Source organism: Lupinus angustifolius, chromosome LG14 (assembly GCF_001865875.1).
Source record: "Lupinus angustifolius cultivar Tanjil chromosome LG14, LupAngTanjil_v1.0, whole genome shotgun sequence".
Lineage (NCBI taxonomy): Eukaryota > Viridiplantae > Streptophyta > Magnoliopsida > Fabales > Fabaceae > Lupinus > Lupinus angustifolius.
Window position 1 is genome coordinate 1720528 of NC_032022.1, and position 131278 is coordinate 1851805.

Here is a 131278-nt window from a genome sequence, read left to right on the forward strand (position 1 = left end):
TATATATATATATATATATATATATATATATTATTTCATATGTCAAATTACATATCTTTATAATAATAAATAATATCGATAAAATTTTATCTAAAAGGGTATACTTTATATTTAATCAGATCTATGATCACGTTCAGGTTCAAAGACTGATTTGGTCAAAATATGTGGTCAGATTAGCTTCGGGTCTAGGTTCATATTTAAAAAACAACTCAACCAATATTTTGGACTAGGTAAGGAAAATCTTATCGTGTACAACCTCATTCATGCTCACTCCTAATTTATACATCTTGTGGCTAATTCCAAAATGGTGAGTTTGAGAAATTTGATATGATGGATAAGATTAAACAATTTAGATTCCAATTTCAGCGAATTAGAATCAAAATACAATTTATAAGTTGTACAATTTTCATACTATGACTAATATTTATCAAAATCAATGAACATAGTTGTCTACCTGCCAATTGATATTGGTCTACCATTAGACTTTATGTACAATGCAAATACACCACACTTAACACTTCAATGGGATTTGCTTCAATTTACTTGTTTTGACATATAGTGAGACTATTCACTACAAGCATCACTAGGGCTCGCAATGAACCGAGTCAACTCGGTATTGGTTCGAAATTTGATTTGTTATTTAGTTCAAAAAATTTGGTTTATGAACCAAATGAATCAAACTTAAGCTAGAAATTGAGCTCGTTAAAAAAACGAATTGAACTTGAGTTGGATACAGTTCGACTTGTTAAGTTCATGAGCTAGCTCGATATATATATATATATAAACTAATTTTTTATGTTTGTTAGGATCCTTATTAATAAATAAGGTTATATTTATTTATATATAAACAATATTTCTTTTAAACAAAGTAATTATTTGAGTTAATGAACCAATTCGAACTGAGCCGAACTATTCACGAACTTTAACCGAGCCAAACTCGAACTAAGAAAATAATTCGTATCGAACTCGAGTCGAGTTTCGAGCTGAATTGAGCTGAACACTAGTTCAATTTGGTTCGGCTCGTTTCCGGCCATAAGGAGCACTAAAGCACCCTGAGCTACAAAGATATTCTGTCAATAATGTGTCAATTGCATGTTTTATGTTCAATAATACTTTATACACAAATGATATAGGATCGTATCACCTTGCATCAATTACAATCAGCAAAATCATATGAATGCAAAAACTAAAAAGAGACTAGTTTTAATTATATAATTTCAACATCAAATTTTGAATACTATATATTCATTTATATCTATTTTAACATAATATTTTCATTTTTTTGCACACATGTTTCAAGAATAATTAAAGTAAATACAACTGTCTCATTATTGTCAACATTTTTTCCTTAAAAACTAAATGGTAATTTTTTTCAAAGATAATAAAATAGGTTATCTTATATGGTTTGAGTTGACTTAATTCAAACAAGATTCCAATCGGGTCTAATAAAAAGACTCGATTTATGTATCCCAATCGAGATCAAATTGATATATATATATTAACTATTAAGGTGCATTTGAACAAGATTTTATTCATCAGTTCTATTTGGACCATCCTATTTGATTAGTATTAACCTTTAAAGTGAGATGATATGAGTATAAATGCGATTATTCTTTTAGGGTATGGAATACATTCTAGAGATAAAAGTGCAGCAACATGATGAATATATATGATATATGAATGGTTGAACTATTAAGATGGTTACATTTCTACATTAAAATTTAGTTCACATTCATAACCTCGCCAATGTGAAACAATAAGGGAAAGAAAAGGGTAGGGAAGAGAAACTGAAATGACCCACTTGCTCTTAATTTTTACCTCTTCTAGGCTTCAATTACCCTTTAATGATTGCATATCATAGACCAAATTGTCATCTAGTCATTTCCTTATACAATAAATGAATAAATGAGACTCTACCTTTGCCCTAATCAATGGCTAATCCAACATGTAGATTACTAAAACATCACCCATTTTGCCTTATATTAATCATAAAAATAAAATCACCTTTAGCACCAATATTACTCCCCTCTCACTAGGACATATATAATTGCCCATGATATATGAAAAAAGACTTATATAAAGATGTATATATGTAGATACAATTAATAAAATCTTCACAATACATTAAAAATTTAATTCCAATTAAAATTTTGTCTTTAATAGTAATACCAAAAAATATAAATACATTTATCTCTAAATGACATATCGTATATGTTCCCATATAATTTTTTTCCCAATATATGTTCTATTTTCCTTGCATCAAGTTGGCATGGATAACAAGTGGCACAGGTGGTGAGATCAAGTAGATTATGTCAACTAAGTTGAACATATCATATCACAATCTTTTGTTGGGTTATTTGTAAGTACCTTAGAAAATGCTTATTATGCTTTGAGGCATACCCTGATCAAGTAGATTATTATACTTGAGGTGTTTTAATTTCTCTATGATTTGGTTGATTTCTTTTTTGGTTTCCTACAGGTATCCTCGCACTGGAGGCAATCATGTCTGAGCCGGGAACATCCACAGGTACGTGGGGCTAACTCTCCTAGCGAACATTTTTTCATCTACAAGACTCGAACCAGAGACCTTGCTTAAGGAGAATCAAACATGTACTACTTGAATCAACGCCCGTTGGTGATTCGGTTGAATTTGATTAGTAGGACCATTGAATTGACAACACGTGCACAAGGAAAATTTTATAATAGGTGTTAACACCTTTTTAATTTATCAAATTTTGATGTTGTAAGCAGCTTATTTGTTTGCTTCAAACAAAAAGTTGGGTGTACTGTGATATCGCCCGCATAATTTCTCTCTCATTGAGCCAAATAAGTAATATAAGGTTGAAAGTTGAAACCATTATTTCTCATTATTTGACTCCTAGTTCCTATCATGCACTTAGTAGCAATTATTCACCAATTGAATTCAATCTAAATGAAATTAATCAACCGATGAGAATGTAAAGCATATCTCGAATTTTACTTTTCTTCTTTAACCAATAGATGGTGTAGAAGTGTTGATATTTTTTTTGGGTATAATCAAGAGTATCCCCTTAAATTATGGGCAAGGAACTACTCCATTTATTTTGGGTGTATAATTATCACTCCTAACAAGTACCATTCTTATGATCGAATTTTTAACATTTTGGCATACTAGAAATTCAATGGGAACCACTATATCAACGTATTTTCATGAAACCCTTATCTTATTTCTTTTCTATTTATTATTCAATTGGGTGTACTTTAATCATGCTATTTCTAAAAATTATGACTCCTATCATAATCATCTTTTGACATTTATTTAACTTAACGTGTCCAACTTCTTTATCATAATGATTATACCTTTTCTTTTTTTGCAAATCTAACATTAAAAGTTTAACGACTATATGATTAAGAGGTCTCTATCCCTTTATTCTTTACTAACTAATTAAGAGCCAATGATGACAAAGAAGAAGATGAGAGGCTTAAGTAATCACATTTAGGATCTGGAATTTTCTTTAGGAAGGTCTAAGTGACCCTTTACTTTTCGTTAATATCAAAGTAGTAGGGCACTTACATCTTGAGATTGGAATAATCTATAGGTGTAGTCACAATCTTAGGGTAATAGGTTCTTTTGAAGTTTTCCTAATTCTTTTGAAGACTATTTGTAGTATACCTTCAATATTACATATGATTGAATTGAGTTTTCACACTATTTCATGTTTTCACAAAAACATGCACGATTTCAATTATTAGTAGATAGCATCCTAACCCTAATTTAAAATCTTAAGTAAAACAATGATTGTGTTGAGTTTTCACAATCATATATCAAATAGTGTAATATTTATATATTATTAGTGTAAAGTTTCTTTACAATTAATGTTAATAAATTATTTATTATTCACATATATTTTTAACACATGATCGTGAATGAATGATTAATAACATAAATAACATTTATAGTGTACATACGGTTATATTTTTTTCATATTAAAATGAATGTGTCATAAGTAGTTTTAAGTGAGATATTGTCTAAATATCATATATTGTGAATGCTAAAATAGTTAGAAAACTCAAAAAAAATTTTAGTTTGGCATCACACTTGAGTGGTTGATCCAACTATATCTTTTGTGCCCATTCTCTTTAATGATGATTGAAGCAAAGCATAATATTTTAGCTGGACATGTCCATGACATGAGGACAAATCTCCTGAATTATGTTCTTTTGACAAGCAATAATGCAGACAATAGTAAACAACTAGTTAATTTTTTATTGAAAAAAGATTATGAAATAGTTATTTTACTTTTATTTAATTCTCCTCTTTTTGTTTTGTTGAGGAGGAAAGTGAACTAATATATGTTAGAATCGGATGGGTAGGACACTGCCAATTCTTAAATTAAACTTTAGGTACATAGAGTTTTTTTTAGTTTTTATAAGAAAAAATAAAAAAGATATTAGATATTCTAAATGTGAACAAAAAAGTCTTATATTCTATAAAGGTAGATTTTTATTTTTATAGGCAAATATTAGTAAGTTAGTATTTTGTAATGAATGAGTTAAAGAATATATAAGTGAATAAACTCATAGACCTAATGCCTTAAGATTTTCGATTAAGATGTGGTGTCAAACTCACTTATATAATTTTTTCACTTATTCTGTTGAAAAATGTTATAGCATATGGATGAAAATCTCTCAAAATAAGCTTTGTGGGTAAGTGATTCATTAATCCCTAGGTTAATTGTACTAATGTGATTTTGTGGGAGAAAATTAGGAAAAGAAAATGAGCATTAAGATCTTTATAATCACCTAATAAGAGGTTTAGATAATGTTGTGTCTAAAAAATGTGTATATATATCTTAAACAATTCATTTAAGAGAAAAAGATGTACGCATTGACAATGTATGAGTTTTATATACTGTCATTATATCATTCACCATTGTTATTTAATTAATATTAACTTTTCAAAAAAATAAATAATCCAATTGAATAATGGATGATGGAGTGCATGTGTATAAATAATTTTTACACTATCAGTGCATAGATTTTACACTCTTCATCTAATTATTACATGTTTCTTATACTTAGTAATAGGTTATTACCATTTACCAGAATAGATTTCCAATTAGTACTTTCTTTTATGATTGAAGCTTGAAGTTTGTTTCTTGACGATTTAGAACAGCCAAACATGTCAAGAAGTGTACTATACAATAGAAATATTTGAAAAGAAAATAGTATGATAACAAGGACTGAACAAAGATTAAATAATAAACTTTGTTTGATTAGGGTGGAGGGGAGTGAATTCTAAAGTTTCATTAATTTCGTAGTACATTATGCTTCTATAATTAAAATGGACAATGATTATGATGGATTGAATATTTTTGGACGAGATGATCACTAGACCCAAAAACTATTCCATATTTTTACCTTTATTTATTTATTGATGGGTAGGAAAAGTAGTGTAGGATTAAGTGCTTATGATTAAGCCAAAAAATTATAATTGTTAATCAAGACACTACTTTATTTTCTTAAACCAACATTAAGTACCATGATTCAATCTGCCAAATCTTGCAAAGGCATCATGTTACATCATCACTAACTTTTCTTTTCTTTTAATTTGCACACAAAAACCAAAAGGAAATGAACATTTAGAGGGGTGATGGAGATAGATCACATATCTTGAATAATATCATATTCTCTGTTTTGAATCAATCAGAATATCACTTTTTATTTTTAAAAGTTTTCTTTTATTCATATAGTAGCATATCATTGACTCGGATAAAGAATGAGACACTGTTGAAAATAAATAATCTCTTTTCCTGAGTGACACCCCTAATGGGTGGATTGATTGGTGCCCATGATTCACTATTAATGGATAACAAGATTTTGAGGGCTGAAGACATAAAAGCTAGTGAGTGGGATGTTAATTTCTGAGACTTTTTGTCATGTCTTAACATTGCCACTAATTCATATTATTTGTGTCATATTTTTTATTATCCTTAAGCTTTTGTACTTTATTAAGTTACCCCAGGATTATTATGTTGATGCCTTGTTCATTTAATAATCAGCTACTTGCACTCAACTAGATTCCTGTAAGAAACATAAATCTCTAAACTTATGTCACCAAGATTATTCGTTTTCAAACTTTTCATTATGTCACTATGTTGATATTTATTTCCTTTAACCAAAAAGAAGAAATCTTTATTTTCCTTTCGGGCCCCTATGTTTCTGGGTCCAGGTTTTATATCTTTCTATGATAGACTAAATTCTACTTTTGTCTCTTATCTTTTGTGATCATGCATTGTTAGTTCTTCTACTGATTTTCAGTCACAAACTTTACTTATGTAGCTAATATACTGTTAATTCATTTTCTTGGTACTACGAACAACAAGGTAATGAATTAATCTTTTTCGGTGTGTGTGGTTGTCCTTCCTAACAAATATTGATTTCAAGAATCGAACATTTGATTTTTTGGTCCTTTTGAAGATCTAGCGGAGCCTTACACCACTATATCAACATCTTGTTGGTGTCGCTAATTCTTTAAAAAAAAGAATGCATTGATAGGGTTCCTTAATTATTAAAATAATAAAATTAATACAATAAGTCAATAACAATAGTAATAGGTTGATAAGTGTCTTGAATAATTATGGATAGAAAGGTTAACATACACAATTTGACACTCTATTAATATCCTCATAATACATGTCTTATTAACAAGCAAACAAACAAGTCAAGTTGATACTTATATAAGAAAGTTCTATCATTTAATTGACATAAGATGGGAGAATGGATTAATAATGGAGAGATCAAAAAGTTGGGAAACTAAATATCATTACAATAAAATGAAGGGGGTGAAATTTTATAATCAGGAGAGATCAAAAATACAATTAAACCTAATAAAATAGTGATAAAAAATGCCATAAAAGCTAAGGGGAATGACCAAAACATTGGAGTTACCTGTTAGTTGATGTGTTTCCTTGCCCTAATGTTATAAGATTAACCAAGGATACCCATGCAAACCCTAAAAACATTTCACAGAAAAGCTCAAAGCCATATATTTTAATTATATTTTCGCATTTGGTGATGAAATGATGCTTGAATTCAACTATTTTTAATAGCATATACATTATTGTTTGTTGTTAAAAAATATCAATTATTATTAATGATATAAGAAAAGTTATAATGTAAGCAATGATTTAGATAAAATATTCCCTATATTTGTTTATAGTATACGTTTTTTTTCCAAATTTTTTGATGAATTTTTGTGTGATATAAGATCATGATTATGTAAGACCGTATTTTGTTTTGTTAATATTTTTTTTTACACATTTCCATAATTATATTTTTCTTTAAAATTTAACCAATTCAATTTAAAATTAATCATAAAACATGAGTTGAACGTTGAACATAAAACATAAAAGACTTAGAAAATATAATTTATTAAATGGTAGATTGTTATTGTATAAAACAAGTGAGAGCATTCATGTCAAGGAATTGGGCCTTAAGCCTTAGATGAGCCATATTATTTATATATATATAATTAGGGCCATATCTAAATGAATATTTTTTGGGGTACATACATCTAAATGAATATGAAAGATAATATGTAAGACAAGACAAAGAGTGTATTCACCAAAATGAAGAGGGAGAAAAAGGAAATTGAAGGTGAAAAAATAGTTTGTTAACCCTTGATGGTTTTTTGATGGATAGGGATGGAAGATAAAGAGAGCAAATATGGATAAGACTAAAGCTTCAATATATATTTGATGTGGAGAGTAGAAGACACCATCATTTGTGACTACTAGACATTTATTTTACTCATTTTCTCCATGATTTCCTTAAATGAGTGTTGTTTTAGTAACTTAGCTTCAACAGAGAAAGAACTGAAGGAAGAAGAATTAGGAGATAGGGGGAGAGTTTTTTATGTGCCAAGTTTAATAGTTATTGGAGGTTCAAAAATTGTCTTTTGGAAAAACATTTTACATTGCCGATTTAAAACTAAACAACTTAGTTTCCGCATATCTCAATATTGGACTCTCTAATACTAAATTCTCTAACAAGTCCAAGATATAATTAGGGATGAATGTGATGAAGATATACCAAACACCATGATACCCCATATCGGGCTTCATATGTTTTAGGCATGCAAAAATAGTTTCTAATAGGTAAATTCTAATTATAAATTAAGCAAGAATTATAGACGTTTGCTTTACCATAATCCAAAAGTTTGACATATATATATATATATATATGTATATATATATATATATATGTATATATATATATATATATGTATATGTAATCTAAAGCAATAATCACATTATTATATACAACATCACCAACCATATACCATATACCATATACTATATGCTAAAGTTGTAAATTATGTTTTATGGGAAATCCAAAAGAAAATGCTCCAAAAGGTTGATCTATGCTTGTTGATACGTTTGGGAAGTTTAAAGGTGGTGGTTCTTGGTGTTGCTTCCAATTTCTCAAGCTTCAAGCTTATGCTTAATATGTTCCACATAACCTCAGCATCTTTGTATCCACACATTTGTACATCATCTCGAAGCTTAAGAATCCCACTTGCTCCGCCGCAATCGCCGCCATAATCACCCATACTACCACCATTCCCTCCTCCACTAGCCCCACCTGCTCAAATTTTGATCAAACTAGTTGATATGAATGAGTGTTTGAAAGAAATAAAGACATAATAAACATGCAACTTTTGGTATAAGATTAATAATTAAGGATATATATGATTTTATTAATATATTGTGATGAATGAAAAATGGAGAATTGTAGGAATGTAGGGTAGAAGAGGAACTAGATTTGCGAAGCTTGAAACGGGTTGAGAATGAATTCCAAGTTCTAAACTTATGCCACCAATTCATCTTTCAAGTCTACGTAGACTCTTAGGTGTACAAGATTATATGTGAATGGGATCATTTATATTTATACCGTGCATAGTACCTGGAATTGGATTATATTTTCAGAACTAAATCAGTTGAGTAAAATATTTTAGAGAATAAATTAGGTGAATGAAAAATATACTATATTCGTATAGACATCGGTATAAAATATAGATTAAATTATACTAACACTATAAGTTTTAGTGAAATTTCATAAACTACTCATATATTTTATGCACTTACACAAATTTCATGATACATACTCATCCATTTTCTTAAATCTAATGGACCATAAAGGTTAAACTTAAGAGTTATTTAAGATTTCTCTTTTTTTCTCTCATCATTTATTTCACTCACCATTACGTTACGTTGGATTTAAGAAAATTGATGGTTGAGATTGAGTATACTATATATATATATATATATATATATTACTTTGACTACCTCTGCATGAAAGATAAGTGTAATCTTTTAAACAAAAATGGATGAGAAATGTAATTAAGTTAAACAAAATATGGTATATTGTGGAGACAAGTCTAAATAGTATATGAGTCTATATCTCTTCAATATTTTTAGTTTGTTATAATATAGTATAAGAGTGATTTAAACAATATATTAGAATTATTGATGCATTTTATAACGAACAAAAAATAATGAACAAACATCGACTTTTATATTATTTCAATTTGTTTAATTTATACAATATGCTATATTTTGCTTAACTTAATTACATTCATCACTATTTTTTGTTTAAAATATCGCACTTATTTGTCAGGCATGGATATATAATGTAATACATGAATACAAATATGGGTGATCTGTATAGGTACAAAAAAGAGATAAGTGATTTATATAATTTTACTAAAACTTAGAGGATGTCAATATATTTTACGGTAAAATATAACATTTATTTATACTACTATATAAATGTAAAACATGTCTAAGGGGTATATAGGTAATTGAACACACGTGATTTCTATATCCAAACTTTACCCTTGCTACTATATAAACGCAAAATATATGTAAAGGACATTAAGATAATTGAACATGTATAATTTCATTTAATTCTATTTATATACTTAAATGATGGTAATTTCATTTGTCACTTATACAATGCAAACAATTTTGCAATAATTGGATGCAAAAAATGATCAAGAGGTTTATATGATTACTTTAGGTTACTTATGTTCTTTGAGACACTCAAAAACTAAACAACTTAACCTCTTTATGTCTTATATGATTATATCATGTTCATCTTTGATCCAATTTTTCAGATAAGGAAGATCACACTTTTGAAAATGTATCGAAATATAATTAAAAGATACTTACTTAAAAGATACTTCTTTTCTAATAATTTATATCATGTAGAGATTCTACGCTCAATCCAAATTATACTCAAAATTATAATGTCATGTATAATTAAATATTTAAACAAAATTATGATACCATGTTCTCTAAAATAAAATATATAAAAATTAAATATTTAATACTTGAAAATAAGAATGTGGGTCGACAGATATAAAATATTTGTTGTTATACTAGTATATATAACAAAAGAGTACGATACTCTCTCCCTCTTTCTGTAATTTTTATTGTAATATAATTTTAACTATACTACACATAATCATAAAAGTTGTTAAAATATATTAATTTAATCTTATTTAATATGGTAATTTTTTTGTATAATGAAAGATATTCCCTCACCCTAATTAATAGTCGTAAAAACAACAAACTTTTAATTAATCTCATTTATAAAAATTATATACTTTTACAAACAACTGGAGTGACTCAAAAGATATAATAACAACACAATAGTAAAAAATAACAAATGATTCATAAAAGGTATAAAGAATAATCAAAACTTTCTAAATAATAGTAAAGACGAATGAGATAGTGCATCCATAAATAAAAATGATATATTGGGTCCATAAGAATGAGGCATATAGAGAATATATGAAGAGAATAATTATGAATGGCACCGAAATCCATAGGAGGTGCAAGGCGTCTAGTGTTGGAACATTTCAGCAGAACACAAGACCCCAAAATTGTGCTTGGCTTTGTTTGATTTTGAGGTTTTGGCTCTTGTTCCACTTCTTAATGTGGCATTAACGTATTGATATGGGTTTTGTTTCGGCTACTCTTGTCACCTTCCATCAATCCTCTTAAATGGTCCACGTTTGTATGCCACACTCATGACTCCTTAGTCATGAGCTGTATATATGACCACATCTTGATTTCACTATTTCTACATATATATTTTTTGGGTGTGTGATTACTCCTCTCAACAAGTGTCACTCACAAGAAACGAATTCTTCATCTTTTGGTCTATATAAGGTATTTCTATATTTATTAAGCACTTAAAACTAATATGTACATATTAAAAAATATATAAGTAGTTATAATTGTAAAGTTTATCAAAAAAAATATATTATCCTTCTAAAACTATATATTCATTTGTTGTTATGGAAAGTGGGGTTTTATTAAAATAGTTATGAATTATTTTTTGATCGGGAAAGATAAAATTATTTATTAAAAATAAAGAGAGTTACAGATGTTTCGAAAGTAAGAAACAAAAGATATAGACCATAAGTAATTTCAAGTCAATGTCAAAACAATTTAACTCGTTAGAAATGTAGTCTATTTAATTAAAAGTGTATCTGTCTCTCTAATTGATTCAAAGTCAAGATTTGATTCTAGTAGATTCAAGAATTTTCTGTAAAGACAACATGATAAAGTTAAAAATTAAGTCATTCATAGAAAGCCAAATAGTTTAGGTAGTGACTAGCCAGATGACACTCCAAACTTTTGAATAACACATGTGAGGTATGATGCCCATGTGAGTAGTAAAATGATGAATATGATGAAAAGGTGGAAAAATGCAGATGTTCAACCAATTATAAAGAAGATGTCAGACTGAATAAGTGAGAGTACATGAAGAGAAAAAGTGGTTGTTATTGAGAGTATGATGGTGATTAGTATAAACAAAAATGTTATAAGCTGATCTGGCTGAGTACTGTTTGGACTTGTTATGGCGCTACTCTCACGAATCAGGTGTATTTTTCTGTAACCCAACATATCGAAGTTCCTGCAAAAAAAAAAAAGTTTTAGTTAGTTCAAGTTCCTATTTAAAAATTTGATGTCTCTAGGCTAAATTCCAAACCTAATTAGTTTTTCCCGACTAACTTCCTAACTCGTTGACATTTCCACCGTGAAGTAGACTAATAGAATGAAGTCTTCTAAACCTACTAGACAAATTGGCAAGACCAATCCAATGGTCATGTTAGATTATTTACATAATATAATTATAAATGAATATAAGTAGTATAGATTATTTTATGTTACACAAACTTTTATTTTTGAACAAATAAATATAGGGGAAACAATCAATATCAAGTTTCTTCAATATAGTTTGGAGTTTTTAAATTTGAAATATTGAAATGAACCGATTGTCACTGTTATCTTCGAGTCAGAAACGTAATCCACATGGCAAAATGACAATTTTGAATAAAGAATTAAGCATAATTTATGAATTCAAGGGGTTTTATGGAAACATTAATGATATAATTAAGAGTGAAAAAAATAAATGGGTTTAAACTGAAAGAATTTACCTTTTTATAAGTATAACACCCCAATTCACATGTGACCTCACAAACCCATGAATATACTGAGTGTGTCACCCACTAGCTTAAATACCTCATGCAATATTTTGTTTCCCACAAATAGGAGCCTTATGCGACTCAAATTCATGACCTTAAGGACAAATAGTCATTATTCACATAAGTCGCTACCATTTAGCGCATATCTTTCTTTTTTTGTAACACCCTAGATCTGACATCCAACCTCCTAGGCTTATAAATATATTAAGCGTGTCACCCACTAGCTTAAATACTCATTGCAGTATTTTATTCCCCACAAATGGGAGCCTCACACAACTCGAACCCGTGACCTCATGGATAAATAATCACTTTACCCATCCTTAGCTTAATAACACGCTCAGTGTATTCATGGGCATGTGAAGTTGCATGTCAGGACTGAGGTGTTACAATAAACAAATATATTAAAATGAGTATCAAGGGTGTCAACCCAATTACAATTTATAGAAAAGATCACTACATGTAACATGGTCAACATTCCATTGGGCAAAGGTGTAAGAAAAAGAACCTAAATTTCTAGAAAACCAAAGCCAAAATCTAATTTAGATAAATCCATAATATGAATGAAGCTAACATTCCTCTCCCTAAAAAATTATCTCATTCCTCATATTCCAAATAGAACAAATAACAGTAAACTACAACATTCTCCACAAAGATTTACTTTTACTTTTACTAATTTTACACAAAGATTCATGAACCTAAAACAAATTCACAATTGTATTCGCCAGGATAATCTAAATTTGGAGTACATTCCCCGACAACGGTGCCAGAAACTTGTTGAAGTTTTTGTGTATGGCAAGTGAAGCATATCGTTCAAGTAACAAAATCGGTAAATACCACGATATCGTCCTCATAGAACAAATTAGATCTATATTATTTTCTAAAAAAGTAGATTGAGTACATATGTACAAGGATTTGAATTGATGATGTTCATTGAATTGATTCAATCTTCAATCTTTAATTAATGTTTTTATTTTTGTTTTTACAGTAATTCTTAACGGCTACAGGGACGGTGACCCGAACTATGTGAAATATCTTAATTTTATTATGCACTTAGATGATTTCTTTGACTGAGGGTCACTTTGAAGAATGAACAATTGTTGATGTTAATTTTTTTGTTATTGTTTGTCTTTTGGATGGTTGTGCAAACTCCACTAGCATTGTTAATTTTTACTTCTATTTTGAGCATTGATGAACATTGTATTTTGGCAACATATATAACTATTTAATTTATGGTAATCTTGAAATTTTTGCATCTGTTCTACAATATAGCTCATCAAATATTCCTCGTGTTGTATTAATGTGTGTCTATGCTGTTTAGAATATGTGTTGTTGTGTATAATTAGTATGATAACGCCAATGTATAACGATGTTCGTTGGAGGAAGCATTGTTGTATGTATGAAATACAACAACATCAGTGTATGCGTTGTTAAAGCATGTCAATATTTTACTGCGCTTAAGTAGACAGCCCTCAAAAACGCTATTATATATCTAAAATGTACGCTTTTGAATTACAACTCTAGCGTAGTGAAAAGAGAAATTCACTAAATGGATATGACAGCCCAACATATATAAAGAGAAGGGATGGGTATCCTCTCCTGGAAGTGCCACTACTCGATGAGAATTGTTACATGTGGCAAAAAAAACTTCGGCGACTACAATTTTAAGTTACTTTTCAATAAAAAATTTAAAATTAAACAATCACTTTCTCCTCATATTCTAGTATTGGACTCTCTAATATCTGAGAGTAGCTGGATAAATGAGAAGATAAAGATAAGTAATGAAGACTTAAATATAAGCTTTTTAATAACCCAACTCTTTTGAGAATTTTCTACATGCACCAAACTTCTTTAGAACTTTAGTAATGGAAATATAATCAACAATAAGGTAAATAAAGCATATTTGTAGTTTAGAGACATTACTCCCCTTACAAGATCCATCAAGCATCTACAAGTAGATTTTCTAACATGAAGATAACCAATCACACTTGTTCCTATGTAGCCATCATCTAACATAGGTTGGTAGCTCCCAAATCATAAACAAACTCTTGAGGTGCCTCTAAAATACTTCACTACTTGTTGGTGTTTATTACAAGTAGATTCATCTCTTCTTTCCCCTTTTCACTTGTAGGTAGAGGTTGGAACAAGATAAGCTTAGATATGAATAACCTTGCATGTATTCCAAACTTAAAGCCTTGACTTATGAGTTTGGTATAAGACAAATTTTAAGGCATGCTCTTACCTATTTTAAAACTTAACCTAAGCTAAGCCTATTTAGTGTGTGTATTCAATAAAATAAAAAAATAAGCTTTCAAGTATAAAATGCCAGTAAGACATAAACTATAGATACACCAATAGGCCTATATGGATAGATAAGTCAACAAAGTCTTTATCTATAAATTTACCAAGAAACCTTGGCGTATAAATATGTCAATAAGGCTATAGTTTAAATATGCAAATAGGCATTAGCCTATACACATGGCAATTTGATTTCACATTCATATTAACTAAAACTTAAAAGATAAATATAAATAAGTTATCAGAATTTTAACATTCCAAATCATATAATAAGAGTTTTCTATACAAAATCTATAAGTCATAAGTCATGTGTATAACTTTTATTTAAGATTCATTAATATTTAACATATGAATGGTACATAATGAATTCACAATGAAAAAAAAAGCTACATTGTTAATACATAGTTGTGAGAACCGGATCGTACTAGACGGTCCGACTAGTCTGATCGTAGTTGAAAATGGCTTTGGTTTACAGTCTTAAACGAATAATGGTTAGACTATTTTGAATCGGAGAAATTCCAGTCTGACCGTGTTAAACCTAGTTAAATCGGATTAACCCGAGAAGTAAACCGGGCAGTTCACTTAAAAATTAAAAAAATAGAATACTACTCTCATATTTTGTTTTACTCCGATCCAAAAAAATATGAAGAAATGTCACTTCAATATAATTATACATGATTATTAATTATATAAAATTTTACATTTATATATAATTATATATTCTTAGATAAAAACTATTAATTATATATGAAATTATCTAGTTAAACTGGACGGTTTAACTGTTTAAACTGATTAAACCTAATACGTGACATTTTCCGGTTTGATGTCCGGCTCGGATTTCATAACATTGTGTTAATATGTAAATATTAAACTCATGACAAAATTAATAATATCACAAATGTATTTAACCTAATATTATCCAACAATAGAATAATAATAATTGAAGGCAGTGTTGCTAAAACAGTACCGATTATCAAACCGATCAGGGTACTGGTATAGTGGTACACTGGTTCAACCCATGGTTCAGTAATTAAACCGCATACCAGTTAAACCGGACATACCTACTTATATTTATATATATAAAAACCTATAACAAAAAAAATTCCAAATAGGTAGATACTCAAATTTATAATCCATATTTATAATCTACTCAAAATTCACATAAACAAACAAATTGAAGTCTTTAACAAATTCAAAGTCTAAATTACAAAACATATATCAATCCAAAAGTATCACTTAACAACCGCAAAATATAAATAAATGACACAAGTTCACAACTCACTCTACAAAACAAATAAATTTAGAGTTTTAACATTTAACACCAAGGAGTCAAAGTTGTCTCATATCGATATTATATTTTTCCACCAAATCCTATTTTCAGACACTACTCCAAGATTACACAAATGTCACTGAGATTACACACGAATGTTAGGAACCAAAAGGTGTAATCTATGTATGCCATGGAAGCATGTGCCTTGAAGTGTTGAAGAAGGGATGGAAAGATGGGTCACCTTGTAATGGGTTTTTAAGTTCTTAAGTTTTTTATTTCAAAAAAAAATATGTGTATAAACCGGCCGGTTTAGTAAAATATCGGCCGGTTCATCGATTTTGACCTGTTTTTGACCGGTTTCGATACTTGATCGGTTCAACACATGTACCGTACCGGTTAGGGGTCTAGTTCACCGGTTTTCTGGTTGAACCAGCTGGTACGAAATGGTTTTTACAATATTAGTTGAAGGGAATGTAAGGCGGCATTCGATCTTCTTGTATCGTATTAGGTCAAATGTTAAATGTTTGATTCCTAGAAATGACATTTGTTGAAAAGAATAGTTACACACCCCCGAAATGTATTAATTTCTTACTCATAATATGAGAAGATATCCTTTAACTATCTCACAAAAATAATTTCAGTGATATGCATGTGTGAGAGCCTCTTTTAACTTTTATTATGCCATTATAATTATATAATATCTGTACAAAGCTCTAAAGAAGGTTTTATTCAAACTTGATAGCATTCATAAGACTTTTATGTGAGGGAATAAAAAGGTATCAAATGAATAGCTTGGGTGTCATGGTCAGAGATCTGTAGAACAAAATCTCTTGGTGGCTTTGGTGTAAAAGACTTATCTTTCTTCAATGATTCATTGGTGGGAAAATGGAAGTGGAAAAGAATTCAAAAGATAGATTCATTATGGGTGAAGGTGATAAATTACAAATATGGTTATGAAACATTGATGGCTACTTTGAATTCAACTTCAAGATGGAGGGATTTAGGAAAAGTGGGATCTTCACAAGGGCCTAGTCGTGGTTTGATGCGAAACTTTGGAAGGAATTTGGAGATAAAATTTATATACTTTTCTAGTTTGACATTTGGTTTGGTCAACAGAGCCTAAAAGTGGCATTTCCTAGGTTATTTTTGCTCGCATTTCATTTTTATACCCATTTCCTAAAATTTATATACTTTTCTAGTCACGGAATGTAGTTATTGGATTAATGATCACTGGACTTGAAAAGTGCATGGAGGAGAAATTTACTTGCTAGGGAGGAGAAGTTGGTCATATATATAAGTCTTGATTGGCAATTGCATATATATAGATCACTCTTCTTAAACATAAAAATAAATTAAAATATAATTTTAGTCCTTTAACTGATAATAATTTAATTTAAAATATATTATTTAAACCACCTAAAGTATAAATTCATGTCATTTTTAGAATATTGTCTTAGTGTGAGTGGATGAGGAACTAATATTTTTTTATATCTGTAGTTGACTTTAGAATCTTCAAAATCTAATTTACAGACCAAAACTATTTAAAATGGGTATAAAAATGGTTTTTGTGTTTTGTCCTAAAAAATGAATTGACAACTTCAATAATTACGGAGATGATAAAATCTTTTATTTTCATTACCTCCTCTAAATTATGTGAGCGTAGAATTTGGATGCGACAATAAATATAGGTGTTAGTGATCAATTTAGATCGGTTTTTAGGCAAAAAGTTATTTGATCTGAATATATAAATATTATATGGTTTGGTTTGGTTAATTTACATTAACAAATCCAATCGGATCCAAAAATTTATATGTAATTTTGATCTCTAGTTTGGTTTGTTTTTTTTAATAAAAAATATCAAATCTAACATAATTTTATAATGTATGTCAAGTTTACATAAAAACATGTCTATTTCAAAATAAGGAGTTTAATTTTTTCTCAAAGTGTCAAATTTAAAAAAAGATCAATAAATATACTCCAAGACTCCTCATATCAAATGTGATACATGTATTTATTTGAACATTAATAATATTTATTTAAAATAAAAATAAGAATGACAACAAAAATAATAACAAGGGGGGAAATAAAATATCATGAAAACAACACCAAGATCACACCAACATAATTTTAATAATAAGAAAAACTTAATTAATAAGTTTAACAATTAAAATATATGGAAAATGTAAATTTTACATTATCATTGTAGGATTAATTAAATTTTAAAATAAAGTAATATTTTAGTGAATATGATTTCAGTATTGATTCAATCTAGTTTATGAAATTGGAACCAAAAGTCGATCTAGACCATCGTTCTTCTAAAAACCAGTTCAATATAATCCTAACAGTTTTGGTTTTTTTGCTGTTTCGATTTCTATGGACTGGTTTTTGGTTTTTTTTTATCGCTCTGGTTCTGAACACCCCTACAAGTAACTCGAGTATTATAGACTAAAATCATAATTTTTATATATAAGAAACTAAAATGAGAGATTATTGTAACAAAAAAAAAAAGATTACTACATTATCCTAAGTCAAACTATCTTGAGTCAAAGTGAGTATTAAATTCTTTTAGCGTTTAATTTACTCTTATTATAACCTCCTAACAATGAAATTGAATATCATCAAATGGCAAACAATTATGAGGATAGAAAAAACTGATTTCCATGCCTTTAAAAACATTATGTTCCATCCAACATATAATATATCCGAACAAAGACTTGAGTTTCAACCATTTAATACTTATTCCTTTTTCCATTGTCCATAACGCGACTTCATTTAAAGTGAAAAATCATAGACAATTAAAGAAAATGAAAGTGTTAATCTAGATTAAGTTGTAATTTTTAATCAACAAAAATATGCACATGGCCAATATCTATGTTACCCCAGTTCTATATAATATATTAGATATGTGGGCACAGGGATATTTTTGTATTTTTATATGATTAATTAACTAATGATGTTTGATACAGAAATTTCAATATCATTAGTCAAATTATGAGCTCCTAAGTCCTAATACCCTATAATTCAATGCTGCTTTGGAATTTGTGATTGTTGTTATTATGGACCACATCACAAATAACAACATTGTTTCCTTCATTGGGCTTCAATAGTTCCTTGCAAGATGAACATGTAGTCATGGTTGCAACTTGAGAGAGTCTAACTTTTAGGGCACATAGTTCCTGTAATTCCTTCTTCAACCTTAGGTTCTCATTGGTTAGTTTTTCACAACATTTCTTCAAGGACTCACAATCTACTTCTGTTTGTTTCAGCTTGGTCCTGAAAATTCAATATATCACCACCAATATTAAGCATAGTGCACAACAACAAAAATGTTCAATCTTTTAGGTTTAGTTTGAGAGTTGGATTTTGGAGAGGAAGAAAGGGAACGGGAAGGCTTATGAGTCATCTCACAAATGTATTTCATAGTCCACAACAACAAAAATGTTCGATCTTTTAGGGTTAGTTTGAGCGTTGGATTTTGGAGGGAAAAAAGGGAATGGGAAGGCTTATGAGTCATCTCACAAATGTATTTCATAACTCTCAAACTTTCTATTTCCCTTCCTTCCTCTCCAAAATTCAACCCTCGAACTAATTCTTATAGTCTAAACCAAGGTTTTTAGTTTTGGTTTCGGCCATAATTATGGTCGGTGACAACATTAAGGTTTTGGTTTATGACTCTAGAAATTTAACATTACATCACAACCATAATTATGATTGCATCAGACAACTTTAGACACAACATGTAGTTCAAAGTTTTTAGAATCTAGGCAACTATGACTTTGATTTAAAACTTTGCTCTAAACTAAAATTTAGTAAGAAAAGGAACCAAATACTAAAAAGTTTAAAATTGATGAACAAGAGGAAAAGTCTAACAAGGAGATAAAACCAAAATTGAACACCCCTAGAATGAAAATAATGAAGTTATTAACACAAGTCAACAACATACCTTGCTCTTCTGTTCTGAAACCAAACTTCTACTTGTCTATGCTTTAAATTCAATTTCTCAGCAAGTGCATGTTTCTGAGCCTGCATGTGTGGAACAAAAACTAACCCATTAATTTCCTTTACCTTGTGGCTAGAACCATGCAATTAGCCTCTAATCAAATAACACAAGTTCAGAACTGATAAATAAATATATTTGTAACATAGTATTAAATTATTAATCAATTATAGATATACTATAACTCCCCAACAAAAAAGAAAGAAATAATATACCATATGGTACATATGCATTATGAAAAATGAAATGGAAATAGAATTTTAGAAAAATGAGAATAAAGATTAAATGTGTTGTATGAATGAATTACCGGGCTAAGAGTGTTATGCATATTGAAACTATTCTCAAGCATAGCTGATTGCTCCTTTGTGAGCCTCAGTTTCTTTCTGCTACCATTCTTGTTATTGGTCATGTTATCATCACTCTTGGAATTTGGATCTTGGTATTCTTCATCATTGATTCTCTTCAAATTGAACTCTTTTACCTTATGATCATCATGATTCACATCAATGGCTTCTCCTTTTGGATAAAGGTCAAATGTTAGGTCCATGCAAGGAACATGTTTGTGAACTTTCTGCTTCTCCTTTTTTGGCACATACCCTCCAATTCCTAACCCTAGACTTAGACCAAAGGTGCATGGTTTATCACCTTCCATGGAAGAGAATAAGAAAAGAGAGATAGATAGAAATGGAGAAAATTTATCTAGAGTTCTTGTTTTTGAAAGAGGTGGATTTAATACAGATTTTACTATTGGAGTTTGGTCTTAGTCTTAAAGATATTCAATTGAAAAAATCAGTTACTTTGAGACCTCTTGTTTTTATCAGAATAAAAAAATTGCATGGAAATTATAGCACTCATGAGGACTTGTACATTAAATGCAATTATAAAGTAGGGGGAAAATAAAGAATTTATGAATACTCTTTTATGTTGTTACTTTTAAGTTTTAACTCAAGATTTTCTTTTATTGAATTAGTTATTTTCAATTATAAAATTAAAAACTGTTTGACCAAAAATAATGATAAAATAAGAATAAGAGACTAACATTGATTAAGCAACCAATGTAGAAAACTTATATTTACATTGGGAATATGTGTATTTTAAATACAAAATTTATGAGTTATAATTTTCAATGCAAATTTTTATTATCTTAATTCATTAATTAATTTTCTTATCCCAATTAATCACAACAATAAGAAATAACAGTAATTATAATAAGAGTCATGTTAATTAGTCTCTTATAAATATTAATAAAAAAATCATGATTATTTTTAGAAAAACTTTTTTTCCAAAATTCTTTGATCAATTTTCATGCAAACTTTTTCTTTCAGTACTCCTTCCTTATCATTCCCCTTAATAATAAACACAACAAGAAACAAAAACTCAACCAAAGAAGTAAAAACATATATTTTATAAGTTAGCTTTTAAAGGGATAAAGAGAAAGATAAGGTTAAGAGTCATAAAATATATATATAAAATAATTACGAAATTATTTTTCTTCTTACTTCCCATCCAAAACTAAATTCATAAATAAACACTTAAAATTTTGATTCCTCCTATGAAACCAAAACTTCCTTAATGATAGTTCCAAATTGTTAGAGCTAGTTACTTGACTGTTTCATTCACAACACTTTCCTATGATAGTGCTCTGTCATGTCAGGTGGGTTCCAAAATCACAATTTCAATCATGTGTTACACTACTAAGTCTTTTCCGTACCTTTATATCTTACTTGTACTATAAGATTTTTGTACAAGAATTAACGATATTATCTCAAAAAAATGTTAAATAATTTGACACTATTTAAGTTTGTAAGTGATTTATTAGTCACTGATTTAATAATTATTCTCAATCACTACAAATATATGTTATAAGTGAATTTATTATAAAAATAAGGAGTTACAAAATGTAAATGATGTTATCACTATTTAAGAGTATCTTTAGCTAATATCATAAAAATATTTGTTAGACAAAAAATGAAATTTTTAATTGAAAAGCTAAGTCTATTAATTATTGGAATATTAAATTGTAATTTTTCAAGTAGGATTTTTTATGGGGAAATAATGTATGCATTGATTGTGGCTTATTCATCTATCATTTATATTTGATCATCATTGACATACCTCCAAATATTAGTAATACAAATAAATAATAGATAATGTATTGACTATATATAAATTTGTATATTAATAATATATAAATTTGTATATTAATAATATATAAATATTGCACTTTGTTATTATTTTAACCGGTCTTCTTGATGCATCGTTTAACATTACAATGTTTAACATGACTAGTGATATATTATTCTACTAAATCTTTCTACTCATAAGAAAGTGACAAATGTTACTTGTAAATCAATCATTAATAAATAAAACTTGTATGGAGACGTATACAACACATCATATTTAGTGACATATGTATTTATGTTTTTTGGTATTATCATTTAGGACTAAATTTTAATTAATGTGTTGTTAATATACATACGTCTACACATGAGTCTTTCTTTCATTAATAAACGAAGTATCAATATCATTTTATAACATATGTCACTTGCTCCTGGGTATGGTGATTTATAATATGATTCAGTAAAAAAAATGATTTATGTTTATTATTGTTGAGATAAATAATCCCAAAAATGACTATAGCTTCAACTCAATTCCCCATATAGGAAGGGATAATTATATTGATTATTGAGTGATTAGATGAGGTCCATATGAGGGGTCATTTTAGTGAGTTAGAATGACATTAATTTTAGAGTTATTGGTATAGCAACTGATTAGGTGACATAAATCCAACCAATTAATATTATTGTAGGTAAATGGGGTACTGTTTAAGCATTTCTAGTGATAAGAGAATCATTTAATTATGTGCTTCAGTGATTATTATTGAGGTTGGACCAAACTTATATTTAGTATTTCTATATGTCAATGGCTGAATGTTCAATGAAAAACTGTTCAATGTGATGACACGTTACCCAAGTGCTAAGGCAAAGAGACCCAATAGCAATACTAGTAATACATTTTTTTACACTCTTTTATGATTTCTTTTATCATTGGTTCAAGAGGAAGGTTATTAGCAATCATAAAGGTATCCTTTAAAATAATTATCTTCAATATATAATAAATATATATATTATATTATGGATAAGTACTTGTTAAAAGAAAATATTGTGTTCTACCTTATTTTTTAGACCAAAACTATTATGTCACAAGTATGTGTTATTTTATTGAAAAATCATTAAGTTATAGTAAGTGTTTCAATTAAATGATTTTCTTAAGATCAGCCCTGAATGTATTGAAAATGTAAACATCTTACTTCTCATTGTAATAAAATTTAACTTCTTAATTATTTAATAAAATTATAATATTTTATTTCCAAAAGTCAGTGGTTTAATTCCTATGAGCGATACTTGTTGGAAGACAGTTATGCACCATAATATTGATTGGTTTCTTATCTTAAATTGGTGAAGGGATAATCTCTATAGTAACAAAAAAACTACTTATCCTTGACCCTGAGGATTGATGTTAAGAAAAGCAATTTTCAAAATTATTTTTTTGACCAATTAAATTGTATGGCACATATAGTGATATACACTTACGAAAGTGAGTATATATGTTGTCCCACTTTTTGTACCATTTTATGTATTATTATCTTTGATTGGTTGAAAACAAATTATTTAAGTTAAATTATAATTATTAAATATTTTTCTGACCAATCATATCTCCTAGCACATTGAGAGGTACAAAGGAGTGGGACAGCAGATGTGAACCCCTTATGAAATGATATATTTGATCTCCTTAATTAGAATTGTCGTGGGTGCTTGAAATATGTTATTATATTAGTTTCACATTGTTTAATATTGGAATAGAATAGCGTAATCAATGTCATATATTATACTCAAGTCCTTTGTTATAAGATGCACCACATTGAAACAACTAATAGAAATACCATATTGACATTTGGGCCTATAAGTGTATTAGGACTTGTAATTCTTATTCTACAATAATATTTTGGTAGTTGTTTGGCGCTCCCAGAGACATAGGCACAATTAGCTGAACTCCGTCACCAAATTCTGTTGCTTATACTTTTTCTATTTATTTTAAGTACTTTATTTAATTAATTATGGACAATGTTGCATAATAATCGCTTTTATTGCACCAATAAGAAATTATAATCATTTACCTAGCACGAGGATCAAACCTATTGTTTAGCTCCATGGACAAAGTTTTGTGATGTGTCAAAATAAAATAAAAAACTCAATTGATAGTTTAAAGGAAAATAACTTATAAGCCAATCATAAATCTTTGGTATATGGGTAGAATGTGAAATGGGAAATGTGATTTTGCCATCTTGGAGTTAGTTTTCTAACCCTGAGTTTTTTGTTTTTTATTCCTTGAAAATTTGTCTTAGGAGAGTTAATACAATCATGAGTTTATTTGTATTTTATATCTAGAAGTACACTTAGTGATGTTATCCACATTATTAATCAACTAACGATAAGGGCTAAAATCAAATTTAAAAAAGATTTAACGATCAATATCAGACAAAAAAAGTTTTTAAGTACTAAAACCAAAACTGAATCAACATTTAAGGACCGAAAATGTATTCAAGTCTTTATTATTAGTTGGAATATCCGTGTGGGACTCATTAAATGGAGAAAGTTGTACTCCATCTAACAAAGATGATAAATATTTATAAAAAATATTGTTCTAAATTACATTTTGATAATAAATAAAGAGAAGGTTGAAATTTGCAAACTATAATCCATAAGTGAGTTATAAATGAAAGATACATTTAATTATTAACATGATAATTGGATGATTTGTTTTACAAATGGTAGAAAATAATTCCATGAATGTAAGTTACAGAAAATGTAGTATTATTAAACTAGACTAAATTGACTGGCCCAATCCATAATTAAAACCTAACCGGTTCGAGTTGCTTATTTCATTAGCCATGAATCAAATTCAGTATGAACAATTCAATTTGGTTATTTTGCTCATTAAATCAATGACTCGGTTTATCGGATTAGTCGAATCAATCATCTTTTATAAAATAACATAGAAACGACATATTGTGAGGAAAATAATTGTGTTTTCAACATATTTGTGGTTATTGCAATTTTATTTGTCATTTGTTATCTTATGTTATAATAAAACCTAATTTGTTTAATTAAAATTTAAATTTATTGTCCGTTTTTATTGTGGTCAACCTATATGTGACATTTTGTTGTATAGTGATATTTTTAAATTTGAAATATCAAGTTATTAAATAATGTTAGGTGATATAATAAAAGTTTTTAAGGTAATTTGGTTTAACTGATATAATCACTCACTCACTAGTATGTCGATTGACCTAATAACTCGTCAAATCGATAAATGATCTAAGTTTAATAACATTGATTAAGTGGTCTAAATATATCATAATATGACAAGTGATTGACATCAGTACCATTTATATAATCGAGATAAGTAAAATATTTACTATAACGATACAATATACAATTTTTTTTCTTTCAGGGTGTGCATTTGCAAACCCTAACATATGAATGCCTCCTTCCCTAGTCGCATTTACCTCTTAAGCAATACTACAATAGATTTCATTCATATGTTATTTCATCTCCAACTTTATAAACTATAAACTGCTATTAGGGTCAGTTCTTCCCATTGTTATTGCTTTTATTATTTTTTTAATTTTATTGTATTATTAATTATTATTACATTTATGATTTTGTTTAATATTTTATTGATTGTAGTTATTATTGTATTATATTATCATATAGATGATGTATGATAAAAATAAACGTTCAATAAATGGTTAGTAAATATAAGACTAGCAAAGGCCAGTTGACCAAAAAATATTGGATTCAAGTCTCTAATAAATAACAATAAATGAGACCAAAAAATATATCTTATACTTTCACCATTTGTATGGAATATTTTTTATTCAAAATTTATTATACAATTTCTACATAATTAAACTATTTTGATAAACAATGCGTATTCATTTTTATTTTGCCAACATAATTTGTTTTGTGCCTCAATTTTTTCCAAACTCATGCATTCAAATTTCATACTCTTAAATATTATTCTCTGAACTAGGATCCAAATTTTTTTCACATCGATTCTATAAAATGTTAGAATCAATGTTGACTACTATTATATCAATAATTAACAACTCTCTCATATCCTCATAACACTTGTTGTCTTGAATTCCGTCCTTTTCATGATATCATGTTGCATGGCAATCCTAATTAAGTAGTTGGATTGGATGAATTTGGATTAGAATTATGATTAGATGGAAAATTATCAATCAAATTATATAAAATACATTAAACAATATTTTAAATTATTCAATTCGTTATATATAAATTAAATGAAGGCAATGAAATAAATGAATGGAAATCCATCAATCCATTTTCATGGATTGGATAAAAGAATATATAATTTATTTGTTTCTTAATTTGTTTTAAAATTGAACTTAATCACTTTTCTCAAGAAGTCGGTCAATTTCAAAAATCACTTTTTTAAGAAAGACTTAATTAAAATTACCTTTTTAAAAAAACATGTGTCTACAAAAATCACTTATTCACAAATATTTTTTTTTTTAAAAACATTTTGTTTGAAATCATTTTTTCTCTCTAAAAACACATTTTTCAAAAAGACACTTTATTAAAAAAAAATTCCATAGTTAATTTATTTTTCTTACACTCTTTGGTTTCTCCAATTTTTTATTCTTTTGGACGGATGAATATATTTATAAATATTCATTAATTATAATAAATGAATTTGAATACAACTATCATTAAAATTATCTATTGAATTACTTAAATGAGTGTATATAATTTATCCAAGATTTAAATGAATTGTGTATAATTTTGTTACCCCATTTCTTTTTACTGTTTTAGTTGTTTTATGCGTCATGGCCTAAATCCGCTAAGGCAACCAATTAAATATTATTATGCTTGTTGGTCATAATCACACGATATCTCATATGAACAAAGATTTGTCATCTCAAGTCATGTTCCATAATTTCTCTCGCCAAATGATAGTAAAGCAAAAGCAGCATTAATAATAAATATTTAAAATCTGTAGTTGACATGACATATTTTTATTGGCGCGACACAAAATTTGAGATAACAGATCTATGTTCCTCTCTGTAAATTAAATTTTCGAGGGAAATGAAAGAAAGTGGAAAAATTGAAAGTCATCCGACAAGTATATTTTGAGCTCTAAAAACCTTTCGTTTTTAGTCATTGCCTTCAATTAATCAACTCACAAGCAGACTCTTAGTAACAAGCTTGATACGAGTTGGATAATATATGGGTAGCATAAGCTCTTATTATATGGTATTTGATGCCAACGTTATTCAGCTATGAAAGTATGAGAGAAAATATTGCACTATCATATCATGTTCATTTCTAACTCGGTTCCTCGTAAGATAGAAAATAATTAAGTAAACAAAATACGATATATCAACAAGATAATTCTATCATGTTGGATCAGCTATACTGAAAAAAGAGTGCAGGTTTTTAGACTCAATATTTAAGCACCATCTTGAGTTAAACAAAGAAAATTTTCACACCAGCAAAAAAACAATGGATTCTTTCTAGGATGAACAGAGAGGATTCAATAATCATTCCATATTATTAGATTTGGAAGATAAGATGAAAATTCGAAAGAACAAATAGTGAGAAGGAAAATATAAGCCTATTACACTTGAATGTAAAAATTCCATACTTCTTGCATAATACAATCTAGGCTTCTGAGTAGAGTTCCCCTTATCAATAATCTGATTCAAAGATCATCATGATTCTTTTCCTCTGTTTCGATTCCTAAAAGTTTAGCCAGACGTCCACTCTCGTAGGCTTGAACGGTATCTGGAAATCGGTCAATCAACGAGTATTTCAGGGAATTTTAAGGAGAGTCATACTTTAATTGAAGGAAAAGGGTTTTTTTTCTTGCTAAGAAAAGATTTACTTACCATCTGAGCCTCCAAGGTGCTTTCCATTAATGAAAACTTGTGGCACGGTACGCCTCCCGATAATATTATTCAAGATATCCTGAATTTTTGAGCCATCATCTGCAAGAAAGTAGTAGCACTATTCTCAGTAACATTAATCATCCATTACCCCTTGAGGGCTTAACACAATTACATGACAGCTTAAACATGCTATCAAGAAACAGTTTCAAGCTAACCTCCCTTTCGATGGGTTTTTCTACCTCTCTACACTACACCGATACTTAAGGGTCCATTGGCGAGTTGGGTTTTGGAGCACACTTGTGAGGAAAGGCTTCAAAGACATGAAATACACACTTGTGAGATTACTCTGAAACCTTTTTTTCTTTCCCCTCCGAAGCATAACTCGCAGACGGACCCTAAGAATTTAAGAATAGAACTTTCTTCTTCCAAAACTTACACTGCTTTTATTTGTTCCCTCGACAAAGCTTTTTGTCTCAGAAATACAAACATTAGGCAGCCGCCTATTACTAATCAATTCCTTCCCCTACACACATGGCAGACGAGAGGAAGGTAGGGGAAGGAATTAATTAGAATATATAAGGGAGGGGCAAGAAGAGAGGAAAGGCGGGCAAAAATCGATAGGAAAAAGAGGAACGAATTAGGCTAGACGAGATTGTGTGCATCTTCAGAACTCCCGACTCATCTTTTATTTTCTGCATTTTTCTGTTCTCCTAACAAGTAACGAGCTACTCTCCGATTATTGTTTTTATCAAGTACCAGTTCCTATGCCAATGGTGAAGCTACATCAAAGAAAGGCGAAAATATTCATGAAAGCAAAGCAAGTAAAAGTTTTCAGTATACCTCTCTCATCAAGCTCAACAACATATGGCACTTGGTTCAACTCTTTGAAAGCAGCTTTTGCTCTTTTACAGTACCTAAATATCAGCAAAAAACAGAATAATGAATATCCTTTATATCATCATTTTATGGGTTTTCTTTTCCTGTGGAAGAATAACAATTTACTAGACAGAGTTAAGAAACACTAAGAACAAAAGGAAAGAGCAACTAAGAACAAAAGGAAAGTGGGATAAAAGATAAAACATGAAAACAAAGTTGTGTTTTAATGAGCAAATACAAAGTAGAATAAGGAAAAAATTAATAAATGGGTCAATTTGATGTAAGCCCGTAATTGATTTTTAGGGTAAAATTTAATAAATGGGCCAATTTGAAATAAGCCAGTAAAATTGGTTTTTAGGGTTTTGGTGGTGTGGCCTCGATAGCAGTCATCAGCGATTCAAATTGCGGACTGCATCACATGATTTGGCCATAATATTGCGGTTGTCGCAACCACATCACACCACAATTGTGGTGTGACACCGAATCACAATAATTCGGCCATATCAGACCGCAATGCTACCACATCGGACCGCATTTGGTCCGCATCGGGACACATCAGACCGCTGGTATCGAGACTCCAATTGTGGCCGCATCAAGCTGAATTTTCCCACAGTCGCGCGCAACTGTGATCACAACCGCAATTTAAAACCACAACTGAATCCTTTTTATTAAGTCCAGGACATTCAAATCAGTCACTAAAATCCATCTAAAAAAATAACCAAGAACACAAAAATTGAATTTAAACCACCTCTTCCACCCTCATTTCATCAGATCCAATCCAACCCCAACAAAAAAAAGAAGAGATTTTTCACTTCTAAATCTAATCAACATGCATAATTATAAAAAGGGCAAGTAAAAAAACTAATGAAAACAATGAATCACAAGGTTCATGAAACAAAACAGATCAACGTAAAGAAACAGAAATTGGTACTTACGGGCAATAGGATTTGGAAAAGATGACAATTTTGTGGGAAGAGATAGTTTTGTCAATGAATTCACCAACAGATGAAGAAGTAGAAGCATGAACAAAGTGAAGAAAACAAGTTGATAAAGCAATTATAGCCATTGTTGTAACCATCATTCTCGTAGATGCAACCATTTTCACACTTAGATCAGATCAGCAACCTCGTTTAGGAATTTACAAATCACAACAACAATGGGCTTTTCTATGTTTGTTCTTTTGTTTTATACAAGGAAGAAGTTTCACCGTTGATTTCAATCTTATCAGCAATTATCAGCCGTACGATGTATACCTAGGCAACTTGACAAAGAAGGAAGAAATGAGATATAGAAATAATTGATGTTTGATATGATATTAGGAAAGAATAGAAAAAATAAAGCAAAAAAAAAAACTTTATATCATTCATGTTTAATTATTATTGACTTTTAAAAATATAAATAAATTATAAATAATATATTGAATGTGCATAAATTTTTGCGGTCTATTCACACTAGTACCTAGCTCATTCTCATCCATATTGTCAATAATATTTATTTCTAGTCTCTTTTATTTTATTTTTCAAGTATAACTTTAATATTAATCCTTATTTTAAATATAATTGATATATTAAATTGAGTCATTAGCAAAGTCCAACATAACTCCTATTAGAAAGAATTTTTTGACACGTGTCATCATCATCTCATGGAAATAATATGTTTGTGAAAAATCTTGTGATGACAAGATTCACTTATGTAATAATCTTTGTAATTCAAGCTACTTGGTTGACTTCGGCACAACACATATGGGCTTTAGGTAATAAAACATTAAGAAGAGAAAGAGAATAAGATGAGAAAAGTTGTCGAGAAATAATATATTTTTCTTTTTTAATTTAGGGGAGAGTTTAAGGAGAGATAATAAAAATGGAGAAAATGGCAGGATCTACTATTACAAATCATATCTCAAATCATGTGTCAAATATAGAAATAAAAACTTAAAAAATAATGAATATTTAATTTTTTAATTGACATGTTTTCGTTAATCCGAGACATAATTTGGAACATCAAATCTTTGTTTGGGGAAGAGTGGGGGAGAAAAAAACATTTCTTTCTATTAATTTTCTATACAAACAAACAACACTAAAATGTATTTTATTTCTCTTCTTTCTTTTTTCCCACTTTCTTACTCATATCTTTCTCTCTTCTTATTTTATCTCTTCTTAGTGACAAAATAAGAAGTAGCCTATAACTATAAGCTATAATGAAGTAGTGAGATACCCTTTATAGGTTGAAGGTAAGGTTGTTACACCAAAATCACATAAAGCTATTGTTATTATAAGTGAAGTGAAATAAGATAAACAAGAAAACAAAATACAAAAATATAGGATACAATTGACTTAAGAAAATTAGAAAATATTGGTTGCTACATCATCTTCATTCAAAGATTCATATTAATGAAAATCTACAAATCCCCTACATGTACTTACAGTAATGAGAATACATATTCTATACAACTTTCAAAATTAAGCTTCTATTTTTTAATTAGGTAAAGTTTGTAGCATAGAAACATTTTTTTGTTTCCTTTACCATCAACAAAGATATGATGTCGCAAACCATGTCCAAAATCTCATCTCATACCAATAAAAACATGACATATTAATTAAAATTTAAATATTCATTTTTTTTTACTTCAACATTATTGATATGAAACATGCTTTAAGATATGATTCGGGACAATGTCTAATTTAATGCCCCAACTAGAAGAGAATATTATTTAAGTATTCAATGAGATTCTCTTAACTACTGGCTTTTGAAGCCATCACATTTTCATTGACATCATTCACTTGTATGGTCAAAAACAATTTCCAACCAAATAGAAATAATTACCACTATACAAGAATAAGTGTTTGAGAGTGATTTTAGTGTAATGGTAAGGTTGTTGCACAATGACAACGAGACTATAAGTTCAAATCCTGGAAACAGTTTTTCCACTTGCTAGGGTAAGGTTGCATACATCTACACTCCTCAAACCCGATTGAGTGTTATCGTGCATTGGACTGTCATTTTTAAAACAAGAATAAGTGTTCAATAGTCATTTGTGTTCAACAAACTTCCATTGCAACTTTGCCTACTAAACTTTGCTAAGTTATTTGTCTTACTTGAAAGAATTGACTAACATGGCTACTATTTGAGCTAAAATGCAATCAAACATATACATCTAAACTAAAAGCCTTAACCATCTGTTTGATCATTAGTTCTCCCTATACCAATCTTCGCCTTACCCTAACCCTTAGATAAATTTAAAATACGAAAACAAACACAGACACAGTGAGATATTAGTTTCTTTGAATCTAAGGGCTTTGAGCCTTTGAGGGGATATATGGTTATTAAAACCTCAAACAAGTAATCCAAAAGATCGGAGCATGTTCCAACTAGTTGTTGAGCATGGCAGCCTTGTTTCAAACCGAGCAAAATCAGACATGAATGATGCATGCACCATATGCATTTCGGGTTGGCACACATAGTACCCATTATCTTGGCGTCTACCCTTATTTCGTAGGGAAGAAGATACAATGATATCCAGTTTCAAACTTCTCATTTACGCGAGAAGCAAACTGAAGTCCTGAAATACTTCTGTTATCGACAGACTTAACAAACAACGCGAGGGGAAGGGCAAGATATGATATGAAGTCCCTAAAACTCACCTCCTAACAATGTAGCTATGACAATGCAACAGATATCTAGTTACACATCAACCAACAACAACATCCAAGCCTTAGTTCCACTAAGTGGGGTCGGCTACATAGATCGAACGACACCATAATACTCTATTATAAATCATGTTCATTGACAAAGCACTCTCTAAACTTTTCCTAATTGTTTCGGCTATTTTCTTTATTGGCCTCCCTCTACCTCTGGAAATTGGACTAACCTTCATTTGATAAACTCTCTCTATTGGGGCCTCTAATGGTCTCCTCCACACATGCCCAAATCACCTAAGATGTGATTCTACTATCTTCTCTTCAATGAGCCCTCGAATCCTGCTTCTATAACTCACGCAGCCGTAGCAGGATGGGAAAGGAAAGAGGGTGATTGATGGCAAAAGATTATAGAGTTGGACATTGATTCTATTGAACAAAATATTAATAGTAGTATAAGTAGCACTTTAGCAGTATATTGTTCAGAGCAATTACAATCTAAATACTCGATAATAGACAAGCGAGAAAAAAGACAGAAAGCACAATACAACCAAGTAAGATCTGCACATAAATATAGGAAGATAGTTAAGCTAGCTACACAGGAGGTATATTAGAGAAAGAGAAGCCTTTGTATCCCTTGTAAGCATAATATGCAATCCGAGTGTAATAGAAACCCGGTATGAACAAGATTGTTCCCAGTATTGCAAAGAAGAGCCCTATACATCAAACATCAAAATACAAATTAAAATCAATAACAAAGAAAACAACAAATAAACCCAATAAAAGCTAGTTTATCATACCCAAGTATGGTTGTTATTCAATTTCACAATAACACAGACTTCAAAGGATGCAGTAAAAGTTTTCAACTTTGTCAATTGAACAATTATTTTCCAGCTACAGAGCTACCCAATTAGTACTCTTCACAGAAATTAAAGATCCCCTTTTCATGAAAAAAATCAAATAGAATTTTTCAACTTTCTCACTTGAACAATTAGCACTATCTAATTTTTCAGCTATACCCAATTACCAATTCACCACTCTCTAATCATAAATTTAAGATCTTTTTATCCTAAATAAAAAAATTAGCCCTCTTAGAAATTTTCAACTTCCTCAATTGGACAAAACCATAAAATTCCCAAATTTTGCAGCAACCCAACTACCCTATAATCATAAATTTAAGATCTTTTTATCTCAAACAAAAAAATTGACCGATTTTGAGAAAACCCAAATGAAATTAAACAAGTTGTTACCGTGAGCAGCGTCACCACCAACATGATTATACGCCATGAGAGAACCGATGATGATGCCGAGTGTTCCAAAGACAAGAAGAGAAACAGCAAGAGCGATCTCCTTAATGGGTGGTTTATTGTTGACAGTGTACGAGGTTTCCATCATCATATCCTCGTCTGAAATCGAAAACGCATGATCTACGTATGCCATTGTTATTGTTATTGTTGTTGTTGCTATGATTATTAATCTGTGTTTTGGATGATAGAGAAGAAGAAGAAGAAGAGGGTGTGGTTGTTGAATTCAGCTTTTGCTTCTTCTTCAAGTTCGGTTGTTGTAATCGATAGACTTAGCAATTAATAAAGAAACCTAGATCAACACTTCGAATATTCTTATACATCTACGATATTATTTATACGAGATTTGGATAGAGATTAATTTCAGATACGTGATCGTATAAAGTACTTCGATAGCTTCATATATACATGGCCAAAAAATTATATATTCTTTTCCGAGTTTAATTCTCATACATTAATAAATATATGTAGATAATTTCGATTTATTTCAATTAAACTCCATTAGTTATTATGTTGTTGATTATAATAATTTTATTTATATAATAAATTATTATATTTAAATAATTGAATTTGACCAATATTATATTAATCTTTTCATAACTTTTTTGTTACATTAATATATTATCTAAGTAATATATGTGAATGATAGATGATATATTAAATGGTATAAAAAAGTTTATAGTAAATATGTAAATATTAAACTTGTAATAAATATATCATTTGACTTTTTTCATTATTCTCCTATGAAACCAAATTAATTTTTTTCTATTCACAGTGATACATGTCACTTTAAACCAGCTAGATTTGAAGAATGATTTATTATTTTACAGTTTTATAATAGTGTTTGAGTTGATGGAAAGGTAATAACCAATTTAGTATCACATATCCTATTATCAAAGAGAGTTGGGGAAAGTATAAATTGAGGTGTTTAAAATGTGAACAAGGAGAACACAATCCTTAAGATAAAGTTTGCCTCATCATTTGTTATAAAGTTATGGCAAAATTGTGTTTAGGAATTCCTCAAGCTAGGATAACTAGTCTCCCTAGGAGTCTTGAAACTTATGTGGAAAATGATGTGAAGATTTTGGAGTCATATTTAGTCAACGTTAATAAAGGTTATAAGATCAATAAAGCGTTGGCCTAGTGGTATAATAAGATCCTACTAGATTCTTAAGATTGAGGGTTCGATTCCTATCAACGATTCTTGTTGGGAGAAGCAAACACGAAAAAAATTAGTAGATTAGTTTCTTACCCAAAAAAATGAGATAATAATTAATTTTTTACCCAAAACTCAAAAAGGCGAAAGGGTACACTTGTTAATATCCAAAAAAAAATGTTCTAAGTGGAGAAGATATGCTTAGTAGTTCTTGATCACTATTAGCAGTTGTTGGTTGCAAAATATTGATAATTATTCCAAACAAAGATATTGCATTGCATATGGATCCTACTTGTTTTGTTCACATACAAAGTTGTTTAAATGAAGATGATAGGGTATAAATTGTTCCAAAAGAAGGCATTTCCAGAGAATGATGATCCATGTATATAGATTTTCATGGTCCCAATATTATTCACAAATCATGATGCACTTGTTTACCATTTTGATTAACTTGTTAGTTGTTAGTCTCATAATAAGTATGACTCCATATGTCATAAGTTATGAATGTTTAGAAAAATACTTAAAAATTAACTTTTAATTTAACTATATTTTTTAAACTAATTACAAGGTTATGGCACATGGAATGACACTCATCCTAAAACAGAAGATATTAATACATGGTTTACATACTTGTTTAACTTCAGGTAAGGTTTCCCTCACCTTAAGTCCCATGTTTGTGATTTAACAAATCTTTGAAGTGTGGATGGTAGATAAAGGAGCAATGCCTAGTCTTATCAAACTAGAGATTTCAAATTGCACCAAACTTAAGATGGTTCCAGATGAATCATAATCCTCTCTGATACTCGAGAGTGCAATATTAAACGATGCAACATGCCATACATAAATTCTTAATAGTCCACATTTTAAACTATTTTTAAATAAATAATTTTAAACAATATCAAACTCCCCATTTACCTTCTATCTCAATAATGTGCAAGCTGTGGTATTTCATTATTGTGATTGTTAAGTTGGAATGGCATTTTATATTACATTCCTATATTTTTTTTGTACTATTAGAGGTATTTTTTGACATTTTGAATAAAGAATTAATCTCTTTCGGAGTGCATGACTATCCTAACAGAACCTTACACTACTAGACAATGTATTGTTGATATTGCATCTCAACCCTTCCAAGTGAGTTTTGTATGGTTCATATATTTAAGTTAAAAATTGAATTATTAAATATTTTTTACCAATCATAATAGATAACACATAGAATAATATATTTTATGGTATAGAAGATGTGTTCATATTATATAATAATTGTGGTAAACCTTCTTTCTGTATAGAATGCACAGTGGATGCTCTTCTTTTTACATTTTCTTTTTTGGGTATCTATATATGTACTTAACTAGTATTCTGGTGGATGGGAAAGAGGATCCTTCTTTCCAGAAAAAATAATGTCCTCATGTGCTATGGTAGTATAATTCTCATTTTTTGTGATGGTGGGACTCAAACTCACAACCTCTTACATTTCATTCTTTACGATCTCCTTTTTCATTATCAAATCATCTTATGATTCTTAATTTTTCTTTTTTTTTAAATAAATAATAACTTCACATTAAGTTGGGACACCGTGAAAAATGAAAAAGTTGATTCTAAATTAATCAGTTCATCCATATACTATTTGTTATATCACTTGTCTGGTCTCATAATTTTCCTCTTAATTATTGAAAGAACCACATTAGATAGAAATGAAAACTATATGAAAAAGGTAAATAATTTGATATAGTTAGAGTATTATACATGATTGGATAGTACCTATCTAATAAATGGGGTGTGGGTAGGGTCATTTTTAGTCCTCCAACTTTTTAAATTGTGTACTATAAATTCCTTTTCTTCATGTTATTAAGTTATAAAATTTGCTTCTATGACTAAAACACTGATACATTTTTTAAAAAGCCAGAAAAATATATATGGGAAGTATTTGAGTTGTATATATTAACCATATATGAGTTATATATACTATCAGTATATCATCCATAATTTATGTCTTATTATTATTAATTTTTAAAAAAAATAATACAAATGAATTTTGGATAATATATTAATTGTATATAAATTTCTATATAGACATTTGTTTAATTAAAAAAGAAATAGGTCAAGATTTTAAATTACAATTGATTATTTCTTAAAATCACACTATACAAATATTTTTTTGAAAGTGGTACAGTAATAATTAATTTAAAACTAGTGATATCATCTATACTATCTATAAAGTAAAATATGGTGTAACTACCACTATAATGTAATTTTATTTTCCTATTTTGCCTTTAAAACTTTTAATTTCTACAAAAATTATATAATTATATGTAATCACCACCAACATATTAATCGACTCTCTCACATTAAGTTAAACGTTACAATATAACAAAAAATTATAATATAAAATACACCCAACATAAAAATACAACATAAAATATACTCAATACAAAAAATATAAAGTGAATTAGGAAATAAGAAGTTAAAAATGAAAAATAATAAACAACGTTATAGTTAAAAAACGAAATACACTAAGTTTCCAAAATATCAAAACCTTTATAATAACATCCAAATATTAGAACATTAAGTTATCAAAACATAAATATAAGAGTAACTTAGTAGAAATTATGAAGAGAGCACGTTATCTAAAGTATACATTGAAAAATATTCATCTCTTACTTCGCCTTAGAGCTTGTACAGAAAAAGTTGCATCATGCATGTGATAAGAAATCCATTCTCTTGGGATGTGCATTTGAAGATTAGTTCATATTATTGTTTAAGGATAATGAATATGTTTTTCACAATAAAAAAAGATTCATATTAAAATCCTAAATATTAATGTCTTGCACAAATTTCTATTGCTATTTATGATTTCTATCCCTAGTTTTTATTTTCCCTTTTCAAAATGCAAACATCAATGCTTTTTCATTAGCTTAATAGATAGTTAAACTAACAAGATGTTAGTTGGTCTAATGTAAAATAATGTTGAATATCAAAAAATTAATTATTCGATTCTTAGGAATAACGTTTGTTAGAAATAGCAGTCATGTATCCAAAAAAATTAGTGCTATGATAAAAAAAACACCCTTATTAGTAAGTACAAAACAAACAATGATTAGCAAAAATCCAATTTAATATTCCTTAATTTCTTCAACCTCACCTCCATCAGTTTCCTACATCCTAATATGAAATGAAAACAACATAGCAAACATGTTTTCACCCTCATTTTCTGATTTCATTGAAAATGAAAATAGAAAATGGTCAGAGCAAACACATTCTAATCTTTGAAGTCGTGTTCTCCATTAACCAATTCAAATCAAATAAATAATTTTCAAAAAGCTGAAAAATAATTTCTTATCATGCCAACAAGAGAAAACAAAATTATATTTCATTTTTTTCTTTAGTGGTCAAATTTACATAAAAGTCCTCATTAAATCTTAGACGACTCTATCAAAAGCTACTTCAAAGAGTTGACTTCTTTTCCCTTCCATACTTTGCCTTTGACGCGTCTCTTACACGCGCAGCCGCTGACTGTGTTTTCCGATTTGCAACACCGCTTAACTTAACTTGACTTGAGGCTGAAATTGACACCGGCAGCGGTGGTTCCCGGCGGACACGGTTGCGCGTGCAAGTGCTCTCCCTCATAAGTCACAATCAGCATGTTGGGATCGTTTTGTGCTCGCTCCACGTGCTTCCTTGCTGGACACCCTCTTACGGTGCTGCATTTGTAGTATCCACTGCAAATAACAAAATCAAATATATTATTTTAATATTATACTATGATCTAAACATTTATTTTTTCATATAAGATCACACATTAGATATTCACATCCTCAAGAAATTGAAAATTAGTAAAAAATAAACCGAAATTATTTCGATCACTTGTTGTTTTAGAAAACCAACTTATTAAGTATTTTTTTGGTATAACTAAGGGTATTCTTCACCTTTTTTGAACTAATCTTTTTCGGAGTTCGTAGCTGTCATCTCTCAATAAGTATAGTTCCTAGGAAACGAACCATATCTTGAGATTCAGTAGAGTTTTATATCACTACATCAACATCTTGTTGGTTATTCATTTGTATTAGTATTATTTATATTTAAAATTAGGAAAAAATTCTTACACGCATATCATACATCTATTCTCTTACAAAAATTATAAAAGCTAAAGTAATATAGTAGAAAAATGATTTAATTGTTTTCTATATTATGATGTGCTAATAATCTAAAAAACTTTAGATTAACGATGCGTAAATTTTAAATTTTTAAAAAAATGTGTGCACTAAAGGTGAAGAATACCTTAGTAGTACCAAAAAAAGAAGAATAGAATAATACCGTGGATAGGGTGAACCCTTGATCGGTTTTTGACCATACTTCCTCCACGAGTATTCATCCGGCGGTATATCGGCGATCTTTGAACTAATCGCCGGCACATTAATCGTTCGTTTCACACGTGATTTCCTTTAACAACAAAAAAACATTACCCATTACATTTTATTCCAACTAATTTCACAATCAAATCCTTCATTATCAAAAATATTATTACCAAATAATATACTTAATCAAATACCTTCTCTTAGAGCAATGGCAATTACCGGAGATGCTGACGTCATGACACCTTTTCCGGTGAGAAGAAGAGAGAGGTGGCTTACCGGCAGAAACAGCCGGTGCCGGAGGAGAGAGAAAGGGTCCAATTTTACCGTCGGAGACGCTACCATCGCCGGTGATAGTGATAGTAGACATGAAAGAGGAAGTGGTAGTAGAAATACTAAGAGTATCATCTTTATTATTTGTCTTTGCTTTAACAAGATCTGGTTTTGAAAAATCTAAATTCAAACCTAGTTGTTGGGTTTGGATTTGAGTTTCGGGTTCGGGTTTAGGTTCGAGTCGACGAGAAGGTGCACGACGAAAACGTGCGTGACCAGTTCGGTTAAGTAAGTTGATGACTTGTTTAAATTTAGAGACAGTGAAATCTGTGATTTCGGAGCACTCGAGGTTAACGTTGTTGTGGTTGTCTTTAAAAGATGTTTGTGTTTGTGTTTGGGTTTGAGATGAAAGAAGACGAATGAGATGTTCCATGCTTTTTAATCCAGCTGAAGCAGCTTCTTGCAAGGTCCTATGATGTTCCATGTTCATGATATTTGAAGCACCAAACAAAAAACAAGTTTTGCTTATGTTTTTGTGGGGTGGGGAGGGGAAAATCATATAAAAGAGAGGAAACAATTATATAGAGGGCATGGATTTTGCCTGAATTAAAATATCATTATATTTTATTTATGTTATATCATAAGAATTAAACCACTTCTCACCACCCTTTATTATGATTTAATATGAGTAAGAGAAAACATTGTATTCTTTCAGTTTTCTATACTAATTGTGAAAGAGCACAGTAAAAGAAGGAACTATTAAAAACGTGAGGGAGTGACGTGCCTAAAATAAGGAAGGAATTGTTAAAAATGATGTACATTAAAAAAAAGGTCAGATTTCAAATAAGTTAACAGAGATTTAAATGACATATTTTATAAATGATAGAAATTTAAGGCTCGAATGAGATGAAATTAAAGTTGAGGGTCCTATTTGTAAAAAGTATAAAGTTTAAGGAGATTATATACATTTTTCCCTTTATTTTTTACTCACTTCATTCTCTAGTAAAAATAAAAGTTATAAATTTAATATGATCATAATGATAAATAATATTACATAATATATTTTTTGGAATAGAAAATATGAACTCTTAAAAAAGAGTGAAGATCAAAGGCTAAATAGATTTCTAAGGTGGAATGTTTGTTTCATGAGAACGACACTTGTTAAGAGGGATAACTACGAACCCTAAAAGAGATTAGTTCATTACTTAAAATTCTGAGAAATACTCTTGGTATGGAAAAAAGTGAAGATTTAATCTAATTCATAAGTGATGATTAGGATGAGAAGTAAGGGAATCCTTCCTCATTTTTGAATTAAATAATTAAAAAATTGTAAATTTCTCAATTTTCTCATATTTTGGAGGGTCATGACTCATGAGATTTCATTTAGTAGTAGGGTAGGAAGGAAAGTCAAAGATGGTTTCATGAATGGAAGGGGAGAGAAAAACAAGAGTTGGGATAAAAGTCCAAAAGTGGTGGGTCATATACCCTTATTCATTTCAAAGTGGGAAACAAATGAGAAAGACCCATCACTCATCATCACTATTACCAAAACCACGCCAATCTATGAGGTGAACACATTAGTATTTTATTTCATTCTTTTCTCTTTTGGCTTAACATTATGAAATAGTAAATTAATACAATATAATGACCAAAAAAATATAAACTTTGACTGAGTTTCATGAATCAATGAGTAAATGATATATAATCTAAATAAGTTAGATTAGCAATGCTCATAACAGTAAAAAGTAATATATAGTTTTGAATTTATCATTGTATCATCATTATTTATATTAGTCATTATTAATTTAAAAAAATCTAAATAAATATTATATGATATAGTAGTTGTATCTTTACATAGATAATATATAAATATTACACTCTATTGAAAATGATTTTTTCATTTATAGTGTAAATAATTTTTACATTGTATTTTTCCTATTTATCATTTATTAGGAATAATAGATTTGTAAGTAAATATTCTAAGTGATAAATATAGTCTGAAATGTTTGAGTTGTGTAATAGAGGTTGAGTACATTAATATTAGTTGAGTTGGTAGTTGAATATATATTATCATCATTCAACAACAATTAAGTTGTTGAGGTTTATATATTTTAAGGAAAATAGATTAAGTAACTTCTCAATGTATGCATGTTAAACTTTTATTATATAAGTATTGATTTAAATAAATATAGTATATATAGTTATATACATCCAAAATCCCAAATAAAATGTGACATGTTTAGATTTACAACTTGTATCCTTTGAGAGGAAAAGAATTACAACTTGCATATATTTGTTTCTTAATTTATTATTATAAACCTTTCCTCACTAATAGTGTCTCTTCATTCTTTCCGAGATCCATCCAAGCACGTGCACGACACTCAACGTTGTTGCATGAAATATATTATTTTTACTTAAATCCTAAAATCTTTGCTAGATTCTTAAATCGATCAAAATGTTAAGAGTTTAATTTTTAATAATGAAATTTGTTATGAAAAATAATCACACATTTTAAAAACAATTAATTCTTTACTCATTGAAAATGTGAGAAAATATCATTATTTATACAAAAATCATTAACAACATGATCCATGACCTAATAATCTTTTATTCATAAGATATCTTTATAGATTTAGATTTTTTAAAATTATTGAAACATTTTTTATTCGACTATAAAAACATAAGAGTAGTATGACATGTAGTATATATGAATATTTCCTTAGAATATGCATTTTCTAGATTCTCTTAATATGTATATACTAATAGTATAAGAGTTTTTTATATCATCAGTAAATCATTCACTATCGATTTGTTAATTATCATTGACTTTCAAACAAAAGTAACACAAATCAATGATGAATGATATTCTAACAGTGTAAAAAAATTTACACTATCAACGTTCAGATTTTAAACTTTTTTATTTACTCTTTGTTGATCTAGTAATATAAAACTCTACTAGATTTCATAAAAATAAAATGATCAAGAGTTCAATTCTTATAAATGATTCAATTTTCCAAATTGAGTCGTGCTTAATCACTTCTCTAGCAACACTGGTCCACACCATCACTAGAATTTTGTCACTTTCAGTTTACATTCATGCATTTGACACATTTTTATATTATAAAATAAACATTGAAAAGGAATTGGATGCTCATGAAATGCTTCAATTCAATTATATTAAAATGAAATTTGTGATAGGTATATATCTTGACTTTGATAATATGCACTTATTGCACCGAAAGAAAATCTGAAATTGTTGGCAAGTTGGTCAAAGCAATAAATTAAGTTACAATATTTCAATTAGTTCCTGAAATTGCCCTTTCATGTTTGTGAAAAACATTGTTTCTTCACAAATGAAGAGGCTACTTTTTGTTGACTTACTATTTTCTTTAAGAAAAGTTCACTGTAGCACCATGTGTATGGTACTATATTTGAATATATTTTTTAAAATAGATAATTTTAGGTGGATTAAAAAAATAAAAAATATACTTAATTTGGTCACAAATATATAACATTTATTAAAAACTATCATTCATTTACCAAACTAAAATATTTTCTTCTCACTCAAATAGTTTGATTAAATAAATATATCTTGGTACCAAATTAATTTATTTTATATTTAACTGTGATAAGATCCTATAAATAGGATGAAAACAAAAACAGGAAAAAATCTTATAAAAAATGTTGGACTTGAGCCTTTAACCACCGGGAAGTTCTATTGTTACAGGGTATGGAAAGAGTGGAGAGGTGAGACACCACGTCTTAAACCAAAACTTTAAGACATTAGTTCTATGAGTCTATTATACTCATAAACTCTTTTATCCCTCTCCGCATATTCAATGTGAGACTTCACACTTGAATAAATCCAACAATTTCCCCTCAAGTATGGGTACCACACACTTTCCGGCCTGCTCCCCTTAAGTCCACCATCAGCTGAACCATTGGCTATGGTACCAATTGTTAAACCAGACTGAGACTGGGGAGCCTCCAACCATCGAAGAGTTCCATTGTTATCGGTGTGTGAGAAGAGTCGAGAGCCACAAGTGAGACACCACGTCTTGAACCAAAACCTTAAGACATTTGTTCCATAAGCTTATTCTACTTATAATCTCTTTCACTCCTCCGCACATATCTAACGTGAGACTTCACATTTGAATAAACCCAATAAAAAGAAAGGCATTAGAATAATTCAATATTTTATCTCGTTTTGTATGTTATTTAATAAATGTATTTTTAATTATATTGTGAAAATTATACCATATATTTTGTTAAAATAATATTTTAAAATTAATAATAAATGTTATAAAAACTTAATTTAGTAATAAAAAAATTATGAAATAATTAAATAAACCCCTAAAATAATTTTACCAAACCAACAATCTTTGGCTAAGAAATTTATGTTGTATGTAGAAAACTTTGAATTAGTACAATAATAAAAATACCAGAGAAAATTATTTGGCATCGATCTCATCAAAAGTTTGACCATACCATCCTTTTCTTTTTGTCATTTTGTATATATTTGATCATTTGTTGATAGGTATTAGGTATGGGTAGAAAAGAAATCAGCATTATTATTTTAAATCTAGATATTCGATCAATACATAAAAGTAACATTATCTACACAGTATTTAAATACAGTAAATCTTAAACGTTGTAAAAAGCTTACTCCATTGATTCCCATCGTTATATATCATGGTGTTCATGTCTATCTAGTTTCAGAAAATGTAAATTAAACTAGAATCATATTCATACCAAGTAATATACTAAGATTTGATTCGAAAAGTTGAGAAGAACTCATTCTATAGTAGATTATATGCTTTATGCATCACATATTTATGTTTAATATATAAATTTAAAAAAGAGTTGAGAATAAATTAATATATATTAGAGGTGTCGAAATGAGTCCGTCAAAGGATGAGTCCTCTAGAATTTGAAAATTTATAGGAATTGGATAAATACCTATGCATAGTTTTACTATTTCATTCTAGCTTGTTTAATTTCAAGTTATTTGACATTCATGTTTTAATTCTGCCACCTTATGTTATTAATGAATTATTACCAAAATGGTAGTTATAAAGAACAAATGTGAAGTTAAAAATTGACATTGATTACTAAAATTCAAACGAGTGAAATAACACTACGTTAAAAAAGGAGTTCAACTCCTCTCCAGTACTGGAATATGTGGTTGAGAATTTTTTAAAGAGTTTTTATTTATTTTTAATAGAAAATAACATGTAATCATAGTCGTTAAAAAAAAATTTGGCCACATGTCATCATCCTATCCAGCACTGGACTCTCCAGTACTGGAGAGGATCCATTTCCTTAAAAAAGATGAGCAAAATGAAAATATAAAAATTAAGATTTATATATATATATAATGTAAAGGGTGAATTTAGCAAAGGCTTATTCCGGTGGGCTCGGGTAAAAAGTTTAAAAACAATTTAAACTAATTTTTATTTTGCTCCAGCCAATCCGCCACAACCAATTTAGAACTGATTTGAGCTACAGTTTAATATATATAGATTATAACCAAACTTTTTAACATGAATCTTATGTCGATTAGTTCTTGAAACAATCATAATAACCTATTTTGACAAATCTATTCTAGAGCAATATATATTATTCTCTTCATACTCTATTAGGTCAGCTTAGAAGCTTACTTTTTTATATAAAAAATTAATGACTTAACAAGGGAAGGTTAGAAAGGCTTGTTGATTTTGTTGGGTTTGGGCTTCCTTCCTATGTGGAGAAAGACTTGATTGGGTAAAACCTACTTGTCTCACTTAATCTAATAGATAGGGGTAGATGTGGTAAGAGAGTCAAGGCAATTTATGCAAAAAGATGCAATTGAAAAGGGTGAGAGAAGATAAGAAAACTCAACCCGCAGGAACTCTGATTGCGTCTTCGTTCACCGTTGGATCGGGCTAAAATTTGGACAACAGGTTCACAACTTATAGTACTTCATTATGAACAGTTGGATTGGTGAGACGACATCCGAGGTAGTAGAAATCGAGCTGTTACATCAAGTGTGTTTGTGAGTTTTTTCTGGTTTTTCTTGTTCTCACTTTCAAGCTTGTTGCTCTATTGTATGCTGTATTATTTAATACGTTTTGTGCTGTATTTTGAAGACACTCTTGTATTCCTAATTTGATTATAGTGAAGCTTGATTGACTGGCTTGTGCCCATGGTTTTTACTTCCACTTTGGGAATGTTTTCCACGTTAAAATTACGGTGTCCCTTGTGTGTTACTGCATTATTTGATATTGCTCCTCGTAGATTCTAACAAGTTTGAGAAATTATTATCCACTGCATATATTCTCTTAAAATTTACGTTGTTAGTTATTGTATTGAATTTCCCATCAGATTTGCATAGAACACGTGAGGCCCAATTCAATTAAACAATGTAAAGGTTAGGTTATGACATTTATGATGCTTTTTGACATTAATATGTGTTCAACTATGTGCAAGTTGACCAAATCCACATAAAACTAGAGCATCTGATTTCTAGATACAAGTGGGGTTATAGGCATGATACAAATGATTTATGGTTACAAGAGTTCTTTGTCCTCTAAGACACATATATTTTTTATGTATTATTATTTATTATTATTATTATCATTATTATAAGATATACACCCACAACCAAAGCGAGTGCAAATACCTGGCATCGGGTGGCTTCATGTTCGTTTATGGTGACATTTATGGGTAAGTATGACCCATTCCTATCCGCTCATCCGTATAGCATGATTATGATCGAGTTCGAATAGAATTAGGTGTAGGACTATGTTCAAATTCAAAATTTAGACTCAGTCAATATTTAGGGTTAGGAAGGGACCAAGCATGACCCGACTATTCACTCATTATATTTGTAAATATCTCTATTCAAATATGTACAAAGTAATAACATTTTTTGGTCAAAAATATTATTGATATTTTAAATTTTTCATCGTTTATACATAATTAAAAATATATATGATTAAATATATATATAATATCATTTTGTATATTAAATTATATATTTATAATAATAAATAGTATTAAGAAGACTTTATCTAAAATAAGTATGTATGATATTTAGTCGGGTCTAGGGAGGATGAGTTTAAAAGCTGATCTGACTGATATTTAGAAGTCAGGTTAACTTCAGGTTTAAGGTCGAATCCGGGTTCAAAAAATAACTCGGCCAACATTTAGAGTTAAGTAAAGACAAACCTTAACATGTCCCAACCAGGTCCATGCTCAACCCTAATGGCATTAATATCATTCTTTTGGATCATATATAATAGAGGAAAATGGTTAACGTTTCTTATGTTTTTACTCCTTCATTTTTTGTTTTTTTTTTGTATTCTCAGTGATATTCCTCACTTTTAGGTAAGAAAGTAATTCTTTCGAGAGTCACTCATAAGAATCAAATCCTTGATATTTTGATCTTTTTTGAGAATTTAGCATAATCATATACCACTAGACGAACTTTTTGTTAAAGAAAAGAAAATACTAATATATATTTATGTATTTTGTTGAAACATGGAAACTCGTATCAATCAAAAAGAAAATCACATTGATCTATTTTGTTGAAACATGGAAACACGTAGCAATAAAAAAGAAAATCACACGAGAATGGAGAATACAAGCTCGATGAAGAAGAAAACTAATGCAATTGTTATTGATTGATTGATAATATACAAATTAATACAAAGTGATCATGAAGGAGGAAATCACAACAAGAACAAAAAATGGCAAAAATCGTTTGGCATGTGAAGAAAAAAGTCCGGAATTTATTTTTCATTTTCTATATTTAAGTGCATGTGTGAAAAATTAGAGGCATTATGAGAGGTTACTATATTTTAACATGATCCTCTGTCCTAAAAAATTTCTGTCTCCATATCCCAAATCAATTATATTACATCAAATGATCAAATAGTATAAAATAATATTTTTCTTTTTTAGTAAGTGACAACTTTCAATTAATTTGGAACATAATAAAACATAAAAAATGGGATAGTTGATCCCCATTCTACTATAATTAACATTCTTACCATGCAATAGGCTTGAATAAGTTTATGATTAATAAGAGTTAACTTACTATATACACTGGCTTTAAATGATTGTTCATATAAAACTCAATTGATTTTATAAAAATATAAATTATATAAACTGTAACAAATGTGAATGGTGACAAGCGGGCTATCCTTTTTTGAGGAAGCATCAAAGTTTTAAAGATGAGATTATTTTTGGAAGGTTCCCTTTATTTGTAAATAATAACAAGTATTGGGGGAGTTAATTTCTCCACATTACATATAAAAATACTGGATCATGAGTCGAAAATATGCAATATGGTCACTATTTTATATTTAGACCTTCTAATTAACCAAAATTAGGTGAGTAAACATTGGGTTCGATTTTTAGTGCAATTAGTGACGAATCGAATAAAAATATATGTTTTGGTTCACCTTAATTTTCTGTAAATTTTATTGTAGGAATCGAACGAACTGATCATAAATGGTTTGGTTCAGTTTGATTATACAGTTTTAATGTTTTTTTTTGTTAAAAATCTCACATCAATTGAAAGATGAAAATGTATTTCATGAAATATTGTTTGTCCTTAAATAGAAAAACACTTTGTTGGAAGACCTTCGTCCAAGGGCTATAACATTCTTCCATGGACAAAGTGAAAGAAACATATAAGTAAGTTTGACACTACATTTTAACCCAAAACCTTAATACATTAGGTCTACGAGTTTATTCACTTATATGTTCTTCAACAAATTCACTTATTTACAATATGTGATTTCTTCATTCACACTTGAAATACTCAACCTATTATAACTATTAATATTATTAGAAAATATAAACCATAAATCGATGAGGAAACAAAATGAAATTCACAACTGCTTGCTAATAATATATATAACAATTATGCAATTTAGGAAGAAGAAAATGAACTATCTTATATATAATAGTACAGTCCACAATTAGTAATATATATAACAACTCATTGTTAATAACATATATGCCAATTTAGGAATATATATATAACAATTAATAACATATAAAATAATACAATTCACAATTAACAATATCTATAATAATTAGGAACATATATAGTAATTTATGGTATGTCCTATTTTCGAACCTAGTACCACAAAAGTTAGAAGATAAGTTTCCAATTATAAAGACATTGGGAATTAGAACGTGTATATATATATAATAATAATAATAATTTAGTAAGTAGTAATATATATAATAATTTAGTAATAAATATAATAATATGATTCACATAAAATGATAATTTAAGTCATAAAATTGAGTGAAGAATGCATACAACATTACTAAATTATTCCTTAATATTTATTTAATTTATGGTCAGTTCGATTTAAACGATTCTTAAAATTTCAAAACTATGACTCAAACCAAACTTAAATAATTCCTTAAAAAAACAAACTGAATCATAAAATTGAAATAAACTATATTTTATATTTTGGTTTAGTTCGGTCCCACCAATTTTACTTTTTGAATATATATAGAATGCCAAAATGTAAAACGGTCTATTGGCATGATACCCCACTTTATACGTATTTTGGTCCACACAAAAAATGATCTGGATAACATAGTACTTTCCCATTATATTTTCTTGCCATGCATCGAATTATCACTATAAAATTTCATATCAATTGGATCTTTCAAGAAGGAGGAAATGACAATAAGAATAAAAAATGCCAAAATTTGTTTGAGATGTGACAAAAAGTGATACATAACCGAAATTGAAACCACAACAAAATCTTTATCGAGATTTTAAATATAAACCTTAAAATTTTCTCATCTCAATCATTTAATATAATTGAGAGAGAAATAAAGACTAAGGATCACATTTCGAAAAAAATTCTGTCTCCGTGTCTCAAACTAATTATATTACAACAAGTAATCAATTTTTGTCTTTATTTTTATAGTTTTTTTCTTAACTAATTGATATTTTTTGATAAGATTAGTACACAATAAAACACCAAATCTTAAGGTAGATATTTCCATTCAATAATCACAGCCTGAAAGTTTGGATACAAATGAAACGGAAGTGAACATGTGTGAACAAAGATGCATGGTGAAGCTTGTATACTAAATGAAATGATTACCTCTTCATCACTAAAACTCAAATGTCTCCATTACACATAGTGCATACTATTTAAGTGTTCTAAACTGGGAAAGATCAGATATACTAAATTGTGTCTCAAACTATGTCTCGAATAAATGAAAATATATTTGTCAATTAAAAACTTAAATATTTATTATTTTTATGTTTTTGCTTTAATATCATTAGTAGTGGACATAGTTTGTGACATAATTTGGGACAACCATCCTTATCAGTTACAAACAACCTTGAACATAAGGAGATACATTTCATACAATGTAATGAATTATGAAGTAAAAGCCTAAGGACTCTTGTCGCAAAAGCCATGGCTTTTTCCATCTTTGCTTCTTTGGCTATATATCTTACAAAACTAGTTTACGTGCATGATTCAAACCGTGTTGTCACTTTCTTCATCATTTGTTTCTTCATTAAAATTTTCTAATGTTTTCTTTTTCTCGAGTCGGCAAAACCAAGTCTTTTTATAGAGACCTTGGTGATGCAAGAGAGTTAAGTGATCATAGTTTTGAAGAGAATAAAAATTTGAAGAAATTTTTAAGAGTGAAGAAAATGTCTACAATGGATTTGAGGCAAGCATTGGCTGGAATTCTCACTTTCTCAATGTTCATAATGCTTGGTAACATGATCAAGAAGGACCATTTTGATTCATATTATGATGTAAGTCTCTACATATTAATTTCCTTTTTATTGATTTGTAAGTTTAATTACTATGCCCGAAAAAATATATATAAGGTAATTGAAATTAATATAATCGCACTTCCTTCTTTTTATGAGTTTCCAATGGTTTGACTTGGATCATTGGTGTTTTTTTTATTAATATAATATATACATAACACAATTTTATCCATTAACTTCAAAAGTATGCGAAAATGTCAAGACTTTAGCATTGTTAAAGGAAACCATCCATACTTTATTTAAATAGAATTGAGCTTTTATTTAAGCATCAAAGACTTTTTAAGAATGTGTTATATATCTTGCAAGTTTCATAGGGTAACCCACTTTAGATGTATTTGTTGATTTTTTAGAGGGTAATAGAAAAAATGATAATATTTATGTCTTATAGAATATATTTGTAAGATTACTCTCGAATTTTTCATTCATTTCCTTCTAATGAACAACTCACAAACAAGATCATAAGATTTCATATGTGCATCGAGTATCTTTTCAAATTGTCAAGCAAAAATGATATACATGAAACACTTTATAAACCTAACATCGAGTTAAAGAGGTAAACAAAGATTACATGTTCTAAAAAAATATATTTTCATTTTTTAAGTCAATCAAATTCCAATAAATAATATAAAAATGTTAGTTTGTGTTTTGATAACTTTTCTTTTCAATGCAGTATCACTTTTTGATTGGATTGAAACACCAAATAGAATTTACGATCTTCATTCCAAAATGTCTTACAAATAATATTATATTGAGCAAATAAAGCACCTTAAACCTTATGCTAGTTACATTACTAGATTAATGTGTGAGAGCTATGACTATCAAATATATTTTTCATTAACGGTATGATCACTCTCGAAGAAAATTGATTTGTAATTCATAAACCACTAATATTATGTAGCGTGAGAATTAGGGCAAGTTATGTAGGTTCACAATGAACTAAGTCAAAGTTCAAGATTTGCCATGAATTTAGAACACTTACATTAAAATTGATTTGTAACAATAACTTTATATGTGTCGGTGTCTTTAACTCATCCCTCAGTGGCGATGATAAATATTTTTGGATTTATGTTGAATGCAATAGTCACCAAAGTAAATGTGATATATATATATAGAGAGAGAATGGGTGAGTTTGGATCTTACGAAAAATAACTTGAGACTATATAAGGGTTTATTTTTTATATCGTGTCACACCTTCAAACTTAATGTGTTTTTTTTTTGTATTTTTGTATATTGAATTTCAAATAATTTTTTCACTTATTAGAGCCTCCTCTATAAGTTTTATATCGTCACACACTCTTTTCATTCAAGTTAGGATCTTACGGTAACATAAAATATAAGTAAAAAATTCAAAATACTTTATTTATTTTTTGCGCTATTAAGAGCATCTTCAATTTTTTTAGTAAGAAACTAATTCATTTTGAGATTTGTGGCTGCCCATCCCAACGAGTATCACTCTTAAAAAAAACACATTAAACCAACACCTTATTGATATTTGAATACAGTTATCCAACAACATTAAAGAGTTATAAAAAGGTGAATAGCCCCAAATAATATATATATACATATATTGTGTGTCGTGGGAAAAATTTGGATCATGCAATATTAATTAGTTTACTCTCTTTATGTTTTAATTCTTCCAGTTTTTGGGTTTGAACTAGGCAAAGTCTTGAATTGGAATGAAGTAACTAATGAAGTTGTGTTGAACTTTTGAATGTAAAGGTTGATATTCAAGCCACACCAGTTTCCAAGTATGAAAATGTAGCAGTTACAACACAAAGCCTAGCCACTGTTTCACATCTAAGCAAAAGTCCTTGGACTAAGGAAAATGGTGAAGGATTAAAACCATGTTGGAACACCCCAACATTCAGTAAGTTTCCACTTTTCATCCTCTTGTTTATTTCGGCTGTGCTCAACTCTGTCTCATCCAATGAAAATTTGATATTTATTAAAAAAATTAAATAGAGATCTTATGTGTGTCCCGATTTATTTCTAAAACCAATTAAAATGTGTCATTCAATTAAATAGAAAAACCATAAAAACAAAATTATATTACTTAGTGTAAATCTATTGAACACAGAGAAAGATAAGATTTTTGGGACAGATGATCTCTGTTCAAAAAAATTCAGTTTTGTATGGAACAAAGTTAAAGTGATATATTAATTTTTTTTATTGGATAAAAAAGGTTAGAAAGACAAGTGATTTCCATTCATATTTATATTTATAATATATCTGGATTTTCTTAGTTATTGATGAAGCAGCATTATCAAAACAATAATGTTATTTGATTAATTAACTATTTTATAAAAATGCTCTCTAGCTTTTGCTATTTTTTATAGAGTGAATACATGAATTATTAAATCATGAAATAGATGTCACACTTATTATTCATGTCATATTTCTTTTCACATTGTAGAAGAAGTAGAGCAATCTGAAGGTTTCATCACATTTTCCTTAACAAATGGCCCTGAGTATCACATGTCACAGGTTCTTTTTACACTTTTCATTTTCTTTTGGTCTATTTATATGTTACAAATTTCCAATGAAAGTTTTTCCCAAATAATCTTTTATTTATTTTTCTCAATTGTTCAATTTTGGGTTACTTTCATAGATTGCTGATGCATTGGTGGTAGCTAGATACCTTGGAGCCACTCTTGTGCTTCCTGACATCAAGGGTAGCAAGCCAGGATATACCATGTATGTGCTTTATATACGATCATAATCGATGCTTTAAATTGCGGTTGTATTTATGTTGTGTTTACTATAATACGAAAAAATGCAGCAGATGTTGTTACAATTGTACTAAAATGCAGCCGTAGTTGCGGAAATTATAGAACCCTCAACATCACATGCTAGAATTGCGGCCACAGACTAAGATTTAAAACCTTGATCGTAATTACTAATTAATTAATTGTATGTAAATCTTAATCACCTTAAAATAGTTGCCAACAAGTCCATTCAAGAATGAGCTCCATGAGCTTTCCATAAGCAAAATTACAACTATTTGTATTTTATGTTTCGCCCAATAAGTTTATGGAGTGTGTGACTGTCCGTCCCAATAAGTTTCGCTTTCAGAATCGAACCCTTGACCTTTTGGTATGAGGAGATCGAGTGAGGCCTTACACGACTAGACCAACGCCCTATTGCTATCTAATTCTGACATATTTGACTTCATTTCAGGAACCTAGGAGATATATATGATGTTCAGGAATTTCTAAATAGCCTTGATGGGTTGGTAAGAGTAACAAGGACACAACCTACCCTTGTATCAAAGGGAAATCCACCACTAGTAAGGGTACCTAATAGGGTCACTCAAGACTACATTGTGAAGAAAGTTCAACCAATATACAAAGCAAAAGGGATTGTAAAGATTGAATCATACTTTCCTTCAGTTGATCCAATAATTGTAGGAAATAAGAACAAGAAGCTGAACTCATTTGCATGCCAAGGAATGTTTGGAACACTTAAGTTGAAGCCAGAGATAAAACAAGTAGTTGAATCTATGGTTCAGAACCTACAAAGTTGGAGCCAGAATAATGGTGAGTTTATAGCAGTGGATTTGAGAAGTGAGGTGTTGGAAAAGGAGTGTAATATAAGATATGAAACAGGAAGAAAACTTTGTTATCAAGCACAAGAGATAGGTGAATTTCTCAAGAAGATTGGATTTAGTGAAGACACTGCAATTTATGTGACTCAGACCAAATGGAATCCTAATCTTGATTCACTCAAAGAGATCTTCCCAAAAACTTACACTAAGGTAATTTTTATTTATTAACTCGTTATTTGTAGTTTTATACAACTTAAATCGACGGAAAAGACTTATATCTGATATTGGAGAGAATACCTACAAAATCGACATATGGTACATTCAAGCCATTTTGAAATACGAGATGCCTTTGATACTCACTCATCCTTATATCATAGTTTACAATATTCATATGGTTTTAGGTGTTTACAAAAAGTTTTCCTTTTTCTATGACCTGAAATTTCACTTTCAAACCTTTTGGTTTGTTAATTGTAAAATTATATCGCATTTTCTCACATACACTTTTTACATATTTTCTGGTCATTGATCGAAAGACTTTTGGTTCGGAAACAACATTATGTAGATGATTTATATAACAATTAGACCTTAATCTCATTGGGTAAGGTTGACTTTATAGATCGAACGATATCATAATGCTCTATCGTAAGCCTACAAAGTTAACATTTAGAATGTAATGTTTCTGAATGAAATCTACAATCTTTTGCTTCAACAGGAAAATCTGATGGCAGAAGCTATGAAGGGAAAGTTTCTAAACTCTGAATTTGAGAAAGTGATTGATTTCTACATTTCTTCACAGAGTGATATATTTGTGCCTTCAAGTCCTAGCCTGTTCTATATGAATGTTGCTGGTGTGAGAATTGCATCAGGGAAAAATCAAATACTTGTTCCTAATGAAATAACAAGTGAATCAGCTTCACCATTTGATTTCATGTCTCCCTATGTGTCCCAAAAGAGCCATTTTGCATATTCATGCTTTTGCTAAATTACTATATATGCATGGGATTTGATGAAAAATATGTTATAAATCTCATGCTCTAAGTTTAAGGTAATTTTGAGTAATTATGTTTCAGCTGTTAATGTTTCTGTCTTTCATGTTTGGGTTATTATGTTTATGCAAGAGCCAAGTAAGATAATTTTGATTGATTCAATTAAACAAGTTTTTTTTACTTAAACTGATTATTAATAGAAAAGTATTCTATTGGGATACATGTCACTTTTATAGATTATATATCATTTCTGTACATTATTTTTTGGTTATTTTTAATTTCAAATATAAATTGACTACTGCTGAGTAGAAAAAAACATGATATAAATGAAAAAACAGTTATATTGACAATGTATACATATTTGAAGTCTAAATGCCTAAAAACAAGTAAAGTTTATAATGAAAAAAATTCTAAAGTTATAAAATAATGAATTTTTCATAAATTAGGATTGTTTGGATTGATTTTTAGGTAAATTTTTTATCTAAACTATACATATAATTAATTTGCAGTCCGATCTAGTTTGTTTATATCAAGATACCATATGCGATCCGATCGAAATATTATATGCAGTTTCAACTCAATCTTTTATAAAAAAATTGCAACTCATAAACATCACTAAATATTATATAATACACTTTAAAATATTGATATGTCTTTATGATATTATTTAAGAAAATTGTAATCTTGTATTAGAAAATGATAGATTTAACATATTGACAAGTATTAGAAATTAGAATTTTAAAGTTGTTTGACTTAGTTTACATTCTTTAAACGATACCCTTAAAATTATTAACACCATTTAAATATGCTATCTATTTAGAAGAGAAGGTAAGAGAATGTATCCTCTCATATCTATGTTGGAATTTCCAACAACAACTCATTTTGCTTACAAATATCAATTAAATGGTTAAATTGTCAACAATGAAGGCTATATTTTGGTTTTATTCTTATGTGGGAAAGGGACAAATATTGTACTTTATGATCTACCACTATGTCCCTTGTCCCCCTGCTGGGTCTAAAAAAATGTATGTCTTGTTTTACGGTAGTGTATTATTCATCATTTATGTTTTATCATTATTGACTTTTTAAAAAAAGTAATATAAACAAATGATAAATGTTATATTGCTGTGTATAAATATTTATTTTGATAGTGTATAGATATTACATATGACAATCAATTATTCAAATCCAATACGTGTTCTATGTCATCTTATGACATATCACACTTTAAAAAATGGTGTGATTAATTGTTTATTGGGAAGAAATGTTTTGTTCTAATTCTTAGTGCATGAAACATGACTCTAAATATTTGATCATATCATCTATTTATTTCTTATTCCCTCCTCTTGTCGTTTTTATAATACCCTTTTGGATAGTTTTATGATTAAAGAAGATAGAAAATCATTGCATCCAATGATTGTGTTTAGTTTATTATTATTGTCATTCATTTGTTATGATAGAAATTTAAAAAGAATCATACAAATAGAAAAAAAAAAGCAAAACCCCTAAAAATATCTTTAGAAAATGATTGGGACAAATCCTAATTTTGACGACTCCAGATTTTAAAACTAAGGCTACGTGAATTATTGAGTCAAGTTAATTTGATTTAAGACACAAATAATGTATACAGAATATATTATCAGTGTGTTATAAAAGTTATTTTAATAAATGATTCATGTACATCCACAAAACTCTTTGATTTAATTTTAGTTAGTATATCACATTAGTACTTTACTCTAGAAAAATATCGTGGTTATATTATTAGATAATTTATTTTAAAGGATAATTATATCAAATTCAAACAAATAACACTAAGCATGTAAGTTACTCTAACTTAAGAAGGTACTTAAATTTGAGTATTTATCACTACAATTGCCAACATTTGATAAAAATATTTCCACACATAATTACCATATCCGATTTCAGTATTTTTCTTCATAAAGGATATTTGGGTTCAATAATAAGTACATAATGAAACCGGTCCGTATACAGATACATTACAACTATTATATCATTCATATAATTATATCAATTCAATCTATTTTCACTTAAAATTACAAAATTTATATATAGAGATGATTTAATTTTTTACCAAAATATTATTACTTTATAATCAAATACATAACTATTGTCTATCTTATTCTTATATCACCAAATCACATATATTGTTTTAATAAAGATAGAGATAAAATATTTATCAAGTTTTTAACATTAATATTGGTAAAAAATATATATATATCTAATTTTACCAGTATATAATTTAATTAGTAAACAATCCATTAAATTGTTATAACACCATACTAATATTTTATCTGACTTAATAATAAGTACCATATTAAAAATACTATTTTTTATTGAATAAAAAATTGTATTAATAACAGTATAAAAAACTTGATGGTCTGTCCCCAAAACTTTATGTCCACATGTTCTAAATTAATTATATTCCACTAAATAGTATAAAATGCTACTTTATGTTTTTTATTTTAAATATATGACAACTTTTCATTGGACTTTTAATATGTGTGGTCACATAAATGGAGAAGGACCATCCAAAAAACAATGTCCTCATATATCAAGTCAATTAAACTTCATAAAATAACGTATAAATATTAATTTTATTATTGCAAATTTTCTTTTTAATTAAATAAAATTTTCTAATTAGATGAGAAATCACGTAAGACACGAATATGGACAGATGATCTCCATCCAACATGAATCACAATATAATGCATAACGTGGCCCTTGGTTTGTTTGAAGAGACGCGTCACTTAGATATCCCACCTATCATGTCTAAATTCTACTACGTGTCTTTTCAAGGTTAACACATATAAGTGACACGTAGTAGCTTCATAATCTAAACACTTAACATCTCTATCTACAAATTCAACATCATTTCACAATCAACACTTATATATATATTAAATGTATGCATTCCCTTGTTAGTTTTGTTACTATAAGGTTATTGTGATGGAGGCACATAAAGAGATGAAAGAAGAACTAGAGAAAGGGTCCAAAAATGTTGCTAAGGAAGACAATAATAATAGGAGTAAATTGGATGATCAAGTAACCAAAAGGATCATTGGTGAGTTCATTATACCAAGTGGTAATAATGAAAATGGAAAAGCTCAAGTTCCTCAAGATGTTTTAGCTTTCTCTCGATCCGTTAATAAAGTTGATTCATCATTAGAATGATTCATGATTTTAGCTTTTTCAATGCATCATAGTGTTATCCTTGTACAAGTGTTTAAGTAATTCTATCAAATAGTACTCCACTTTTGATTGGTTGCTTTCAATTTTCATGGTATGTTGCTATTGTATCTTCACTTATTTGATCTAATTTAATTTCTCATTTTAGTTATAGAAAATAATATATATTCATCATTCATTTTGTATTACTTTTTTAAAGAGTCATTATCGATTAAACACGAATGATATATATGTAGTAATGATGTATAAAACTCATAAAATGTCAGTACATATATATCTATCATGTGCAAATTAATTTTGCTAATGTGTTAGATGATTTGTTTCATTTGCTTAGTCCCTAAGTTTGTTTTTTATATGTTTATGGAAAAGCAATTTCAAAATAAGTTTATGCTGTTTGGATTGTATAACTATAAACAATTTGTTTTATAATAACATTTTCAGCAATCTAAAAATAGTTGAGAATATTAAAATTATCATGAGAATGTTAATCTGTAAAATGACTTATATATATTTTTTTGAAAATCTATTACATTTAATGGAATCTTTTATTCAAGAGAAAAAAATGTATGCGATAATAATGTACATGTTTTATATATTGTTATTCATCATTTGACTATTCGAATAAATAATATAAATAAATGATGGATAATTTATTGAATGTGTATAAATTTTTACACCAACAGCCAATCATAAATACTGAACTTGTTTTATAATTTTTGTGAGTATAAATGCTAAATATAAAACAAGTATAGATAACATACTTGGAAAGGGATAAACATCCAACTACCCACTAAAAACAAATTATAAGAAAAATTACATATAAATATTAATGAAGTATTATTTGAAGAGAAAAAGATATACAGAGCGATCATTTATTTTTATAATCATTGACTTTTCAGAAAAATCAAATAAAGGATGAACAATACATTAATTATATATAAATTTTTATACTGTGCACATGTCCTATTTTAAATATTCTAAAAAAAATAAATTTCTTATACCTCTTATATTCAGTCAATTTGATAAGCATGAATTTACACTAAACTATTGTTTCAATCCTAATTTATAAGGACTCACTATATTAGTTTCTATCATTTTTAAAATAAAAGTTTATTTCAATTGAATTTAACAAAGTAAGCATTGCTTATTTTAGATGAATAAACAATATAGGAACTCATGTGGTTGATGAGCCATCAACATTTTGGATGAAGATAAAGTGCCTATGTGGCTCTCTCTTTGTTTGAACTTCAAAACTCAGTTTTAAATGGATCCATATCTTTTATCCCAAAATTTGTATTGTCGATTAATTAAAAAATATATTTAAATTAAAAGTTTAATTTTTATGTATTTTTCTGACCAATCTAACTCATGATATATGAATTGGTATACATAGATGGATTGTCTGGAACCTTCAAGAACAAACAAGATGGAAATGGACACACCCTCCTTCCCCATTAAAAAAAATAAAAACATAGAAAAATATTGGTTCTAGTAATTTCCTTCATTAGAAGATCATTAACAATAAAATATGTGAATTGGTTGAGACAATTAATTTCGGGCCCTAATAATTTCTCACTATACATGGTGAAGAGAATATATAAAAATTCCAATGCTTCTAATCTCTAATTGATTCCAAGACCACAAAATATTGAGCAATTTTAAGACGACAAAATATTGCATAAATATCTTCTCCCTTAACGATGAAAAAGTAAATATATATTTTTTCCTTTATTTTTAATGGCAAAAATATAATTTTATTATAATAAAAAAATAAATATATTATTAAAAATTATATTTTTTTTTATTTTTTGAAGAACTTATCTCTTCCATTAATGGAGAGATAACAAGCTCCAAAATAGATAGGAAAAAAACTTGTGCATAGGAATGATAGGTGTAACGAAAGGAAAACATAGATTCCAATGTTTCTCATCTCCAATTAAAGTTAAAATATAATTAATGACAAAAAAACATCTCAATGACAGCTATATATATATATATATATATATATATATATAGAATTATAAGAAGATAATATAATTAATAATACAATTCTAAACGTGTAGCACATAAAGTACAAAAATACTTCCTCTTAATATTGAAGCACATAGGCAAAAAGCAAAACTTCCATTGAATCTCAACATCCATGGCTTCAACCTTACCTCCACAGTGAGGACATGATCCAGTAGCTTTTTGCCTCCCAATTTCTTTCTCCTCCTCATCACACACATACATGAACCAATTTTTTTTCATGCAACTTCTTCTTGTTTAAGATGTTGTTGTTGTTATTGTTGTTGATGATGATATCGGTGTTGTTGTTGATGATGTTGTAGTTGTGTTTCTTGTCTTGTTTTTTGTTTGAGAACTTGTTGGGTATGTTGGTCTATAGATAGAGTTGGCAATTGTGAAAGGACAGTCCATAGGGGCAAGGTGGAATTGTGCTTATAAAATATTGTTGTGGTTGTTAGTTGACATAATTCAATGGAATATTCTCTTGGATAGTTTCAATGCCTTGTTTTTCTTCTCATTTTTAAGGTAACTTATTAATATTTTGTATTTGTGAGAAAAAAAAATTTATACCAGTTGTGAAACTTATTTCTAAACTCATCATAATATACTCCTATATGATCCTAGCTTAGTTGTCTCTAGTTAATAAGGATGGGAGAATTTTATCAATAAATAATAACTAGGGATGATAATGGATGGGCATAAGTAATAGCTGCCCATTTTATAAACAATTTTTTTTTACATATACCCCACCTGTACTCATATAGATATCCATTTATGAGTTTTAGCAGGTACCCATAAATATAACGAGTATTCACATGTATGTATTATGTGCTTTAAATATTGTAAAAGTCTTTTTAGATTGGTTACTTTTTAGACATTTTGTATGTCAGGTATGTGTTAATTGAAAATTTACAACGAAAACAACATTATTTTAACTCAATGTGTAATGTGTATCACCAAATTCACACCATTAAATTAAATCATACAAATTTAAAAAAACTAAATTCTACAAAATATTAAAGTTATTTCATATTGCGGGTACTCGTATATACGAGGATCACTATATATGTACCACTTATATTATTGTTGGTACACTGTGTAGTTTGAAGAACTCATTTTTAAAACATATGGGTACCCATTTGTGACTCATGTGCATATTCATACGAATTTTACCCACTAATAATAATTGTGATATTTTACTATGTTTGTTAAGATGTTGCTATCAATACACGCCTGATTCTTAATTTATATATATTCAGTAATGATTAATCCAAAGATTATTAAAAACTAGTGTCTTAGGCAGTTAGCAACTTATGCAATAAAGTGCAATGTCTAGTAATCCATGCATGTAAGTTGAGTTAAAAATGTAACACCTCAATTGTGATAGTCTCCAATGTCTTGGTCTATACTAATACATTACCAAAAATAGTTCTATATTTAACAACTACAATGATAAAATTCAGTTTTATGACCTTCAAATGTACCTCTATGTCTAGTAGTTTATGTCTTTCAGTTTGAGAGTTACAAAAACACAAAATTAACATTATGTCTAGATGCTAAAAAGTAATATACATTAGATGGAAAATTATACAAGTCTATATCTAGAAAATGTACTACTTATTGAGTTATGCATGTTCAGAATAATGCAAGAAATAACTTGAGCAATTTATTCAAATATCATAGAAAAAATTGATCAAACTAAAAGCAAGCATATAATAAGTACAAAATTCAAATATAATCCAACTTCATGGATTAATGGTCAACCACTATATACACATCAAGTTCATACTACATTCAATCCCAACAAGGATTTTAGCTACTTATGTTTACAATGTATAAGTAAGATAGAGAAAAACACAACTCATTGGGTGATAGAACCACACACAAATGAGCATAGATTAACTTCTCTAATACTTACATTTTGATTCCATGATTAAAATGAGCTAAACTACCCTAGAAACTTAGAAAAAGTATTACAAAATCAATATTACAAAGTGTGCAACTTTTGGCTTGAGTTGGAAGTCCTTAAATAGTTTGCATGCTGGTTCATGCGCTCAGCGTACCACCTGTGCGTTGCTTTCGACTGGCTATTAATGACTTTTCAGCACACTATCTTGCGTTGGGTGCACCTCGGTGCGCTCAACACACCATCCATTGTGTCGAGCTGAAATAGGTGCATTGAGCACAAACAAAACAATGACTAAATTTTCAGAAATTTTCCTCGTTACGCTAAGCGCATCCATTTTTCCATATTTTGTCGATCCGACTGTTCATATTGAAGATCCATCTGTCATGAACAATATATTAAATATTCAACTCAATCTAGCGGTGAACATGTGTAGTGTCATAATTTTAATCAGACTACTCATGAGTGAATCCTTGCTTTTGTCTGGAACTTATCTTTTTACAATAATTTCTGTAATTTAAGCCTTTAAAAATTTCATGAGGTGAGACTTGCCCATTTAAACAAGTTTTAATCATGTCTTAGTACATCATTCATTTGAGTTGGTTAAGTAAATAAAATGCCATAAAAAGAGTTTCTAAAATTTGAACTTTACACTTTGGTAGTTATGAAACTTATTGCTAAACTCATCAAAAGATATTCCTATACGCTCCTAGTTATGTTGTCTCTAGTTAGAAAGGATTTCCATAATTATAATATCTGTATTTTTTGTGAATAGGAGAATTTTATCACTAGATAATTATGGGGATAAGAATGGGTGGGCTCAAGTAATAGTTACCCATTCTATAAACAATTTTGTTTACCTATATATGCTTGTACCCATATGGTTACCAATTTACGAGTTTTAGCAAGTACCATAGATATAATGAGTACCTACGGCTATCTATTATGAGCTTTAAAAATTTAATTTTTTTTTTAGATTGATTACTTTTTAAACATTTTATATGTTTGGTAACTGTTAAGTTGGAAAATAACAATGAAAACAACAATATTTCAACATAACATAATGTGTAATGTGCACTAACAAATTCACATAACTAAATTAAACATACAAATTTAAAAATATATTAAAGTTATTTCATATATTATGGTTACTTGTATATACGAGTATCACTATATCTGTATCCACTTGTATTATTGTGGGTAATTTAAAAAATTCATTTCTAAAACTTGTGAGGTATCCTTTTTTGACTCGTGTCCATATTTATACGAATTTTACCCACTGGAAAATAACTGGGATATTTTACTATGTTTGTTAAGATATTGCACTATCTTTGTCCATTTTGGTAGCATTTGAAAAACCATAAAGAAAAAATTAGTAAAAAAGCTGAGAAACTAAGGTAATGGTGAAGAATGGCTACTACTATTATAGTCTACCATTGAGTATTGACATCATCGTTTATCACGTTTTTATAAGTTAATCAAAAGACAATTGCTTGAGTTTCGTCCAGCCATCATAACCTGAAAATTTGTAAAACAACCAACTTGTCATTTAAAATTTGACTAAGATGTCCCTCAAAAATATCAAAAATTTTGGTGTAATAATTTTATCCTTGAAAAGAAAATAGACCAATAAGTGTATAATAACACACTTGAGAGGGAAATTGTTGAATATTTTCAACAACGATCAAAATTTCCAAAAATCAAAATGGTTTTCTGTTGTTAGGAAAACTTTTAAAGGAGGGGTTTGGAATATTACACCAACTTGTAATACGTAAGAACAATATTTGAGTTCACACATTATTTTATATTTTATTACAACTTTTTGTAAAATAAGAATAATATCTATATTTTTCTTATAATGGCAAACATCATTTTTATTATTATTTGATCCGACAACTTACATCATTCTTAACCAAACATCTAGCCTTTTAGTGAAATCATGTTATTGGGTAAAATTTCCTCCAAAAGGTGTATCACTGATTAAGGTTTCATCATGACAAACTCCATTTTAGTGTCTTATTATGAAGTTGGTGTACCTTCAATCTAAGGGTCCTTCAATTTGTGGTTGAATTAGTGCTCTAAAAGAACTTTCAATGGTCTTCAGTTGGAAATAAAAGTTTATAATTAATTGTTGTTATAACCAATCAATAATCATCACTGTTTATTAAGAAATTACATGGAAAACATGATGAACATTTTATATATCAAACCATGTCTTAAATCCTCTTACACGTCATTGATAATGAAACAAAAACAGAAAAAAGAATCAATGTTTAAATTTTTTAATTACCATAACATGTTTTCATTAATGTAAAACAAAATTAGAGACATGATTTGAGACAACAAATCTCTGATTCAAAAACTACCAATAGTACTTTTCACATTTTGGGATAAAGAACTAATTATTTTCGAGAATATGTGACTGTTTCTCCTAATAAGTATCGCTCACAAGAATTTAATTCTTAACATTTTGATTTTTTTTGTAAATCTCGTGGGACCTTGCACCATTAAACTAAAATGAGGTTGATATAAGATATTTTTTATTGCACGTGACAAAATGCAATCCTAGAGTTACTTTATAATATATCATATCATCCTTACCCTTAATATTATAACATATATAAAGTTCCAGAGTGCTCCAAAGCAACAAAGGAAAAAAGCAATAAACACAAACATAAATAAATTTGACATTAGTTGTGTTCAAAAAAGCATCATATCATATCATATTCTTTTCTTTCTCTCTGTCTTTCCTCACAGTTTGTGACTATGGACAATATTGGTGAAGAATACAAGCATTACTGGGAAACCAACATGTTCCTCCAAACTCAAGAACTTGACAGGTAAATTAATAATTAATCATACTTCAAAACTATATACTATATGGTTTTAATTAATTTACATAAGGTGTTGATTATTTGGTCATGTTAATATATATATATATATAGTTGGGGACTAGATGAAGCCTTATCTGTGTACTATGATTCGAGTTCTCCTGATGGGCCCACATCACCAGCAACATCTAAGAACATTGTATCTGAGAGGAATAGAAGGAAGAAACTCAATGAAAGGCTTTTTGCACTTAGATCAGTAGTCCCCAAGATTAGTAAGGTAATCACCATATCAAATAAGTTTGATGCCGATGTAGTTATAATTGCGGTTGCGGTTGCGATACGATTAGGGAGAGTCATTTCCTGATATATGTATATATGCATATTTTATTTCATGGGTCAGAGGAAGGATTCTCTCGAATACTGAAAATACAATAATAGATTAAGATGGGAAAATGTGGCATAAAAAATATTTGTGGTTCTTGATTTTAATTTATTTTTAATAAAATATCTCTCCAGAATTAGAGAGGAGTTGTGTTTGGGTTAGAGGAGTATTACTCTAAGAGTGGTTAAAGTGATGTAATGTCAAGTTGTTGTTTTTTTGTACTACCAATTTTTTTTTGTGGTTGTCTCTCCTAATAAGTGTTGCTCCCAGAAATCGAACATTAAGTTTGTGCAATGATTGATGTTGTTTTATGCATGACATGTTACACAAGATGGATAAGGCTTCAATTATTAAGGATGCAATTGAGTACATTCAGCACTTGCATGAGGAAGAGAAGAATATCAAAGCTGAGATAATGGAACTTGAATCTGAGGTGCTGATGATGAATCCAAACTATGACTTTGAACAGGAACTACCAGTGTTGTTGAAGTCTAAGAAGAAGAAAACAGAGCAACAGCTTTATGATTCTTTCACTCCTATAAATTTCCCAATTGAAATCCTTGAGGTAATTATATCCACTTTCTATTTGCCCATAAATTATTAGGTGATTGTTGTTGGGAAGTAGTCCCAATTTTCTGGCTAATTCTTATTACTAATTGGTTTTGAGATGAAATATTAATATTGTATTAGAGCTGGAGCACAATTTTTTTTTCATTTTCAAAGGCCAAAAGATTTCTTTTAATCATGGGTCAAAGTAACTCTTCATCTAGTCTGACAGATGTTTATGAAGAGACATATTGAATTGATTTTGAGATAAAACATTAACGTTCTAATAGTCTCTAATGTTCATCTATTATTTATTTTAGATTTTTTTTAATTCTCTATTTATACGTTATTTTAGATTAAGAGTTTAATGAAATACAATACTTTAAATTTTATTATTATATATATATATATATATATATGTGTATGATGCATATGCACCTTTCTTTATTTTATGTTGATAAAAAGAGAGGCTCTTTTTCTCATATATTAAATGTCTCATTTGCATTTGAGAACATTAACTTGAAACCATATAATAATTCCACTTGTCTAACACTATATTCTTTCTGAATTGCATTATTAATAGTTGTACATTATAAAATTGATGAGGGGTATTGTTGTTAATTCTTAACCATTTTTCTTTGGATTTTCTAAAATGGAGATAAATTAATTAATTGGTGGGTTTTTTTGTTATGATGGAGTGCAGCTAAGGGTTACATACATGGGAGAGAAGACTATTGTGGTAAACTTGAAATGTAACAAAAGGACAAACACAATGGTGAAATTGTGTGAAGTGTTTGAATCTTTAAAGCTCAAGGTTATCACTGCAAATATCACTTCTTTTTCAGGCACACTTTTTAAGACAATCTTCATTGAGGTTAGTTTTTTGTGACTCTTCTCTTTTTATTTCACTTTATTATATGTCATATATAATAATATTCTCATCTATTTTATTCCTCAATTTATATGTTTAGATTAGTTGTCAAAACAATTTTATTTTAATATAATAGATTTTATGTTTCAATACTTTAGTTGGTTGAAAGCAATCATAATTCACAATGATTAAATGGGAGTCCATATTATTTTCATTCTAATTTTTTTCTTCTAAAAAAGCATTTATCTCAAAAAATTAAAAATAGTAAATTACTCTTAAACAAACATTAAATGATCAAAATGTTTCACCAAATAGATTATAAAATAAATAAAAATATAAATTAGAGCTAAAATTAAGGTCCTACATGCTTGAAAACTATTAATAGCTCACTTTAATAAAGGTGGAAGTGTGGAACAATAAAGCAATTGGTGAATAAGAATTTAGATGTCTACTTGAAACTGTAAAGAAAAAGAAAAGGAATGTACTAGTTTCATACTTTTAGAATGTGAGATAAGGACCCTAAGATTTTCTTGTTTTAGTTTAGAAATTTAGATAGATTCTTATATTCTGTGTGAATGGTTGGTTTAGGATATATATATATATATATATATATATATATATATATATAATTTCTTTAAGGTTTTGAGTTCGAGTTTTATGTAAGACAAATTATTGCTATAAGAACTAGTCCTATCAATTATGGATGTTGTACCCTCCTGTAGAATTGTTTACTGTGGAGAATACTCATGTTCCAAACACAAATAAGATTTTAATAACATTATTAAAGTAATGAAATTTGTAGTTGATTCTTTCATACATGTGTTTTAGGATTTCATTAAGATTCCGTTGCTTTAACACATAATTTGGAATTAGATTTTGGAATTGCAATTCCAATTCTAAATGATTGAAATCATAAATTATATGCAAAGAATTAAATGATATAATTAACCAATGAGTGTTGGTCCAAGTGATACGTGTTTGATTCTCTTTAAGCAAAGTCTCGAGTTCGAGTCTTGTGGATGAAAAAATACTCGTTGGGAGAGTTAGCATCACATACCTGTGAATTTTCCCGACTCGGACATGATTGCCTCTAGTGCGGGGATACCTATAGGAAACCAAAAAATGGTATAATTAGGGTGAACAGGACCTCGTCCTACCCGCTCATCAGATTTAGCCTGATCATGACCGAACACAAATAGGATTGAGTCTCATCAGATCTGAGACTGAGTTTGGGTTCAAAAACTAGACTCAGCCAATATTTAAGATCGAGTAGGGGACAAACATGACCCGACCGGGCCCATTGTCATTCACTTATCATATTTTTATGTGTCTCTATTCCATTATGTATAGAGCAATGTCATCTATTTGGTCGAAAATATAATTGATTCTCTAATTTTTCATCATATATATACATGATTAACAAAATATATATATATATATATATATAAATTATTTCATATGTCAAATTACATATGCATAATACTAAGTAAAATATTAATAATACCTTATCTAAAAGTTGTCATTGTCGATTTGGGGTCGGGTTAGCTTCAGGTCTAGGGTCGGGTTCAAAAAAATGACCGTACCAACATTTAGGATAAGGTAAAGAGTCTTACATGCCCAACCTAACTCATGCTCACTCCTAGGTATAATTATATTTCTAAGTTCAATTAACTAAGTTGACCGTCCTCGTTAAGGTATGGTGGTAAGATGGTGATGTCACCAGATCTATGAAGGTGAAATGATGACATTTAGGGGTGAACATGACTCATCCCCTACCCGCTCATTCGATTTGATCTCATCATGATCAGACCTAAATATGTTCAGGTTTTATTAGATTTAGGGTCGAGTTCAGATTCAAAAATTAGACCTGGAAAATATTTAGGATTGGGCAAGTGACAAATATGACCTGACCTGATCCATCTCATATCACTCATTTTTCATGTTTGTATATGTGTCTATTCAATTGTGTATAGAGTAATGACATCTCTTTATTTGAAACTAATGTTGATTATCTAATTTTTCATCATATATATGATTAACAATGTACATATATCATGTTGGGGCTAAGTTTGAATTCAAAAAAAATAAATCGGCCAATATGTAGAGTCGACCAACATTTAAGGTCAGGTAAGGGACAAGCCTTACTCAACTTAATCCTACTCATGCTCACCCCTAATAATATTATTTTCAGTGGTTGGGTATTGGTAGTGGCGGGTACGACAATAAGGGTTGAGATGTGGTGATGGTTGAGGTTATAGTAATATGAGGGGCAACAACATAGGCATTTGTGAAAAAAGATAAGACTTGAGTTTGGCTTATGTTGCTCATTTAAAGTTTCACTACTTTTTTCTTTTGCTCCCTAAATTTTGTTTATTTTTATTAACGTTTAACATTAACAAACAATTTATACTAGAATGTATTTTAACCAAAGGTCTCAAGTTTAAGTCACTAGAAATACAATTACGATAAATATTTGATGGGTGAAGTTTTACCTCCCGAAATAGTTTTACCCACCTTAGATAGAATTACATTTTTAGAAGATACTCTCAGTTTAAAAAAAAACATTGTTTTATATAAAAAACACTTTATAATCAAAAAACATTGTTTTATATAAAAAAACACTTTATATTATAAGGTAAAATTAAACATAAAAACAAAATATAATTTCATATTCATAAATCAAAATTATAACTTACAAGAACCTACCATTACTAAAAGGGAACAAAAAAAACATTAAACATGTGTCTTATTCTTGTTGAGTTCAAAGGCTGTTTCCTCAACATATGTGACCATGTAACACTGCTTGGTGCAGTTTCACTTTCACTCACGTTCTTCCTTAACAGCTGTTTCTCATTTTGCAATTACAAACCTTCAACCAATCACTCTCTCACTCAAAGGACCACATTAACCAAAAAGACGTTCATGTAATGATGTAAAGTTATACTAGATCTCAAGGTCGATAGTTTGATTACTGTAAGTAATACTTGTTGAAAGAGATAGTTATGACCCTGAAAGATATTAGCTTATCACCCAAAAGGGTGAAGAAATATCCTTTATAGTACCAAAAAGGACCACATTAATTAAAAGACATTTTTCATATATATGATTAATTTTTATAATCTTAACCGTTTAAAAAACATTCAATAATGTAAATTATAATATATGAAAATATCATAAAATAATTCAGGATTAGTATTATGTATTTTGTATCATAATATTATTTCATCATTATTTATAATATTATCAATACAATTTCATATCTAAACAATATAATTTTAATAATGTATTAATTGTATACAAAACTTTAAACTTAGAGTACATAAATATTAAACTATATATATATATATCATAAAAGCCCCATTTCTATTTTCTCTTTTTTATTATATATTCAAAGAAATTTCATTTTCCAAATTTGTTGGTGCCTACTTAAACTTTCCCAATAAATTTCTTTACCCACCAACAATAAATAATAGATTTATAACTACCACATCAATGATGAGTTGCTTATTGTAAATTAAATATGAACCATATATATCATAAGCGACAAGAACTAAAAGTTAAGCCTTCTAGAAATTGAGATTGCCACATTAGGTTTTGTTGCCTAAACAAATATAAAATATTTCTTCACAAAGAAAGTGTGTACAATAATACCAATTAAACTATAATTCCCTTCTAATAAAAAACTCAAATATACTAAAGTTATATATAATATTAGTGAATAATGAATCTCTTCATATCAGGAGATAACTTATCTCCTATAGCCAGTAAAAGAATGACATGCAGACCTAAATATGTTCAGGTTTTATTAGATTTAGGGTCGAGTTCAGATTCAAAAATTAGACCTGGAAAATATTTAGGATTGGGCAAGTGACAAATATGACCTGACCTGATCCATCTCATATCACTCATTTTTCATGTTTGTATATGTGTCTATTCAATTGTGTATAGAGTAATGACATCTCTTTATTTGAAACTAATGTTGATTATCTAATTTTTCATCATATATATGATTAACAATGTACATATATCATGTTGGGGCTAAGTTTGAATTCAAAAAAAATAAATCGGCCAATATGTAGAGTCGACCAACATTTAAGGTCAGGTAAGGGACAAGCCTTACTCAACTTAATCCTACTCATGCTCACCCCTAATAATATTATTTTCAGTGGTTGGGTATTGGTAGTGGCGGGTACGACAATAAGGGTTGAGATGTGGTGATGGTTGAGGTTATAGTAATATGAGGGGCAACAACATAGGCATTTGTGAAAAAAGATAAGACTTGAGTTTGGCTTATGTTGCTCATTTAAAGTTTCACTACTTTTTTCTTTTGCTCCCTAAATTTTGTTTATTTTTATTAACGTTTAACATTAACAAACAATTTATACTAGAATGTATTTTAACCAAAGGTCTCAAGTTTAAGTCACTAGAAATACAATTACGATAAATATTTGATGGGTGAAGTTTTACCTCCCGAAATAGTTTTACCCACCTTAGATAGAATTACATTTTTAGAAGATACTCTCAGTTTAAAAAAAAACATTGTTTTATATAAAAAACACTTTATAATCAAAAAACATTGTTTTATATAAAAAAACACTTTATATTATAAGGTAAAATTAAACATAAAAACAAAATATAATTTCATATTCATAAATCAAAATTATAACTTACAAGAACCTACCATTACTAAAAGGGAACAAAAAAAACATTAAACATGTGTCTTATTCTTGTTGAGTTCAAAGGCTGTTTCCTCAACATATGTGACCATGTAACACTGCTTGGTGCAGTTTCACTTTCACTCACGTTCTTCCTTAACAGCTGTTTCTCATTTTGCAATTACAAACCTTCAACCAATCACTCTCTCACTCAAAGGACCACATTAACCAAAAAGACGTTCATGTAATGATGTAAAGTTATACTAGATCTCAAGGTCGATAGTTTGATTACTGTAAGTAATACTTGTTGAAAGAGATAGTTATGACCCTGAAAGATATTAGCTTATCACCCAAAAGGGTGAAGAAATATCCTTTATAGTACCAAAAAGGACCACATTAATTAAAAGACATTTTTCATATATATGATTAATTTTTATAATCTTAACCGTTTAAAAAACATTCAATAATGTAAATTATAATATATGAAAATATCATAAAATAATTCAGGATTAGTATTATGTATTTTGTATCATAATATTATTTCATCATTATTTATAATATTATCAATACAATTTCATATCTAAACAATATAATTTTAATAATGTATTAATTGTATACAAAACTTTAAACTTAGAGTACATAAATATTAAACTATATATATATATATCATAAAAGCCCCATTTCTATTTTCTCTTTTTTATTATATATTCAAAGAAATTTCATTTTCCAAATTTGTTGGTGCCTACTTAAACTTTCCCAATAAATTTCTTTACCCACCAACAATAAATAATAGATTTATAACTACCACATCAATGATGAGTTGCTTATTGTAAATTAAATATGAACCATATATATCATAAGCGACAAGAACTAAAAGTTAAGCCTTCTAGAAATTGAGATTGCCACATTAGGTTTTGTTGCCTAAACAAATATAAAATATTTCTTCACAAAGAAAGTGTGTACAATAATACCAATTAAACTATAATTCCCTTCTAATAAAAAACTCAAATATACTAAAGTTATATATAATATTAGTGAATAATGAATCTCTTCATATCAGGAGATAACTTATCTCCTATAGCCAGTAAAAGAATGACATGCATACTGTTTTGTTTAGTTTTAGAAATATTTTTATAAAAAATGATTAAATATAACACATATCATGAATTTTAATGGTTGAAGAAGATAATTTATTTTCTTATACCATAAGATATTTTATTCTCATAATATAATATTCTCTTTTGGATACCATGGTTATTCCTTCCATTTAGTATAGCTTTAAGAAATCAAATATCTATCTTTAACCTTATATTATAGATGAGGGTCTAGCTTTTCCTAACCTTTTCCTTAATTGTGTGCACATAAACTTTCTATTAAAAATTATAAAGGGAAGTTTTTAAAATGAAAAAAAAAGTAAAAAGTTTGTTATGAATTATTAAAGGGTAATGGTCACATCAATTAGCAATATTTTCTACTCAAGCCTTTTTTTTAATTGAAGGATAGAATGATAGATGAGTCCTAATCATATATCAGGGAAGAAAATTTAGTCCAAGACCTTCAAATTGCGGACCGTATCTTATGATGTAACTGTAATATTGTAGCATAACACTGCATTACAATAATATGGCTACATCTGGATGTAATGCGATCACATTTAAGTTGTATCAGATTGAATCGAGCTTAAAAATAATTTTTTAATCATAAAGTAATTCATACTGCAACGGTCGTAATCCGAATTACAATATTACTAACATGTGCATTTTGTGTTGCCATGCATTTTATCTATGTTTCAGGCAGATGAAGAAGAAAAAGATCTTTTGCAGATAAAGATCCAGACAGCCATTGCAGCTCTTAATGACCCTTTAAGTCCTATCAGCATCTGATCAACAATATATATTCAAGTTCTTCTAGTGTTTGTGCTACTTCTTTTTCAACAACAATAGAATGTGTGTAATTTATACATGTTATGTTTTTTCTGTTTTTAATATATTTTTAGTCCATTTCAATTATGATCAATTTTCTTGGTACTACTAAGGCTATCTCATAAGGGTAAGAAACTAATCTATTTTGGAGTTTGTGGTTTCCCCTCGCAACAAGTGTTGCTCTCAAGAATCGAAGATATTGGTGAATGGTATCATGTACTACAATGATATTGGTGAATAGTTGAATAACTATCATTTCAAAGATAAATAAACAATGTATCATCCTAATTTTCTTTTAATAAGGAGGGGCCATATAAAAGCCTGAAAAGTTGGAGTCAAACAATAGGAAAAGCTGCTATAGCTATAAATGTCCAAAAGATAGAGAATGGCTCAAGAAGGTAGTTGTGTCATGATCATCTCCTCAAAGTTATGATTCATTGCAGATTTTTTTTCCAAACTTCTGGTGTAACAGATTTTAAGATAATTCTTTAGATCTTTATCAAAGAATTGAAAATAATGCAAAAGGGTAATTTTCCAATTCTGAGGACGTTTGCTTAACGACTATGAGGTCATAGGTTTTAGATCCTGAAAACAGTTTTTCCACTTGTAAAGGTAAAGTTGCGTCAATCTACCATCCCTCGACCCCCATTAAGTAAGAGCCTAATATACTATGCCGCTTTTTTCTTCTTGTTGTGGCTCTTTTTGGTACTACCAAAATATCTCTTCAACTTTTTTAGATAAAGAACTAATCCTTTCAGGATTCGTGGCTGCCCCTCTCAATAAGTGTACAAATTGCGAGAAATATGAGACTGGACTAAACCCATAATAAGTACATGTGTAAAAGCTTTTCAAAACTTAGTCTACCTTTATTACCAGATAATTTGATTGATTATGTGTCACTCACAATTTGATTACTTTACATTTATCAAGTATCTGATATGGATAACCATGCAAAAAAAAATCAGTTCTTATGACTATTTGAGCTTCTTTAAGGAAGCAAATAGTAATATTATTAACTAAAAGTTGCATCATTTCATTGTACAATGTAAGGCCAGTACAGAAAAAATAAATGTAAAAACATATATTTACTATTAAACCTTTTCCCTTAACTCAGCTATAGGTACATATGTAACAGAAGATTCATTTGAACATGATTCATCTGAACCCTTTACTCTGCAATTTTGAACTTCACTTAGTCTTTGTTTTATACTATCTAGTTTATACTTCACTTTGCTAAGTCTTTCAAATTCCAACTCTGCTGCATGAAAATCTCCTTCATATATAGAATTTACCCTCCTTTTCTTTTCTTTCAACAGTTTCTTCAAGCAAACATCATCACTAAACTCATTGTCCTGAAAATAAAATGAAAAATTGCGAACTCAGGCCCTTTCAGATGCGAAAAAGTTAAAGTGGAACAAAATTGTTAATAGTGATTTGTTAGTTTAAGTTGTTGCAAGTTTTATACAGCAGTGCATATGGAACATGAAAAGTACCTTGTCGCCATTTTCGTTTTTCGACAATATCTTGTTGCTCTTTTCTTGTCGCCTTTCCTGTAAAGGAATGCGACACGACTTTATTTTTTCCCTGCCTGCGACATTTTTACCATTCTTCTGGCAATGGACTGCGGAAATTTTGGAGGCCTTTGATCTCAGAAGCTCGTCTTTCTCTACATTTTGTGATTTAAAATCCTTTGAGGCCTTAGAAGTGAAACTCTTAAGTTGTTCTCCTTCAGATTGACACTGAAGAATAAAACAGTTCATTGGAAATTTTAAGAACAAAACAATTTCTGAATGTCTGACATGAAATGATGCCAAGTATAGGATTTAGAACTAGCACAAATATGCATTTTTTTTAAAGCAATGAAGCATGACATGAAAAGTTTGTGAAGCTTATTCTTTTGTTTTTGTGGGGGAAACCGTCATTCCTTTAGGTTACTTTCTTCAGGACATCTTGCATGGCCGCTCAACTGGCTTGTACGGCCAGTCAGTGACAAACAGTAATAACGCCAACAATTGGCAGTCACTGGCGGTATCGAAAAAAACCTTTTTCTCTAAAATCTATATTAATTACATGCAAGTATGCAACATATTAAAGGTCATATGGTAAACATGTTACATAAGAACAATATAAATCAAATCATGGTTTTGCAAGCGGCTCCGATCCATTGTTCGGTAAACCCTTTTCTTTAGGTTACTTTCTTCGTTTTCTCAACAAACAAAAAAGGTGACCTACTACACGAGGCTCCCACTTAATGGGGTCTGGGAAGGGTAGATGTACGCTGCCTTACCCGTATAAACGAGGAGGTAGTTTCCAGGTTTGGACATGTGACCTTACTGTTGCACCAAGCTTACCCTCTTCGTTGTTTTCTCAAAGTTACATGCAAAAGCATAAATTGTTACTAAAACCTATTAGGTGCTTATTAACTTTGTAGTTAATATCAATCTATAAGTCACAAGCATATTTGTAAATATATCAAAACCAATTCCTCTTTCTTCTTACTGTCTGGTAACTCTTCAAATCATAGCTTCATCAAATTCATTTGTTCAATGCCAATTATAAATACACAGAAAGTGAAATCTGAACACTACATTGTGGTTTAGTACATAGCTAAAGGATATCTAGATAGGGTGATAAACTGATAATTAATACATATGGAAGATATTCTTAAAAAATATTAACCAAGCAAAAAGGACCAGAAGAAAACAAACAATAATACTCGGAAAAATTGAAAAAGAAGAAAGCATAAAGCTTACCTTTCTGGTTTTAAGTGCTGTATAACGTGCATTTTTGAACCATTTGTTAACCTGCATTTGTTAACATGTTAGTAACAGAAACTTTGAACAGATCAAGATCTTCTAGACATAAATAAAGACCAAAGGCTATGCAAATAACGACGAAGAGCTAGATGATATAAAATTCCCAAAAGGTAATGCCGCTTTGCAGGATAAGTTCGGGTCAAGATAGAAACAAGGTACAACTAGAGACTGTAAGGCTTACCTTCGCAAAGTCAAGTCCCAACTCTTTCGAAAGAGCTTCCCTCATGGATCTTGAAGGAAGTTCATTCTGTGCAAAGACTTGACGAAGCTTCTGCCATATTTCATTTGAAAAATTAAACAGACACAAATCAGTGCACATAGAACCCTTACATAATTGTTCTCAACCGAAATGTCAAGAAGTGAGGATAAAAAAATGAGAAGAACTGCTATAAGTAATACCTCAACTGCATCATGTGGAATCCTGAAACAAGGTCTTTTGTTGTGTCGGTCAGAAGAACCCTCTCTTATTGAATCATTGTTAGAATATTTATTTTCAATTTCATGTAGTGTCATAAGTGTATTAGCAGCATCGGATTCCTTTTCTCTTCGCTTTCTCTTGCCAGGACCCCAATCTTCGTCTTCGCTGACTTGTTCAAATAGAGGAGCATCCTTCCCAAACATTTCCTAAAAAGATATGAACTAAACTGAAACTTCATTTTTGACATCTGAATTATCCTACAGATATTGGTATTTCCAAGCACAAAAACAAAAACAAATTTTCCATCTGCATGACAACCAAGTTCAAGTCATACATCTATCTCGGAATTACTTTTTTAAATAAAAAATGTAAACAAATATTTCCAACCCGATTCATAAACCAAAAACCGGGACTGTTTAATATTGAGCTATCAACTCAAGGAAGTAACTTGCGAATTCCATACTACTGCTAAAGTCTTCAAACATACTTTTAAGAATTTCAATATAAGCTTATGATGAATGGAGAACTTTGATATACTCACATCATGAAGTTTCTTGTAGTCAACTGCTTTACGCTTCCTATGACCGCATACTATTTTCCCAGAATCATCAGAATCTATGCAGCTATTCACAGAACAGTATTCACGGAAAATGTCTTCATCTACTAGAGAACATTCACTATTCAAAGACCACGCACTGGCGAAACTGCTTGAATCAAAAGATGCATTATCATCAGTTCCTTTTACGTTGGTGCTGAGGCTGTCTTCCCTCCTCTCTGGATTATAATCATCGTCATCGGGATCATCTGATGGCAGTTCTTCTTCTTGATTTAGTATTGCATTATCACCATCCGGTAAAGTAGCCTCTTCCTTGAATACATCCTTAATTTATGGGAGAAAGGAATTAATAAAAATATCAAGAGGAGATCGAAAATACGAAAAAAATGGATAGTTTGAGATATTATTGACGTAAAAAAACCTGCCAAGTAATGTCCAAGGAGAATTGAGTCCCAAGATGTGCATTCGTTGCTTCAAGTATTTCTATTTTACATTCACAAAACTTGCAAAACCAGCCCTGGTCTTCCGGGGGGACTGCGAAGTATAATGACAAAAAATGTTTTCTTAATGAAAAGTCAGCATACTGAAGGTTACGGAACAAGTTTACAACGACAAGCATAGAAAGGAGCTCACTATTTTCAGTGTCCAAGGGAGGATCGAGGCATCTTTGATGAAAAGCACGATTGCATGAGCCATCACAGAGTATGATATCATTTTCCGGGAATGCTTCACGCAACTTGCAATTTGCACAGAATATCTAAATGAAGAAAAAAACAGAAAAAATAAATGAATATACAGGTTTATAAAAGGTGAGCTATCCCATCTCCCTTTGAGTTGACTTAACACGAGAACGGTGTGCAACTGATTGCTCTGCATTAGCGAAATCAAATAAGGTGTGATGCATTATAACTAGTCGTGAACTGGGAAGAATACAAAATGATAACATAATATAGTGAAGTATTCAGAGTATCTATGCTTTCTTACATGTTCATGATAAACAGATCCATCTGGAGCAATGACAGAACCTTCAATGCTACCCACTGAACTAAGAGAATCTAGCTGGCGAATGGCATCCCGAATACTAAGTTTACATTTTAAAATCTGCTTCGTTGCTCTTTGTAACTCCTTTTCTGGCCTAATCTTTTCTCGACTGTGCGGACGTTTTTGTAAAAACAAAGAAGAATGATCAGCTACAAAGCTATTTATCAAGGGACATTTTTCGGCTTAAAAAACTAAATAATAGTTTTCAAATAAGATCACACTGCATTGCTGCAAGCTTTTTTTCCAATGGAACATGTAAGCATTTGAAGAAGGCAACATCTCATTTTATCGATTAAAAGGTTTAATTTCAATATTAACCGAACATTTGAATAATTGAATATACAAATAAGCTAGAGAAGAAGAAATCCCATACCTCTGGCCTTTCCAACCTTCTCCAGAGTAAGCATCAATTAGGTTCTGCTCTTGCTTCATTCTGATTAAGAGGTTCCTTGTTCTCCTCTGCAGGCGTGAAGCATCATCAAGATCCACATTATCCCTTCGCCTTTTCGTCTTTCTCCTTCTCTTCATTTTATGGATCTTTGCCTCCCGATCAATATCTTCTCCCTTGTTTCTAGAACAAAGAGGAGCTTTCTTGCCATGTAGCATCATTGAAGACTGCATCTGTGAAGATTTTCCATCAGTTTTACACAGATTTTGTCCAATAATCAAATTCTTATTTGAATAGTCCTTGATTGGCCCCTCTATGGAAGAATTGTTAACTTCCATCCTTGATGTGTTTGTGCCGACTCTGTGTTTATCCAATTTTGATTTCAACCTATTCTTCTTCGCTCGACCTTTTGTGTTGTTTGCATCAAATCTCGACGATGAGTCTAACTTTGACTCAGTCCTTTCCTTTGAATGACTGCATTTCCTAGGTCCTCTCATATTTAACTTCTTCTCAGTATCCCTCGTATTAATTTATCTGTGTATCCCTGAAAAATTCATGCATAAGATGGATAAATAATGACACAAAAAGTACAATTAGCATGCTAATCTAAATAAAAACTTCCGGCACAAACACAGATATTTTGTATAAAGAAAGAAATGGAAGAATTTGCAACCGATAATATCATCATATGTGCTCAGAATGCACTAAACATATTTGGAAAGAAATGTCAATACTCCACAACTGCTTTTGTTTTGTTAACGCCGAGTTTACATATTTTCCACGAATGCTGTCGCTAGTGAATGAATCAATTCAGACTTATAATCATACATAGATAAGAAAGGCTAGGTTTCATAAAGGATATGGATGAAAAGGGAAAAGAAATTAGCCCAAGGGCAGTGATCGCCGACGACTCATTCCCCATGAAATCAAGAAAAACTCACCAATTGAATAACAATAGAGAACTAAAACTAATCGAAATCAAAGCATAACATTTCAAACACAAACAGTTCACCAAAACTCACAGCAAAAAATGAATTAGCAACCAAATTAACCATTACATGGTCAACACTCAAAAGAAAGACCATGAAGAACATTGAATCAATAATCACTTTACTAATTCAGTGAAGAAGAAAAAAGTATATAATACCATGGTGTGTCCAATAGTACCATGATCAATTCAAAGACTAAATAGAAAACCAAATAATATGCAATCATCCATTTCACTAATCCTTTTGAAAACCATAATTCAATCACAGAAACAAACACATATGATTCAAAAGCAACATAACAAATTTCAAATACCCCAAATGGTTATTAATACCAAGACCTTGACTTTACTAAGCCTCACTAAGTTCCAAGCAAAAACAAGAGAAACCCACATAAATTTAAGGCCTAATAAGAGAAATAACCTATAATGGAAGATAAAATAAGGTGAAAGATCTGAACTTTGTTGTACGAGTCTGAAGTATGAAGGTACTACTATTATCTGACAGTGAAAGAATGAAGATTCTTGAATTAAAAAGTGAGTGTTTTGAATTATGAAAGAATGATTGAAATGAAATTGAAAAATGGATGTGATAATCCCAATGTTGAATGGGTCAGTTACCGGAGACGGTGGTGTTGTAGTTCTCAAAGCATGACCATTATGGTTCCTCTTCCTTATTAACTCTCTCTCTCTTTGTTTTGATGTGTAACTTATTATGACAGTCCCAGAAAATAGTACTTTTTTGTACACACTCTTACATCACTTCCTATGTGAATAGAAAATCGGTTAAGGACATTATCTACCATTCTTTTTCATTTGTGTTACTTTTATTTGAGAGTTAATTATGATTTAAAATAAATGAATCACATATGATGTAATAATAACATTCTTGCACTACCCGTGCATATATCCTTCTCTTTTCACTCACTCAACCTTCGATAAGTAATTAATTTTTTTTGGTGTGTGTCGATCCACCTCTGTGTAAGTGTAATTCTTAACAATCAAACTCTTCAACTTTTGATCATTCTAGTAATCTAATGAAGCCTTATATCACTAGATCAACACATTGTTGGTATATTAAACTTATATTTTGGTCTTATTGAAAAGAGTAAAGTAGAAGAAAAACTTCTTGTTTCATTAATATATCAATTCATTAATATATATTTTTTATTTCTTTAAGATTTTTTGGTACTATCAAGAATATTACTTCATCATTTTTAGGTTAAAAATTAATTATTTTTAGGATACCTGATTGTCCCTTTCAACAAGTATCACTCACAAGAATTAAATATTTGACATTTTAGTCATGCTGAAAATATTTATTTCTTTAAGAAGATATAATTAAAAAATCACTTTATTTTTATTATCTTTCATTTCTATAACTTTCATTTCCCTCATTTTTAACTCTTTTGTACATGCTCTTACATCACTTCCTATTTATCTATGCATAAGTTTAAAGAAATAGTAAGCCTATATTTGGTTTTATTGAAAAGAGTAAAGTAGAAGAAAATCTTATTTTTCATCTTTTTCGTTGCAATGAAAATCACACCTACTAACAACTTTTCTACTTGTTTATGGAGAGAATATAAATAAAAAAGTGATATTTATTCTTAACATAATATTGATCAGATTTGTTTTTTTTTGTTTTTGAACAACTTTTAATTTACTAATATATATTTCTTTCTTTGAGATGATATAATTAAAAAAATCACTTTTTTTTATTATCTTTCATTTCTTTAACATGCATTCTACTCACTTTTAACTCTTGAACTAAATGTACCATAAATTAAATTACAACTTTATTAAAATAATTTATTTATTTATTATATCAAATTACTACTTTGTTACTCAAGTGAAAAAAGCAAATTAATATAATAATATTGTAGGATCCATGTTTTTCTATCTATATCATTTTAATTATTAATTATAATTATATTTTTTCTCAATTTTCTTTACATTTTCTATCATACCAAATAATTAAAAAATTATCTTATTTTCTACTCATTTTCTCATCTCAACTTTTATTTCCTTAAATTTTCTTTTGGTAGTGTATGAAACATAATAATTATCTTAATTTATATGATGTTTATTGTAGTGTTTTTTCTTTTCTTAACTTTTTTTCGTTATTTACATGAATTAAGAAATATTAAATAAAGGTAAATATAAAAAAAATTTAATTTATTCTTAACTCATAGATAGAGTGGATAATTAGGAAAAGATTTTTCTAAACATGAACCGATAGATAGGAATGAATGTAGTATATACATGCATTGCAAGTTTGGTTTAAATATTATTGGATTTTGCATAAATAATTTTAGTTAGAGTTAAACTATTACTTTTATAAGTACTAGCGTGTCGACAGGCACTACCGTGCCTGTCAACCCGCTTTTCTATTATTTGTAATGTGTATTCTACCTATCAAGTTATATTATATATTGTAATTTGCAGTTGAATATATATTCGTTTGAGGTAATTGTTCAATCTTAAAGAAATGATACATATACAATTGTGTTCATCAAGAATAGAGTCTTAATATATTCACTTAATTTTATTTTCCAGCGTGTTAGCAGACACTACCGGGTCAGTCAACCCAATTTTCTATCGTTTGTATTATTGTGTATTCTACATATAAAAGTGATTTTTTTATCTAATTAATTAAAATCTATTGAGTAAATCTATTGCATTGGTAACAATGTATATCCATTTAAATTAAAAAATAGGAATGCATGAAATATATTGCATTGGTCAGAGTGTATGTCAATGAGTAAAGAGTATGTGAATATTTGACATTTAAAACATACAGACTACACGTTACAAACAATATGAAAGTGGGTTGACAGACACAGTAGTACCTATCAACACGGTAGAAAATAAAATTAAGTGAAGATATCAAGACTCTATTCTTGATGAACACAATTGTATATGCATCATTTCTTTAAGATTGAACAATTAGCTCAAACGAATATATATTCAACTGCAAATTACAATATATAATACAACTTAATATGTAGAATACACATTAAAACAATAGGAAAGCGGGTTTACAGGCACGGTAGTGCCAACACGCTAGTAAAGATAAAATTAGAAGTTATAAAATATGAAATAAATGTTTAGTAGTATAAGTATATATAAAGATGAAATTAGAAGTTATAAAATAAAATTAGAAAGTTATGAAATAAGAAATAAATGTTTATTAATATATGAAATTAGAAGTTATAAAAATGAAATTAGAAATTATAAAGATGAAATTAGAAGTTATAAAATATGAAATAAATGTTTAGTAGTATAAGTATATATAAAGATGAAAGTATAACTTATACAATAAAATTAGAAGTTATAAAATATGAAATAGGAAAACCCAAAATAACTTCATGAAAGTTAGGTTAGGTTTTTCCTTTATTAAGTAGCGCATAGATATGCAACTTATAGTTAATATATTTGAGGTGGTTATATAGGATTATATGATTTTTTAAAATTAAATTTTTGAAGGGCAAAATAGGAATATATAAATTATGTCATAGTGGTGGTTACATCATGTTTTGGCTTTATATATAGTATATAGAAGATATATTATGAATTATCTTTTCTTCCTAATTACTCCTCAAATGTATCTATTGGTGAAATTAATATGTGCATATGTATAATTTTAAATTAGCAACAATAAAAAAATTTCACTTATGTTGTTTCTAAATTTTGATTGACATGTCATTATTTAATTTAAGTTTTTTATATATCGATATTACTCTGTACTCCCCTTTCAATTCTAAAACTTACCTATCTTCTTCTTCATCAATTTTACCTTTGACGATGATTTTTTTTGGCCATAGACTCTGATTAACATGCACTATTGTAGTTATGAACTTATTTCCCATAATAGCCATTTCTTGGTGGCCTATTATAATTTAATATTATCTGTATGCAACCAATTTTATAAATAAATGAAATTTAAAAGATAATTAGGAAGAAAAAATAGTTAATAATATTTACTTGCAAAATATATCAAGTTTACGAATGTTACATACATTTTTTCCCTATATTAATATTGAAAATGAATTTTAATTGAACAACTATCAATATATATAATGGCTGACCAAGATATGTTGCTATCACTAAATATGCCCATCAATGAAAAGCATGAAACTAGTTTGAGGAAGCCTTTTTCTTAGGAGAATAATGTATCTGTCAACATGATATAACTTATATAGTAAAATGTAATCAATTATATAGTACTATGTGATCTTTTGTTCAATTTTTTTATTTTCTTAAAATGTCCCAAAAAATAAGGGCACATAGATACCAATGGAATTGCCATCACTCTTGGTTCCCCCAACAATCCTCTGAACCCATCTAAAACTGAGAACCCCACAAGCATATCACTTTGTATCCTCCAAACTAAACATATTACTTTGTTTTTATCTCAATCTCTGCAACTTGACATTACTAGTGTGTAATAAAAGGAAACAAAATAAAGCATGGATGGTGAGTGAGTGAATGAATGATTATACTAGGCAGGTTGGAACAATTTTATACATGGGAAAATTAAGAATAATGTTACTGATCATCATCCCTACAATACTCTAATGGATTTAAATTGTCATCACAACCACAATTCCAGCCACAACCATACAGATTTGGAGGTCTCCACATCGGTAATGGCGGAGCTGGAATTGTCTTGTTATGATTAATTGAGATATGAAACACATCCAACCATGTAAGCAGCAGCAAGTTATGTCATTAAATTCAAGCACTAGTACCAAACAAATAGTTATCTCACACAATCAATTAACATTGAAATGCAAGAAAAATGAGTATTGTATCAAATAGAACTTATTTTTTCATCTGAATTCTGAAATACAGGTGACAGTATCTTCCTGCCTTGGTTTTTCAGATTATAAAACAAAAATATAAAAGCAAGCCGACCATCTCCGATTCAACAACCAGGGTCCTGAAAGCAAATATTTAAAAGAAATTAACATATATAAACCAAACATGAAAGAAAAGAATGAAACCAATGAGATAAAAAACATTAAGCATATACAGAGAGTTGAGTACAAGTGATGTCTAATAACATTTAACAGCAACACAATCGAGGTAATATTTTATCATTGTACTAGAATTGCTCAAGTAAAATGTATTTTGAAAGAATAACCAAGAATGTTTTGAATCAAGAGAATGAAACTGATGAGATAAAAAGCATTAAGCACATAAAGAGAGTTGAGTACAAATACAACTAATATCGAATAACATTTAACATCAACACAATCATGGTAATATTTCATTCAGAAATCAGGCACATAGAGGCAAGTCAAGGGAAAAGCTGTGAGCTAGACTAAAGAGGAACAAGACTAACAACCATGTGTGACTTTTGATGTAGTTATTGTGAGTCAAATATTTGTAAAGATGTGGGCACTGTAACAAAATTTTACATTGACAGTGCATTGAAATTGAAACCATTTGATTATTTCCACAAAGATACATAAACTGTTTGATCTCAAAATATATCAGAATAAACTCAGGGAAAGCTTACTCTCCAATTTTTAAATGTTATATTCAGAATCAAACACAACACATAATCAATGATCTCCCCAAACCAAATTTGAAACCACTTTATCAAACAACACATTTTGATCTAAAATATTAGGCAGAAACAAATCTATCCACATCAAAACCATAAAACACATAAAACCTTATTCAAATCTTAGTAACCGATTTATATCTTCAGAAACAAAAAAATTCTAACATATCACTTAAGAATAACATGTCAGCCAAATAGTACTATACAGAATTAGAGAACTTGTGTAAAAAAGCACTACTTTAACCAAAATCAATTTGAAAATTTCATTCATTTCTCATGTATTAACATGGAACTAATTTGATCAGAATTCTTGATATTTATTAGGTTTAAAAACGAAGATTTCACTTTTGAGAGACTAAATTAAGGTTATTTATTCTCCAATTTCAGATCGATCAAACTTTTATTCAACAATCAATTAAAAAAACAAACAAACCTAACTTTGCAAAACAAGATCGGAAGAAATCATACCTCGGGAGAAACGAAATCAACGGATCAGTGACCACCGCCGTGCTGCTGCTGATGAGCGAGGTGGCGGCGCTCTTCCGGTAGAGCAACAAGGTAAGAGAAAATCAATCCTCCAAAACAGATATGGTAAACAGGATCAGCGGAATTGGTTTCGATGTACTTGACACGATAATTCTCTAACCCTTTCTCAACGGATTTCTTAATGAAACCGAATGATAGATATGGCTTCACGTGTTGTGGAACTTCCTTCACCTTCAAACTCCTAAGCTCGTTGAAGAATTTCTGAGACGCCATTGTTGAATCGTAGAACAAATCGAAAACCCTAACAAATGAACAACAATGCTATCCCATGATAGATATGTGACTTGCACGAGGCCCGGCCCGCAATTGTTATGGGCTTTTTCAAAATCTTGAGGAGTTAGTTGGTAATTTGGATTACCTGGCTCGATTCGGGTTAGCATGATTCGGGTTGGGCTAGTAAAAGTGTAAATTTAAAATTACATGATATTATCGTTAAAAGTCGAAAGATAATTTAGGTTGAATGTACCTAACTTAAATAATCCTTATATGGTAGTTTGACCTAAATAATTTTTAGACTTTTAATGATATGATTGGATGATTTTTTTTGGGTTCATATGGAGATTATATTCGATGGAAGTGGATTAAAATTATTCAAGGCTTATTAGGAGAAATGCTTTAACTTGATTTAAATTTCATATGATTTTTACATCAAAATATTTGCATGGATTTGATTTAAACACATCCGATAAATTTGAATATAATGTATAGCTTAATTTTATATTTAAATAATAAAAACTACTACATAAAAAACAAAAACAAAACCATAACTAAAATATATTTTATAATACTTATTTCAAAATAAATAATATCACCATAAATATTTACTAATTTAATGGATTCTATAAAACTTATTCTTACATTACTCATTATTTTTACAATTTAATTTTAGTGTAATTCAATAACCATGTCAATTATTTGCATTTCCATTTTTTACTACTTCATTGTCATGTGCCTAATATTCCAAATTTATGCAATAAAAATTGATAAAAATATTTAATGATTAAATAAAAATAAAGGTGATTATTTTTTGGTACTATCAGGGGTATCTACTCACCTTATAAGTAAAACATTAATCTTTTTTCATAGTATATGACTGTCTCTCTCAATAAATATCGCGTTAAGAAGAATATGATTATACAAATAGGTAATATAGGCAATATTATTAATTCATACATATCACCATTAGTGTTTTCAAGTATAGAAATTGTCAATATTAATTCATACATATCACAATTATTTCTTTTGATGGTGTTTACAATGTGATTAAAGTTGTAGCCACATTTTCTTCTATTACACAACTATGAGGTATTAATACTGATATGAGTATCAGATACAATATGTATCCAATATACTAATATTAGTATCAGATACAATACGTATATGAAATATTGATATGCAGATTCTTAAAAATGTCGAATACAATACATTTGAGATATATATATATATATACATATATATATATAATTTGCACATAAAACATACTAAACATATAATTATTGTTATGGATTTTCAAATAAACAACATATCACTGAATACAAAATGAAGTCCGTCATACAAAATCATTGCTTAGTACTAACAAGTAGGAATAATATCAATCTCGTTTAGTAGATGTTCAACATTATGTATATGCATTTCCTATTCATTCTCTATAAAATACAAATGTTTTGTCTTTTCTCTTTTGTTACTATGTTTCTCTCTTGTAATTAATTGATTCTTTTATGATTTTCTCTATCTTAAAATCCCATTGTATGGTAGTTTGAGTGTCTATAAGGTATAGAGAAAACATTTTAAGAGTAGAAGAGTATTCGAAAAATATAGAATTTATAATTATTTATTTTTGAAAAATAATAATTCTAATACGTTGAGAGTACATATCGATGAAATATCAGAAAGTATCGGTATCTGATACATACCATATTTTATATAAGGAGGGGGAGTGCAACTATAGGGATTTGAACCTAGGCACTCACTCAAAGTCCTCCATCTTATTTAGCCAAATATAGTCATAAGATAAAGCCAACTATTCCAAAATATGTACAAATTGCTACTATAATCTTCACTTATTTATTGTTTCTTAATGTTAAAGACTCCATAGCAATCTTCTACTTCCTTTTGCATTACCCTCTTGCCCATAATCTCTTATTACTGGTTTGCATCTCCATTTGTTCAACAAATATAGTACCCTGTAATGTATTCATTAATCAATATGCAAGGTTGGTTAATTAAGACACTACAAATTTCATAATGTGAAATAATATTTGATATATTACTCACCCTAGGGAAAATTATTCCAATATACCAGAATTCACTTTCAGTTGGAGATAAGATCAAAGTCTGAGAAGGAAGAACAATTTTTGCACACTGCACACAAATCTTATCTCAGAAATATTCTTACATAGTCAAACATAAAAGAACCAACAATTTATATACATATATATATATATATATATATATATATATATATATATACATGACTCACCATATTAGTTCTCACCAGGTAGTTGTATAAGTCACGATTTGTGTACTCTATTATTTGGAAGAGAGCATAATCAACATTGTAATGGAACATGCTGCATAATATGTTATTAGAACAAAACTATGCTTCAATAACTTGGTTATAATTGGTACACATTACTTCACTAGAGTTTAATCCAGAAAGTTATATAAAGTCACTTAATATGTCTAGGACTGAATTATTTTGAAAATAACATTTTTCAACTATATAAAGAAATTAATTAATGAAACAAATATCAATTATAATGGGAGGATTATATTGTGCCATTGAAGCTACCTCTGTGTATGGTTGATAGCTCTCTGTGGTATGTAGTTTGTTATATCCAATCTACCCAACCATTGATTAGTAAACCTGAAAAGAGGAGTAAATATAGATAATCATAACTCAAGTTTAGATATATTATACCTTCTTGTGTATTAAATATGTTATATTAACTTTAGGATAATGTTTGACATTATATGATTATACATATTCATATCACCTACATTTGAGGTATACTGAAAGAATTAATTGTATGTGTAGTAAAAATAAGACTAGACAAGTTAAATTCAAATGATAAGAACTCTGTGATGTGATGTGTATGCATGCAACATTGTTATATACAATTATTGAGTATAAGAGTATAATCAAATAATAACAAAAATGTGTATTTATTTGAAAAAAGTAACCCCAAGAGTTGCACAAGATTTTCTTAGAAAGCTCATAAGAGGATCCATTTACATTGAGGGTGATGTAATTCTCCTGAAACCCTGTACAATAGAGAGAAAGAAGTAAAAAGTTAAGCTATTTTGCAGTCAATTTCTATAATTATAAGATTATGCAGATTTCTCAAAAAGCTAGATTTCAAGCTGAACATATTAACATTCTACAAATTGCTCATATATCATACCTTTGCATGATTAAGGAACATGTTTCCTGCCAGAACTTTTCCACATAAGTATCCCTGGATGCATAGAAGAAAATATTCATAATTAACAAATTATTTGTAAGCATCTCTTTATAAACGGATATTACCAGTTAAAATAAAAAATAATATATATTTATTATCACCAAAAGATATTTCACCAAATCAAATATTTAAATGTGATACATAATAATATAACTGAACTACTGAATACTGATAATGTGAATAAGTATGAAAACATAAACAAATTAATATATGTACCAGATCAAAATTGGACATTTATTTATCTTCATTCATATGACTGGAAAGTTTTGTATTTGCTGTTATGAATATTTAATATATAGCCATACATAAATTGTGCATATATAGGACATGGATACTTTCCACTTTTTGCACTTATATCATATCATTATATAGGTAAGTTATGAAATATACATTAAACATAGTAACTTACCTCCCATGCATGCACATAGTCACAAAAATCCATAACATATGATGGAGGAGGCAAAAGTGAATCCCATTGTGTTACTTGAGGAATAATTCTTGGCATAGGAGGAACCCAAGTAGTGCTTCTCCCAATTCCATGCACATTGAGTCTTGGTAAAGGGTACTGTGATGAAAAGGGTGCCCTTGATAATCCACCAACTTGGGTATTACTAACACCATGATACACATTGAGGGTTGGTGACATGAATAGTTGAAACCCTTGAGTGGTTGAGTTTGTAGTTGAATAAGGGATTAAAGCATTACCAAACCCATTCTGAGGTTGGTATTTAGTTTCTGGTGTGATTACATTACCTAGAAACATACTTATGAATAAGAACTTGGATATAGAATGATATGAATTGATAATACAACAAATTCGTAAAATAGTTAAGAGATATATTAACAAGAAGTATGTAAGAGTTTCCGATTATTAAATATGATACATATCAGATATCTGATATCAGCACGACAACCATTTTATAGTATCGGCGATACATAGTGAATTATCATACTTCAATTACTTATACCTGGTTTTTGTGTTGTAGACCACAAGCTAAAAGAGTTTTCATTAGGTAATAAAGTTGAACTTGAACTTGTGCCTGAGCTGAAGTCCAATATCACTGCATTGTGTCTTGGTCCTTTTGAAGACCCTCTTCTTATGCTGGTGGTAGAGGGTACTTTGGGAACTACCACTGGTGCCATTATTTGCACTTCCTCATCATTATTTTTGGTCAAATCAATTAAGCAATTTTGGTTTCTTGATGCATTTTGTTCACTGTTACAATCCTCCAATGTTTTTCCAAATTCAGCTTCAACTGCTTTAAGGGCATCCATTGAAACCATATTCATAGTAGAGGTTGTTTGCTCTTGTCCAAGAGAACATTGAACATCATCAAAGAGAGGCTCATCTAGCATAAATAGGTTATTCAAAGGGTCCTCAACAAATTCTGAAGTATTAGGTTTATCACTTAGTAGAACATTGTCATTAATAGCATCCAATTCAGCCATTATATCTTCATATACATTCACTGGGGAAAATGAACTTGAGGGAGATAAAGAAACATGCATCTTATTTGCTGCTTCTGGAATCAAGCCAAAGCCTATAATCACAAATATTACTTGAGTGACCAAAGATTAAAAAACTAAAGCTAAGATTATATTTCATATAAGGCTCTAATAACAACTTATATATTGATTAATAATAACTTCATATGTGCAAACTTAATGATATCCATTCTTTTAATTTTACTCTTCTTGGGAAATGAATTGGCAAATGATTACTAAGAGTGATAGTTTATGGAGTAAAGTGTTGAGATCTAAGTATGATCGAGGTTTCTCTAATTCTTCGGGAGTAGGATTAAGGTCCCCTTCTGTTAAAAAGTCTGCTTGGGCTAGGGATCTAGGATTTTTCCCTTCTAAGGATTATGACATCAACCATTAGTTTTGAGAGGTTATTGTTCATCGTGTAGGTGATAGGTCTACTACTAGTTTTTGGCATGATAATTGATTTGGGTTTGTTAATTTTTTTCACTAGGTTTAGGAGGCTCTATAATCTTAGTGTATTTTGGGGTGGCCATATCACCAATTTCGATAGATGGGTGGGGGAAATGGGAGTGGCATTAACTTGGAGGCGACATCTTTTGACTTGAGAACTTGAGTTAACTAATACTTTTTTGTAAGAACTTAATCATTCGGTGCTTTAGGACAACACATCTGACTCTTGGGAATGTAGGCATGACAAATCAAAAGAGTACTCAGTCAAATCTGCTTACAAGCTTCTTACTCACCATAATCACCATCAAACTCTCAACAACAATCACCTCCTTTAGGAATCCAAAGCTCCTTTGAAGGTAACAACTTTTGCTTGGAGACTTTTTTAGGACAGACTCCTAATACAAAAGCACTACTCCGAATGGGGATTTCTTTAAATCGTGAAGGATGAACTTTTTGTACCTTTTGCAACCATCATCCTAAATCCTCTCATCACCTCTTCTCTAAGTGTAATCTTACTTACTCAGTCTGACAACTTATCTACAAATGGTTGGACATCATCGTAGTTTTTCCTCTTACTCGAATCCACCACTTTACTACTCACATGGGCATGGTGAAAGATAATAAATATTGGAAAGTTTGTAGTGTCATATGGTTAGCTACAATTTGGGAAATTTGGTTAGCTAGAAATGATTCTATCTTTAACTCAGTTAAGCCATCTCTTCATCAAATTATGAAATCAGCAAGGGTGAAATCTTGGCTTTGGATCAACGGTCAGCAGAAAAAAACTCAATTATCTATTCTGACTGGATTGCTAACTCCTGAGCTTGTCTAAATATTAATTGTATTGTTTGATCACTTTTTTCTTCTTTCTTTTTGTAACTCCTATTTTTTTCTAGTAAAAGTTTTCTTTTTCCTATAAAAAAAAGTATATATAGCTTAAGAAATGTGATATAAATATATGACTAAAAATAAATCATAAGTAGAAGATGTATCTTCTGATGGCTATTTTATAAGAAGAATTGTTGTCATTAATGAAGTAACTTCAATATCTACCTGAAAAGAAGAAATTAATAGAAAATAATTAAAGACTCATTTTATGTCCATAGAGAAATAACCTTGAATATCATTATTGGAAAATTCTGTAAGTGAAATGTCATTAGATTGTAGATTTCTTATTGTGGGTGAATTCTCCAATCTTTTCTCATGAATGGCTTCACGTGCCTCCTTGAAGTTATGTGATAACATGACAAAAATTCCATCAATCTTGTAACTATAGAGAGGAGCTTGTTCCATTTCAGTAATATTGTTACCCTATAAAGGAAGAAAAACAAAGTTATGAGCAAATCAAAATAGATAAAGATCAAAATGTAGCTAGTTTGGATGTGATTATTGATTTTGGTTTTAATCATTTGAATTTACTCACAAAAATGTTTGAGGTTAAAACTTGGTCTATACGTTTGCCAATATGTTCTAGTTTTTTATATTGGTTGAGGTTGAAACTTGTTTATTTAATTGTTTTATGATCCAATATTATTCCATGTCCCTAATATGTATTGATTTAAAATTGTAAGATTTTTTTGAATAACTAATTTATCCTTTATCCTATTGATAATGAACTAATTTTTTTTTGGGTGGGTGGTTGCTTTTCCAACAAGTGTCACACTCAGAAATCGAATATTTGACATTTGACCTAGTACGATACTTGAGAATTTAGCGGGACCTTACACCATTAAATTAACGGGTGATTTAAAATCTTAAGATAATATATAACTTTGTCTTTCCCATTAACATTGTTTAATGAACCCATTATATACCAATGTGGAATACATGCACTTGAATTTCTAACATTAAAATGTCATATAAGCCACTTTGTTAGAGGGAAAAAATTATTAGTGGAAAGTTTGGGAACTAATAAACACTTACCAAGTTGAATATTTCCCCAAAAATGGCGTTTTCATTGGGGGTTATTACGGAAATAGAGACTGCAAGCTACATTTTAGTAACAAAAGATCATAATCAATATAAATATAAAGTTACAATTATGCAATAATTAATAATTGAGTTCCAAAATATTGCTGATAATAATAAAGTTCCAAAATATTACCTGGCTAAACATTTGAGTCACTTCAAGAAAATCAGCCTCAAAATTCTGTAGAAACCTTCCAACAACAAATTTTCCATCTTGAATCGTTGGTACAGTCACTGACATTTTCAATGGAACAGGATCACCAGCAGCCACAAGAATACAATGTTTTTCTCCATCATAGTAATCTTGTGTTGTAGAACTTCCATTGAAGGGCTTTGTATACATCTGCTTACACCAAAGTTAAGATCTCGATGTTTTAAATTATTTTCGTAAGAGAATAAAATATCTTATGATATAAGAAGATAAATTATTTTCTTCAGTCACAAAAATCATGACATGTGTCATATTTAATCATTTTCTAGCAAAATATTTCTAAAAACTAAACAAATGAAGATATACTTTATTCTCTTCTCGTAATCACATATTATAATTTTATGACGACATCATGATCGCATCGGTCATATTTTCCCATAATTTTCCACAATTATGACAATTTACTAATCAAATTTTGATAATTTACTAAAAAAAAGTAATAATTAAGAGATAAGTTAATAGCAACTTAAATAAAAGATATTATTAAGAAAAGAAAGGAATATATATTCATATACCATGAGTGCCTCAGCAAGGCCTTCAGCCATGGCATATTGACTAAGATCATCTCCATTGAAAGCTAAACATGATAGTGTGCCCAAAAAATTATCCAAATCTCTTGTCCAATTCATAGATTGAAGGTCAAAACCTACACATAAAGAACAAATAAATAACCATATTTAGGATTTAATTAAACCTACATATAATAATATGTGTGCTTCCAAAAGGAATGGTGTTATGTGTCATTAATATTAATGACTACTACACAACTCATATATATATATATATAATAATTTATTTATGAGTAAATTACACTGACACCCCCTGAGTTTTAGTGAAATTACATAAACTATCCCTCATTTTTTACACATACACAAACCTCCCCTAATTTTTATACTTTCATTATACTGACTACCCCTGCATAAGAAATAAGTGTAATATTTTAAACAAAAATTGTGATAAACGCAATTAAGTCAAACAAAACATGATATATTGTGGAGACAAGTCCAATTAATATATGAGTTAATATTTCTTTATTATTTTTGGTTCGTTACACTATATTATAAGAGCGATTTAAACAATATTTCTTTAAAATTGTTAATGCATTTTGTAACAAAAAATAATAAAGATATATTGATTTGTATATTATTTAGACTTGTCTACACAATATATCATGTTTTGTTTAACTTAATTGCATTTATCACATTTTTTGTTTAAAAGATTACACTTATTTCTTATGCAGAGGTGGTCAGTGTAATGAAAGTATAAAAACTAGGGGAGGTTTGTGTAGGTATAGAAAAGTGAGAAGTGATTTATGTAATTTCACTAAAACTCAGGGGTGTTAGTGTACTTTACTCTTTATTTATTTATTGCTTTCAATAAAAAGTGTTAGATTTGAGTAAAGAGAGATAGATGACATGCCTAGTTGAGAATTGGCATTGTACATCACCAATCCAAGTTCACAAGTTACATCATTAGTTCCCTGTAGAGAACAAGTGATGCATTGATGGTAAGGAAAGAAATCATACTAGTGAATTTGAAAAATTTACTATAAATGATATCATATATGATATATATTTGCATGCTATATAAGACACATTATTAATTTATAAACAATTTTATTTATATGATTGTTATCCATGAAGAACAAACACTAATATTAACATGCAACATTATTAGTGACAAAAACAGAAAGACACACCAAACTCTAAAATTACAGGATATACCATGCGGACACCCCATATTCATTTTTAAAATTAAAATAAGAAATATTAATTCATAATTTATAATATCTTACCCATGTTGGAATTAAAAAATAATATTTTTAAATTAGGCTCATAACAAATAGTATTATAGTGTGTTGTGCATATGTTGACATCTCACCTATGTTTGACTCATGACAAAAAATAGTGTCTTTGTGCTTAATATAGTGTATAAGCCTTAGGATAACCAAGAAATTAAAATACTAAACCTATGTTGGTCTAAATTTGGGATGGAAACTAGCCGAATCTGGACTCAGATCGAAACTCAACTCAAGTTGAATAAGAGCTATGTTTTGATGTCGTGCTAAACTCATTTGAGTTCACTCGTCAGGTCAAATTAGTTTAGTTTTTCAAGAATTCGTAAATTATTTAGCTCAACATATTAGCTCAATTGGTTTAGTTTGTTGCCTCAAATGATGATTATTTATTCAATATGTATAAATTTAATTATGATAATCGAGTCAAGTTAAATTGCATTTGGCTGAAGTTCGGTTCATTTATTTAACAAGATCAATCTTTATCTCAAAATCTACTGATTTGATTCATAAACTAAGTTTATCGAACTAAATAATAAGTTGAGTTTTGAATAAATGTTGAATCACATTAATTTATTGCAAGTCCTGATTTAAGTTCAGAAACTACCTGATCTCTGGACTTGTCATAGAAGCACCTGCATATTTAACAAGGAAAAAGAGCTTCAATAAACTAAGAATTGCATGTTCTAATCTTAAGATTGAACAAATTAAGTGATTGTTGATATGTTAATCTAGTGGTATAAAGTTTTACTTAATCCCCAAATATCGTATTAGATTAAGGATCAAATTTACGATTCTTAGAAGTGATACTTGTTAAGATAAACAATCTTAATGTTAATTAAGTTATTACACATGGGGTCTAATGTAATTAAAAAGTAGTGAATAAACTAGTAAAAAGGGAGTCTTAAGAACAATTAATTAATATTCACACTTTTGAAATTATTACTAGGTAGTTTATTCATTTCTTTATTAAATGGAATAAGATTGATAATTTCATCAATTACTAAAAACTTTCACACGTTGTTGTTTGAGGATTAAAATATACATTATCCACTACTACCTTTTCTTTTTTCAAAATGTAACATTTTTACATGGAAATCAATTTCAACCACCTATTTTTTTTAATGTAATATGATTCATTGATATGCATGAAATGAATTAACAAGAGTTATCAAACCTGACAATTTTTTCTAGATATTCTGGAAGAATTTTTGGCCAATAAGGGCTTAACCCTGTGATGCCATCAACTACAATAATCAACCTCTTATGAGATGCCATAGATTTTCTTTCAGAAATGTGACATAACTCAATTGAACCTACAAAGAAAAGAAAGTCAACAAAGAAAATGAGAGAGGGTGAAAAATAAGAGTGAGAAGAAATTAACAACACTACTCCTTCATATATAAATTATTTTATTATCAGGTTTTTGCATTAGGTTTCCAGGTGGCTAGTTTTGGATACATTTCTTCTACTTTTAGTGACACATTTGAAAACCTTTCATTATATACAGTCAGTCTATCATCTATCATTTATTTGTATTTTTTTTAAGAAGTCAATGATAACTAGATATGCATGATAAATAATGCACTAATAGTATATAAAACTTTTACACTATTAGTAAATATTTTTTTTTCTCTGAATATGATTTTCTTACATGTGTCTAGAGGGAGAAATTATTAATTGTTCTTTTGTATTTTGAGTTATGCCAAAAAGAAAAACAGTGTGCTCTAGAGAGAACTATTACTAAGTGAATTTATGTTCACATTGTATGGCTTGCTTATTTTACAAGGAAAGAAAAAAATGAACTTGGTTGAAAGTCATATGTAATAAGTTAAATTTGGACACATTACCTCATATCTTTTGTATTTATTGACCATATAAGGATACTGCTTTGATGTCTTCATAAATTTTTCTATGTCAATCTGGTGTGTATATAATAAACTATCCAGTTTTTTGTTTTGTTTTGATCTTATTTATTTCATGGGCTATTTAAAATGGTCTAATAAAAAAATATCACATATAATATATTTGTAGTAAAAATTTAAGTTTTGGAAATTTATTTAGGAATTAATAGTATGGAGTTGCTCTTTACATAATAATAAATATGATGGTTTATGCTTTCTATAGTTGAGAGAAGAAAGTGAGAAGAGAAAAAGATGTAAGAGATAGTAAAGAGAAGGAAATAGATAAGAAATAGGTGAGAAAATCGATTTTTATATTGTTTTTTTTTTTTTTTGGAAAGTGGAAATTTTATTAGAAAAGGAATAAAGATATACCAAATAGAAACAAAATACACTACAGCAAGGCATATGACAGCCCGAAAAGGAGTAAAATGTTATATTTGAAAATACGAAAAAAGTCATATAACAAAAAGAATGAAACATTACTGTTATATTATATTATTATATTCCTAAGTCATATTTGTTATTTCATATCATCCAACATTTTCCATTAGTTTTCTCTTCATCTTTGGTGAGAGTGATTTTGTGTGGGTTCAACATATTTTTTAGTCTCTTCATTTTTTTTTCTCTTCTCAATCAAATGAGAGAAAAAATTATTTTCTCTATTATTTATTTCCTCTTTTTCTCTACACAAATAAATAAAGGCTTAGTTAATGAATATAATTTATATTCAATTATTAATTAAGGATTTTATATGTACACCAACAATGTAAATGCTATTTACACTTTCAGCATATTATCATTCATGTGTTATCTATCATCTACTCTTAAATAAAATTAAATGAAACGACAGATGATATATTAATTGTGTAAAGAACATTTATACAATAGTGTATGGACATTAAACTCATTCTTTTATAGTATGACAACTAATATTTAGTAAAAAAAGACACACTTGAATAACTTATTTAAAAAATTTATGAACAAAACTTGTCTTAGATGATAGATACTCATGAAACATAAGTGTTGATAAAGATTGTTAATTCTTTAAGATGATAGATAATGGTAAATATTGAAGATTGAGGATGGTGGGAATCATATACATGAATTGGATTCTGGTACTAAGCTATTGTCTTTAAGAAATTTAGTAGTGTAAACTCTATGGATCTTTATATATATGAAAATGTTAAATGTTCAAATTCTAAGAGAAACATTTGTTGAAACTGACAGTTACGTGTAACACTTATAATTTTCTATTTTTATGTGAGTGAAAAATATAAATTTTATCTAATCTAAAGATAGATAAACATGACTTTTAGATGAGTTGTTGATCTTTTAATGTTTATCCAATAAATTTATGATTAGATAACTTAGTTCATTAGTTATCTTGTAGTTAAGTGAATCCTTATCTTCCAAGAGTTAGATTTGTTTCAAAAATATAATTTAAGATAAAAATTGCATTGGATTACATTATTAAAATATTTGAATATTTTTGTAATGCATAGTAAATTTGCATTACATATGTTTTATGAGTATTCACATTTTGATAATTAATTTACTGAATAATATAACTGATTTTATTCATTTTGATAATGTTATCTTATTTTAGTGTGAATAACCATGTTTATTATAACGTTTATCTAAACTATTTTCGATAATATATTATACTATGATTACAAATTACTTGAGTTAATCTTTAATGAAGTTATCTCTTTGAGATTATCTATATTTGTTATGTGGATAAACTTTAGGATAATCTAAAATTGAATTTTTGTTATTTTGATTTTGATAAGTATAATAATAATAATAGATATAATTTTAAATAGTGTTTTGACCTATTTTTCTTAACCATAAAAGTAAGTAACCCTAAAGCACTTGGGAGAACAAATAAGGTTGTCTTCCCCACTAAAAAATCAATAACCGCTGCTGAAAAAGGGAGAAAGAAAGAATGGAAACATTTTATCACCCATATGACTTCTTCTCATCATAAGAGGTTCTGAAGTTGAAGGATAGGATATGACATCTTGTTATGACATCTTGTTTCTTTGTTGAAGAAGGAACTTGCATAAATCCAGGTGAAGGAGAAGACCATTGTGGTCTTAGAGTATTTCATTAAAGTTTTTTTTCTCTCCGATTCCCTCAAAAGTCGGAGAGTCTTGCAGATTAGGAACTCTCATGGAAACTTGTTTTCATGTAAGAGTCCTTAATCATTTTTCATGACGATGTATAAAGTCTTAGATATTTGATTGTGCTGAAAATATATGTGTATGAATTTATTGTTGTGTGTAACATAATGCGAGGTACTCGCTTATGGTATTACATCGTCATGGAAGGTCGTTAAATAATTATGTTTGAATGCATGTGAGTATTGTGATGAATTAAGAATTGTTTTGTGTTGAATGTTTGTGCCAATGTCGTCATTTAGAAATATCTCAATTGTAATGGTTATGTTATGTTGTATTGATATGGGAAAATATAATTAAGTTGATTGTTGTATTGGTTTCAAAATATATAATTTGATCATCGTATTTAATGAGAAACATATATGTTAGTTGTGATATTGATATGAAAAATACAAGAGTTTGAAATTGAGGTCTTGCTTGTATATTAATCACTAAGTTAGTGTCTTGAGCTCGTCCTAAGGACATGTAATAGTAAAAAATGCTCTGGGGCTGAGACAACTAACTTAGGTTGTGTTTTTGGAACGATTGAATTTGATTAGAGCCTATGGCTATTCACACACTTGAAAGTATAGTGAGAATTGGGGCTTTACTTAATGATCTTGGATACTAAGTTAGCGTCTTGAGTTCGTCCATTGGACTTGGCATGATAGAAATGCATTGGGGCTGAGACGACTAACTTAGGTGATGTTTGTTGAAATAACAAAATTGTAAAACCTTGATTAAAAGATTTAATGGACTAACCTCGGTTAGTGTACATGCATTGCATTCGTGTAGTTGGAGTTGAAGAAAATGGAAATATACGATGATAGAAATATCATTGGGATTTGGATAGGGGCGGCAATGACAGTGATTCGTCAAGAAGCCTTGAGGGATTGCTTAGGTGGAACAGTCTAGTGAGGGTCCGATCTTATAAGCCGTATGACCAGGATAGTCCTACATGCAAACTAATCGATTGACCAGGATAGTCTTACATGCAAACTAAGCGGTCTCTGACATCCCCTTGCGCATTTCATGATCGGTAGAGAGGAATCCTGAAACGGACTGGGCTTACCACGTAAGCACCTCAGATAGAGGTAATTGAAAACAATTGATATTGTTACTTGCCGTTGTTAAGAATATTTGTACTCCCGGTTGCTTTCCCACTAGGATCTTGGCCTTCGGGTATTGTAACTTTGGTGGTGATTGGTTGGCGAATTGCATATTGCATTGCATGAAAGATAAATTAATTGTGGATGTGAATATCCTCTTGAATAAGACACTAATTGCATGCATCATTTGCATATGTTTGACATTGTTTGTTTATGGTGTTGTTATAGGGTGTCTCACTTTAATGTTATTTCTCTATATAATTCCACGCTGCGATCGTCGTAGTTGGTTCTTACTCCCTTTTCTTTGTCTTTTCTTTTGTCTATACTATGTGTATGTCCAGGTTTGTTGCTGTTGCTCTATGGATATCCATTGATAGAAATATAGACAAGAAGAACTTAACTTATATATAGTTAAGTATGTTGTTTATATTGGGATTATTGACTCTGATTTAGGAATACCCTTGGTCTTTTGAACTAATTTTTGTATAAGTTATAATTTATGAAAAATACTTAAGAGTGATTCTTTTCGCATAGAGGATGTCTTTTATAATCATTATGTTAAGATTAAGATTAATGATTTTGTAAAGCTATATACTTAAACAAATAGATAATAATATAAATTATGGTTTTCAGGTTGAATGTGATACCTCGTTTTTGGGTAATGATAATATTAAATATTTCTGCATCTTGAAAATGTTAATGAAAATAAATTTTAGTTTCACTTTGATTTTCTAACAACTTGCCTTTAATTTTATTTAAATTTTTATCATATTTTTATAATGAAATCCTAATTTCTAAGTTGCAGAAACGGGGTGTTACATTACACACCCTAAATAGAATAATTATTTAACTATATTAAGGAATATTCTTGATTATTCTAAAAAGATATATGAATTCCGTACATAAATAAATATAAACAGGTTAGAAAATGGTATTAAAATACTAGTATATTTGTATTAATTTTTTTGACATACTGCTTTGATATCTTCATAGTACATTCAAGTTTTGTTACATAAATAACTTTTTGTATTTCAATTATATAATATATATACTATTCAGTCTTTTGTTTTGATCTTATTTACTGCATTAAACTATTTAAAATGGTCTCATAAAAAGTATATAATATACTTGTATCACTACGATAGATATCGTAATAAACATCTGTTATTCAACAACGCAATTTTGAACAGCGCTGTTGAAAATGAGGTGGAAGAACATCAACAACGCATAATAAAACATGCGTTGTCAATTTGTGTAACTTCAATAGTGCATTCTTGACAAAACGTTGTATAATATACGTGTATCATTACGCCACTAACGTTAGCGCTGGCTTGAATGATTTATGTTTAACAGTGCATTTGATAGAAAGCATTATTGATGTTAATATATGCAACAACGCATAATTAAGGAAGCGTTGTTGAAGATGACATGGTACCGCACTTTCTTAATTATGTGTTGTTGATGTTTTACGACTTTTTAAACGTCCGAGATATTAATGGTGGCAGTTATATGTGTCTCTTCGTTTGTTGAAATATTAATGGTTGAGTGGTACGTTATGCATCTCTTCGTTTGTTGAAATATTAATGGTTGATTATCTATAAATATTGTGGTTCACTCAATGTTCTATTTCATCAGTAAGAGTATGTTCATGAAAATAGAAAGAAGAAAACACAAAGTAGTAAAAAAAAGAGCAATATTGTATAGAGTGAATTGCTCTTTGATATGTGTCATCCTATCTCGAGCTCTGGCACAAGTGCTCAATTGAAGTTGCACTTACTCTCGTGGTACATTTATCAATCGAATCTTTTAGTTAGATCTTTCTATCCAATAGCTTTGTTGCAACCTAAGGTGAATTTCAAAAACCTCCAAGAATCCTAAGACTACTCTCATGAATTAGGATTCTAGTTTGAATAACTGAATGGTCGGATAGTTGAGTTCATCTCTCGATCATTCCTCAATGTATCTAAGAGGTGTAATTTGTTGACTAGAAAACTCACGAATAAAAGTCTGTTTAATGATTCAAATCACAACACTCAATGAAATAGATGAAGTGATTATTGAATGTAAAAGGGCATAACCCAAATCCTAGAAACAAAGAGAATTACTCAATCATGATGGAGAAGAGAATACCAAATTCTAAATTAGATAATTGTAATGTAAAGTGTATTTCATCCTTGAGGGAGAACCCTCATTTATCCTAATTATAAAATACTGGGCTAAGCCCATCAAAACAAATTTAGAAAAATCAGAAAAATAGGAACAAATATGCCATCCATGGCCATGGGTGTAGGACATGACCTGGTCATGGATTGTGGCCTCCAAAGGGTGGTTTTCAGCATTCTAAACGACCACGACTGTGGATGGTGGACACGGCTTGGGACACGGCTTGGGACACGGCTTGGGCTCAAAATTAGTGATGCATAGCTGTGGGTGGTGGAACACGGTCCGTGGATAGTGGAACACGACCATGGGTCCAAACATGGCATGGGTGTATTTGACGTCTTTACTTGAAGTTGTTTTTCTTCGATCCAGGCTCCAAGGCGATTTCATTTGACCCTTCAATTGGTCTTCTCATTGCCCCCACACCGACTTCCATCTTTATTTCACCCAATCTCCACTTTTTTCAGCTTCAATTCGTCTAAACTGCACAACACAACCAAAAACACCCGCTTAACCCGAACAAAGATAAATTAAATCTAAAAATAATCCTAAAGTCCTAATTATATCCTAAAAATTAAGTTAAATGCAATGCAAATGTAACATAATTTTATACTCATCAGTTATCTTCAGCCAGAAGATTTGATGGAGGGTGTAACACCAAAATCTTACTTGCAATGTCCTCCAGAACCGAATTTAAAAATAGATCAAAATTACACCTTCCATTTGAATCCACAAAATCAGCCACCAAATCATTTGAAACAATGGAATTTTGCAACCTAAGACTGTTGGCTAGAACCCCTACGTTTGGAATCCAATTTTGCAACCTAAGACTGTTTGCTAAATGAGTAAGAGGAGGGACATTGCGGCAAAGGCTATATAGTTATGAAATAATGGAGATAAAGTTTGATAACTATATATTCTACCATAAAAGTTATTAAACTTTATCTCCATTATTTAATAACTTTATACCATCTCACAATATTCTATTTATATGTGTGATAAAAGAATATGTGTGATAAAAGAATATGTGTGACATGATTAATGTAAAAAGTAATAACGTATGTGGATGAAACATTCCACAAAAATCACGGTTTCAAGTGAAATTTTGCAATGGGCCTTTTGGTAACTTTACTCGTGGGACCCGCCTTTTTCTATTCTTAAAAGTCAACCAACCGATTCAACAGAAACTTTCCTCAGATGTAAACACAATTATCTCGTCCAAGTTTACAAATCAGTTATGTCCTCACAATTGAAAGTACCAAAGTACCCTTTCCATAAATAGAATAATAAGAAAAAGAAAAATAGAACCACATTTTTTTTCCCTTCTTCTTTCTCTCTTACATTCTTCAAAATCATAAAAGAAAACCATTGTTAATAATATATGGGAACGTTTAGCTTCAAAAAAGCTTATGATGCTTTGAAGGACTCCACCAAGGTTGGCCTTGCCAAAGTCAATAGCGAATACAAGGTGATTTTATTTCCAAATGGGTGTGTTAGTATTGAATTTTACGTACAAGTTTCTTGTAAAAGAAGTCTTGTAATAATATAAAAAATGATAATGATTGCACATCGTAAAAAGTATCGTGTACCATGTAAGTGATTATGAAAACCAGTCAAACAAATATCGTATGTGAATGGTTTGTATATACGTATCATGACATTATTCGATCCGTGTAATTGATTTCATATAGTGTAAAAAGGCTTGAATATGTTGTTAGTGTTGATGTTGATTGATCATGATTTTTTTTATTAATATTTTTGTTTTTTGAAGGACTTGGACATTGCAATTGTAAAGGCTGCCAATCATGTGGAATATCCTCCCAAGGAACGCCATGTTCGAAGTGAGTTGATATATCATATTATATGTCATCAATGTTTTGTCAACGAATATGATTTATGATAGAACATTATAGTGTTTTCGATCTATATAGTTGATCTCACCTAATGGGATAAAGACTTGATTATTGTTGTATATCATTATTATTCATTTTCGAAAGCTCTCGGTTTGTTCAATGCATGCTTGTTAATTTTCCTTTCTAATACTGCACCAAAATAGATGAAATGATAACATAATGTCAACAACTATAAGGTATAAATTAATGAGATTTACTAGCTTTTCCATTGCATTTTCTTTAATACAGAATTTGATTTAAACTGTTTGCAGAAATATTCTATGCAACATCAGCACATCAACCACGAGCAGATGTGGCATATTGCATTCACAAACTTTCCAAGAGACTTACCAAGACTCGAAGTTGGATAGTATAAATCCCTTTCATTAAGAACTAATAATTTTCAGCGTTGTTGAATATTTGAGTCATACATTAACAACGTTCACTGAAGCAAAAACTGTTGAATGCATATCCACCTATCACATTTAACAGTGTTTGCTTCATCGAGCATTGTTGATTTCCTTCTAGCTATTGTTTAACAACATTCTACACACGGGTGTTGTTGAATGTGCGTTGTTAAATGTGAATTCTGACGCGCAGTGTGAGTATATGAGATTTCGGCTAAAACCATTTTTGAAAGATATAGGAAATGTCTTTGGCATTCAACTTGGCTTGATTGTAACTGAATGATGAAATGACAGGTTGCTATAAAGACATTGATAGTCATACATAGAACTTTGAGGGAGGGTGACCCTACCTTTAGGGAAGAGCTTCTAAACTACTCAAGAAGGGGACATATTCTCCAAATATCCAATTTCAAAGATGACTCAAGTCCTATGGGTACATTCTTTCTGCAGATTATTTGTTTCAGCCAAGCAAAAAACGACTTTTTTTCGTATCGGTTGTCTTCTTTTCGATTCGGTTATGTAACTTTTCTTTAGTTTGGTTCTTAAATTTAGAATCATCAACCAATGTGATAGATCAAGCGTTTATCGCGAAGCTAAAAGTTGTAACTGTTATTAGTTGAATGTCGGACTACAACCAACATAACTGTTACACTAGACCACATTGGTTAATGATTTGAAACTTAACTAACCAAACTCACCAAACAAAATATGAAGTTATGGACCAAATTTAAGAAAATGTAACAGCAAAAGACCTTTTTGTTGGTAACTACTTTGATTTTGAATATTGTTTCATTTCATATCTGATAAGATTTCGCTACGCAGCTTGGGATTGTTCTGCATGGGTTCGAACCTACGCGCTATTCTTAGAAGAAAGACTTGAATGCTTTAGAATCCTTAAATATGACATCGAATCCGAGCGTCTAACAAAATCATCGCCTGCTGCAACTAAAGTATGTACTTTGCCTTATTTTTTTCACACTCATTTTTCTTTGCAAGCATCTCATTGCTAAGTTCAGAATATCAGTAACTTAAGGCTTTGACAGGCACATAGCAGAACACGGTCGTTGCCCAACGACGATTTGTTGGAGCAGCTACCTGCTCTGCAGCAACTTTTATACCGCCTTATTGGTTGTCAGGTAAGAGTTTACGACGCGAAAATCTATTTTGGTATCAGCATGTTTTTGTGTCATAATTCTTAGCATTGAAATCACACCATTTTCTTAAGATGACAATGAATTTGCATCAAATCTTGCAGCCTGAAGGATGTGCTTATGGAAATTTTCTAATACAGTATGCATTGGCCCTGGTATGCATGTTTAGTAATTGTACTTTCCACATAATAACATTTGAGTATTATCTCAAAAAAAAAACATTAAGTGTCAATTTGATAATTATGGTTTGTGGATAATTTTACTCATTATTTTCGTGCGCATCACGTTACGTACCCTTGTGCCTCTTTTTATCACTATTTTTCGGCTTTTGGCTATGCCATTTAGGTATTGAAGGAGAGCTTCAAAATATATTGTGCACTCAATGATGGAATCATCAATCTTGTGGACATGGTAGTGTCCATCTCAGTTTAATTGCTACTTCAATCACCTTACATGAATTTAAATTGTATAACATTAGTACATAGAGATAAAAAAATTGTACTGACTAATGAAAATTGCAGTTCTTTGATATGTCAAGACATGATGCAGTGAAGGCACTAAATATATATAAAAGAGCTGGCCAACAGGTTTACAATGATGCTTTGCTTCTGATAAATTCTTGTTGACCAATATGGATTGAATCTTGTGCTCTACGAGGTTTCTTTCAGGAGTTAGATTTTGGAGGAGAATGAAGGGAAAGGAAAGGCTTTAGAGTCAGAAATACACTTGCAAGATGACTCTAAAGCCTTCTTTTTCCCATCTTCTTTCCCCTCCAAAACCGAACTCACAAACAGACCCTAAAGAGAAATACTCGTTGAGCTAATGTTTATTCTTACTAACACAATGCAGGCTGAAAATCTTGCTGACTTCTATGAATACTGCAAAGGCTTGGACCTTGCTAGGAATTTCCAATTTCCAACACTGAGACAGGTTCCTTTTACTTCTTAATCTATGCTTCATGTGATACCATGAACATAATCTCATGAAGATGTTTCCTTAAATAAACAGCCACCTCCTTCTTTCCTTGCAACAATGGAAGAATACATCAAAGAAGCGCCTCAAACAGGCTCGGTTAACAAGCGACTGGTAAGAAAAAGTGATATACAAATTACTTGTAGTACTTGTGTTTATATGAACTTCAAAACATTTGTTTCTACCATGATAAATTGTTAACTGATAAAGTGCTAATTGTTCATATGATGCATTCAACAGTAGATACTCTTTCATATGCTAAACAATGTACTTATATATTAAAGTTCATTCATTTATCTCATTCAACACTAGGAGTATCAGGAAAATGACCAATCACCTACTTCAGAAGATTCATCTCCAAAAGAATCAGAAAAACCTCAAGACAATGAGCAACAAACTGAAGACGAAGAAGAAGACGAAGAGGAAGTACCGATAGCCGAGGAAGAATCACAGCCTAAGGAAGAGGAGGTTGAGCTTCCTCCTTTGATATCAACTGATACAGTTGATCTTCTGGTATGCTTTATTTATATCTAGTAATGGTACAAAGTTTGTGATGTTGGTTTGATATAGTATGCATTTAACTTCTCCAACTTTTGTAGGGTCTTAATGAAATAAATCCGAAAGCTCTAGAACTTGAAGACAAAAATGCTTTGGCACTTGCAATTGTACCACCTGGTGGTAAGGATTAGAGTAAATCATACTCCATTTGTACCCTATCATCTATCTCTTTGGTGGAAAACTTGTTTCTATTTACTTGTCCATTTACAAGTTCGAAAAAACATTAAGAACTAGTTTTTTCGATTATATCCTCGGCATTAATAACTAATCTTATATTAAGAGAGATAGTTAGATGAATAATGTTAATGATAGGTAATGAAAATATGAAGGGTAGATGTAAGTATAGTCAATCATGCAAACCATTTCATTTAACTATACTTGGTTTTGATAATTGGTTCAAATTCTATGACTTTGCAAATTTATGCAGGAAATAACAATCCAAGCAATCTTGCTTTGAGTAACATTGATGGAACTAGTGGTTGGGAACTTGCACTGGTTGCAACACCAAGTAATCATACCAGCCAAGCACCGGACCGAAAATTGGTTTGTTTCTCTGCTTAGCTAATTTCAATTGCTTATCATTCTTGAATTTGTAGAAGTTCTTGAAAATATCTGTTATGTGCATGCACTGCATTTAATCACAGATATTAAGAATAGCTTAGACACTAAGTGTTACTCTTTGGGATAGCATATGACATAATTTTTCAGCATGATTTGGTAAAGAAATATCATCTCTCATTATTAACTATTAGATATCTAAATCAACTAACCGAATCTACGGTACATGGTCGCACACACTATGAGACAGAAGATCGTCGTATCTTGTTACGTCCCGGTCATAGTGAACTACTTTCCGTATTTCGGACCATCTCACTCCCCCCTCCTTTTTTTGTTGAGTCAGGGTGGTGGTTTTGACAAGCTATTACTAGACAGTTTATATGAAGATGACACTGCTAGGAGACAACTTCAGCTCCAAAATGCAGGTTATGGACATGGAGGAATTCCAATACAGAATAATCCATTTGATCAATACAATCAGCATGATCCATTTGCAGTGTCCAACAACATAGCACCTCCACCAAATGTTCAAATGGCATTAATGTCTCAGCAACAAATGATGTTCCAACAGCAGCAGCAACAACAACAGCAGAATCCTATGATGTTCCAACAACCTCAAAACAACATGATGATGGTCCCTCACCAGCAACAACAACAACCACATATTCAACAATATCCTCCTCAACAGATGCAAATGATGGGCTCTCATAATCCATTTGGAGACCCTTTACCAGTACCTAGCTATCCTCATAGTTCCATGCCCCAACAAGGGAATTATAATTTAATATAGAGTTAAGCTTCTTAACCATAGAAACCAGATTCGCTCGTATTACGTACCGTGTATCCACACCCGAAGAGTACTACATATCATGTGACTATGCTCTTAACCCTCTCATATCCTCTCCTCACCATAAGATCTTTGTTCTTATTGAAATTCTTTTTATTCATTGTTGGCAAGTAATTGTGAAGTCTTATTCATTTGTTCAATTTGTAATCATCAATGATTCATTTTAGACTAATCATCATTCTCTCACTAATACACCTGCATAATTGTTCCTTAAGCTTGCTGAGATTTTACAAGGATGAAAATGAATTAAGAGATTCTTCTTTTGTAACTTGAAAAATACAATCACACATCAAATGTGGCATTTCATTTATAGTTTTCTGCATCAAAAAGATCTTCACTTCACTCAAATAAGTATTGCATGATACAAAGAGAAAGATGATTCCAGGAATTTGTCAAGAACAAGAGTGTACCCATCAACATTTAAGGTCATATCAATATGGCATTACAATATAGTTCCTAAGGTGAAAAAGGAGGTACCTATCACAGGAAAATTATTGTATAGTCCTAAACCAATAATTTTAAACAAATTCAAACAGTGGATTAACTATAATTATGAGAGTTCACTTCAAATAAACTCTTTATATGTGTGCAGTATTATTGATCCTAGATCATGTAACAATTTGGTGTGAATAGAAAGGTGGTGGTAACATAGTTGGCTTTTTCTGATCTTCGATTCACATAGCCGACCTCATTTTATTTATGAATAAAGGTAGGTTGTTATTATACCCTTGCATATTCCAACACTTACCACATTCAATCTGGGAGAGAATACATTTTCTGTCCAAAAAAGTGTCATTATTTGTAATTGGTTAAAAAATACAGTTAAGTTAAAAGTTCAATAATTAAGTATTTTTCTAACCAATCATAAACAATGACACATGAAATAACACACTTTTCGGGACAGAAATATACTTCTCTACTTTCTCCCTTATCCCCCATAGCAAGCTTTGCTAATATTTTCAACCAAAGAAAAAATGTATGCACATTAATGTATGAGTTTTATTCTGATAGTACATAAATATTACACTCTTTCAACTACTAATTAAAGAAATTAAAAAACATAAACAAATACATTCAATGTTTTCAGAAATATAAAACATGCAACACCTTCTGTATTTACTAATAGGTGTATTTGCATGAAACTGTATTAGAATATAGAATAATTCATATATTTTTACTCTGCATCCTTCATCAAGTTTTCACAGGGTCTTTGAGTTATGGCAAATATACTAAACAATGCATATTCACATATTTGTTTGCTCAAATTTAACAGCAGAAGAAAAGAAAATGGAAAAGGAAAGAAACTAAGAATACTAATCCAATGAAGCTTAACTTGTTTCCCATGATCAAGTACATTACAGTTCTATATACATCTAACTCAGCAAGTGCTTGTTCATTCAGAATAAATGAAGAATAACCAAAGAAGTTTTTACTTTATTAGTTATATAATATATAATATAACTACATACATTCACCCTACAAAGATTCAGCAATGACAACATTTCAAATATTCTGTTGAGACCAAATAGTAGAGTGAAACAACAACCACTAAGTACTGTATCTGTCACAATTTCCATTTGTGTGCATTGTCCTTTTCAATATCACAAGTGCTTTTTTTGGTCTTCTCAATGAAGCTTGGATTGCACCATGAAAATCCTACATAATTGGAAGTCAAGTTGGTATTATTACAAGGTTTGTTCTTCATAAATGTGCAATCAAAGACAATGCTTAAAGTATATTATTCATGATTCTGAACTACAACATTATATTATTTCCCAACAAAACTCTCTTCTCTTCTATTTATAGATTTCAGTGGTTCCTCAAACAAACTAGTAGGGATTAAATAAAATTTTGAAAAATTATTACCTCCCCCTAGGGGAGAGATTAGAAATACATACAATATTGTTGAATATGAGGGTTTTAGAGACTTAAAATTGGAGAAAATAGATAGATTAAAATAATAATAGATTGATATTGATAAATAAAAAATATGGATTGGGATTGATATTGATATTAATGGACTTCAAAATAACAAACATCTTTACTACCACTAACATTTGGAAATTGACAGTAAAACTTGTAACACTCAGAAAAATCTACTGAGGTTGGTTAACATATTTCTGTATCCTCTAAATACCTGTACTATCAAAAACACGGGAGCACATCTTCTGTCCCTAGATGTATACCACTCCATTTACCCCTTCATTTTCATTGGTCAGAAAATATAAAGTTAATGTATATTAAATTCATGTTTTACTTCTGTAACCAATTGAGAAATAAGGAGTACATGGAGCTGGACACATCTTGGGACAGTAGATGAATCGAACCCTTAACCTTTTGGTATTTCTGAGGATCTAGTGGGACCTTACACCATTAGACCAATTCCAAATATCTTCACACTCAACCCCACCTACCCCTTTAGACACTTCATGCATTACCATTTCCTATGTTGTTCATTAAGGAACAGCAAATGGTTTTACATTATAACAGTAATATCAACAAATAAAGGCACAAGCACACAAGAAACTTTCTGTGCTAAAGAAGAAGCTTGCTCACCGCAGCAACTGGGTCAGCTAGATTATGGATCACCCTTCCTCGTCTTCTGAATGAGCTACATTTCCCGGAGTTTTCAGAACCTTCACTTCCACGGTATCTTCCATCCCATCTGGTATATTTAGATCCACACCAGTATCCCCACCACGAGCCGATTCACACTCTGAAGTGAGAAAGACAAGCACATAAAATTGTTAGAGCGTTCAGAAAGACAAGCACATATGCAGGTCAAAATGAAATGTCGCTATTACTTCTCAATAACTAGTTTGTCTGGCACTTCCTAAAGAGTCATAAACGTCAAATGTTTAAGGCTCGGCAAACATACTTTTCTCAACAACAACAAAAAAGAAAAAACAGACCACGATCTGAACTTATGAAGTTCGTAACAATAAACCAAATGGCAAGAGTATTTAACTTTCCCGTTTTACCACCTTTGAGTGCTGTTTGCATGCAGTATATAACAAAACACGGCATATAGATCCGACCCCTTTTCTTTTGGGTATGAAAACGTAGATACTCTATTGGGTCAAATTCTTGTAAAAGGAGGAAAACATGAAGGCAGAGCATTTCAGCAGATACCTAGACCTATGTCATCCTCGGTCTCATTCTTAACCTATTAGATTAAACTATTTGAATCATGTTACTGTCCTCTATATCATGGTTTGTGTTACTACTTCAATGCCCAGCACCGAAGTCAATTTCATCTGATATTTCTTTTCCTTCAAAATAAACTTTTAGATCTAGCATCATCATCTCACTCTATTCATCGTTAATCATATTCCTACGCTCCAAAATAAAGATGATGATAATCAAACAAAAGGTAAAACATGCATACACCTGGTTTCCGAAGAGTATAAACAACAGCTGATAATACAAATATCCAATAATTGCCCGAAAATGCCAAAAGACAAGTTCATGCATATGCATCCCAATGGTTGTAAAGCTCACGGGAAGAACCCAAAATTCTCACTCTCAGAAACAACATCACATCAGGAACCAGTCAATAAGCTTCACTAATTGTGTTCGAATTTTGGTGAAAAGCTGTTCGAATTTTGGCAGGAAAAAGGGGCAACACATAGTTAAAGAATGTAGTAGATATGGCTGCCCCAAATATTATTAAAATCAAGCTTTCACAAGCAACATTTCTTGAAGAAGAAAAACATACAAATTCTTCTATTTTTTAGTTTCCTTGATGAAAAATATTCTACCTTAGCCCCTGCCAAAAACCTCCTTATACACTAATTGTCAATGTCATAAGGGTTGTGATGAAGAATCAAATTCCAATATACCAAAAAAACATATGCTTTGTTACAAATTCAACCACTTCAAGGATACCAATGTTCTTTTTCCTAATTCTCTACATGAAAATTACAATAAAACCCAACAAAAATAAGATAAAAGCACCAAAGTTTTGTTTTTTCCATTAAACCATAAAGCAAAATTTATAAACAAGTATGAGTTTTATCCCATGTATTTTCCCCTTACTTAATTTCCACATGAAAACCCAACATAAAAATAAAAAAAGCACGAAACTTTGTGTACCCATTACACAATAAAGTAAAAATCATACATAAATAATTCCGAAATCCAAAGTATCTACCTTGAATGAAGAATTTAGAAGATGGGCAACCCTGAATAGTAGCAAGAGAAAGAGACTCTTGTTGAGAGAAATCATTAGTGAATTTATGAACCAAATCAACAACGTTAGAAGGTGTTGGCCTAGGTGGGACCCAGAAAGATGAACCAGGAACAAAGGGTAACCAATCAGGTGTAGCTTTCTTAACCAGGATTCGTTGAATGAGATCATCGAATAGTTTCAGAGTAACATCATATTCACTCGAAGAAGATGAAGAAGATGATGATGAACGGTGACGGAGAGAGAAAAAGGAGTGTGAAACGGTCGCGTTTTGGAAGAGAAACTTCTTAGAGATTAAGCGAGCCATTTCGTGAAGGAGAAGAATGAGAGAGAGAATGTATCATAATATATATATATAGAGAGAGAGAATTGAAGGTTGGTGGAGGAAACTACGATACAGGGGATGGCACGTGGTTTCGGCAATGTCGGCTAACATGTGCCATGATTCTCTTCGTCTTTATCTAACCACGAGATATTGATTTAGTGGTGTAAAGTCTCGTTATATTTTTAGATTAATTAAAAGGTAAAAGTTTAACTTACGTGAGTGATATTTGTTGGGATTTATAGTTCTTTATCTATAAAATAAGATGATATATTTGATGGTACTAAAAAATCTAGTCTATACAAAATGGGTGGAGTTTATGGTTGGCTTATCCAATACATGCCAAAACTTTGTAGTTAAATTACTGGATGAATTTTTAAATTCTATCTGAATCAATAATGTTAGGCTAATTCTCATAACGATTATTTTTTTATCCACAAAACTTGAACCTTAGATCTTACTTAAGGGAAATAAAAAATATTATGGATTGCTCTATAAATTTTTATTATTTATCAATGCCTATTGACTATTAGAAAAATGATATTGATGTAGAAATCGAAGATAGAAAATAAAAAATCCTAATTTTTTATATAAAATTAAACAAACTATATTACATTATAATTTTTTATTTAAATTTTGAATTTTTTGTACACATTAATTATTAGTGGGTTGCATCACCCAATAAAGATAATAAGTGATAGGATAAAATGAGCCAAGATTTTCACAAATATATAATAAATTATCATATTTGTGAAAAGTGAAAAGTAAGTGAATAAAATAAATTATCATATTTGTTGCCGAATGAAGAAGAAAACGGATAAAAATAAATTATGAGACTAAAAAATATGTAATTCCACAAAAAAAAATAGATAGATAATTTATTATACTTTTTAAAACTGTATGAGTCTAAAATTAAAATTTCCAAATCTAATAAAAGGTGAAGAGTTTGAATCCAAATGGATCTTTAAAAATTTAAATTCCACATTTTAAATTGTTTTTCACAATCATAATTTTAAAGAAAATAATATATCATCCTACTATATCCTTCTACTAATCCTCATACTCATAAGAAATAAGAAGATAACATGTGTTATAATAAGATATTTTGATTATTAATAATTAAATTATAAGTGATATATGTCACTTTTTTATGGGTACGAAGATTTAACAGGAGAATGTTGTAATATTGGAAACCACATTCATAATTATGGGTATGGCCATAATTGTTTACCTTACATGATAAACGTGAGCCCAATTTAAAGGCCCAAACCGAAACACAGAATTAAAATCCTACATGGCACAACAACAAAAATTAACGTTACGTGTCCTATTTTGATTGGTTTGTACCACGAATCTACGCCATAATAATAAAATTCCATTTGAAAACTAGAAAAAACGATTGAACTTTTACAAAATCTCAAAAAATTCAATTTCAGAAGAAAAGAATCATTTGACAATGGCTGAAACGGTGCCGTTTGGCTCTGAACCTTCTTCATCTTCTTCTCAGAAATTGCCTCAAGATTCTCTCAAACAACCACAGGTTTCACAAATCCACTTTCAATTCTAGTTCCGTTTTCTTACATTTCTATATTCCCAAATTGTAAATATATATATGTTAGAAATTTCTATTTTGATTTAATTGGAACTGAAATTAGGGTTTTTATTGATTTTTACTCTTTTCAAGTCCCGGTTGTTTGATTTATTAGCTGATATAATAGGAGCATTATTGGAACAATCAAATCGGTATCTTGGTACAATTGAGACATCAAATCTATTTTTTTATTTTTTGATATTTAAATTCAGGTATGGAATCACAGAAAACAAATTTAAGCGAAATTGAAAATGTTATATGGGAATTATTCAGTATTTCTCCTTTTTTAACAACCTAATTTAGCTCAAGTTTTTTGTTTTAGTTGTACATATGTTGATCTTACTATGTGATTGTTAATGTGGCTGAAATTGTTGTTTTTATTGCCATTGTTTCAAATGCTTGTATTTGAATTAGTATCATGGTTTCTTTTTGTTGTTTCAGGTCCCAGCATTTACCAATTTCCCACCATTTCCGAATGGATATTATCAAATGTTTCCTGCTATGTATCCTGCGCTAGTTCCGCCGCAAAATGATGAACAAGTTAACCGTGGAGCAGGAATCTATGCTGTTTGTGGTCATCCCTTTAATGGAAATGTTACCGGACTTCCGTACAACACTCTGATTCCGCTGACTTATCGTACGCCCACGTAAGTGGCTTGTTACTTTAATATGATATAGGCTTGGATGCATATAAAAAGTAGTTATCACCTAATTTAAATGAATGTACTACTTATTATGATGTTTAAATATATTGTAACACGTATATGCATTTGTAGATTTACATACTTTTCACCTTGTAGACCCTTTAAGCGAACTAACATTATTTCAAGGACTTGCAATATCAACCACAATGATTGCTTCATAGAATAACAATAATGTTGTTGAATTTCCAATATATAATGTTAAAATGGCATTGATTAAAGCAGCGAGGAAGTTGCAATTGCTAGCAATGTGAGGGATGAGTTTGCCTTGTAGTTGTTATAATTTGATGAGGTTAATGACGTGAAATCCAAGCTGGCAATCTCAACTATTCCACTATCTTCATAAAATTCCCCCCAGTCCTGTTTTGAATCAGTGTCTTTCCTCTCTAACTGTCCTGATTAACTTCTTTTCCAATAATATCTCCGGCTTCTGGTAATACCTATATCAACGACATCAGACACTGCTCTTCCTGGTGAGCAACTCTGATAATAGCCTGACCCATAGAGGGTTCACCAGTTACCACTACCAACAACACTTGTTTGTTGGGCTTGTGCTAAATCTTGGACTTACTTACATGCTCCCACATCAAATACAATTGTCACATGTACTTTCATAGTTCTAAGTAGGTTAAATTCTATTGACTAGCTTTATTTATTCATGACAAATATGTTGATTAATGTCATCAACTGAATGGCCATCATCAACAGTAGGCCAAGTCCTGAAACTTCTGCTGGCAGCGAAAATCAAGGGCAGACAGGACAACAGCATCCTCTACCGCCGCTGCGTGTACCTGAAAGACAAGTTGTAAGGAGATTTCAAATTGCATTTCGAATTGATTTGCTGCTTATGTTAAAGCTGGCAGCTGTCATCTTCTTGTTCAATCAAGATGGATCAAGGCAGAGGCTTGCTGTTCTTGTATTTTCTGCTGTTCTTGTATATTTGTAAGTATTTGTCCTTTTAATTTTTTTTGTTTTAAGATGCTTTCTACTTGTAACTCATAAGTCTTAACACTTACACAACCTAATAAAGTTTTATATGATATAATTGTTATTGAACCAATAGTTAAATTACAACTATCTATCATCTACATCTTTTGTCTTAAATTTTGAACATCAATAAAAAAGAGCGGGTGACCCAGTGCATGAGGCTCCCACCTATTTTATTTTTTTGAAGTTCCTAGTGTTTGCGTATTTGAATTTTTTAGGTCAGATACTTGGACTTTATTTAAGTGCGACGTGTGTCAATATCAATGCCACTTGCTGAATTTTGTAGTTGTTAGTTGTGAATAGTTTGTGTAACAAGTGAGATTTCTTACAGATACCAAACTGGATCTTTGTCACCAATTATAAGATGGCTTTCGCAAGGCATGCAAAGAGCTGCAGCACCTCCTCTTCCACCGAGAGCTGTACCCAGGGTTGATATTCCTGGTGCCAGGCAGGGGGTTGACAATGCTGCTCCGGCAGGTATGATCTTCTTAAATTTTATGCATATTATTTTCCACATGCTTCTTTTCGTGAACATTAGTGATATAGCCAATGCGATTTATGATGTAACTTGGGAAGTAATTGTTTCTCTGAAGCCTATGAGTTCATTTTCCTAATATTTGCACTGCTTATGTCTGGAAAAGTTTCAATTTAAGTATGGAAAACTTACTGATACGTGCTTAACGTTGGTTATCGCTAATTTTTGGTAGAGGGTCAACCTGAAGCCGAAAATGGGAACCAGCCCATTAATGATGCAGACTGGGCAGTTGAGAATGGAAATGCGGCAGAACCTGGCGGAGGCAATGGTGGCAACCAGTGGTGGGGCATTGTAAAGGAGATCCAGATGATTGTCTTTGGATTTATCACTTCCCTTCTCCCTGGGTTCCACAACCATATGGATTGAACTGTACTTTTGTAGCTTAATCAGAAGATCAAATTGATATATGGCCTATGGGAGCATGCCAAGGGACCTCGGAGAGGGTTTTCTGAAATAAAATGTATATCATCAGAAGTTCCAACTTCCAAGTGTCATAACTTTATATATACATAGTTAGGTGCAAATTTAATCCAGCGAAAACAAAGTATGGTGCAACTATAAGGTGCCATTTTTTTATCATTACTTAGTGCTGATAAATGAGTTTTTGTGTCTTTTTTATTCTGTTTAGAGGGTTCTATGTGTTTATTAGTGTTTGTGACTTGTTTCTTTTCAAATGAACATTGCCTTTTCAATTTCTTTCTTAATTTTGGGAGTTTGTCTCACTTTTTGTATCATCAACTCTGATTGGTTGAAAAAAATTATCTAAGTTAAAATTGTAATTATTAAATATTTTGTTTGGTTAATCATATATTCTGACATATAGATTGACACAAAATAGTGGGATAATTGATGTGTACCCCTTAATTTTCCTTGGTTCTTTAACTTGTAAGGGAGCATATCTTCTATCTCAAATTTTGTATTACTCTATATACCTTTTGTTTATCATTCATCAGATAATGTAAAATTAATATATATTTAATTCATGTTTTACTTTTTTGCCCAATTAGCAATAAGAGTATAGAGAGTAATATAAATTTTGGTACAAAAGATGTGGCTTCAACTTGTAAGGAGTTTTAGGAAACATGAAGAAATCATAAGCATATATTTAATTATGTATATCATGTCCCCTAAGAGTGAGGCTTCAAATAAAAATTATAAAATCACCTAATGAACAAGTTATTGTTAAAGATAAATCTACACCATTGTTTTTCTATCAAATAATCAGTGGCTAAAACAAAGGTGCATTGATGCACCACATTTATTTCCAAAAGAAAGTAAATCAAAACCTTTAAAAACCATGGAGTATGACATGTATGAGACAAACATCATGAGTAAATATGACTTCTACTGAAATCCCATTTTCTATGATAACACAGGTACAAGAACGTACAAAAAGAATGAAGAATAGAAAGAAAATCGATTTAGGATCAATTGAATCCCGAATGCTAAATGCTTTTATTGAATGTGAGAAATATGAGAAAGTGTACAATGGAAGAAAGAATCCTAATTAATTCCCTTAATCAATTCCCTTACATCAATGTTATTTCCCAAAAAAACCTCTATACAATAAACCCCCTTCACTATTTATACTAACTCCTCCCTTCATGTGTTCAGTTTCGTCAGTTACACTACTTGGAAGATTCCAGCACTATTGCTGCCACGTGGATTAGGAGTGCCACATGGCCTTCTCTGGTATACCCGGGTAATGGATGGTCTCTCCTGCATCCTATCAATACTCCCTCCTAAAAGAGTCAGCTTGTCCTCAAGGGAAAATTGAGGAAAAGCTTCCTGAATTTGCGTCGCCGACTCTCACGAATTTTCACACGCCAATGGATTTTCCCATTGCACCAACACTTCCACATTTCCACCACTATCAACTCAGTATTGCAAGATTTCAGCCGGATGCACCTTCAACTCAAACTCTTTGAATAGCATAGTCGGAAGGGGTTGAGATTGCTGAGTCGACTTCAAACTCGTGTCTGGATCGGAAGTGCCAACCGATAGGCTACGAGGCCAATTCGCTTTAAAACCCGATATGGTGCATAAAATTTAGCAGATAACTTGGTTGAAGGTCTCGCTGCTAAAATTTTCATCTTATACGACTCAAGTTTCAAGAACACCTAATCTTTAACTTCAAACTCGACCTCACGTCTATGCTTATCTGCTTGGACCTTCATCAAATCTTGCGCCCTCAGCAAATTCTGCTGCAACTCTTGAATAACCAAGTCTATGGAAATCAAGAGTTGATTCACCTCTTCTACCTTAGATATAAAAGTACACCCTTTAATCAAAATAGGAGGATCTCTTCCATATAAAGCTTTGAAAGGGTCATCTCAGCAGAAACGTTGTCCGTAATGTTGAACCAAAACTCTGCCCATGAAAGTCATTCTACCCATTTCTCCGGCTTGGGCCCCACGAAGCATCGGAGGTAGGTTTCCAAACTGCAATTGACCACCTCGGCCTGAGGATGGTAAGTTGTATTGTACTTCAATCGAGTACCTGCCAAACGGAAAAGTTCTTGCCAGAATTGCCTCAGAAAAATCTGATCACGATCTAAAACTATCGAGGATGGAAAGCCATGCAGTCACACCACCTCTTTCACAAACATGGCGTTATATCCTTAACTATGTATGGATGCCCGAGAGGATAATAGTGAGCATACTTAGTGAGCTGGTCAACCACCACAAAGATCGTATCATTGCCACTAGACCTTGGCAATCCAGAAATAAAGTCCATAGAGATATCTTGTCATACTTGTGTAGGAATGGGCAATGGTTGTAAGACCCTTGAGGTGCTAAAGTTGAATATTTCTTGTCTTGACAAACATCACAAGCCTCGACATACTGCTTCACATAACCCCGCATGCCATCCCAGTAGAAGAAACTGGAGACCCATTTGTATGTTCGAAAAAATCCGGAATGCCCTCCTAATACACTATCATGGTACTCAACTAGAATCAAAGGCAACTTAGTTGACGTCTTCGATGATACCAATATTCCCTTATAAAGTAAACGTCTGCCTGAAATTGAAAAGCCAGGTGAGATTCTGGATTCCCTGCAAGATCCTGAATCACTTTTCTCCACTTAGGATCATGTTGCACCTCTTGGAACCATTCCTCGACATCACCTAAGTTAGTCACCGAGAGTGCGGTATAGAAGGCCTTTCGCTATAAGGCATCAACCACATAATTTTCCTTACCAGGCTTGAACTGAATTTCAAAGTCCAAGCCGATTAGCTTCACCACCCATTTAAACTGTTATTCACCGAATAGCCTCTGATCGGTAAGGAATTTTAAACTCCTTTGGTCAGTTTTGATTACCAAGTGGTGGCCCATCAAATAATGTTTCCATTTTTACACCGCTTGAACCAAAACCATCAACTCTCATTCGTATACCAACTTCAATTGGGATCGAGTTGATAGACCTTTACTCCAGAAAGATAAAGGTCAGCCTTCCTGCATCAAAACAACCATTATCCCTTTACTAGAAGCATTTGTTTCTACCACCAATGTCTTCGAAAAATCGGGTACGACCAACATTGTTAAACTGACCATGGTCGCCTTTAGAGTCTGAAAAGCGGTAGTGGCTGCCTCGGTCCACACAAAATTATCCCTTTTCAGCAAATCCGTGAGAGGTTTGACAATTCGACCATAACCTTGCACAAACTGACAGTAGTATCCAGTGAGATCCATAAATCCCCTTAAACTCTTTAAATCGTGGGGCATAGGCCAAGAACTCATGGTGGCCACCTTCGACTCATCTGCAGCCACTCCGGAATGAAAGATGATATGGCCCAAATACTCCAAGCTAGATCTCACAAAATTGCACTTCTTCTTATTAACCTTCAATGAATTATCTCGCAAAGTAGTCAATACTTTCCTCAAATGCTCATCATGAGACTCTTCATCGCAACTATAAGCTAATATATCGTCGAAGAAGACTAAAGCAAATCGTCTCAAATATAGCCGCAATACCTCATTCATGAGAGCTTAGAAGGTTGAAGGAGCATTAGTGAGTCCAAAAGGCATCACAACAAACTCATAATAGCCTTCATGTGTTCGGAAAGCAGTCTTCTCAATATCTTCGCTTCTCATCCGGATATGATGATACCCTGACTTCAAATCGAGTTTAGTAAAGATGGCAGCCCCTCCAATTTCATCCAACAATTCCTCTATAATAGGGATGGGGAATTTGTTGGGTATAGTCACCTTATTTAGTGCGCGATAATCTACGTAGTATCGCCAACCTCCATCTTTCTTCTTCACCAAAATCACGGCGCTGGAATAAGGACTGATGCTATGTCTGATAACCCCGAATTCCATCATTTCCCTAACCAAGCTCTCTATCTCTATTTTTCTGGTAGTGCGGGTACTTGTAGGGCCCCACATTAGGGATCGCAACCCCCTCAGTCAAATGTATCATGTGATCATGCCTTCTAGCAAGAGGAAGGCCTATAGGATCAGTAAACAACTCCTCAAAGTCCTCGAACAATTTCAACATTCTAAGTGAATTGCCCTCAACCACTTCCCTCTCTCGGCTAGGTGATTCATACTGCATGAGCAACCCTTCCCCTTCGGTCATGAGCACTTGCAGCAAGGCTACAAAAGAAAGCTCAGTTTTAGCCAATGTCAGATTACCAATAATTCGAATCAATTTTTGCCCTTTTCTGACCATGAGTTCCAATTTTCCAAAATCAACTTTAACTTCACCCAATCCAGCCAACTGTTCTTTGTGTTGCTTGGCGAGTGCTTCGGCGGATTCCGATCGCATTCGCATCTCTTCACGTTCTTGTTCCCAATCTTCTCCCGATCGCGACATACTTTGTGTCTTCATCAATCAATGGTCGAAATCCAAGTCTTCTCAGGACACCAGAACCGGTGCTCTGATACCAGTGATAACATCAGTACAAAAACGTACAAAAAGAATAGGAAGAAAATTGATTCAGGATCAATTGGATCCTGAATGCTAAATGCTTTTATTGAATGTGAGAAATATGAGAAAGTGTACAATGGAAGAAGGAACCCTAATTGATTCCCTGAATCAATTCCCTTATACCAATGTTATTTCCCAAAAAAACCTCTATACAATAATCCCTTCACTATTTATACTAACCCCTCCCTACATGTGTTCAGTTTCGATAGTTACACTGCCTACAAGATTCCAGCACTGTTGCTACCACGTGGATTAGGAGTGCCATGTGACCTTCTCTGGTATACCCGAGTAATGGGTAGTCTCCCCTGCACCCTATCATTCTACTTTATGTTATCACAAATTTCCTTGCTACCTTTCTTTTTGGGTGCCTAAAGGTATGAGTGGGTTGATGAAGAATGCTGTTTATTTTGCCAAGTTTTTCGTTTATCATATAGGTTCTTTAAGGGTGGAACTAGGGAAGCTTCCTTAGGAGGTTAGAGATGATTTTTGGGTTAAAAGTTACAGGTGGCATGATGGAAATTAAGGTTCACGATAACTTTATGCATTCCTTGGTCTAGTAGTATAATGCTTCACTAATCACCATGTATCGTACTAGGTCAAATGTACATTAAAGCATCAGACAAAAGAGTTAATATACATTTCACCTTTGTTTACATCTACAAACCTTTGTTGGGATAGTTGAAGTGAAGTAGAAGTAGAAGAAACTCATTTTATTTCACTGAAGAATGGTAGTTACAAAACTGTATATACATGTTAATACAACATTTAACCTCACATCTCAGACAAAAGATTGCTAATTTTCCTAAGCTCCTTGAGAGCTGACATGGCAGTAACCTGGCCTTTGCCAACAAGAACATTTTTAGATAAATTCTCCACTGAGGCTCCTTGGCCCTGCTCTTTCTGGAAAACTGATTCAATTACCTGCACCACAAAAACATTCATTAGGATAACAATTATGAATGAAATTTTGAACCAACCCAAGGGAAAGAAATATTCATCAGCTTGAGTTTTAAAGGTCGGCCGGCTTAGCCAATGCATAAGGCTCCCTCACCTAGGTATACATTGCCTTACCCTCGCAAGTGAAGATATTGTTTCCAAGATTTGAATCCATGACCTTCGGGTTACAAGGTAGACAACGTTACCGTTGCGCCATTGAGTTATAAAGCATTATGATTCGTTCAAACATTTTCAAAATTAAATTATAGATAGATAAAATGAAGGGGGGCAAGCCTTTAAATTCTACATATCTTCACTCAATAGTTTGTTGTTGAATGAGTGATAGTCAGAAAGAACTTTACCTGAATATGGTCAAGAATAGACTGCCTAATGTTCTTCAAAGTGCCCATCACATTCTGGTCCACAGAATCTCCTTTGCAACTAACAGAACTATCATGTGCATTTGCGGTAGAAGACTCCGGTGGTGGAGTATTACTTTTATTACTACAATTGTTGGCCGACTTTGCAGCCTCTGCAGCAGCACCTACTTTCTCAGAGATAAACTCGACAGTATTCCGTCCTAACTTAAGTAACCACTGGAACTTATTCTGTTTTCTTTCCTTAGGATCTGTGGCTGAATTTCCTTCATTGTTGCAATTGGACCCTGATTTCTCGGTCAGTGAAGAGATTGGCACAAGTGGAACATCAAGGACGGTTTGTGAAGTTTCATTGCATTCATCAATGGATAAGTTAGACGCAACACTAGTTTCATTGCTTTCATCAATGGATAATTTAGACGCAACACTAGTTTCAATGCATTCATCAATGGATAATTTAGACGCAACACTAGTTTCAATGCATTCATCAATGGATAAGGTAGACGCAACACTAGTTTTCGCTGAGGTAATTTCATAATCATTGGCCCCATTTGGAGGACTACTTGGATCAGAGAATGCAGAAAAGTCTTCCTCACTGCCTGCACTTCCACTTGGACATCTCTCATCAGATGAGTAGTTGCTATCGCCTTTACGGTCATCACCTTGTTGCTCCACTTCAACTGCTTCAGAAAGATTATCATGCTGGCACAGGATTTCGTGACATTTCGTTTGTTCTGTAGCTTCTTCCATGCCAAGTGCCTTACGAAGATCTTTTACCAAACTGCGCCTCACAGGTGCCTTAGGTAACTTTTTGCCACTGTGAATCCTTGATGAAGGTGGATCAGATTCTGTTCTTCTCAGAATGATCTTAACCTTTTCTATCCATCCCTTTTTCTGAGTTGGAATCGATTTTTGTACATCATCTTGCTTATTTTCTTCAGTATTGTGGACAACTCTCCACTTTTCTTCCCAATAGCTATCAGGTAACAAATTCGGAGGGTTTTTTGGAGACACGGGTTCAGATGGAAGAGTCACAGACCTTGGAAACACTGATTTACCTTGGTGATGAGACTCTTGAAACAAAGGTGAAGAGGGTAAAATATCAACACTTAATGCAAGAGTCTGCAAGGATTTAGCCTTTTCTACTAGTTTTTCAATATTAATGTCTTCGGGGAAGTTTAATAATCTCTGGAGACAGGTTGTCGGATTTTCAGCTGCAAGGAGTGAAGATCTTAAATGGAGTAACATTGCTACAGCCATAGCTGAGATAAATGCTCCACGAGGTGAATGTAAGATCCTGAACCTCCACTCTATGCCATCACCAGCACTTTTTTCCACTTTACTATTATTATCTGATGCAAAGATCTCATCCCAGATGATCAAGAGGTTGTCAAGTGAAAATTCTCGTCCAAATAAAATTCGCAACCATCGGAGAGAGAAGTACTGGGGTTCAACACCAAGATCCAGAAGATGGCTATGTAGAGATGAATCTACAAGAGACAACAAATGATATAATGCACTAGAAGCTTCAATCATAGGGGGGAGGCCACTAAGGGACCCGGCTATAGGAGAGGAAGAGAAGAAATCGGTCGTTGCAACTGAACCATGGGACATTAAAGCATCAAACATACAGTAAGCATCATGTTCAATGAATTTCTCTGATAAAACAATACCCAGTTCACCTTCCACACCATAAGCATCACTTAGCAATATAATTGTCTGTATGTCAGGATCAAGCTCGTCAAGACGATTGACTTTCATTGAATTTCCATGGGAGCCAGTTTCATCCTCCACCAAGTCTTGAGATTTTCGTAAACCAAAGCTGTAACAAAGATCATTCTTTTGACATAAAAGGCCATCAAATCTGTCTAGGAAGAGATCTTCATAAAGCTTTCGAACTTCGGAAAGACGCTCCAGATCGACTTGGAGAACATAAACCAGAGGAGCAATTAATTCGTGCATTCCTATCAAATAAGTGAACGAAAGAAATTCATTAATGTAAAGTCAACTATTTTCATAACATAATACCAAAGCAGAACTAGTTATCTGAAAGCCTGGAAGCTGAACTAATGGGATTTAATTATACTAAATATTAGGTTCCACAACAACAAAAATTTGTTGATAAAAGAACATTAGGTTCCTCAACAATTTAATCATCTAACTTTTGAGTTATGTGCATGAATAATGAATTAATCTAACAATAAAACAGATAAAGTTCAGCGTATCTTTGAAGAATTTGGAGCAATCAATGCAAAAGCCGGTCAGGACAAGTCGGCAGGAAAGAACTTCAGATATAAAAACTGTACATTAATGTCCAATCCTATTGCTCATAGCCTAGGTATTTATGTTTTCCTTTAATGTTTAAACATGAGATTGAAATGGTTAAAGCGTATGACAGCATTCTTTTGACTGTTAAAGTAAAGGTTTACTCAGTTGTAATTGTAAACTGTTGGAGGAAAAAAATTAGACAACCATCACAAAACGAGAAAGCATATTCAAAATGAACGTAAATTTTACTTAAAATTTATGTATTATTTGCCACAATTGCTTGGATGAGAAATTTACCTTGTCTATAACCACATTCTGGGTGCCGGAGACACCAAAGTAATAGAATTCGTCTCAACATGCCTTGGCATCCTGGTGTCTGGAAATAACTGCCATGCTCTGGGTATAAACGTGATAAATCCTGATCAACCATTCTCTCTAGCTCCGCACTGCGAAAAAAGTGACTCCATGTACTATCTGCATATAAAGCCCACATTTTATTTATCAATTATCACAGATAAAATTCAATTCATACTAACAAGAGACAGAGGTGGCGAATTGCAAGAAATCTACTTGATAGAATTCCAACACAAAGACAACATATGCAACAATTTAGATTTTTCCTTATATATCATCTGCCTTTTTATACCATGTTTGTTGATTGCCTCTAATTCTTACCTTAATCTTCTCATGGATTAAATTTACAGCGGGCATGGCTATATTCCTCCCGAACAAATTAAATTTTCATTTATGAAACCTTAGAAAAAAGCAATAGGTATATAATCTGGAAACTAAAATATACCATGTGATGGGGCTCTAATAGTCGAAGATAGCATATATGAACATTGTGGATATTTAACATGGTCTCTACTTTGTAAGAATTTAGGTAAGTATATTGGATGAATCAGCGATCTGTAACTAGATCTGTATAGTTATCAGCATGTGAGATGCTTGCATGGAGGATTGAGAAAACATAACATTTACCTGGATTTTGTGAAAGTGGATTGTCCATGACAAGATCGGGTGGTGAACGACTTCCATCCTTCGTAATATGCGGTTCAACCAAGAGGTGCCTTCTTAATCTGGCATACCTGATAATTACAACAGTAAACACCTGTATCAAACAACTCGTCTCGAAAATGCCATAGAAACACTGGAATCATAAATTAAGCAACCCTTGATGCCAAAAGAAGAAACAACTTAATCTTCTTTTCCTTTTTAGTGATCAAATATAACCAACAACCAAATGGAAGACTAAACATATATTGACTAGACTTTGACTTTAACAAAAGGAATACAGCCCAAATTCACATGTCAGAATTTTCTCAAATGAAAAGGACAAAGATTTCATTCTGCATGATTCTGTAACTGCATTCAAACAAAATGAGCATACTATATCTTCATGCTCATCGCCACGGATAATCTGAAGTCATTTTTTAGAGTCCAACTAATTCTAGCCAAGCCGAAAGACCGATCAAAGTGAACAAAACTCCCTCATCACCTATTAATCAAACCCAAACCCAAACCCGTGACCTTACTGAAAGGGAACCTGACTCTCCCTGCCACTCAAACTAATAGGTTACTGAATTTAAGGAACACAAAGACAACAAAAAAAGTAATGAAATTTACATCATCATTATTATTATAATCAAAATTTTAAACCTAGAAACAATTATACGAGGATAAAACTGCATACATTTACACCTCATTAGATATAGTCTCGTAACTCGTGCACTTAACCACCTTTTTTATAATCAAAATTTTAAACCTAGAAATTTGCGATGATAAAATTGCTTACATTTACACCCTATTATTTATAGTCTCGTAACTCGTGCACTTAACCACCTTTTTTATAATTAAAATTTTAAACCTAGAAATAACTTTGCGAGGATAAAGTTGCTTACAACTAGAGACCCTGTTAGACACTAGTCTCGGTCACTCGTGCACTGAATCGCCTTTTTTATAATCAAAATTAAAACAACAGTACAACATTATTACTATGGAGCTGATTTACCTCCTTCTGGAATCAGCAGTGACTCGGCGAAGATCATCAATGGAAGTTGAAGATGACAAAACCCCAAGATTTATGCGCCACTGTAGCCCTCTAAGATCACCGAATCGCCGATTCTCCGAGCTCCGACAAACATAGTCGGACTTCAACGGCGGAAGTGACGGTGGCGACGACAACGGATCCATAAAAGATGGTGGCATGATCTTCCACAGTTCCTCACAAACCCCAATTGAAAAAGATTAGAACTTTCAGAAAAAAACTAGAAAATAAAAAAAAATCTTAATTACTTCATAAACCCTAAATTACTTGAATTTTTTACTTGGAATGTAAAGGAATAAGAATAAGAAGGTTATTTAATTGAGTTTGAAGGTTGATGAAGAAGGAGAATTTATGTGGAAGAGTTGAGGTGGCTTTTTATTTATTTATGGTTAAAATTTAATTTGAGAAAATCAATATTTTGTACATTTTAGTGTATTTGTTTTTTTATTCACTATGTTTATTTTTTTCTTATTATCAATGATATATTTTCACCCTTTGTGTAAGGAACTAATAACTTTCAAATTTCATGGTTGTTCATTATAACAAAAATCACTCACAGAATCAAACATTTGACTTTTTGATCCTATTAAAATTAAAGATATAACAAGATTTTATATCATTAGATCAACACTTTAATTATTATGTTTTGCTTCAAGATACATGAACGATGAAAAGTGTGAGGGACACTTGTTAGCATATAAAGGTGAGGAAGGAAAAGAGAAAAGGTGAGTGGCATTTGTGTAATACAAATATCAAATATGTTTTTTTAGGTAATGATGAGTATGGTAAGTTGTCATATTATGGTGAAATTTTAATATCATTTTTTTAGGTATTTCTCTTACTACCATTATTTTGTTTTTATTTTTAATTTTAGTATATTATGTTTGGATTTGATTTTGTTTGAGTGGTAAGGGAGGTTGTTGTATTGGGTAATGGAGTATGGTAAGGTGTGTTATTATGGTGAAATTTTAATATCATTTTTTTAAAGTATTTTCTCTTTTTCTTCCTACCATTATTTATTTTTTTGAAATTTGAGTATTATTATGTTTGGGTTTGGTATTGTTTGTGACTAGTAGGAAAGTTGTGAATATTTGTGTGACACCTTGGTCAATGGTGGTTGCTTTACTCATTGATAGCCAATTTGATATCCTTTTGTGATAAATTTGCTTCTAATTCTACAGCTGTTTTTCTCTTTATTTTAGAAAAGGACAATTGTATTTTTTTTTTCATTTTTTTAAAAAAGGGAAAATTTATGTGATATGTAGTTTTTATTTATATTTTCTAATGTATCCATAGATTGTTTTTGGAGTCAGATATGTTTTGTTGAGGAAGATATGATTTTTAGAGGGAGTTTGTTTTCTATTAAGGATGGAAACGAGCCGAATCGAATTGAATCAGAGGTTAAAGTGATAAGAATTGATTTAGTTTGAAATTCGACTTCAATTTAACACGAGTTATTTTTTTAGTTCGAGTTCGATACCAATGGTCCACATCCATTACAATTAACCATAAAATTGCAAAACAAAACCTAAGATAACAAGTGCAGTGTTGGTTATTCTTGATGAACGACTATTTGGTTTCTTCGTCACTATTCTTCACGTCTCCTTATTGTGTTTCAAAATAAAACATAAGATACCATGTTTTCCTTTAACATCACCCCTCACATCTCTTCAATGTGTTTCATCAAAATCATCCATGTTTCTAGCTTTTCCTTAAATTAATGTTTTTCTTCATTTTGTAGTTTTTAATGCAAAGCATCCGGGTTGAAAATCTGGCTTATTCTGATTATTAACGGTTCAATTTGCTTGAACTGTTTTCTGAACGACTCAAAACAGTTTAATATAGAGTTTGTTTATGTCTCACTCTTTTTGCGTTATTAAACATGATTTATCAGAAAAATATTCAATAATTACAATTTTAACTTGAACAGTTTTTTTAACAAATCAAAAATAATACTACATGGAGTGGTATAAAAAGTGTTACTTGAGTTCATCTTTTTTTCGGCATGTTCATTAAGGATAGGGCTTGTCTTATTACCCATGGCTAGAAAGTGTGAGACAATCAATACAAGCTATACCTAATTGTAGTTTCCAATCTTGTATTTATATTTGTTAATCACAATACTTTTCTCATGACACTAGTTTCATATAGTCCATAAATAACACTAGTTTCTCTTCTATTATTGTTTCTTAAATATACCTTTCTCAAGGAGAGTAGCTTCACTTACCATTTTCTCCTTGTTTTAATTTGCTAAAACAATGTGTACCCAAAACAAATTTAGTATTACTATAGGATTGAAAAGCCAAAAGATTAAAAAATGAAACTACTTCATTAATGTTTCTCCTCATTATTTTTTGCAGGGTATGAAGTTTATCTTCGATTCTTGTGCACAACACATGAGATTGATGTTCATGAATTAAAGAATTATACAAACTTGCCATGTAACAATACCACAAGTCATCCAACTAATTTAAACACTTCATCCATTAAGTTTTGAATTCCAATCATTTGGATCATATCTTGAGAAATATTCATAAGTAATTAGACTCATGAAATATTGAAAATATTTTGGTTGTCAAATTTTCCTCATACATGGATAACATTAGAAAAATAAAACAATTTTCACTTGACAATGATCTGATATCTCAAACCATGTTTCAGACTATGTTTTTGCTTTAATATTATTGGTGTGGGATATGGTTTAAGACAACAGATCCTTGTCGATTCTTCCTCTCTCCCCAACCCAAGGATCTTGCAAACATCATCAATGATTTTCATGCAAATCTGATTCACTTCTTCTATTAAATGACCTTTCTCTAATAGTATCCAATAATGGCTTCCATGGCTGCAATCTCAATGAATTTCTTGCTCCATAAGTCATACCATTTTGCTCAGCCACAACCCCTAATCTTCTAGGACTCCTTGAAGGTGAACTCCAAATATTACACAACTCATTTTGGCTTGGCAAAGAAGGACTAGTTTCAAGGATCCTTTTGCTACCACACCTTGTTTTAGCTATTGTTGTGAGCCTTTTTGCAAGCGAAGCCAATCCGACCGGAGAAAAATTCGCGTGTAGAATCGAGTATGGCAGCATGAAGTACACATTCCCTAGTTGGAGTTGTGAGTCTCCCTTGAGTGGCTGAGAAGTAGAAGATAGAAGCTGGATTGAAGTGCAAACAAAGTGCTTAGGGGAATTTCCAATGACTTGGTTCACTGAAATTGGTTCATCAAAATCTTCTACATAACCATTTAGATGAACCAAACGGATAATGTTGCTTGTGGAGGATGAACTAGAAGAAAAACAACCTCCCATATTGGCTTCTCTATAGGTAAATTATGCAGAATGAAAGAGTTATACTTATGGCTATGATAACTATATATAATTATATCATATAGTATGTATCATATGATATAATATAATTATATACAATATACAATAGGGTTTTGACTATTGATATATAGCTGGTTTTTTAAGCACCCTTTGAAAATGGATGGTTATATATTTGGTTACCTAAACCTTTGTTTTCTAACTATTTCCATGCATATATATCTCTTCTTGTAGCTTCAATTTCTTGGTAAACAAAAGGGTGGTTTTTTCATAATTTGTAAACACAAGGTGATATATATATATA

General features: G+C 30.4%; 14 protein-coding genes across 16 annotated transcripts; 4 read left to right on the forward strand and 10 right to left on the reverse strand.

Annotated features, from left to right (window-relative positions):
• Positions 8285–8898, reverse strand: LOC109326530. Its single transcript, XM_019559224.1, has 2 exons — positions 8801–8898; positions 8285–8625 (listed from the first exon to the last, which is right to left on the reverse strand). The coding sequence occupies exons 1-2, from the start codon at positions 8865–8867 to the stop codon at positions 8357–8359; spliced, it is 336 nt and encodes a 111-aa protein (XP_019414769.1). The 5' UTR covers positions 8868–8898; the 3' UTR covers positions 8285–8356.
• On the reverse strand, positions 19121–21282 carry LOC109326306 (homeobox-leucine zipper protein HAT22-like). The gene is made up of 3 exons (XM_019559005.1): positions 20411–21282; positions 20050–20129; positions 19121–19379 (listed from the first exon to the last, which is right to left on the reverse strand). The coding sequence occupies exons 1-3, from the start codon at positions 20753–20755 to the stop codon at positions 19121–19123; spliced, it is 684 nt and encodes a 227-aa protein (XP_019414550.1). The 5' UTR covers positions 20756–21282.
• On the reverse strand, positions 27711–30167 carry LOC109326109 (glutaredoxin-C4). The gene is made up of 4 exons (XM_019558773.1): positions 29893–30167; positions 28922–28995; positions 28082–28180; positions 27711–27977 (listed from the first exon to the last, which is right to left on the reverse strand). Exons 1-4 carry the CDS (start codon positions 30054–30056, stop codon positions 27895–27897), a joined length of 420 nt encoding a protein of 139 aa, XP_019414318.1. The 5' UTR covers positions 30057–30167; the 3' UTR covers positions 27711–27894.
• LOC109326088 (transmembrane protein 230-like) lies at positions 32987–34197 on the reverse strand. The gene is made up of 2 exons (XM_019558746.1): positions 33843–34197; positions 32987–33308 (listed from the first exon to the last, which is right to left on the reverse strand). Exons 1-2 carry the CDS (start codon positions 34030–34032, stop codon positions 33187–33189), a joined length of 312 nt encoding a protein of 103 aa, XP_019414291.1. The 5' UTR covers positions 34033–34197; the 3' UTR covers positions 32987–33186.
• Positions 38416–40232, reverse strand: LOC109326213 (probable WRKY transcription factor 17). Its single transcript, XM_019558911.1, has 3 exons — positions 39602–40232; positions 39367–39492; positions 38416–38771 (listed from the first exon to the last, which is right to left on the reverse strand). The coding sequence occupies exons 1-3, from the start codon at positions 40165–40167 to the stop codon at positions 38597–38599; spliced, it is 867 nt and encodes a 288-aa protein (XP_019414456.1). The 5' UTR covers positions 40168–40232; the 3' UTR covers positions 38416–38596.
• LOC109326269 lies at positions 50213–55079 on the forward strand. The gene is made up of 6 exons (XM_019558973.1): positions 50213–50472; positions 52210–52357; positions 52904–52974; positions 53099–53184; positions 53668–54244; positions 54747–55079. The coding sequence occupies exons 1-6, from the start codon at positions 50239–50241 to the stop codon at positions 55014–55016; spliced, it is 1386 nt and encodes a 461-aa protein (XP_019414518.1). The 5' UTR covers positions 50213–50238; the 3' UTR covers positions 55017–55079.
• On the forward strand, positions 64804–73366 carry LOC109326197 (transcription factor bHLH35). Its single transcript, XM_019558889.1, has 5 exons — positions 64804–64980; positions 65086–65248; positions 65685–65918; positions 66603–66773; positions 73219–73366. The coding sequence occupies exons 1-5, from the start codon at positions 64907–64909 to the stop codon at positions 73306–73308; spliced, it is 732 nt and encodes a 243-aa protein (XP_019414434.1). The 5' UTR covers positions 64804–64906; the 3' UTR covers positions 73309–73366.
• LOC109327163 (pathogenesis-related homeodomain protein-like) lies at positions 74303–80270 on the reverse strand. Of its 2 annotated transcripts, none has more exons than XM_019560227.1 (11): positions 80173–80270; positions 78552–79110; positions 78122–78287; positions 77771–77894; positions 77559–77671; positions 77123–77461; positions 76563–76787; positions 76345–76434; positions 76101–76151; positions 74841–75086; positions 74303–74699 (listed from the first exon to the last, which is right to left on the reverse strand). In XM_019560227.1, exons 2-11 carry the CDS (start codon positions 79061–79063, stop codon positions 74439–74441), a joined length of 2127 nt encoding a protein of 708 aa, XP_019415772.1. In that variant the 5' UTR covers positions 79064–79110; positions 80173–80270; the 3' UTR covers positions 74303–74438. The 2 variants fall into 2 exon arrangements, with proteins under 2 accessions (XP_019415772.1, XP_019415771.1); XM_019560226.1 differs by having other exon boundaries at positions 79976–80269.
• On the reverse strand, positions 87574–93893 carry LOC109326515 (mediator of RNA polymerase II transcription subunit 25-like). The gene is made up of 12 exons (XM_019559212.1): positions 93766–93893; positions 93176–93382; positions 92995–93060; positions 92187–92382; positions 90105–90677; positions 89546–89889; positions 89077–89130; positions 88908–88936; positions 88464–88538; positions 88152–88242; positions 87947–88033; positions 87574–87855 (listed from the first exon to the last, which is right to left on the reverse strand). The coding sequence occupies exons 1-12, from the start codon at positions 93877–93879 to the stop codon at positions 87790–87792; spliced, it is 1902 nt and encodes a 633-aa protein (XP_019414757.1). The 5' UTR covers positions 93880–93893; the 3' UTR covers positions 87574–87789.
• On the forward strand, positions 103680–108934 carry LOC109327106 (putative clathrin assembly protein At5g57200). Of its 2 annotated transcripts, none has more exons than XM_019560142.1 (15): positions 103680–103845; positions 104149–104218; positions 104542–104639; positions 104971–105109; positions 105499–105626; positions 105720–105812; positions 105932–105982; positions 106173–106238; positions 106349–106414; positions 106677–106757; positions 106836–106913; positions 107121–107312; positions 107399–107477; positions 107785–107900; positions 108259–108934. In XM_019560142.1, exons 1-15 carry the CDS (start codon positions 103759–103761, stop codon positions 108703–108705), a joined length of 1791 nt encoding a protein of 596 aa, XP_019415687.1. In that variant the 5' UTR covers positions 103680–103758; the 3' UTR covers positions 108706–108934. The 2 variants fall into 2 exon arrangements, with proteins under 2 accessions (XP_019415687.1, XP_019415686.1); XM_019560141.1 differs by having other exon boundaries at positions 103681–103845; positions 107112–107312.
• LOC109327107 lies at positions 110232–113314 on the reverse strand. The gene is made up of 3 exons (XM_019560143.1): positions 112916–113314; positions 111319–111478; positions 110232–110418 (listed from the first exon to the last, which is right to left on the reverse strand). The coding sequence occupies exons 1-2, from the start codon at positions 113256–113258 to the stop codon at positions 111348–111350; spliced, it is 474 nt and encodes a 157-aa protein (XP_019415688.1). The 5' UTR covers positions 113259–113314; the 3' UTR covers positions 110232–110418; positions 111319–111347.
• On the forward strand, positions 114677–117664 carry LOC109327183. The gene is made up of 5 exons (XM_019560251.1): positions 114677–114813; positions 115306–115511; positions 116274–116507; positions 116884–117029; positions 117260–117664. Exons 1-5 carry the CDS (start codon positions 114730–114732, stop codon positions 117451–117453), a joined length of 864 nt encoding a protein of 287 aa, XP_019415796.1. The 5' UTR covers positions 114677–114729; the 3' UTR covers positions 117454–117664.
• On the reverse strand, positions 122709–127945 carry LOC109327030. Its single transcript, XM_019560000.1, has 5 exons — positions 127611–127945; positions 126581–126687; positions 125897–126073; positions 123317–125295; positions 122709–122939 (listed from the first exon to the last, which is right to left on the reverse strand). Exons 1-5 carry the CDS (start codon positions 127805–127807, stop codon positions 122790–122792), a joined length of 2610 nt encoding a protein of 869 aa, XP_019415545.1. The 5' UTR covers positions 127808–127945; the 3' UTR covers positions 122709–122789.
• LOC109326512 lies at positions 130307–131256 on the reverse strand. Its single transcript, XM_019559210.1, has one exon. It carries the CDS (start codon positions 130957–130959, stop codon positions 130411–130413), a length of 549 nt encoding a protein of 182 aa, XP_019414755.1. The 5' UTR covers positions 130960–131256; the 3' UTR covers positions 130307–130410.

What these genes read in the sequence shown, in the direction of transcription:
- LOC109326530 (XM_019559224.1), bottom strand. Translation starts at nt 8,867, where the DNA reads ATGAATTGGTGGCATAAGTTTAGAACTTGGAATTCATTCTCAACCCGT. An exon ending in TTTCAAGCTTCGCAAATCTA is followed by an intron (nt 8,626 to 8,800) that starts GTTCCTCTTCTA and finishes AAATTTGAGCAG; the next exon opens with GTGGGGCTAGTGGAGGAGGG.
- LOC109326306 (XM_019559005.1), bottom strand. Translation starts at nt 20,755, where the DNA reads ATGGAAGGTGATAAACCATGCACCTTTGGTCTAAGTCTAGGGTTAGGA. An exon ending in TGCATAACACTCTTAGCCCG is followed by an intron (nt 20,130 to 20,410) that starts GTAATTCATTCA and finishes CCACACATGCAG; the next exon opens with GCTCAGAAACATGCACTTGC. An exon ending in TTTCAGAACAGAAGAGCAAG is followed by an intron (nt 19,380 to 20,049) that starts GTATGTTGTTGA and finishes TTGAATTTTCAG; the next exon opens with GACCAAGCTGAAACAAACAG.
- LOC109326109 (XM_019558773.1), bottom strand. Translation starts at nt 30,056, where the DNA reads ATGGTTGCATCTACGAGAATGATGGTTACAACAATGGCTATAATTGCT. An exon ending in TTTTCCAAATCCTATTGCCC is followed by an intron (nt 28,996 to 29,892) that starts GTAAGTACCAAT and finishes GCTGATATTTAG; the next exon opens with GTACTGTAAAAGAGCAAAAG. An exon ending in TGTTGAGCTTGATGAGAGAG is followed by an intron (nt 28,181 to 28,921) that starts GTATACTGAAAA and finishes ACTTTCTTGCAG; the next exon opens with ATGATGGCTCAAAAATTCAG.
- LOC109326088 (XM_019558746.1), bottom strand. Translation starts at nt 34,032, where the DNA reads ATGGCATACGTAGATCATGCGTTTTCGATTTCAGACGAGGATATGATG. An exon ending in TGGTGGTGACGCTGCTCACG is followed by an intron (nt 33,309 to 33,842) that starts GTAACAACTTGT and finishes TTTGATGTATAG; the next exon opens with GGCTCTTCTTTGCAATACTG.
- LOC109326213 (XM_019558911.1), bottom strand. Translation starts at nt 40,167, where the DNA reads ATGAACATGGAACATCATAGGACCTTGCAAGAAGCTGCTTCAGCTGGA. An exon ending in TGCCATTGCTCTAAGAGAAG is followed by an intron (nt 39,493 to 39,601) that starts GTATTTGATTAA and finishes TTGTTGTTAAAG; the next exon opens with GAAATCACGTGTGAAACGAA. An exon ending in AAGGGTTCACCCTATCCACG is followed by an intron (nt 38,772 to 39,366) that starts GTATTATTCTAT and finishes TGTTATTTGCAG; the next exon opens with TGGATACTACAAATGCAGCA.
- LOC109326269 (XM_019558973.1), top strand. Translation starts at nt 50,239, where the DNA reads ATGTTTTCTTTTTCTCGAGTCGGCAAAACCAAGTCTTTTTATAGAGAC. An exon ending in TTGGAACACCCCAACATTCA is followed by an intron (nt 52,358 to 52,903) that starts GTAAGTTTCCAC and finishes TTCACATTGTAG; the next exon opens with AAGAAGTAGAGCAATCTGAA. An exon ending in AGCAAGCCAGGATATACCAT is followed by an intron (nt 53,185 to 53,667) that starts GTATGTGCTTTA and finishes ACTTCATTTCAG; the next exon opens with GAACCTAGGAGATATATATG.
- LOC109326197 (XM_019558889.1), top strand. Translation starts at nt 64,907, where the DNA reads ATGGACAATATTGGTGAAGAATACAAGCATTACTGGGAAACCAACATG. An exon ending in TAGTCCCCAAGATTAGTAAG is followed by an intron (nt 65,249 to 65,684) that starts GTAATCACCATA and finishes ATGTTACACAAG; the next exon opens with ATGGATAAGGCTTCAATTAT. An exon ending in TTAAGACAATCTTCATTGAG is followed by an intron (nt 66,774 to 73,218) that starts GTTAGTTTTTTG and finishes TCTATGTTTCAG; the next exon opens with GCAGATGAAGAAGAAAAAGA.
- LOC109327163 (XM_019560227.1), bottom strand. Translation starts at nt 79,063, where the DNA reads ATGAGAGGACCTAGGAAATGCAGTCATTCAAAGGAAAGGACTGAGTCA. An exon ending in GATCTGTTTATCATGAACAT is followed by an intron (nt 77,895 to 78,121) that starts GTAAGAAAGCAT and finishes TTCTTCATTTAG; the next exon opens with ATATTCTGTGCAAATTGCAA. An exon ending in CCTTGGACATTACTTGGCAG is followed by an intron (nt 77,462 to 77,558) that starts GTTTTTTTACGT and finishes CCATAAATTAAG; the next exon opens with GATGTATTCAAGGAAGAGGC.
- LOC109326515 (XM_019559212.1), bottom strand. Translation starts at nt 93,879, where the DNA reads ATGAATTGGACAAGAGATTTGGATAATTTTTTGGGCACACTATCATGT. An exon ending in TTGGGGAAATATTCAACTTG is followed by an intron (nt 92,383 to 92,994) that starts GTAAGTGTTTAT and finishes CTTCCTTTATAG; the next exon opens with GGTAACAATATTACTGAAAT. An exon ending in ACCTGGTGAGAACTAATATG is followed by an intron (nt 88,034 to 88,151) that starts GTGAGTCATGTA and finishes ATTTGTGTGCAG; the next exon opens with TGTGCAAAAATTGTTCTTCC.
- LOC109327106 (XM_019560141.1), top strand. Translation starts at nt 103,759, where the DNA reads ATGGGAACGTTTAGCTTCAAAAAAGCTTATGATGCTTTGAAGGACTCC. An exon ending in AGATGACTCAAGTCCTATGG is followed by an intron (nt 105,110 to 105,498) that starts GTACATTCTTTC and finishes TTCGCTACGCAG; the next exon opens with CTTGGGATTGTTCTGCATGG. An exon ending in TGCAATTGTACCACCTGGTG is followed by an intron (nt 107,478 to 107,784) that starts GTAAGGATTAGA and finishes AAATTTATGCAG; the next exon opens with GAAATAACAATCCAAGCAAT.
- LOC109327107 (XM_019560143.1), bottom strand. Translation starts at nt 113,258, where the DNA reads ATGGCTCGCTTAATCTCTAAGAAGTTTCTCTTCCAAAACGCGACCGTT. An exon ending in TTCTAAATTCTTCATTCAAG is followed by an intron (nt 111,479 to 112,915) that starts GTAGATACTTTG and finishes TTCTCACTTCAG; the next exon opens with AGTGTGAATCGGCTCGTGGT.
- LOC109327183 (XM_019560251.1), top strand. Translation starts at nt 114,730, where the DNA reads ATGGCTGAAACGGTGCCGTTTGGCTCTGAACCTTCTTCATCTTCTTCT. An exon ending in CTGACTTATCGTACGCCCAC is followed by an intron (nt 115,512 to 116,273) that starts GTAAGTGGCTTG and finishes CATCATCAACAG; the next exon opens with TAGGCCAAGTCCTGAAACTT. An exon ending in TCTGCTGTTCTTGTATATTT is followed by an intron (nt 116,508 to 116,883) that starts GTAAGTATTTGT and finishes GATTTCTTACAG; the next exon opens with ATACCAAACTGGATCTTTGT.
- LOC109327030 (XM_019560000.1), bottom strand. Translation starts at nt 127,807, where the DNA reads ATGCCACCATCTTTTATGGATCCGTTGTCGTCGCCACCGTCACTTCCG. An exon ending in TCCACTTTCACAAAATCCAG is followed by an intron (nt 126,074 to 126,580) that starts GTAAATGTTATG and finishes CTTTATATGCAG; the next exon opens with ATAGTACATGGAGTCACTTT. An exon ending in CTATTCTTGACCATATTCAG is followed by an intron (nt 122,940 to 123,316) that starts GTAAAGTTCTTT and finishes TTTGTGGTGCAG; the next exon opens with GTAATTGAATCAGTTTTCCA.
- LOC109326512 (XM_019559210.1), bottom strand. Translation starts at nt 130,959, where the DNA reads ATGGGAGGTTGTTTTTCTTCTAGTTCATCCTCCACAAGCAACATTATC.